Here is a 121,896-nt window from a genome sequence, read left to right as displayed (position 1 = left end):
TCCTTTGGCCTCCTCTGCTTGCTGCCTCCTACCACTCAAATTCTACTAGAATTTCCTTTTACTTGGGCTGTTTCCTTCAAACCTTTTCCAGAACATCAGCTTTCTTCACCCCTCACCTCAGTCTCCACAGTTCTGTCTGCTTCCTGCCCTACCTTTAGCTATGGCTAAACAAGACTAATCAGAGCTAGGGGGTCTATAACTATATATTTATATATTAGAGGGAATTTCAACACCTAGTTTTCATAATGCTTCCATATTCTGTAAATAATGGCACTAACCTTAGAAGTTATTCTGAATTGTGTGAAGTCAACTACTGGCAGATTTCAACTATGCAGATACCTACACATTCCATGTTTTCTGGAAAATGGCTTAGTCATTCTATGCATGAAGTTTGCAAAACAATGTTTTAGCATTGGTATTGAAGAGATCCTTCCATTCCATGCAAACAAATTATTACAGTCCTGATTTTTTTATTGACAAATACTGGGGAGTTTATTGCCCTTGTGAATAAACGTTTCACATACTAGCTCCAGAGCTAAACATATAAATTCAGCTGATTACACTAAACACGCTCTTTTGGAATGTGTGCTGTTGAATTCTAGCCTAAGTACAGTAAAGACCAGCTATACCACATGCTGTTCGGACAGCTAACACAAACTATAAATTATGGAAACTTCATGGAAGTGGAGGTCATGCTGTGAGGTTTAAAATCAGAACCTTTAATACCATTGTAGCTGGTTGGTTGACCTTTGGTGGAAAAGCTGAGTGGGCAAAGAGCATGACAGATGATCTGGTTGTCTGTATTAAAAAAAAAAAACTGGCTATAGAGAGTCACATATACACACAGAAAAAAACCTCATGGCTGGTTTGGTTTATTGGTTTGACACTATAACAACCTGAATTGACATATATGTAAGCTGTTAAAATCATTAATAGAACTACATGAAAACAGATTATACACGCAAGCTCCCAATCACATCAGCCACACGAAGGTACATCAAGAGCACAGTTCTAAGATAAAACCAAATGTGAAGAGGTAAACTTGTTACTTTGAAGCAAGTCCCACCAATTTCAGTGACACCTTAGTAACTGGTCTAGGATCAGAATTGAAATACAAACATAAAAAGGTAACTATTTACAATTTATGGTTCAAATGCTGCTTTTGCTTATACTTGAGATGTATGAAAAGTACTAAATTGAAGTTGCAAGCAAGAAAAATAATACTGGTCAGAAGAAGAAGAATTTACTTTCTGCGCAAGCAGAAGAAACACAGCATTTTAAAAGCTGACTATCAGTTTTTCTATTCACTACCAAACACACCTAGACTAAAATAAAGCATTTCCACTTTTTAAAAAGTCACCAAAAATTCGTAGAGATTCTCAAAAGTGAAATGAAATCATGAAAGTCAGCTGGACATAGACTGGAATGTTCCAGAGGAGGGAAAAAAGCTAACTGCTTATATTGAATTGAACAGAACCAACGGTTAAAGGGATGTGCTTTGAAGCCTGAAAATATTAATGCGGATGAAATCCTTTCTTAACTCTTCAGAATGCTGTACATTTCCTTGGTAGCTTCAAGCATCAATCAGCACAAAAAGCTGTATCGTCATTCCCATTTTTTTTAAAAAAAGATCGTTTTTGACAATGCAGATTTTGCTGTAACATTAAACACTCTAACAGAATTATACTTATATTTTAATCCACTAAAATCTAAGTAGTATAGCGTTTCCCCAATTTTACTGTATTGAGATTAACGTTGAAAATAAAACCATTTTTTCCTTAAATTGGCAAACCTCTTTTTTTTGCATTTAAGTCTCTTTTTTCTGTTTCTTGTCTTCAGCCTTCTCCATGTGTTTCTGCAACAAATAAACAAACAAGGGAGGATTGAATTGTAATTTGTTTCTGTTGCCGGGATTGTGTTGCAATGGCATCATTAGCAACATTCCATAATATTTTTTTTCAAATTTAAGCTTGCTGCATCTCATGGTAAATCAAGTACTAAGGCTGATGTGTGCATTGGGCATAATCCAGTCGCTATACTTTGATTACAATGGAATGTCCAAGTTCCAATTTGGGCTGGATTGCATATGACATGGTGTATGCATGAGCTTCTGAACTAGGTAGTGTAGAACAAATTGAGATTAAATTTGCCGCTTAAAATAAACCAGAGCCTTAACAAAGAACTACTTATCCTAGGCTTTTAATTAAGCTTCTTCCAATAGCTGCATGAAGGTGAGGAATTCTACCTTACCTTCAACTTTTGATAATGTGCAAGGCTGCTGCAGTGGACCTTTTTTGCCGCATCTTCATTGGTGTAGAACAAGGAACACAACTTGCAGTAAAATCCAGTTCGGGGCACCACAAAGCTCACACCTAGATAGAAACATGCACATAATTGCAAATCTGATCCAGAACAGAAGGGCCAGAAAGAGAGTCCCTAAGTTCCCTCTGTACTGAACAGTTGATCTGTAAATCAGTAGTCTTATACTGGCTACACATGCATCCTTGCCTTTAAAATGCTCTTAAATAAAATGGTCTGGTTCACACCTCACAGAACTGTTATTTAATGTGATATAAATGGAATACGACTGAGTCCGACAGTCTCAGAACATACACTCCCTTCCAACGCAATCAGGAGAGTTTGGAAGAAGTTTGTTTGTACTGACAAACTGTGGTTAACATTGACTAGGGTTTACATGAAGCTAGTCACTTTGAAAACAAAAATAACCATAGTAAGTTAGTTTTATATTTATGTAATTAGCATGGTGCCCAATACCTGTAGATGTCAGGATGATTCACAACATAAAACCACAACTTATTTATATTCATTGAACTGCAGTTAAGCAAAACTTCTGAACTTCTAGCTGAGTGCACGCTTTAAGGCTGACTGCAGTTTAATTAAAAGGTAAAGGTAAAGGACCCCTGACAGTTAAGTCCAATCGTGAACAACTCTGGGGTTCCGGCACTTATCTTGCTTTACAGGCCAAGGGAGCCGACATTTGTCCGCGGACAGTTTTTTTCCAGGTCACGTGGCCAGTATGACTAAGCCGCTTCTGGCGAACCAGAGCAGTGCACGGAAACGCTGTTTACCTTCCCGCTGGAGCGGTACCTATTTATCTACTTGCACTTTGACGTTCTTTCGAACTGCTAGGTTGGCAGGAGCAGGGACCGAGCAACGGGAGCTCACCCCGTTGCGGGGATTCGAACCGCCGACCTTCCGATCGGCAAGCCCTAGGCTCAGTGGTTTAGACCACAGCACCACCCGCGTCTCTTCAGTTTAATTACATCATACTAGACTATGGCTTGGCATGATGTGCACATGTGTTGTATTCTATTTAGTAATTTAACAGTTTGTGCCCATAAGGTTTTGATGATTGAGCCTGAACTGACTGGCAAATTCTAAGCTAATACCTCTTTAGGAAAGGAAGTCTCTTTCTTGTGGTCCATTTACAACACACGTTACATTAGAGGAGGATAAAGCATTCTTACCAACAGGAACACTTGGCTGATAGGGTCCAATCCTATTTTCATCACTTTCTTGCCCTTCTGTGTTTTCTTTTTTATCTTGTTCTTCTGACAGTGTGCTGTCTGTCACCTCGGATGATTCTGACTTCAAATTCTCATTTTTAGCACCATTTTCCAGTGCCTCGTTTTCTTGCTGCCCTTCTTCTGCGTTTACAGTCTGAGTTTCTGTTATGCTGCCCTCAGTTTTTGCAGCAAGTGTAATACCAGCTTTACGTTTTTGGTGATCTAAATCTTCTTCATCACCAACTTCATCTAGAGTCACAAAGCCTTCCATGCTCCTTGGAAATCCACCTACATGTCGCTATTGAGACAATTTATTTTTATTTATTACATTAGATATGGCTTTTCTCAAATCAAGCTATCTCATTTAAAATACACACTGAAGTCCAATAGGGTAATTCCACCACATGAAAACACCCATTTTTATTTCCCTCTCTAGGAAGTGCTCCTCAAAAGAAATGACTTTTGGAGTGGTGGGATACAAAAGACTATACCAATGGCCACAGTTTGCCCCCAGCCACAGTGCAAAACTGGGTCAGGGCTCAGTATCTCCCCACTTTGCAAGCAACAGGAATGGGCAAGGAGCACAAGAAGGAACCATGTAGGCAACAAACTCCCACAAGGAAAATGTTCCTGTGGCGAAGGTTAGCACTAGGAATCTGGCACTTTCCTTGAACAAATACTAGTTATTTATTTGCTTGCACTGGTGAAAGAGTTCTCTCCAGATCCCTAGGGCAGGGTTGCCTCCCTCCTAAACTTGTGACTTGCAAAGTTTAGGTTTGTAATTCATTTGAGTACCTTGCAGATGCGCAGCTTGTCACTACATATCTTTGTTTCATGGTCAGAGATGACACAAGCTAGGGTCTCAAGTGTAAGTAATAAAATGAGGAAAATAAGACTTTTTACAGGACAGGATACTGCTGCAGACTGCAGTCATCTATACCAGTGTTCCCCAACCTTGGGCCTCCAGCTGTTTTTGGACTACAACTCCCATCATCCCTCGCTAGCAAGACCAGTGGTCAAGGATGATGGGAATTGTAGTCCAAAAACAGCCGGAGGCCCAAGGTTGGGGAACACTGATCTATACCACCCAAAACAGCTATGGGGTGTATACACACAGACTACACAAGAACCTTCCTTTCTGAAACCCTTATTAAGATACCATGTTATAAGGAGCACCTTTTCTCGAAAGGCGGAAAGTTTTTTGTGGCAAGAAATAATCTCATGGTGAAGAAGCATAAACTTCTTCCAAGTGATAGTTTTCTCTTTACCTTTTTGAGTTTCTTTGCCGCTGGTGCAGATGTAGCATTGTCTTCAGGTTTCGCAGTAGCATCATCACCAGCTGCCTCCTTTTGTTCAGAAGACACATCACCCAAGTTAGCTACATCCGTATCATCTGCAGCTGAGCTCCCACTCTCTAGTAATGCTGCTGCTTCCTCCTCGTCCACTAATAGTTCATCTTCAGATTCAAGGAGTAAACTTGGTTCCTCCTGGTCTGCCTGATCATTGTCCTTTGTATCTGCCTCATCTCTCTTCTCTTCTTTATCTTCGGTGCTATTGCCTTCCATTTTGTCATTATCTTCAGTCTTACATTTTTTCTCACTTTCAGTGTCTTTGCTATCTGGAGAAAGACCTCTTTTTCTATTAAAAAAAGAAAGGGGGAAATCTTGCTTACCCATTTCCTTTTTGTATTTTTAAATAAACTCAAGCTACCAGAAAGATTATTACCTTGGTTTATCTTTCTTCAGCAGATCTACTCCTTTGTTGGGAATCTGTAATAATAATAATAATAATAATAATAATAATAATAATAATAATAATAATAATAATGTCAGTTGGTTAGAGCGTGGCGCTGATAATGACAAGGGTTGCAGTTTTGATCCCTGTAAGGGACAGCTGCATATTCCTGGGTTGCAAGGGGCTGGACTAGATCAGGCACCCCCAAACTTGGCCCTCCAGATGTTTTGAGACTACAACTCCTATCATCCCTAGCTAACAGGACCAGTGGTCAGGGATGATGGGAACTGTAGTCCCAAAACATCTGGGGGGGGGGGCGAAGTTTGGGGATGCCTGGACTAGATGAGCCTCAGGGTCCCCCCTCCAACTCTATGATTCTATGATAAAGGTCCTTGTGGATTTCTGTATTAGGAGCTGCGCACAGCTATTCAAGTGAAAATGGTTCCAGTCTTCAAGGCATATGAAAACACAGCTGAAGTAAGAACTGCCACAAACTGCAAGACTTCAGATATTTTCTTATTATGCACCATGGTATTCAGGATGGGGCTTCTCCCTATTCTTATTAACTATAAGCGGTAACCATGTGGGTGCCAGATGTACAGGGTGTGGAATTATGTCTCCCTGTCTATAAGCTACAGGAACAGGAAAAATTGCATTTCGTATGAGCAGAACTTGTGAGAAGTTGTATAATCACCGTTACCAAGAACATTCAGCACAACGGTTGAAATTCATATAAAACATTTAAAAAAAAGGGGGGGGGGAGCATTTCCCCCAAATGTATCACCACTGGCTCTGGCTTGAATTAGTCTTGGATTCTTCAGCTATCTCCAAATCCCTAGGCAAGTGGCAGCAACACTAGTCAGAGGCTTTTACACTAACTATTAAGGAACCATTAAACACTTTGGTTGTTTTCAACCAAGTCCTACTCTGAGTAGAAAATGTCAATGTCTCCCGATTGTTCAGTCGGGGCAAGCGTTTCCATTTGTTACGTGGAATGACTGCCCCCTTCTCTCATAACACTGCAGACCAGATCTGGGGGAAGAGAGTGGGGGTGGGGCCCTTTGTGCTGGCTTCCACTAGCACACCAAGTTATTTGAATATGGGCCACTTAAATTAATGAACCTAAGTTAGTCAGTGTCCATTCAATGGGTCTACTCTGCATAGGAGTATGCAGTGTGGAATATCACATTTCATATTACAACATTACTTACTGAACAAATACTCAAAACGAAAACTTACTCCAGCACATGGTACCTACCCTTAGTACTAGTTTCTTGTATTTTTCAGACAAATCTACTTTCACACATCTTCCCTGAAACCAAAGGGCTTTGTTGGAGCAGTGCTCCATCATTGCTTCAGCATCTTCTCTGGTCTCCATTTCTATGAAAGCCTATGGATGAGATTAAAGAGATTTCAGGTTCCAATATTTCAACAGGATTCTCCTACAAAGTTAAACCTAGGTAAATCACTACAATTACAGAAACCCCACTGGTGGAAGGATAAAGTTGACGAGCTTGCTTTTTGCCTCAAACTCTTGGAAGAGAGGTGCCTAAATGCTTTCTACTCTATCAGCCAATGGAACTCGCAATGAAACTCACAATATAGTGGGTGTCATGTACCAAAACGAGGCTATAAAGATGAGCTGTGGAGAAACAAGTGGACATGTGCTGGCCCAGCTTCCATTTACCACCCCCAATCTTGCCTAATACCCTTGGCTCTTTCGCCTCATCTAATTCACACATAGGTATGAAACATCTTTTACAAGAATCTACTCAACATCTATTTGTGGGGAGCACTCACCCATCTCTCCATGGAAGAGATGTTGTAAGCCTTAGTTTCAGCGTTTCATGTAAGCACCTATTTTTCTTCTATGTTGTTACCAAAATGCTTAAGAAAGCTTTACTAAACAACATTTTACCAAATATACCTAAGGACTGGTTTCTAGTTATGCAAGCATTGTATAAATTACCTGACTCTTCATTCTCATCAGTATGTAATTCTTTATTTTTCCATAGGGCTCAGCTAGTTTAAGTACAGCATTGTCAGAATATCCTGAATGCGGCAGATTGCTGAGATGGATCACACGACCAAGTTCTTGTTTTGGAGGCTCAAATTTTTGGTTAGGCTTCCCTTCTGGTTTCTAAGAAGGTTAGAGAATATTTCAGTAATCCATTATATATATATATATATAATTAGACCTTAGTTTAATGTCAGAAACTAAAGCACAGAATGCAGATTGTACGTTACAAATGGAAATGCAAAATTAACGGAACTGACTTTACCTTTATTCTTTTATATTTCTGCGATAAATGGACTCTCACGGGTTTGCCAAACACTAAGGCTGGGGCTGCTGAATAATACTCTACTGCAGCTTGTGCATCTTCAGTAGTAGACATTTCAATGAATGCCTGAAATTGTAGAAGATAAATAAATTCTGGTGTCCCTCTTGAAGAGGAACTATGTCTAAGAATGAAATATGAGCAAAAATGAAATACAAAAATACTGTAGCCTTTAAGCTGCCAAGGGAGCATCAATAAGAACTGTACGTTTTCTATAGCATTTCTAAAGCTAATCCAATAATCATCCACTTAATAATACTGTTATTTGCAAGCCACTCTAGGATCTTTTCTGGATGAAGAATGGGATACGAATACTTTAAATAATGTTGAAACATCTGATTTTACACCAGGAATAGGCAGCTGGATGTTGAAAACTACTTTAAAACAGTTTCAGTCTTGCATATTAAAGTTTCTTCTTGTAACTATTCAGACTAGAAAATTACTTTGACATCACAAAGCCTTGGCTCCCAAGTACAAGAGAGAAAGAGAGAGTTTGGGGTCATACACTTCCCCCTCCTGGTTAAAATTCTGATTATGCACAGAGGCACCGTAATTGCTGCAGTTCAAAAAATTGCTTGTCAAAGTAGGGTAGAGCAACATTTGAAGTATTTCCCCCCCAAGTAATGTCATGCTGTAACACCCTTCTACGTGATTTTAACACTTACTTCATTAATTTTGTTCAAGATTAGGTGATTTGTAATTATTCCAAATGGTTCAACAAGTTGCAGTAGCTGATATCTCAGGTTTTTCCCTCTCTGAAAATCCATGATGTGCACAACTCTGCTTGTTTCCTGTTAATGGCAAGTAGTAGCATTCAATAAATTAAATTGTTAAGCTAAGTAAATGTTAAAATAACCATCCCATTTTGGAACATGATCTCTTCTGGCTGATTTTGTGATGAACCAGTCAATGCCAATATTTAAAAACAGAATACTATTACCTTTCATCTCAAATTAGTCTGAAGAGTATGAAGTAATGGGTGGGAGACCTAATTAGCTGGAAAGCAAACGGTCTCAGAAAGCTTGCAGATGTTGGCCTTAACTGTAAAAAATGTTGGCATGGATGCCTTCAATAGAGACTTGAGAAAAACCATCACTGAGATCTTGAATATGTAAAAGGGTCTCAAAGTCAGTTAATGTGTATCATGTTCTCAGCTGTTTGGGCTGCATTACATTAAGCTGCAGGTAAACACAGGCTGCAGGCTCACATGGTAGAATCCTTTTCCAAACTCTTTTGCTCACCATACTAGTTAAAAGTGATTTTTAGTGGAAGAACAATGATGACAACATCCCACTGATATAAGAATCAGAGACCCAGGGTGTATATTTTAGCCAAGTTTCAAATACTAATTGCCTTGAACCTATTAGAAAGATGGAATGCTTAACTGAGTAGTTTTATGTATAGGTAAAGGTACCCCTGACCGTTAAGTCCAGTCGCGGACTCTGGGGTTGCAGCACTCATCTTGCTTTATGGGCCAAGGGAGCAGGTGTACAGCTTCCGGGTCATGTGGCCAGCATGACTAAGCCGCTTCTGGCGAACCAGAGCAGCGCATGGAAACGCCGTTTACCTTCCTGCCGGAGTGGCACCTATTTATTTACTTACACTTTGTGCTTTCGAACTGCTAGGTTGGCAGGAGCAGGGACTGGGCAACGGGAGCTCACCCTGTCGCGGGGATTCGAACTGCTGACCTTCTGATCAGCAGACCCTAGGCTCTGTGGTTTAACCCACAGCGCCACCCGCATCCCTTTTATGTATAGTTCCTGTGTTGCTATACCTTACAATCCCTGTGCTCTCTAAGCCATAATCAAGAAATCCTATCTAACCCTGAAAGTGGCACAAATGGTCACTATGGATGTTGTTCCAAGCTTGTTTTGGTTAACATTGGCAAACCCAATCTCTCCTTGAGGTTTCCTGAGAGGCTCAGAGAAAAAAAGGGGCAAAAGAGTGAGATAGACTAGAGGATGTAAACAAGATCTTAACACAGGCTTGGTTACTAGAGCAATGTGTGACATCCGTAACCTAACATAGTCAAATGACCTAGGCACTTGCGGGCATCCTAAGGTAAAAGCAATAGTGGGGAAGGGGGAAAGAGCTGAAAGCAGGAAGACGCCATATGTGTCTACTATCCAATGACTTGTGACCTTTCTTGACACATGTAAAGGGGATGTTTTGTGCCCAAGAATGTTTTATGACTACTTGTGTGCTGTGTCTGAACTATATATAAGCTTTTGTTCTGGAGTGCCTCGGGGCAGACTTTTTTAACCGGTGTGTTGAGTTGAGCTCTGTCCTATTGCAATAGCTGTAATAAAGCTGGGAGCCTCCTGGATGCTGGACTTGAAATTAGTTTCATTGGTTCTGTGGTTTATTTAAAAGGTGGTAACAAACAGAGGTGGTATAGAAGTGAATTCTTTCCACACTGCAGCCTGGGCACAACTGAGTACTTAAGTGAGAAGTAGACCCTCATTAACAATATTTATTGTCTAAAACAACCAGAGACACAGTGGAAATATCTGTCTTTATAGAGCAGTTCCTATGTCAATACTAACCACTCTGCCTTTCTGCAGGTGCCTTGGTCCTTGCATACTTCCATTTCCAGACCCTTAAAATAAACACATTGGGGGAGAGAAAAAGGGAACAGGAAGGGGGGGGGAGAGAACAAAAACAATGATTATAATTCACAAGATTGTTGGCACGATGACATATCACAACATCAAATTCTTTCATATATGTTGTAATCTTGCGTAGAGTAAGTAGCAAAATGTGGCCTAGTTCAGTAGGGCACTGAATCCAATCAGAGGCGAGATCCAGAACTGACCCATCCTTTGTGGGGAATTTTGACAGCTGGGTTCCCCAATCTGTCAGTCACCAGACTCATATGACAACAGGTGATTCGAAGTGCAAGCTGCAGGAGCAGACTTATCTCTGATTTTAGCACTGTGGTGCTTAGCACTAAGATTGGAGGTAAGCCTCTCACTGCTCTTTGACAGTTTGCTTTATAGCAGTGTTTCCCAACCTTGTGCCTCCAGCTGTTTTTGGACTACAATTCCCATCATCCCTTGCCACTGGTCTTGCTAGTCAGGGATGATGGGAGTTGTAGTTCAAAAACAGCTGGAGGCACAAGGTTGGGAAACACTGCTTTATAGTACTGCTATGGATTTCTTGAGATTCCCAATTTCTGACTTCTGATGTCCTAAGCACACCCAGCCCCCAATGAGGAAACATTATTGGAAATTTCATTCTTTATTGGCAAAGCACTTGATTGCATCAGCTCCTATGGTGCAAGAATTACATGCACCATTCCTACTAAATAGCTAATTCTTCAAACTTGTGCTGATCCGGACAGTTGGAGCAACAGTGCTAGCATGCCTCCATCAGCACATTAAAAACCCCTCTCTTCTGTTGCAGTGGGTGCAAGCAACCATCGACTTCTCCTGTGTGGCAGCTCCAGACGCTTTTGTCGCTTTATGTCCCTCTTTGTCCTTGGAGACGGTGGGAGAGGGGATGGAGGAGATTCTAATGGCCCAACTCTCTCTGGTCTGTCTCTTCAATCGATGCGCTATTCTGCAACTCAGGATGCGCCTGCGCAAAATCCTGTTGGGAATCTGCATACGTGCAGCTACACACACAGAGTCAATTAGGGTTTGGCCGACAGCCAAGGCAATGTGAAGGAGTAAGTCTGCCTGGTGATACAGAGGCATGGAGACAGCTCCACGATTGGTCAAGCTCTCTCACGGGAATAATGATTAATGGCCTACTAACTGGAATGTGTGTTAGTACGAGTTCGAGTGCAGGAGTTGTGAGTCATGTATGAGAGAAAGCTAGCTAAAGATCCGTGTTCTGTTCTGTCCCTGTAAATAGTCCACTGTATATAATAAACACCTAACTACAAGTTCCTGGTTCCTGCTTCGTCCATCCTGTCTGCAGCCAAGTTGCCAATTGCTTTTGTGAATTCTGCATTTACTCTGCTAGGTCTGGCTAAGGTCCTGCAACTAGTCAGAAAGTTGCGAAACACCAATAGGTTTTGTCAATAGTCCCCACCTTCTCTTCCCCCATCTCTGACTGCCCAGCCTTGTCCTCTTTCCTCTGCTTCAAGGGTGGCATAGAACCACGCAAATCACTGGCGCCTTCCCCAGATCCTCCTCCTGCCCCCATGCCCGTTGTTTGGACTCCTGCTTATCCCTGACACTTGGATCTTAAGACATTTGCACAGCACTATTCCCTACTGACCAGCAAAGCATACTATATATAGCCAGGGACTACAAGTTTACGAGTCCACTTCAAGATGCATTTCATAATATTACCTCTTGACCCAGCTGGTGGCCCTCCCAGATGAAATGGTGGCGGTGGCGGCCCCAGAATTCCCGGGGCAGGATTTGTTGACTGCAACATAAACGGATCACCCCTGGAAGTTCACACACACAAAAATGAATCCACATTAACCTTCAAATAAAATAAAATATTTACATAATCTTCAATCTAGTTTTGAATACAAATGCAAAGATGTCAGACTAAAAGTCAAAAGGAGGTGAGCTGGAGTCCCACATCACAGTTTACTTTTATGTGCAGATAGTCATAGGTATTTACTCTGCAGGCCTCTTCACACAAATTTCAGATAAGCTTGTAGCCAATCCATTCACACATCACTTCTGACAGTGCTATTCAAGCATGCAGTTTGTGTGGAAACCTTCTAACAGGCAATATTAAAAACATTCCACTAGACTGAATACTGTTCCGTGAGGATTACTGGCATTACTAGAGAAGCTGAAGAAAATGATGTGATATGGACTGGGAGTAACATTTTTAATATCTGACAATTTTAACTCTTCTGATTACTAAAAGTGATCCAGTGCCTTTCAGCGGGGCAATGAAATCGAGCCATTCACAATTATGCTTGGTCTAGCAGCATCTATTTTTGACAGGATGTGTCCTGGCTAATTAACTCTAGGGTGAATGACATTACAGCCGGTAATTAGACCTGTGAGAAGACGTGCGTGTTGCAACTCTCTCCCCCTAAAAGCCACCTCTGCTGATTCATGAGTGTCTAACCTTGGAGTGTACTGTAAATGTCAAGGGAGGATTTCATGGGGCTTCCCCACAGATTTTCCTGAGGAGTGTGTTTGTGGAGAAAACCACATACATGGCTGCTGCTGCTCAGATGGAAAATGCTGCAATGTATTCAAATTTTGCAAGGTGCTGGCATTATTATGCCATGTAGATGCAGACTTTAAGGCGGAAGTGGGGAAGCTCAGGTCCAGGAACCAAACCTCCAATGGGTCTACCATGAGTAAAATGTAGTTGAATGCCACCTAAGTGGCTTAGGGTGGAATTCAATGTAGAATATTGTTTTGCCAGCGCAAGTATTTCAGCTTGCTTGAGGGAATGATATCCCCCTTCCATTCCATGTGGGCTGTTCTGGAAATATACTCCCCACTGTACTGCTCAGGTTCAAGCTAAGTAGATCATTTTCTAATCACCTAGCACTGAACCTCAGTACTATACTAGGAAACTACTCAAATAGCTCCAGAGCTCATCTGTATCATGGTATTGAGAGAAGCTGTAAACTTGTTTCCTTCTACTTGGCAGTTTTTACTTACATTCCAGGTCCAGAATCACTTTCAGGGTTCCATTCAGGATAGCTTTAAAGGGAAACAAAGTCTGTAAGATCATTGTCTGCAACTCATATTGTGGCTGGAGAGATACTATGCATATATTTTCCACCTTAGCACATTAATTTTTTTTAAAAAAAATGTATTCAGAGAATAAAAAGAAGAAGAAGAAGAAGAGTTTGGATTTGATATCCCGCCTTTCACTCCCTTTAAGAAGTCTCAAAGCGGCTAACATTCTCCTTTCCCTTCCTCCCCCACAACAAGCACTCTGTGAGGTGAGTGGGGCTGAGAGACTTCAGAGAAGTGTGACTGGCCCAAGGTCACCCAGCAGCTGCATGTGGAGGAGCGGAGACGCGAACCCGGTTCCCCAGATTACGAGACTACCGCTCTTAACCACTACACCACACTGGCTCTCAGCCATTATTAATATTTCAGATAGATTATACCCAATTGTGTCCCTTTGCTGATTAAAGGTTCCTGTATACAGTGGTGCCTCGCAAAGCACGGCTATTAGTGGCTTAGCGGCTATTAACGGCTTAGCGGCTTTAAGAAAAAGGAAACAAACTCGCAAGAACTCGCAAGACGTTTCGTCTTGCGAAGCAAGCCCATAGGGAAATTCGTCTTGCGGGACGACTCAAAAAACGGAAAACCCTTTCGTCTAGCAAGTTTTTCGTCTTGCGAGGCATTCGTCTTGCGGGGCACCACTGTAGAAGCTTTCATGAACAGAAAGAGTAAGAAAATTTCAGATTATTCCTTCTTTATCCTCTCAAATTTGCTCCAGAGGGCTTGGGAATAATTTTGCTGATGGAACAGAGGCTACTGGAAAGGGGGAATTTGTGAACCTTGCACCCCCTCCTTCCATACGTGGAAGTCTCCACTGGCTCAAAGAGGCTCCTGTCACTAGAAAGGAACTGTTAAAATATATCTGAACTGATGAAACCTATCAGGTAATGTGAAACCAAATGGCCACTACAATCCACCTTTAGCTTCCAGAATCCAATGCATACATACCTGGAAGTGAGTTCTGTGGATATTGCAATAATGTAAGCTATTCTGAACACTGTATACCATTTGAACCTGAATTGTAAGTTTGCTTACATCAATACCACATCTCAATGCACCCTGAGATTGTATGACAGAATACTCAAATTCACTTTTAGTCTGGTGAAAACTGATGAGGAGACTTGGGAGATTTATAAAATGAACTATTATCCATGAGAGAATTATATTAAGAGTATGGAGAGAAATTATTCCCACATACTCAACATGTTAAAACTTTGGGTCATGCAATTACAACCGATTTGCAGCAGGTTTCACGTCAATATATTTCCCCCTTAACATTAATCTATAAAACTGATTGCCATGGAATATTTTCATAGTCGCTAATATCGGTCCTGTATACCTGAAGTAGTGTCTCCACCCCCATCGTTCAGCCTGGACACTGAGATCCAGCGCCGAGGGCCTTCTGGCGGTTCCCTCATTGCGAGAAGTGAGGTTACAGGGAACCAGACAGAGGGCCTTCTCGGTAGTGGCGCCCGCCCTGTGGAATGCCCTCCCATCAGATGTCAAGGAAATAAGCAGCCATCCTATTTTAAAAAGACATCTGAAGGCAGCCCTGTTCAGGGAAGCTTTTAACATTTAATGCTGTATTGTTTTTAACACTCGATTGGGAGCAGCCCAGAGTGGCTGGGGAAACTCAGCCAGATGGGCGGGGAATGAATGAATGAATAAATAAATAAATAAATAAATAATAATTATAGATGGCTTTAAAGAAGAGTGGTTTAACAAGATATGGAGCGAGATCCAATTTTGCACCAGCAGTTGGGACATGACCTCCTGGTCTCCCACCTGCAGTTCCCCAACTCTCCACAGCAGATTTCAGAGGCACATGGGAAAGGAAAGACATGGGAAGACATGTAGGCAGGCTGTCATACCTGGCTATCACCTGTAAAATGTTTATAAGTCTGGTGAAGAGCCCCAAGTCCATAACCAACCATCCACATTTCTTTGTGCTATTAATATGGACCTCACCCCCAAATAGTTAATTATGTAGATGTCAGTCAGATGTGAAGGTTGGGGCTTTTTATGCAGCTATTGTATTGCTTTGCCAAAAATGTCAGTATAATATCCTACAAAAGATAAATGGCTTCATGGAATGTTTCAAACAAATCTAAAATAGTACGCCAAGTGTCAGCTTGAAGATGTGATCTATTCTTGTTTGTTGCTGGAACAGTTTGAATAAGCTAATTGTTTTCAAACTTTGCATATTGTAACTTTGAAGTTTCCTGAAACAAATATACACTGCAATTACAATGAAAAAGGGACGTTTAAAATCATTTAGATCCATACATTTCCAGGAGAAGTTGACAACGTCGACTGTGTGTTGCTCCATTGATATGCTGGTTCCACTCCTGCAGCAAAAGTACAAAGTCAAAATTATCGACAACAAAGTTATTTTAAAACTTACTTCAAACACCCTACGGAATCATTTGCAAGTCAACCAAATTCTCACGTGTAAGTGAACGAATGCCTTTATCTTAGAAGACTCGTATCATGATCAAAAGGGTACCAAAAGTGTCATCCAAACAATGACAATCAGAACTGCAGTGTATTCTGGAAAAAGTGTAAACCTGAGCGTTAAATCAGCCATCTAACTATGCAATCCTATCCATGTATTCTCTGAAGTAAGAGTTCAGTGGTGCTTATGCCCAGGTAAGTGCACAAAAGAGCCTAACTTTTATGTCCCTCTTTTTGACATTCAAACATCAGATTAGTTTGTATCCAACTGTAGCTTTGTGCCAGTGGGAAGCACGTTAGGCAGCCAATTCACATCGTATGTGCTGCAACTCTCTGCATAGTATCAGATACTGTTACAGAGGGTCCCCAACTCTTTAAGGGCAGATTTTCAGGAGACAAGGGCAGCTGTAGTGGGTGAATGGGAAATACTGAGTGAAACTCATTGTGTGTAAACTGAAGTTATTCCCCACTTGTGCAAAGCCTCCACTGGATGGAACCTACTGCTTATGAGTTTTGCATTCTAATGATTACAAAAAGTTGGAAAAGGAGCTATCAGGATATAAAACAGAAGATTCAAAGAACCCACATTCTGGCCATCCTTAACAGACTTTTATGCAGCGTACCTGAATATACATTTAGAAGTTGTTAAAACATGTTTTCAATGCAAGTCTAATAGAAGGCTGCCTTTTGTTGGTGTAAAATGCTTCTGCAAAAGTACATTTCCACTAAGATAAATAAAGGTACCCCTGACCGTTAGGTCCAGTCACAAACGACTCTGGGGTTGTGAGCTCATCTCACTCCATAGGCCGAGGGAGCCGGCGTTTGTCCACAGACAGCTTCTGGGTCATGTGGCCAGCATGACTAAGCCGCTTCTGGCGAACCAGAGCAGCGCACGGAAACGCCGTTTACCTTCCCGCCAGAGCGGTACCTATTTATCTACTTGCACTTGATGTGCTTTCGAACTGCTAGGTGGGCAGGAGCTGGGACTGAACAACGGGAGCTCACCCCATAGTGGGGATTTGAACCGCCGACCTTCCGATCAGCAAGCCCTAGGCTCTGTTGTTTAGACCACAGTGCGACCAGCGTTCCTACTAAGATAAATAGTTTGCTGCATTTCCAGGCTGGGGAGGAACAACTGAATACTGTGGCTGCTGCACAGAACAATACTTTTAGGAGAAGAAGGAATAGAGATGCAGCAAGAGGGCACATTCCTTTCATTATTTTCAAGACTCTGCTAATAAGATAGCATGCCTTATTTTGTGTTGTATCATTCAGAAGACCAGCTTGTAATGAAAAGGAGAAAGAATCACATATACTAATCATGCTTTAACATTAACCAGTTCCTTAACTAGCTTTTAATCCCCGTTTAACATTAAAGACTAACACAGTTAGCCATAGGTAAGTGACCAGGTAAGTATTACCGTATTTACGCGAATGCAACGCACTACTGAATGTAATTCACACCTAAATTTTCAAAAAACCTTGAAACCAAAAAAGGATTTGCTGGCAAATAAAATGTGGCATCAAATCTAATGCACACCCTAATTTTCGCGATGTAATTTGGCCAAAAAAAATGTGAGTATTACATTTGAGTAAATACGGTAACTATCTAGATAGGTCTGTGGCAGGGGTCACCAACTTGAGAAGTGGCATAAAGTACAATACCGGCCCCTGCAAATCATAGGCTTTGTTTTTTTAGGACATTTGCAATCTATGGCAGATTCATGAAAAACAATGTGCTACAGATTCATGGGTACAATTTCTCATATTCAATGTTGTTGTTTTTGCGATCATAAGGCATTTAATATATACACTTTAAAATATAGAAGGCCTACTACATCTTATAATTTTACACACAATTTACGGTGAAAGGACGTCAACACTTGGTTCCCATATAAAACAGGATACCCCGCCCAGCTGCTTCAACGCCGGCATTCAACAGACTGCCAGACATTTGTGTCTGATTACCAAGCAGAGGATCCTGAGTAAATGGGAGTTTTCCTGGTTCTTTCTTCAATTTGATAAAGCACTCCTGACTAACCCCACTACAAATTATATTAGCAGCGATATTTGATTAACAGAGGTAAGGAATAATTAACTGTTACTTCCCACCTCTCCCTCCCCCCCAAAAAGATAAACATTCTTCAACAGCCACAGCCTTTTCCCACTAATGCATAAGTACCGTATTTTTCACTCTGTAAGACGCACCAGACCACAAGACGCACCTAGTTTTTGGAGGAGGAAAACAAGAAAAAAAATATTCTGAATCTCAGAAGCCAGAACAGCAAGAGGGATCGCTGCGCAGTGAAAGCGGCAATCCCTCTTGCTGTTCTGGCTTCTGTGATAGCTGCGCAGCCTGCATTCACTCCATAAGACGCACAGACATTTCCCCTTACTTTTTAGGAGGGAAAAAGTGAGCCTTATAGAGCAAAAAATACGGTAGTTCATCTGTTTGAAACAGTTGAAGCTTTTCTTGCTCTAATTTAAATACCCCAAACTCTACACATAATTTTTTCCAGACAAACCAAACTGTTGAGTGTCAAAACCTATTCATTGCAGATTCCCAAATCCTGCTTACTAAATAATAATAATAATAATAATAATAATAATAATAATAATAATAATAATTAATTTTGTATACCACCGTCATCCGAAGATCACAGGGTGGTTCACAGCATAAAAATACACAATAAAACCACAGAATACCTAATAAAAAGCTTTCTTCAAATAAAAGTTCTTTCAATACTGCACTGTTCAGGACTTAGAAACTCAAAGATTTAAATCCCAAGCCTGAAACACTAGAGCTTTTGTGTGTGTGTGTGTGTATGGCTAACATCTGAAATTACAGCAAGATGTTTCTTCTAGTCAGAACAAGTGTAAACAAGAAGTTGTCTGCTGAAGTGTGCAACTAGACATGACTGGTGACATCCATCTAAATCATACTTTGAAATCAATGGCCCAGAGCCCGACGATTTCAGTAAGTCTGTTCTGAGTATGACTAACACTGGATATCACTCAATAGACAGACAACTGGACACACACACACACACACACACACCCACACCAGACACAAAGGGGTGTGTGGGTGTGCATGCTTATCTTATGAATGGGGAAGGGGAGCCCTGATGAAAACTGTCCACAATGACGAGATGGCACTTCAGCAAATAAAGTGCTGGGTGGGAGGATAATTAATTCCCTGCTTCCAGCTACCATATGTAATCTGGCCCCATGGCAGGCACGCCTGGAAGCTTGGCTATGTGTTTTTAGCTAGATCAGTCTCAAATGAATTTACTGTATTGTCAGTGGGTTGTTTTTTTAAGATGACAAATACAGTACTTAAAAAACCTGATTCATGGCATGCATGTATTAGGAAATTTCCCATAATTTCACATGCTGATTGCATAAGTGCTTCCATTTACAAAGTTAACTTTAAACTTCCAGAAAAGAGACAACAACAACAACAACAAATTAAATTTGTATACTGCCCTATACCCACAGGTATATAGCGGGTCTAACATAACCTATGTTAGAAGATTTCCCCCTTAAAATGTGTCCCTCTCCTCAGCTGAACTGCTTGCACAAAGGAACAAAATTGGCAATGTAGCTCTTAATTTTAACAATACAAAGGTGTTTTAACATGCATTTTGTCTTTCAATGAGATACAAATTTTATAACGTAAGTTTTCTTCAGTTGAGAACAAATTGTACTGCATATTGATTTCTGTCTCCTCAACTTTTAGCAACATCTTTCCATTAAGGTTTTTGTTTTTTAATCAGTCCTATAAAAGCTTTAACTGCTTTAAACATTTAACAATTAGCTGAATTCTGCATGTAGAGTTCAGAATGTATAACCTTTGAATCAATCAGTGAATATACACTGTAATGAAATTATAGACTTTAATATGCTGAAGAGAAATAGATGTTTTGAGGAAAAGAGCTTTTGTCCAGAAGAGTAGGTTTAAGTGCACAATGGAACATCACAAAAATGCCATTTTAAGATATTTTCTGTTCCTAGGGTTTTAAATAACTGCATCCTTTAAACTTCTGTAGATCTGAGATTCACCTCAGTGTAACCCATAAAGACTTCAAATTAGGTATTGTTGGTAAGAAAAAAAATGTGAATTTTGATATGTAGATAATCAAACAGTAAATAAGATGAGAAAATACATTTCATTTTTTCACTATTGCTAAAACAGATTTGTTTCATAAAGGTATTTTCTGAGAATAAAATTAGTGACAACTCAATGAAACCAACTTAAGAACACAATGGGCATGCTTACCTGGAATTCTACGCATCATGCTTTAAAAAATAAAAGCAAGGACAGTATCCAATTGACAAATAGATGACTAGTTTGTAAAACAGAAAATCTGAATTCAGCTACACTAGGACACTTGCTATTTTGTTCAAGAACCTAATTACGAAGAATGAAGTTGGATCAAAATTTTAATAAGGAACTAATCTTATAAGTAGAGAATGCCAACAAGAGCATGATATAGCACAGCAGCAGACTGATGTTTGAGATTTTAAAAAGGGATAGATGCAATATGTAATAATAAAAAGTGACTCTGAAGTGTTTAAGAAGGTTGTGAAAGGGGAGGAAAAAATGAGAAGTCTCAGACAGTATGAAAACAGTTTTTAAAGTGACTTTTAAAAAGAATGAACTCATTTAAAAATGTGAGCTGCAATCCTATAATTCTTTTCAAGGACTCTACATTAAGCTTTCTGGCTGGCCGTGGACAAGAGGGGGAAAAGCAGAGTTGTGCAAGGACATATCTTAACTACAAATCAATCAGCAATCAAGACAGATGGGAAGGAATGCTGAATCTAGCCTCTTGAATAACTGCAAACCAAAACGAAAAGCCTCTGCACCAAATTAAGTTAAGAGACTATGCAGATGCAAAATATAAAATAGACTAGATGATAACTGCCCTGCAGTTAAGCCATATGGGTGAAACAAATATTAATGTAAAGCCCTGGTTTAATGTGTTTGCTAATGATGCCCTGAAAATAAACAATGTATCAAACTCTTTTGAGTCCTTTGTGCGAGTCATCAGAACATAGAAACTGAGGCAAAGAAACAAGCAACAGGGACTACAAAGTAAAGAAAAATAAGCATCTGATGCTTAACTCACCTTATTGGAATGAACAGGCAAATCACAGATAGAGCACAGATGGGGATAGCCCTTCGGTAAGAGTCCATGGAAGTCTTCAACATTGCTATCTGGAGGAGCACCTCTCTTTTTCTCAAAGAGAGATCTCTCAGGGCCGCGACCCATCCTCTCATACTCACTGTCAAATTTACGATACTTATGCGAGGTTTCACCATAATAAGAGTCATCCCTATACCTTTCTCCATCTCTTAATCTGTCATCTTCATAATCCATTCTGTCATAAACAGACTCTTGAGAACGACTTCCATGATCATAGTCAACCACTCGGTTGAGACTAGAACCACGATCATCAAAGCTATCTCTTCTAAAATGCCTTTTCTCTTCCCAATCATCCCTAGGAACTCTGTATGCTGGATCCCGTGCAGCTGATCTGCCATCTCTACCATAACTCAGTGAAGGGCCTTCTTCAGCTCTCCTCCTTTTAAGTTGCAGAAGTATTTGAGGCAAGTTTTCAGGAGTGATCTTGTCCTCAGGGTAGCGACTCAGTTCATCTAAGTCTCTAGCAGACAGACCAAAGCTGGCCAGAATGTTAGTGGCCTGCTCGGCATCTCCGCGGTGCTGAGAAGGCAGAGAGAGTGGGCCTCTACTTCCAATGTTAAATATAGACTGTAAGGCATGGGAAGATGCACTAGCAGAAGACAGTGCACTATGAGATCCTTGTTGATTCAATGAAGAACTCATTCCAAGATTCATTAAGCTAGCAAGGCGTGCAGTACCCTGGTTCATCCTTCCAAGAGATGCTGGCACACTTAAAGACTGAGTAGCAGCAGCAAGAAGGCCTATTCCTGCAGACAGGTCACGTCCATGACCTTGGGAATCCCTACTTAGAGATGACTGGTGGAACGACTTGGACATTGCTGAACTATAGATTGTCTATTATGGATCAAACGTTAGAGATGTCTGAAAAGAAAGCTCACACTAGAAAGCTAGGTAAACTTCACTTCAAAAAGGTAACGCCAAGAAAAGGGATCAATAATGACTGTAGATCTTCTTCAAGCTGAGAACACCAGACAAGTCTGTAGAAAAACAAGCAGTTTTAGTCATAAATCCCTTTATGAAGATGCAGTTTTAAAATGTATGCATCATGTTGATCTAAAACCAATTTAAGATCTTACATGGCTTTTATTATGTAACGTCAACAGACTGAAGATGCAACCCAGAACCCTATTATACATAGCCCTCAGGTGAAAATCTAGCTTCCCCCCCCCAGATAAGCACCAATTGTTGCCAATCAATGTGCACTTTTGTTTTGATGAGAAATTGTTTTCAAGCACTGGTTGTACAGAACCGTCTGTTTTCAAGCCCCCTATTGAATAGCAGGGTGCATACATCTTATGTTACTGCTCTGGATTCCAGGAAAAAGACAATACACCAGTCATGGAACCAAGAAATGTAACTCAAATTGTCGAACATTAAGCCTATAGAGGAAATGATAGCAGGAACTTAGGAGTGGCTGATATCTGGACATGTGTCTAATGAAGAGTTACTAAGTGAGACCAAATAATTTACACTCAGTAGAACTGAATTAGTACTATAAGATTTGTGAAGGAAAACAGGTTTAAAGTTTGGTAGAAGCACACAAGACCTCTCATTCAAGTAATAGTTTATATGTTGTTAGTACCACATATGAACTGTACCTGCATATTTTTAACATTGCTTTGTGAACATGGCACATTAGTCTGCACTAAGATTTCAAGCCAACCAAGACCAGACCTCATTAATACTTGAATTGGGAAACTACAATTTTGTTTAAAGAAGAGAAATGCTATGGCACTATTCCAATCAAGCAAGTTGTTCAACTGTTATCTTTCAGATGAGACTTGACTGTAAGCTATAGCCACAGGTGGTAGTAAGTTTCCCATGACATGGCTATTCTTTTAACAAGTCCTTTTTTATTCTTGCAGTGCTTATCTAGGTCTTCCTATGCCAACAGTGAACATTAAGAAGCCCACGTGTCTCTCTACAAAGTCATCTTAAAAGAAGAGAAGAGCTCATGAGATTTTTCTAAAGTACCCAAGAGTGAAAGTTTTATAAACTTCCACAGAAAACTGAGGCCTCAAGTTACTCAGGCACTTCCGAAAATCCCACTAACTGCAGTCTTATAATACTCAGTATTCTACCTACAGAGGAATAGTTTAGGGATGGGCAGAAGACTAATGAATGTTTTCCATGGTCAGTTCTCCAATTAGCAGGGAAAGATGAAAAAAACCTTCAGGCAAGTTTTAATGAAATGTTCATTTTCTTAGAATTACCTATTATGTTTCAGTTATAAGTGAAAATGTTTTACTAAAGATCTGATTAACTTTGATAGTGTTAAGACGCTAAACCATATAGATGGATATTTATATTGCCTGAAAACCTATATTACATGCACACTTTTATCACCTGCGAAGAGATAGCACAGGGGCTATTTTAACACACAGCTCTCAAACACTGTGATGCAAATGGTTACTTCTCGTTAACTGATTACCAGTTGTGTCACTATTATAGTAATGAGAATTTTCACTGTAACGTCCAGTTACATTTTGTCAAATTGAGTACCATGTGGGTGGGGAACAATTGAAAAGCATTGATGCAAGTGTAGAACTAGAAGGATGGTCCAGATATTGCAAGTGCAGAGCAGATGTCAACAGAAGTAGAAGAGAGAGCAAATGTCAAGTGAAAAGAATACCATCCATACCAGTGGCAAAACAAAGAATTTCTGAGCAAAATGGTATTCTAACAAGTGTGCATGAGGTGCTGGCAATCTCATGCTCAGCAACAGCATTACACAGTTTGAACAAGAACTTTCGTTGATCACAAGAAAAAGTTTTTCAGGCTTGTAAACAACCACTCACTCCCAGACTAGTAGGTGCCAGCCACAAGTAGATGAATTAAAAAGATCACTACCAAGCCCAGTTAGCATTCTGTACATATGTGGATTATATAGCCAGCACCTTCCCTTGCAGAAGCAAAGCAACTGCTTGTCTTTCAGATTCTGTTACCTGCGATGACAGAGGTCAGTTGGAATATTTGTAATTTAATAGCTCACCACCTAACTTCCCAGAATCCTGCTTGATCTGAGACTTAAGTCATCAGCAAAGGTTAGTAAATAACTATGGGTTGTAGGCAACTAACCTCTACCCAGAGTAGAACTATTGAAATTTATGAACCCAAGTTAGTCATGGCCATTAATCTCATTGGGTCATTTACTCTGAGTATATATTAGTTGACTACAACCCTATTAATTTAATGTATAGAGCTGTCTGTAGTTAACAAACTGGCTAGAATCAAAGAAAGGGGCCTAAATCATGATTTTTTAAAATCCACACATTTCATCTTTGTAGATGTGCATGGGTCATCTACAGTTATACAGTGACGTAGGAAGGCTCTGCAGATACATAGGTGCCCTGGTACTCCAAGATTTATTCAGACAGAACCTTGAATTAGAAACAAGATGCTGGGACATTGCACTACAAGGCCTGACTTGCATTAAGCCCTGGAGGGTGCAGTGGACCTGCAAAGCCCTACTACCAAAAGCTCTTTTTGATAAAATGTAAACAGGCTCGTTTGGAAGAAAGGTGAGTAACCATAGAAGCCTGATATTCAAGCTCAGTCATAAAGGAAAGGGATGTCAACCTTTAGATTCAAAGACATGAAATAAACAAACTTATTTTAAAACAGTGCAAGTCCGAGCCAATAAGCACTTTTTCAGGTGTTTCAGCAGGCTGGATTTTCTATGTGTTCCTCTTTCTGTGGTGTGGATGACTACCTCTTTGAAATTACTTCAAGGTAGAAACACTGCCAATTGTGTGTTTTTCTTTGATTTTTACTTTTGCAACCCCAGAACAGTTCCTTAAAGGCCTAAAATAAGAACATTATACGGATTCTGAGAAGTATTTTCAAGTCCACATATAAATGGGCAGACTTATTTGCAAGGCTGGTTATGTTCCTTACAAAATTCAGAACTCTACCCCTCTGCTTTGAGTTAGCTGCTGAAGGTTTTGGACAGTATCAGACCCAGGAGAATCTGAAGAGTACCTCCTGACAGAGTTGGGCTGGACAGCAGATGGTTTCACTGCACAGCCTGGTTTCCACACAAGGAGCGACTGCTCAGGCTTATTATGAAAGCGATGTTAACCTACAAAGAAAAAGAAGATATGAGAGAAACAAGCCTTAAAAACAGAACACTAAAAAGAGGTAGTGCATTGACAGAAATTGAGATGGGGAAGAGGGAATAGGGACAATAGCGACAATACCCCCATAGAAATAGGGCCAATATTACTTCTCTGTAGTTCAGCTAACAGTGCAACCCTAACCGTATCTTCTCAGAAGTTTTACTGAATTCAGTGGGGCTTGCTCCCAGGTAAGAAGAGTTGGAATACAGCCTAACTGTATTTTGAAACACATTAATGATTAAGGAATATGAACTAGAAAGAAATTAGGAAGATATATTTAGCATTCTTATGGGTATTTCTTCTAGTACTCTAAAAACAGGAAGGAATGATAAGGCTATCAATGGATACTAGTCATACTGGCTTACGTACTTCAGTATCAGAGCAATCTCTCTGAACACCAGGTGCTAGAGATCACAATGGGAGAGGACATTTTGCACTCATGTCCTGGTTATGGGCTTCCCACAGGCAACTGGTTAGTCCCTGTGATAACAGAATGGTGGACTAGATGGGCCTCTGTCAAACCCAACACACTCCCTTGAGAAAGGAGCTGCCAAGCTTATGCCAGCATGTGGTTTTCTCCACTTTTTTCAAGTTTAGAATCTGATTCAACTTCTACAACGCAGTTTCACCATCTCATATGAACAGAAATCTTGAGGTAGTAGTAGTACTTGAATCCCCAACGAATTTGAATACAGCTGCTGTTAAGGGGAAGCACTACAGGGTAAACTGCAAAAAATACTTGTCTTACAAGAGATGCAAGTTTTTATTGGAGAGTCTGTCAAAAACAAGTAATCAGAATTGTGATGAATCTACATGGCTCAGAGCATGCTGGGATGTGAATTCAGGGAGAGAAAGAGGCAAACAAATAGGAGGCCAAATTCTCTTCCACGATGAATGAAAGTAGTCCACTGCCAGTATTTAGGTACTCTTTTGGTCAAGTGTCATGATGGAACCTCACGCCATTTAAGGTTCAGAAGCAAGGGATGTAGAGAAACAAGATCTTCATGTGGTGATTCAGTCCCTCTATTAGAGAGAACTCTAAAAATATGTTTGACAACATAAAATACACCATTGCCATCATCTAGCAAAGGATCTTGGAATAACATCACTAGATAGTTTTTAAGAACCAGAAAAAGAGATGCATCACATAAGTGGGCCATTGCTAGTAGCTGCTAGAATAGAACTGGCTGAAAACTGGAAAGTGACAACTTCATGGGAGCAAAATGTACAGAATAATATGAGAGCATTTAATCACAGGAAAATTTACATCTCAATGGAGTATGAGAGACAGATACATTCTATATGGCATTATTTTATGTCCTATGCAAAAAGAAAAAAGAGAGGAAATGCTCTTCAGAATACAGACTAACTTAATTTTGTCAACCTTATATATTTTATCAAATCTTGCGTACCATAGGAGCCTATTTTGAATTGTGGCCATTTTAAAATGGGATTATCAGTTGAGGTTGTATCTTCTATATGTGATATGTATGTCTCTGTGAAAAAGAAACTCTGCATTTCACATGCAAACACCTGAAGTTACAGCCATATTTTTTAACCATAACCATCTGTGAGTTGCAAATAATTTTATGTGAATGTTTGTAAGTTAAACATAATCAAGAACATTCAGTTCTTTCTTCATCTTTGGCACAGCCCTTTCAAAGGCGGTTCAGATCAACTTAAAAAAGAATCCAATAAAAACCAGCAGTAAAATAGTAAATATAAATAAAACCAGCAATTAAATTATGCTTAAAAGCCCAGGCCAACCATAATCAGTTAACATTAGATGCAAACAACCAGCTCTTTAGCATCCATTTAAAAACAATTGAGGAAGTAAAGTTCACTTCCTGCAGGAGCAAGTTCCATAATGAAGTAGTCAATAATGGTTAATATTCAGAATATCTATTTAACAGAACTGTAAAAAAGCCTTGTGCAGAGCAATTCTTGGCTTTTGGGCTGGAACCCTAGGGACAGCCTAAATACAAACTATTAAAAAAAATAGCTACAGTAAAGTAAGTGTGCAGATATAGTGCAGTCTAGTGTGTGTCCATTTCTACATTAAGCCCATGTATATATTTACCAAGAATTATGCAAGGCTAGAAAGCAATGGATTCTATTTGTGGTTAAATTAAAGACTTGATTTGCTTCACAGATACCTCGGTCCCTTTAACAGAAAACTAAGGTAGTGATGAATCTTAGCAAAAGTGGAGCCAGAATACGGTCACTGTGAAACAAGAGGGAGAAATCACCATGCTCTGATGAACTGCAACATATGCAGAAAGGCAACTGAAAAGTTAAGAGACCTAAGAAGGGGCACCCCTCCCCTTGTAACTCAATTGGGACCTCCACAAGGCACAATATGTTTTGAGTGCCAGCTGGAAAACAAAAACACAAAACTGGTTGGGAGTTGAGGGGAGAACGAATGGTTTGCTTGGAGTATCCCTGAGCAGGCATATTCCTCTCAGGGTTTCAGGATACACAGTAACATTCAGTGTATCCTCAAGAATTATTGGTATTCATTTGGCTCAATGAAAAAACAGATAAAGTAGTGCAGCCTCCTGATAAGGAAAATAAACAGATTTCCTAAGAAAATGATCCAATCATTCACTGGTATGCCCTCAAACTCTCCACCCAATCAAAATGGTTGTTTCCAAGCCAGTGCAAGACCCTTGCTCTCTGTAACCTCCAAATGTAATCTTGATCCTCCCTTCTTTGACCCAATTCCTAATATGTAATTTGGTTTATTCAAATCTGTGAAGTATGGGTAACCAAATGATGTCTCAAACCCAGCACCCTGATAACCAAAAAACACAGATGTGAAAAGATGAAATCTGAAAAATTCCGGAAAAATGGCCTCTCCCCACAAAAACAAAGGAAAAGTTGGACATTCTGGAGGAAGCTGTTGAGGGAAAAAAAACCTTTAGATTTTTCAGAACAGAGTAACTTCTGATGAATCCTGAAGGAATGTCATTTGAGAATGTCAAGCGATAGTACTGCAGAATCATGGTTACAAGAATCTGCACAAGAAAAGAAACACTGAAAGTGGCAAAAAAAAAAAAAAAAAAACCCCTCAACGTAGCTGCAAGACAAACCTCAAACTGGCGCCAAATAGACTGAGTTGGAAAAATACTTTTTAGACCGTCTATTGAAATTTCAGATCCAGAATTCAGAGAATGCGTTGCTGAAATAGAATTATTATGCTTGGGGGGAAAATATTGTCAAATCACATATATCATTGTGGTATTCTATTTTCATGCTGCACATCGTTTTGTTATACGTCCTCTGAAAGTTTAGTTGAGAAATATTTAAATAAGTAACGGGCACTTTTTGACCTTCAATTAGCACCAGTGTGAAGATTGCCTCACAGTTGCAAGTGGCCTTGAGATTTATGCACTTTACTGCCACTGCTTTCCTTAAAAAATACATAAGAGGTAGGAGGAGCATCAGAGTTTTATTTCATCAAAGTGATACAATAGTAACATCCAGGTATAAAAGGCCAGGGGAGCAGTGTGTACTCAGCATACAATAAAAACTACATAATGAAGCTGCCCACACTTCTGTGAGGAGGGAATGCCACAGTTTAGGGGCTCCAACAGTGAAGGCCCTCTCTTGGACTGCTATGCACCCCAGAACTGGGCGGTAGAACTCCCAAGAAGGCCATTTGAGGTGTTAAGAGAGGGATGGACGCAGTCAGATATTTGGGGTCTAAATTACTTAGGGGTTTAAGCACAAATGTGAGCACCATGAATTGGACCTGGAAGCAAATTGTCAAGAAATGTGACTCTTTTAAAACTGGAGTTAGATGAATTCCAAACAAAACCTCAACCAGTAAAATTCAAGACAAATCAAGGCATTACTTTACTTTGGTATCTTTTGGTATGGAGTTTTTAGTGACATACTTATTGCATTTTGTATTGGCACAAGAAAAATCTGCAATTTAGATGGAAATGAACCCATGAACCAAGAGTGCTGGAGACAGTAAGCATATACTTAAGATACACACACCATAAACCAAGGCATATTTATTCAGTGGTACTATTATTTTATTATTATATTTATTTATATTGTGCTTTTCCCCAGACTGGGACTCAAACTTTTCCATTCAATGGGATTTACCAGGACTGCAGCTATCACTAGGGAGAAAGGGGGAATAGAGTAGATGATTATTTAACAATTAATGTTATATCATTTGATTATATGAAAACCTTTTAAGAGAAGTTTGCAAAAGTATAAAACACTGAATTTATTTAAGAACATTTAAAATATTATTGAAATCAACATTTGATAAGTGAGATGATACCACATTAGATCTTTCCTCCCATTCCAACATGTTCATATCACATTATAAGTAGGCCTACAAGCTGGAAACAAAGTTTGATTCACCATAAAGGATCTAGGAGATTAAACTATTATATTTAATTTCTAAGAATGAAACAAATTTTATTTTTAGATGCTACATCTTCAAGAGCATCAACTTAGAAAAGCCATTCCTCCTGTGTGAGGAAAGGGAGAATGCAAATGGAAAAGACAACGCTAAGCATCAATTTTTAGAAACATGTCTATTAAAATGGTTAATATGTTGCCTGATTTAACCAGGGAACTTTTTTTAGCTGATTAATATTTAACCAATTCATCACTGCAACCAAAGATGCGGGGTGGAAAATAGCACCGCTGGAAATTTTTCATAAAATTTAACACAATGAGAACACACTCTAGAAGTCAAATTTGGTTACTGTAATGGATACAATACTAGTCAACTCAAAAACAAAGACGTAGAGCTTTTTTCAGGCCAAAGCTATATTTATGATCACAGCTTTTCAGGGTTTGGCATGTTAATTTTCAGTGCTACATTTAAAAATATATATAAATGTATGACAAGTGAACACTTTTATATTGTTATATCTTAATTTTCATTAGTGGGGCTTTCAAATATTTATACAGAATGTAAATTTAACAAGATTAACAGACATTTTAGTTTACTATATGTAACTCAGACCTCTTATCAAGTATGGGCAACAGGGGGAAAAATCCAAAAAGTCACACATCTCTGTTGCAGTCCAAACAGATATTACAGATTGCTAGGAGAGTAATCAATCAACTCAAAATAGCCAAGCAGCTTTACATAAGCATGTTTTTCACGAAGATTCTGACCACAACTTAATAATTTGCATGTATGAATGGTTGCCATTTTGATTTTAACAGTTCTCACAGGACATGTTGAGTATGCAAATGTAATACCATTTATAGTCTTTAAAATCTGGAGGAGGGCTGCAAATATTGCTGACCAAGATTAATTCTCAACCAGATGGCGAATGTGTGACCAAACATCTGCTGCTTTTCTGGGCACAGGAAGAAACTAGAATGAAGAGAAAGGTTCTAGCTTGGGAAGCTAGCATGTGACAAAGTAGAATGTATACAATATTTTTTTAAAAAATGGTAGCGGGATGCATTATTTCACCTTGTAAGCTCCCACCTGCAGTCTTCAGTGTTTCGATGCAGAAATAACTTGGCTATCTCAATGTCGACTACAATGCATTTTACTAGGACTATTGTAAAATGCATACTATGCTACATTGGAGGACAGTGACTCAGTAAACATTGGCTCCTTTGTGAGCGGAGTTAAGTTGGCTTGATAAAAACCCAGTTTACCAAGCGTAGTGTGTGACAAAGAATCAATGGTACTCCTTGCTGCGAAGATGTGACAGCTTGCAATTATTCAAATATTCCTCAGGCGTTAATATAGCTGAAAGCAGCAACTTCAAAATAATATCCGGGTCCTTTAATGATTACTTAGTTAAATGTTAAATTAAATTAACTGAAAACAGCTTGCAGATACTTAATTGGCTTAGGATTTTATTTATAATAATAATATTTTTTTATTTATACCTCACCCTCCCCAGCCAAGGCCTTATGTTAAGGGATTAATTAATATGTTTAATTTCATAATGGGAAGATCTAAGGATGTTAATGTTTAAGTTAAATTTTAGAAGAACAGTGATTTGGAAAACCGTTAAAAGGATATGCAATGAAATTCAACCAAGGGGAAGCGAGGAAGTCACTTAACCATGTTAATAAGTATAATTTTCAATAAGGCTATAATTTATGTTTGTTTGTCTTGTGTGTTTGTTTATAAAGTTGTGAAAACCAATAATTATTATTTTTTTTGTAAAAAAAACAGCAACAAAATATCCGGGTCCTTTGTGGATGGCGTTGGTCAAGAGGACCCAGCAAAGAAACACTATGTGCGACCTTTACCTTTAACCAGTTCGCAGCAGCAGCAACTAAGTTGAAGACACCATTTTTACGAGCTGCGAAATAGCTAGATTAGAAAGAGATACGAGAACTATCCCTAGCGAGAGAACAAAAAGGCTGCCAGAGGCGGAAACCAACGGATAAAAAGGCATTTTCGCCCAAGACCCGCGCATGCGCAACATGCCCGTCTCCGACTAGGCCCCATGGTTTGTCTCGCGCCCGCGCATGACCACTCCTCAGGCCCCGGCGCCATGGCCTCCCCAGCCCGGCCCCAACACGCGAGGGTTATTCTCCTCAGGTTATAGTATAACGCGCCCTTTCCCCACCCTCCGTCCGTCTTTCCAACGGTTCAGTTGGAACGGCGAGAGAAAAAACACCACTTTCTCGGCCTGACAGGAATAGGCACAGGCCGCTCACACCTCTCCTACCTCAGAAAGAAAGCGAGCCTCTCAGGCATTTGCGGTCCTCACCACGAACGTAATGTGAGGAAAAGGGACCCCCCCCCTCCTTCAGAAAATAAAAAAAAAGACCCTCCACAAACGAAGCTGCGTAAGCGTCGCCCCCACAACGCTTGTATTACACCGCTAATCCGCCTAGCGCATGCGCCGCCCGGTCCGCGGATAGCGACTGTTGTGCGCATGCGCTCCCACAGCGCGAGAAGCTACGCACTTTAAACTGCTCCGCCCTCCGCGCCTCTCGCGAGATGATAAAATGTGTTTTCCCCCCTTTCCCGCAGTCTCACTTCATCGTTCCTGAAAGGGTAGGGGGATCACGTGGGGCTGATCACGTGTTCGCCTGTTGCCTTTTGTCTCCGCGGTTCAGGTTTCTCGGTTCCTTTGCATTCAGAATAGGGCTTTGTGACACTTTGGCTAGTCCTAATATTACATTTCCTTAAATTATCAAGAGGGTGTCCTTTAACCCGAACTTTATATGTGCTTAAGCGGAAATGAAGACCTTCTGTTTTCAGTCTTCCCCAGGATTGCAGCTTTAAACAGGAATCTGAAAGGATATTGTTGTTGTTTAATTATTATTATTAATAATTAAATTATTGTATTAATAATTTCAATTCTAGACCACACGTCGTCTGATGATTACAAGGCGGTTTACAATATAAAAGCACAAAAATACATACCATCGTAACAAGCAAACTAACCCACCACCACCCAGATTAAAAGGCCATAGGTTGTTTAAGGCTTGGGAAAATCAGAAAGAGAATTGCAGAGTTGGAAGGGACAACAAGGGTCATCTAGTCCAACCCCCTTTCTGCCCAATGGACCCTGAGATTAAGAATCTAGTGCAGGGGCCAGCAACCTTTTTCAGCCGTGGGCTGGTCCACCGTACCTCAGACCATGTGGTGGGCCGGACTATATTTTGAAAATAAAAATAAAAATGAATGAATTCCTATGCCCCACAAATAGCTCAGAGATGCATTTTAAATAAAAGGACACATTCTACTCATGTAAAAACACGCTGATTCCCAGACTATCTGTGGGCCGGATTGAGAAGACCATTGGGCCAGATCCGGCCCCCGAGCCTTAGGTTGCCTACCCCTGGTCTAGTGCTCTACTGACTGAGCTATCTCATCTACAGTAATTATTATTTTTTGAAGTGCAATTTTTTTTGCCTGGTACCTAAAGGTATGTGATGGAGGCACCAGGCAAGCCTCCCTAAGGAGAGCATTGCACAATATTTACGGTGAGCGAGTCCCGCACAGGTCAGCAGAACTTTTCCAGAGCGCACGTGGTTAAGTTTACTACGTTCACAGTGCTACGTAGGATTAAAGTAACAGCGATGTCTTTCGAACACAGGATTGGAGGAAAAGACTTCCTCTCCCCGGGGTAGTTCGCCTGGCGCCTTCATTATACACCTTTAGGCACCAGGCAAAACCGTTCCTTTTTAGGGATGTTTTTAATGTTTGGTGATTTATTGTATTTTTAATATTTTGCTGGAAGCCGCCCAGAGTGGCTGACGAAACCTAGCCAGATGGGCGGGGTATAAATAATAATAATAATAACAATAATAACAAGGCCTTTGGTTGACCGGATTGACAGCCAACATCCTATACCCTTTTAAGATGTGGCTCTTTTTTGGGGGGGGGGTTGTTATTGGGTCAATGTTCTTATTTTGATTTCCCCCCAATTTTTTTATTGATTTTCCAAAAAAAAAATTCAAACAAACAAACAAACAAACATAAATCTCAACATTGTTCTTATTCTGATTTAATAATAATAATAATAATTTATTATTTATACCCTGCCCATCTGGCTGGGCTTCCCCAGCCACTCTGGGCGGCTTCCAAAATAAATATTAAAATACTGTAATACATCAAACATTAAAAGCTTCCCTAAATTTAATTTAATAAATAAAATAAATTAAATTAAATTCCCTAATTTAATATTTTGTAATCTTTGCTGTGAACCACCTTGAGACCTCTGAGTATAGGGTGGTATATAAATTCAAAAAACGAAACAAAATAAGGATGATGTAGCTGTAGTCTCGCAACAGTTTGAGGAAACACGGCACGGTCCTCTCTATTCTTTCTTATATCTGTGTCAGCTCCCCCCACCGAGGGGCGGAGCCCGCCACTCTCCCTCCCGCCCCCTTAGCGACGAAGGCGAGGGGAAGGTGGGTGACGCGGCCGCTCCTGATTGGCGGAGCGTGTTGCCTTAACTTTTCCCTGGTACTCGCGGAACGGTGGGGAAGCGGTTGATCTTGGAACTCCGCGAGCAGGCAGCTGGGCGCTCGCGCATCGCAGCATCTCTCCCCGGACGCACTGCGCAGCATTCTAGTCCTCAGTGAGGTCTTGTTCCCAAACTGCGCTGCAGGTAGGAGCTCGCAGTCTGCTGCGGGGCTGGGCAGGGGCTAAGGGCGCTCCGGTAATAATGGAGGGACCTTTTCGGGAGTCCCTCTGCCTGCTTAGAAAGCCAGCATTTCGGGATGGGGGTGAAGAGTAGCCTAGGACCCTTCTCCTAAAATTAAGGTTTTCTCTTGTTTCCACATAATAACGGCGAAGTTTTCAATATTTTTACTATGAGCCCCGTTGCCCTGTTAAAATCAGGCACAAGTTAGACCAAGGCATGTAAAGCTGATGGGATAGCTCAGTGGGTAGAGCGTGAGGTCTCAGGATGTCGTGGGTTCGTGCCCCTTGTTGGGCAAAATAATAATACTAATAATAATTAATAATTCGTTATTTATACCAAGTCCATCTGGCTGGTTTTCCCCAGCCACTTTGGGCGGCTTCCAACAAAAGATTAAAAATACGTTAAAACATCAATCATTAATAATATAATAATTTATTATTTATACCCCGCCCATCTGGCTGGGTTTCCCCAGCCACTCTGGGCGGCTTCCAACAAAACACTAAAATATAATAACCTATTAAACATTAAAAACTTCCCTAAGCAGGGCTGCCTTCAGAAGTCTCATAAAAGTCAGATAGTTGTTTAATAATAATAATAATAATAATAATAATAATAATTATATATACCTCACCCATCTGGCTGGGTTTCTCCAGCCACTCAGGGCGGCTTTCAACAAAATAATAAAATTACAATAAAACATCAAACATTAAAAACTTCCCTAATCAGGGCTGCCTTCTAAAAGTCAGATAGTTGTTTTTTCCCCCGACATCTGGTGGAGGGCGTTCCACAGGGCAGGCGCCACTACTGAAAAGGCCGTCTGCCTGGTTCTCTGTAACGTCACTTCTCGCAGGGAGGGAACCACCAGAAGGCCCTCGGAGCTGGACCTCAGTGTCCAGGTTGAACGATGGGGGTGGAGATGTTCCTTCAGGTCTACTGGCAAAAGGTTTTGTGTATTGCAGGGGTTGGGCTAGATGACCCTTGGGTCCCTTCCTTCCTTCCAGCTCTGCAGATTCTCGTGGGGATTTGATGGTAATAAGGATAGGATTGGGTAGCTGGTGTAGAAGCATCCTTGTGCCTGTTACCCCTCTGTAGCATCTCTATTGGGAAGGAAGCAGGGGCGGGGGAGAGTAGGTGGTGCATAAGTAAGGGTTTTGCCTAGCTTGCTTGTCCTTTTTAAAAGGAGTCCATTCTCTTTATTTTCTGCGTGGTGATTGCAGCAGTCCCGTGACATGACTGGTTGGGCGTTTGACTGGTTGAATGGCGGTCTAGTACTTTTAAAAGCACAAAATGGCACGTGGACTGAGAAGATACTATTCAAGTCTGGAATTTATTTATTTTTTTAAGTAGCATTTATACATTTATACCACACACTTTCACCAGAAAAATTCAGAGAGCCACTTGCTGATCAATAAAAAATAACGTCCACGCTTAGGTTAATTACCAAAAAAGCAACCTTTTGTGTGTGAAATAGTGACATGAACTTTACAGTACAGTGGTACCTCTAGGTATGAACTAAATTCGTTCCAGAAGCCCGTTCTTAACCTGAAACTGTTCTTAACGAGAGGCGTGCTTTCACTAATTTTTATGTACCTTGCTTGTGGTGGCTTGTATTTTTCTTAACTTGCAGACTCACGGTGTATTTTTGGCCCTTTGTTTTATGATTCCTGCATCTAGAATTAACAGGCAGCTGGTGCTTGATGTTTGCATGTGTGTACATTACTATACTCATTAAAAATTGCCTCCATAATTGAATTTTCTGCCCCTGTCTGGTCCATTAGCATTCTTGTGAACATGTGGTACAGTTCTGGCATGTCACTAATTTTTGAAACACATTGCTTTTCAATGATATAGATATATAGAGTAACTTGCAACAGAATTTCAAAAAACACCACACAATTATTATTATTAATTAAATTCCTATTCCGCCCTTCATCCGAGGATCAGGGGGTGGTTTACAGTATAAAAGCACAAAAATACATAACATAGTAAGAAGTGAAAATAATAACCCTACATACACAGTTTAAAAGGCTATAGATTGTTTAATATGGCATCATAGGTTCAAAACGCAGAATGCCAAAATGGTAGCGGCATAAATATCAACATTTAGATTCTGTTTGCAAAAGAGCACTGTGCAGGATTCACAAGGCCTAGCCTAGCAGAGTAAATGAGCTTATATTAGTTGCTTCAGGTTGGAGGCCGTTAATGGAGGCAAGTGGAAAAGTTTTGCTTGGGTAGCTCTCCAGATGTGTTATTTTTTTAAAAAATAATAATTTTTATTGAATGATTTTATGTTACAAAAAACAATGCAGCCATACTACCACTAAATATAATTAAGAAATAAAAATTACACACATCAATATTTAGTTTGTTATTTAACGTCTTATTTCCTCCCAAACATTCCATACGAAAACACACATATGTGCAGACACCCACACCCGCACACAAAATGATAATAATGAAAGTAAATTTCCCCCCTTTTATCTTCCAAAATCTTTTCTTCAACTTTTGACTTCCTGTCAAGTCCCTTTGCATATATTTTATCTTACAATCAAATGTACCCAAAACAATAAACCTTTCTATATAAATTTTCCAATACATTCTGAAAACATAATACATCCTTAATTGTTGTCCACCTCCTTTTAGTTCCTTCATCACTCGAATGCTAGCAACTATTGTTGTATTTTTGAACATATCTTCTATAACCATCCCATTTTTCCGCAAATGTTTGCTTTGAGTTTCCTCTGAGTTTACTAGTCAGTTGAGCCGTCTCCACCAATTCCTGTAATTTGATTTGCCAATCTGTTATTTTTGGAGCCTCATGATCTTTCCATCCCTTGGCCACAAGTATACGAGCTGCTGTGGTTGCATACAAGAATACCTCTCTTAGATTTTTTTGGAATCTCTTTATCTAAAATACTTAATAGAAATGCCTCCAGTTTTTTAGTAAAAGTTATCCCCAACTTTCCAGATGTTTTAGACTAGAACTACCATCATCACCAGCCAGCATGGCTGGGGGTCAAGGATGATGGGAGTTGCAGTCCAACGACATCTATAGAGGACACCAGGTTGGGGGAAGGCTGATCTAGAAATTAGTGGGTGCTCTTGTGTGGGTGCTCCTAGTCCTGGGGCCATGGAACCTCCTTGTGAAGGTAGTCCTCCTCTCTCCATCGGGTCCTCAAAACTCTCCAGGTCACCGGCGCTGCCTTGTACCCTGTTTGGCCTGTCTGGAATGTGTCCTTGAATTCTGATAATACTTGTTTGGATGGATACAGAGCAGTGTGTGACTCTGTCTCTAGAATCTAACCTACTCTACAAAGTCAAACTTGTGTGTTTGGCTTGTTACCCACAAGCCTGTGGCCTTCAGAAGATTACCCGGAAAGGAATGTGGACTGAAAAAAATTATCTGCCCTTACGCATCTCCTTCTCAGGTCATCTTGAGGGGTGGAGTGATTCAAACCCTCTTTGAGCAGTGTTTGACTTAGCCAGTCACGTTTTGCACCTGGCTACTGACCACTTGTGGGACGCGGGTGGCGCTGTGGGTTAAACCACAGAGCCTAGGACTTGCCGATCAGAAGGTTGGCGGTTCGAATCCTGTGCCACCATTGCCCTAGATCTGGAAGGGGCAATGCTGGGGTGGGAAGGAGTGGCAGTGTGGGCGTTTGCCACATGACTTGGGTCTTCTTCTCTTTTTTATAATTTTTATTCATTTTACAAACATTTATATTGTCATACATTTTACAAATTTCCATCTCTTATACAATCTTTTGGACTTCCATCAGCTCCTCTGATGATCTCCTGTCTTTACGATTTCTCCTGCATTTCTTAAATTTATATTACCTTTACACATCATAACCAATACCAACCTTTTCAGTCAATAAGGCAATAATTCAAATTATTCCCCTTACAAAACTTCCTGCAAACCTACGAATGTAATCGAATCATCACAATTACTTTTCATATAGTCCGTAAATTTACGCCAATCTTCTGTAAATCTCTGGTCCCGCTGGTTTCAATTTCTTCCCGTTAGTTTGTCAAGTTCTGCATAGTCCATCAATTTCATCCTCCAATCTTCTTTCGTCGGTAATTCTTCTTGCTTCCATTTTTGTGCCATCATTGCATACAAAAGCAACTTACAATCATTTCTATTTATATCAGTTCCTACAATGCCTAATAAAAATGCTTCTGGTTTTTTAATAAATGTATATTTCAACATTTTCTTCATCTCATTATATATCATTTCCCAGAAGTTTTTAACCTTTTTACATTCCCACCACATATGATAAAATGTTCCTTCTTTTTCTTTACATTTCCAACATTTGTTGCTTACCTTATACATTTTTGCGAGTTTAACGGGTGTGATATACCATTTACAAAACATTTTCATCACATTTTCTTTTAAGGCATTGCATGCAACATGACTTGGGTCTTCTGACATTTACTTGGGAAGATCTGCACCAGGAACAGGCTGAGGTGCCTTTTGACATAGCTCTGAAAACCCAACTTGGGCAGTATTTCCATAGGCAAAACACCCACTTCGTTTTGAACAGAATATGTTTACGATGCCACAATTATAGTGTCATGCCAGCCTGATGCTATTATGCCACCCACTTTCGTTACTGCTGTGGCACTTACTTAAAAATCATTTGGTTAATATCCCTTCCAGTGTGTTTCTCCTGTTCATTTGGCTCTCATTCCCTTGTTTATAGCCCTTTATATTTCTCCCTCGGTTGTTAGTAAGCTACTTAGCATTCCCAGAAGTGTTATGGTTTTTCTAAGGGAGCATAAAAAAATGCATTTGGGGACCGATTTCTCTTTCCTCACCCCTTCGCGTACAGGAGGCCCTGTGTCTTGTAGTTAGTTGAAAACTGGGACGCTTCCCAGAAACTTTGGAATCATTTAGTAAATAATCTCTTTTAAAACATTAACAGCAGCATGAATTAAGGAGGACTCTGTGAAGTCATATTTAACTTGCGTTTCTATACACTTGAAAAGCCAATAGTTTTTGTTAGTAAGTTTACTGATTTAAGTTTAAAACGCTACCTCGAACCACTTACATTGTTTTAGGCTGCAGTCTCCACAGAGGCATGGTAAATGAAAAATGGAACTTATCGTTCATCAAGATGACTTTTGGGCTTACGATATAATTTGGGAAAGTGTGTTGAAGTTGTAGCTGCTGTAGAAATGGGACAAAGTTCTTGTAGGTACTGTTATGTTTGGTCTAGTTGAGGGGTCGGCAACCCACGGCTCTGGAGCCGCATGTGGCTCTTTTACACCTTTGCCGCGGCTCCGGGGCGGATACTAGCGAGGGGAGGAGGCGCATTGTGCGCCCCGACACTCCCCACTGTGGCGGGCGCTGTACTGGTTGTGATGTCGCATGGGGGCGGTGCGTGCGTTAGTCACGCACCGTCCCGACGTCACCTTCCCGCCCGCCTGCTACATTGTATGGGGCATGTACGCTGGTCACTGCATTGAAAGGGGGCATGTACGCGGGTCACTGTTTTGAAGGGGAGTGAAGAACACACACACACACAAAGGTAACTTGTTAATTTAACGTTTATTTCTATGAGGAGGAGTAATTCTGAGGGGTCAAACAAAGAAATAATAAAAAAGTGACAAAAAAGTTATTTTTATAATGACGAGTTTTGCGGCTCCCAGTTTTTTTTTCTTCGGAAACGGGTCCAAGTTGCTCTTTTTGTCTTAAAGGTTGCAGACCCCTGGTCTAGTTCATTTGTGGGTTTGGACATTAATCTTATCTAGTGCAGTATTGGTGGAGGGGATTATGATTCAATGTGGAAATATGAGTTTTCTGTGTCTCCTGAAATGGTGGTTTTCAAACTTTTTCCTAGCCTCAACGAAACCTTTCTACAGTGCTGCTCTAATGAGGAACCCCTGAATATAGAGTCACAGAGGAGAGAGGTATATATATATATGTTTTATTCAAAGGTGATGATGATTGTTGTTATTATTATTTATTTCATTTCTATACTACTTTAAAAAGGTAAAGGGACCCCTGACCATTAGGTCCAGTCGTGGCTGACTCGGGGGTTGCAGCGCTCATCTCGCTTTATTGGCCGAGGGAGCCGGCGTACAGCTTCCGGGTCATGTGGCCAGCATGACTAAGCCGCTTCTGGCAAACCAGAACAGCGCACGGAAACGCCGTTTACCTTCCCGCCAGAGCGGTACCTATTTATCTACTTGCACTTGACGTGCTTTCGAACTGCTAGGTTGGCAGGAGCAGGGACCGAGCAATGGAAGCTCACCCCGTCACGGGGATTCGAACCTCTGACCTTCCGATCGGCAAGCCCAAGGCTCAGCGGTTTAACCCACAGCGCCACCCGCGTCCCTTCCCTATACTACTTTACTTTGAAAGAAAAAAGTGGTTTCTGCTTCATCTACTGCCCTCATCTCTTGCTTTTTAAAATTCTTAATAAAACTGCACATAATTTGGCTCTTGGGATCTGTTGTGTGCTTATTCCAAACTAGGATTCTGGTAATATCCCATGTGCCTGCCCTGCATAGGTAAAAGCGGGGGATTTCATAGGGGAAAGAGTAGCCTGTGCAGAACGCCTAGGTGAGGAAGGTAGCTGGATGCTAGTCCTGTTGTTCTTGATCAATCAAGACGGATTTGGCTGAGAAGAGCAGGGTGCATTGGTTATAATAATAATAATTTATTATTTATACCCCGCCCATCTGGCTGAGTTTCCCCAGCCACTCTGGGCGGCTCCCAATCAGTGTTAAAAACAGTACAGCGTTACATATTAAAAACTTCCCTGAACAAGGCTGCCTTAAGATGTCTTCTGAATATCAGGTAATTATTTATCTCTTTGACATCTAATGGGAGGGCGTTCCACAGGGCGGGCGCCACTACCGAGAAGGCCCTCTGTCTGGTTCCCTGTAGCCTCACTTCTCGCAATGAGGGAACCGCCAGAAGGCCCTCGGCGCTGGATCTCAGTGTCCGGGCTGAATGATGGGGGTGGAGACGCTCCTTCAGGTATACAGGACCGAGGCCGTTTAGGGCTTTAAAGGTCAGCACCAACACTTTGAATCGTGCTCGGAAACGTACTGGGAGCCAATGCAGGTCTCTCAGAACCGGTGTTATATGGTCCCGGCGGCCACTCCCAGTCACCAGTCTAGCTGCCGCATTCTGGATTAATTGCAGTTTCCGGGTCACCTTCAAAGGTAGCCCCACGTAGAGCGCGTTGCAGTAGTCCAAGCGTGAGATAACTAGAGCATGCACCACTCTGGCGAGACAGTTCGCGGGTAGGTAGGGTCTTAGCCTGCGTACCAGGTGGAGCTGGTAGACAGCTGCCCTGGACACAGAGTTAACCTGCGCCTCCATGGACAGCTGTGAGTCCAAAATGACTCCCAGGCTACGCACCTGGTCCTTTAGGGGCACAGTTACCCCATTCAAGACCAGGGAATCCCCCACACCAACCCGCTCCCTGTCCCCCAAAAACAGTACTTCTGTCTTGTCAGGATTCAACCTCAGTCTGTTAGCCGCCATCCATCCTCCAACCGCCTCCAGGCACTCACACAGGACCTTCACCGCCTTCACTGGTTCTGATTTAAAGGAGAGGTAGAGCTGGGTGTCATCTGCGTACTGATGAACACCCAGTCCAAACCCCCTGATGATCTCTCCCAGCGGCTTCATATAGATATTAAAAAGCATGGGGGAGAGGACAGAACCCTGAGGCACCCCACAAGTGAGAGCCCAGGGGTCTGAACACTCATCCCCCACCACCACTTTCTGGACACGGCCCAGGAGGAAGGAGCGGAACCACTGTATGACAGTGCCCCCAGCTCCCAACCCCTCTAGATGGTCCAGAAGGATGTTATGGTCGATGGTGTCAAAGGCCGCTGAGAGATCCAGCAGAACTAGGAAACAGCTCTCACCTTTGTCCCTAGCCCGCCGGAGATCATCAACCAGCGCGACCAAGGCAGTTTCAGTCCCATGGTGAGACCTGAATCCCGATTGGAAGGGATCCAAATGGTCCGTTTCCTCCAGGCGTGCTTGGAGTTGTTCAGCAACCACCCGCTCAATCACCTTGCCCAAGAATGGCAGATTTGAGACTGGGCGATAGTTGGCCAAATTGGCCGGGTCTAAAGATGTTTTTTTAAGAAGCGGTTTAATGACCGCCTCTTTCAGCGGGTCTGGGAAGGCTCCCTCACAGAGGGAAGCATTCACCACCCCGCAGAGCCCATCGCCCAGCCCTTCCCGGCTCGCTTTTATCAGCCAGGATGGGCAAGGATCAAGGAGACAGGTGGTCGGTTTCACTTGTCCAAGCAGCCTGTCCACATCCTCGGAGGTAACAGACTGGAATTGATCCCATGTAACAGGACCAGACAGAACTCTAGCACTCTCCCGCCCTGGCCCTGCTCCCACAGTGGAGTCTACCTCCTTCTGAATCTGAGCGATTTTATCTGCAAAAAACTTTGCAAAAGCATTGCAGGAGATCTTGGGGTCCCTACCAGGCCCCGGTGGTACAGGTGGTTCCGATAAATTGCGAACCACCTGAAAAAGTCTCCTGCTGCTGTTTTCTGCAGATGCAATGGAGGCGGTGAAGAAGGCCCTCTTCGCCGTCGCCATTGCCACTTGGTAGGCTCGACGTTGAGCTCTAACCCGTGTCCGGTCTGATTCAGAATGAGTTTTCCGCCACCGGCGCTCTAGCCGTCTCAACGATTGTTTCATCACCCTCAGCTCCGGGGAAAACCACGGGGCTGTCCGGGCTCCATGCAATCGGAGAGGGCGCTTCGGAGCCAGACAGTCAATAGCCCTGGTTAACTCCGCATTCCAGCGTGCCACCAGGGAATCAGCTGAAAGGCCATCAACTTGGGATAAAGCATCCCCTACCACTCTCTGGAAGCCAATTGGATCCATTAAGTGGCGGGGGCGGACCATCCGAATTGGTCCCACCTCCCTGCAGAGGGGAAGGGTTGCGGAGAAGTCCAGTTCAAAAGAAAAGCATGGCCTTCCAGAATTCACCCCACTTTGGGGTCATAGGGGGTGTGGGGCAGCACCACTGGATTGCTTGGGTCACAACCAGCCTACCTTATAAGACAGTTGTGCAAGCGAGGCCATAAAGAAGCTCTGTTATCTTCTCCCTTCTACTGGGCTGCTGGTGATGCCTCTGTCATCTTCCAGCTACGGTAGCAGAGGCACAGGAGTAGAGGGGCAGTGGTGTTACAACTTAGCCCTCAAATATTCCAACCACGGGACAGCAGGGCACATAGTTCCTGCATCTGCAAATGATAGAAGTGTACAGTGCTTACAATTCCAGGTACAGTGGTACCTCGGGTTACAGACGCTTCAGGTTACAGACTCCGCTAACCCAGAAATAGTACCTCGGGTTAAGAACTTTGCTTCAGGATGAGAACAGAAATTGTGCGGTGGCAGTGGGAGGCCCCATTAGCTAAAGTGGTACCTCAGGTTAAGAACAGTTTCAGGTTAAGAACGGGCCTCCGGAACGAATTAAGTACTTAACCTGAGGTACCACTGTACGACTTTTGGGTTCCTGAAATGCACTCCGTTTGTGCAGATGAAATATAATAGAGAAAGGGGGAAAAAGGAGAGAGGAAAAAGAAAAGTTTTGGGGGGAAGGAAGCAGAAATAGACTTGACACTTGGAAGGAGGAAGAGAGGGAAAGAGATCTGGGAAAAAGCAAAACCAAAAGATGGGGGACAGGGAAGGAAGTGGTGGGAAGTTCTCTAAATTTGTTTGGAGGGATACTGAGCTTGCTCTTTTAACAGTCCAAAGATATTGGTCATTACTCCAGTTTTACAGCTAACGGAGGGTAGGGGAGAGAGATGTACCTGAGTGCCACACAGGTGAGTGCTAGGCATCACCTGTCCTCAGGTGGAGAGTGGGGCTTAAGCTAGCCACTTCGTAAACGTAAAAGCGTGCACAGGTATGGAGAATTAAAGGAATCGTGCTAGGATAATAATAATAATAATAATAATAATAATAATAATAATAATAATAATTTTTTATTTATATCCCGCCCTCCCCAGCCGAAGCCGGGCTCAGAGCGGCTAACAACAGTAAAATAATACAACATTCTAAAATCAGTTCATTCTAAAATCATTTAAAATCAAATTAATGGCAACCATTGGGCTAGAGTTCTGTGGGGATTACCAAAGGAGGGGGGTCAGACTGTGCCTTGTGGAACAGCTCCGTCTTGCAGGGGCTGCGGAAAGATGTCAAGTCCCGCAGGGCCCTAGTCTCTTGTGGCAGAGCGTTCCACCAGATTGGGGCCACGGCCAAAAAAGCCCTGGCTCTGGACGAGGCCAGCCTAACCTCCCTGTGGCCCGCGACCTCCAAGATGTTTTTGCCTGAAGACCGTAAGGTCCTCTGTGGGACACACCAGGAGAGGCGGTCCCGTAGGTACGAGGGTCCTAGGCCGTGTAGGGCTTTAAAGGTTAAAACCAGGTGACAGCCCCTTTAAGAGAAGGGGCACCTGAAACCTGTCTGTTCAGAGTCACAAATATGATTGAAACCACACCTCCTGGCAAATTTCAGTGCAAGTTTCCTTTCTAGGCAGGTTGACCTGTTTGGGTTTTGACACGCTGTTGTTGTTTCCGCGGTCTGGTCCCGCAGACCTGCCCTACCAGTGATAATAGCTGAAATCATTTTGGTGGGCTGTAATTTGTAGCTTCTCTGCTGCTGCCTCCATGCACGCTGAAAGCATGGGAGAGCAGTGAATAGCAGCTAGTGATAGAGCACAATCATTATACCATCAAAGTCGGTGCGTGGGTGGGGAGACCATGTATGCTTTTATCATCCAGAGAGAAAACGCATTCCGGGGGAAAAAGCCTCTTAAACTCTCCCACGTATTATTATGTATCTGCCCAGACACACAAGAAAAAAGCAAAATGCCTTCAGCTACTCCTAGGTCGACATAGGTTGTGCCCTATTGCGTTACAGAATGTACACCTATATCGTAAACTCAACCATTTCGTTAAAGCACATTGTAGCTTTAATTTCCATGTCATTCAGTTATGTGTCAAGAATGCTTAGTGGCACTCTTACATTCTTCGGAGTATTGCTGGCTTGTAAAATCGTACAATGCTGTGAAGGTCACAAGGTGAAATGGTGAGGAATCTTTATTTATATATAATTTTTTATTAGTTTTTTTAACATATCATTTTCAACAGCAATTAAACATACTTTTACATCTTATTCAAGTTTTTGACTTCCATCAATCCTGTCTGAAAATTTTCCAATCTAATCTCCCAGTATGCATTTCTTATCTTCCCTGTTACATTTCAAACACAAAACCAATATCTCTATCTTTTTCTACTTTGTAACACTTCGTATATTTCTCCTTACAAAACGTCTTGTAGTCCTACTAGCGTAATTTGTTGATTACAGTTGCTCTTCAAATAATTCATATACTTCCTCCAGTCTTCTGTAAATTTCTGGTCCCACAGGTTTCAAATCCTTCCTGTCATTTTGTCCAATTCTGCATAGTCCATTAATTTCGTCTGCCATTCTTCTTTCGTTGGAATTTCTTCTTGTTTCCATTTCTGGGCCAGCAATACTCGAAATGGTGAGGAATCTTAATTCATCTACTGTCTTAATTTCAGGTTGCAATGTCTCGCAGCATCGGCGTTCTGCGATCCAGTGTGGTTAAGCTAAGTTTGCTGGCTTTGCTGCTATTAGTAACGAGTTTCCCTTCGTGCTTAAACGACAGAGTTACAGTGAGTATCTTTCATAACTGAATCTTGAGAAAGTACAGGGAAAGTTAACTAATCAGAATTCATTTGTGGCGGCAAGGTGGGTTTACCCGTTTGTATTCCTTTGGGGTTTTAACTCTCTGTCTCTGTCTGTCTGTCTAGCATAGGAGAAAATCCTGTGTTTTCAATGCAAATTTTTAACCAGCTATTTAACTGAGTGCTTAAAAGGCATTCTAGCTGGCTGTATACAGTCCTAAGATGGGCGGGGTATAAATAATATATTTTTTATTTTTTATTTTATTTTTTATTTAATTCCCTAGGAATTTGCTCTCACAGAAAAAGTTGGTGATTCGAAGGAAGAGGACAGTCAAGAGGGAGTAGTAGAGGAAGACGATTTTGATTCCGAAGACTTGGAAGTATTCTACCCGACGAATCAATGGCAAACTGTCCGGCCAGGTAATTTAAAGTTGGCAAAGATTTTTATTTTTTTATGTAATTTCTGCTACTCAAGAGAAACTGCAATGAAACGGGTAGCAGCTGCATTCTACTACACCCTGTACCAAAAAATGCCAATAATTTTTCAGTTTAATCCCAATTCTGTCAGGAATAGCCTATTTTGGATTCTCGTTATTCATAGGGAATATCTTTCCTCCCCAAAATCAACAGCATAATTGCATATAAATTTACTCACATATATCTACTTAAACAGCCCAGTGACAGAGGGAAATGGCTGAACTAAATATGAAATAATTTAGTGAATGTTCAGAAGGGTACTGTTTACTAATGTGTTGTTACCCACTCTCCTGTTTCTGAGCAGGGAGAGCCTTCAGGGAATCGGTGCATTTCTTGGGTTAGATTAATTTGGAGTACAGGTCACTGGAGGGATGTGGGTGGCGTTGTGGTATAAACCACTGAGCCTCTTGGGCTTGCCGATTGGAAGGTCGGTGGTTCGAATCCCCGCGACAGGGTGATCTCCCGATGCTCTGTCCCAGCTCCTGCTAACCTAGAGTTCAAAAGCACGCCAGTGCAAGCAGATAAATAGGTACCACTGCGGCGGGAAGGTAAACAGCATTTCCATGCGCTCTGGTTTCCTTCACAGTGTCCCGTTGCACCAAAAGCGGTTTAGTCCTGCTGGCCACATGACCCGGAAAGCTGTCTGTGGTCAAATGTTGGCTCCCTCGGCCTGAAGCGAGATGAGTGCTGCAACCCCAGAGTCGCCTTTGACTGGACTTAACCGCCCAGGGGTCCTTTACCTTTACCTTACATGTCACTGGAGGCAGACATTGCCTTCTGTGAAATAAAGTTTATTTACATGCATACATAGGCCAGACATAAGATGGAAGGCTTGCAGCATTAACTCTCCCCCATTAGGTTTCTAACGGGACCACCAAAAACATCACTTTGGATTCTGCACAGAGAGCAAGTCTCTTTTCAGACCCACATACAAACACATGCCTCCCTTGCCTCACTTTCCAGAAGGTTCTCCAGCTAATTAGTTCCTATGGCAGCACACAGTCCCAAGCTTACATAACAAAGCAGATACTTATCAGACCTGGCTGGGTCTAGTTCAGGGGTCAGCAAACTTACCGCGCCTCAGGCCGGTGTCTCCAGCGCCGATCGTGTGGAGGGCAGGGGAGTGCGCGCCCATATGCGTGTGCACACGCTATTTCCGGCGCACTTCCGGTTCGGAGGAGCACCGGAAATAGCTTGTGTGCATGTGCATGGGCCTCCTACAACCCAGATGTGCACCGGAAACAATGCATGCGCACAAGCTATTTCCAGTGCTCCTCAGAAGTGGGCAGCTGCGCCGCGCCAGTAAAAGCGGGTGGCAGGCGGCGGGGGTTGCTGTGGGCCGGATAAATGAGTCCCTCAGGACTTATCCGGCCTGCGGGCCTTAGTCTGGGGACGCCTGGTCTAGTTGCTTAGCAATGAAACTGGATTGACCATTTAAGAAGTCCTCCCACCCCTCATAAAAAATAAAAATAAAATAAAAAGTCTCAAAGGAGAGGTTGTCATTGAAATCCTACTCAGTATTGATCCAGAGTAGATTCCAATGTATAGTCAGCAGAGTAACAATTTAAACACATTGCGGAGTTTCAAAAAATAATAATAGACCAGAGGCATTTCATCCACAGAGCTTTACTGCTGAAGACAAATGAGCATAAATGTCACAAATCCAATACATTCAGGATTGACATTGTGCTTAAGAAATCCAGTTGCAGCAGACTTAACTTAAACGTACAAACTTATAATGGGATGCGGGTGGCGCTGTGGGTTAAACCACAGAGCCTAGGACTTGCCGATCAAAAGGTCGGCGGTTCGAATCTCCGTGACGGGGTGAGCTCCCGTTGCTCGGTCCCTGCTCCTGCCCACCTAGCAGTTCGAAAGCACGTCAAAGTGCAAGTAGATAAATAGGTACCGCTCCAGCGGTAAGGTAAACGGTGTTTCCGTGCGCTGTTCTGGTTCGCCAGAAGTGGCTTAGTCATGCTGGCCACATGACTTGGAAGCTGTACGCCGGCTCCTTCGGCCAATAAAGCGAGATGAGTGCCGGAACCCAGAGTCGGTCACGACTGGACCTAATGGTCAGGGGTCCCTTTACCTTACAAACTTATAATAAGTTTAGATCTTAACACTATGTACAGAACAACACACCAGAACGAAAAGAGATAGAAAGAAAGTGAAACCCAGGCTCCTTCTGGCCTCGCTATTACAGTCAGCATGACCTGGACAGAAAGAGATAAGAGAAGCAGTTTAAACCAGCTGCACTCAGCTTCTTTGAAGGAATAACCCAAACATCAGTAACCTTCTGCTTGTTTCCCTCACACAGAGAAGCTTTCAGAACCCTCCTGAATTAAGTAGATGTGACCCCATGTTTCACTGACTTTGACTTCAGTCATGTTTCATGATTTCTAATTTGCTGCCTTTTACTGTATAATGTTGATAGAAAATGTTGGTCTTGAAATGAAACACTGAGAAGAAGAAATGTGTGCTAATTTATATATCTATATTATTATTATTTGCAGGTCAGGCTGTTCCTGCCGGCTTACATGTGCAATTAAATCTTCAGACAGGAGAAAAATTAGCCAAGCTTCCAGATAACGAAAATAAGAAAAGTGACGTGAAAGACCCTCAAAAAAGTAAAGGGTAAGGTAACTTCAGACAACTCTATTTTTCTAAGCAGAAAGCAGATGAACTTCTGTTTTCCCTGCCGTCCTTTGAGGACGGTTTGGGATTTCCATAGAGTCAGGTGGGCAACCTGTGACACATTGTGGTTTGTGGGGCCTCCAGCCTCGTTTTTCGCAGTTCCCTGATGCTTCCCAGAGCTGCTCCATTCTTCCATTCTGTCAGTGGACAGGATTGTTGGTGTGTGAGACCCAACTCTGGGTTCCTTTCTCTCCCATCTAAGTCTTCCTGCGTCTTCACAACAGCAGCAGCAGTCTAGCCCTCTCTTGGTGAAATCCCGTGACAGGAGTAGTAGTAGTAGTAGTAGTAGTAATAGTAATAATAATAATAATAATAATAATAATAATAATAATAATAATAATTTATACCCCGCCCATCTGGCTGGGCTTCCCCAGCCACTATGGGCGGCTTCCAAAAAAATATTAAAATACTGTATTACATCAAACATTAAAAGCTTCCCTAAACAGGGCTGCCTTCAGATGTCTTCTAGAAGTCTGGTAGTTGTTGTTCTCTTTGACATCTGGTGGGAGGGCGTTCCACAGGGCGGGTGCCACTACCGAGAAGGCCCTCTGCCTGGTTCCCTGTAACTTGGCTTCTCGCAATGAGGGAACCGCCAGAAGGCCCTCGGTGCTGGACCTCAGTGTTCGGGTGGAACGATGGGGGTGGAGACGCTCCTTCAGATATACTGGACCGAGGCTGTTTAGGGCTTTAAAGGTCAGCACCAACACTTTGAATTGTGCTCGGAAACGTACTGGGAGCCAATGTAGGTCTCTTAGGACTGGTGTTATGTGGTCTTGGCGGCCGCTCCCAATCACCAGTCTGGCTGCCGTGTACTGGATTAGTTGTAGTTTCCGGGTCACCTTCAAAGGTAGCCCCACGTAGAGCGTATTGCAGTAGTCCAAGCGGGAGATAACTAGAGCATGCACCACTCTGGCGAGGCAGTCCACAGGCAGATAGGGTCTTAACCTGTGTACCAGACGGTGGCGTCTACCTCTTCCCGAATCTGAGCAACTTTATCTGCAAAAACTTTGCAAAATCATTGCAGGAGATCATGTAACCACCTCACCCATCCAGTTTTTCTCTAAAGTATTTATTATTCCCATTACAAGTCACACAATGCTACTGGTCAAAGTAGGTGTTTTGGTTTGTGAACTTTGCCTTGGAAGCAGAACATGTTTCGCTTCCCGCTGAGTGTGTTCCATTTGTAAATTGAGTCCCCCGCTGCTATGGGAAAGCACACCTTAGTTTAATAATAATAATATTAAATTTTATTTATACCCCGCCCTCCCCAGCCAAGACCGGGCTCAGGGCGGCTAACACCAGGTATAAAACAATTGATTAAAATACAACTTAAAAACAAGATTAAAATACAACATTAAAATGCAGCCTCATTTCAGTAGAAACTCAAATCAAAAACTTTTTGGGGATGAAAACATCAAATCTTCACCAAGGCCAACTATCCAGACTGGTCCTACATGGGCCAGGGAAAAAAGCCAGGGAAGTCCCCAGATAGGAGTTCCATCACAGAAGGAGAAAGGGAAACGGATAGAGGGGAAGGGGATCAAGTTGATTAAGAACGCTTTGGTTTAAGAACGGACTTCCGGAACGGATTAAGTTCGTAAACCAAGGTACCACTGTACAGATCTCTGCTCACAGACTTTCACATCTTCTGGCAGCCACACGGGGTGTCTCACGCTCAACTGCATCTGCTAAGCAGATGTTTTTGGTCTATCTCAAGGATGGGCTTCAAGGGCGCGGTTCAAGGCTCGTTTCAAGTTTATTATGGCAATAGATCAACATGGATAAGGGGGCAGTTTTGGGCAACTCTTCCTCTCCTCCTGTGCTCTCCCCTCCAGTTCACCGCAGAGTATCCCTCCGCCCTCGGAAGCAACTTTTGATGAGAGTGGAGGGGGAACCACCGAAAATGCCCCCCCTCTCCATTCTGCTGGGGGATACCTTCCATTGGTGGAGGGACAGCACTCGAATGCTACCCCATGTGATAGGAGAGGGAGGTTCGCCATGAGTTGATGTTGTATCAAATGCAGTTTTTGAATTGCGGGAAATTGAATCAGCTCCCCGCAAGCCAGACCCATAGATAGGAAATCTAGTACAGTGGATGCTTGGGTTGCGAACAGGATCCGTGCGGGATGCACGTTTGCAACCCGCAGCGTTGCGTCTGTGCATGCGCAGGTTGCGATTCGGCACGTCTGTGCATGCGCAATGCACGATTTAGTGCTTCTGCGCATGTGCGACCTCCGAAACCTGGAAGTAACCCATTGTGGTACTTCCGGGTTTCGGCAGTCCGCAACCTGAAAAAACGCAACCTGAAGCGTCTGTAACCTGAGGTAGTAAAGGTAAAGGGACCCCTGACCATTAGGTCCAGTCATGGCCGACTCTGGGGTTGCGGCGCTCATCTCGCTTTACAGGCCGAGGGAGCCGGCGTACAACTTCCGGGTCATGTGGCCAGCATGACTAAGCCGCTTCTGGTGAACCAGAGCAGCACACGGAAACGCCGTTTACCTTCCCGCCAGAGAGGTACCTATTTATCTACTTGTACTTTGACGTGCTTTCAAACTGCTAGGTTGGCAGGAGCAGGGACCGAGCAACGGGAGCTCACCCCGTCACAGGGATTCAAACCGCCGACCTTCTGATCGGCAAGTCCTAGGCTCTGTGGTTTAACCCACAGCGCCACCCGCGTCCCGTAACCCGAGGTATGACTGTACAATTTGTTAAGAAACTTTACAAACAGAGGCATTAGGACATAAACTAGGAAAGCAAGTCAATACTGTGGATTTTGCTACAGGATGTTGAGAACGCCTGTCCTTTGTTGGGTAGCCAGTCCTCATGAGCCGGTGGGAGCTGTGGTGGCATTCAGGCTTGGCAAATATCGTGGGACTGATCAGTAGAGAAGAGACAACATTGTCAACTTCATATAAACAACTGGCCGAAGAGAGAGATTTCAAGAACTGCAGGGGGAAATCTGAAGATAGAATTAGCAATTCATCAGCGCTCAGCCCTTTCCTCTTGAAAACTCACTCTTTCAAATCTTGCTCTTTCTAAGTTTCAGCCGAAACGGTTGACTGTCAGCAAGCCTCGCCTTTTGAAGTGATCTCTCCCTTCCTCCAAGGGAAATATGAGATATGTGCATCTATACATCTGAGAAAGGGAAATTTATTACAGAAGAGCTTGGGCTCATTGATACTACAAACAAGCCAGATGGTGGTGTTGGTGTGTCGCCTTAGTCTTAATCGTATAATTACCACGAGGGAAGCCGGGTTCGCTTTTGATAATCTAGGATGACAAACAGGCTCCTCTCCTGCCCCCCTCCCTTCTGCTTTGAAGATGTGCTTATTTGGGGATGCATTTGAGAATTTTTGCATACGCCTTCTAGATTGATATGTCTTTGGGTTGGGACCTGAATAGGGGGAAGCGCTATCCTTCATTTGAGAAGCTGTTTCTCGAGGGAAATTGCCTTTACAGTTCTGAAATTACCAACGTATCAGGACACATGCATAGTTCAGAAATATCAGTCCTCCTTGTTGTAGCATCTCTCCGGGGTCACAGAGCGGGGGCCTTTCCCCCAGTCATTGGGGATTGGGTCTGGCTACTGCTGCTTGCAGAATAGCTTCTCTGCCACTGAACTACCGTATTTTTCCATGTACAGTGGTACCTCGGGTTAAGTACTTAATCCGTTCCGGAGGTCTGTTCTTAACCCGAAAGTGTTCTTAACCTGAGGTACCACTTTAGCTAATGGGGCCTCCTGCTGCCACCGTGCCACTGGAGCCCGATTTCTGTTCTTATCCTGAAGCAAAGTTCTTAACCTGAGGTACTATTTCTGGGTTAGCGGAGTCTGTAACCTGAAGCGTCTGTAACCTGAAGTGTATGTAACCCGAGGTACCACTGTATAACACGGCCCCTCTTTTTGCGGAATCAAAATTGAAAAAATAGGGGGAATTTGCCCAGAGTTGTTCAGCTTTTTTGCAGGGAGATTGCCCAGAGTTGCTGAGCTGTTTTTTGGAGGGATTGCCCACAATTGCAGAGCGTTTTTCTGGGGATGATTGCCTGGACTTGTTGTGATTTTTTGTGGGGGGTTACTGAAAATTGGGACGCGGGTGGCGGTGTGGGTTAAACCACAGAGCCTAGGACTTGCCTATCAGAAGGTCAGCGGTTCGAATCCCTGCAACGGGGTGAGCTCCCGTTGCTCGGTCCCTGCTCCTGCCAACCTAGCAGTTCGAAAGCATGTCAAAGTGCAAGTAAATAAATAGGTACTGCTCCAGCGGGAAGGTAAATGTCGTTTCCGTGTGCTGCTCTGGTTCTCCAGAAGCGGCTTAGTCATGCTGGCCACATGACCCAGAAGCTGTACGCCGGCTCCCTCGGCCAATAAAGTGAGATGAGCGCCGCAACCCCAGAGTCGGTCACGACTGGACCTAATGGTCAGGGGTCCCTTTACCTTTTCCAAAAATCACTCACCCGCAGGACCACCACAGACTATCACATGGACATCGACAAAGCCACCAATTGTCTGCAGGCTCACCGAAAGCAAGTGCCAATCACCCACCCAATTGCCAGTAGCCATCGGACCTTGCCACACCCACCAATCACCTGCAAAAAAGCCGCTGGCAATCTCCTGCTCGCGGCAGCCACCCATTGCCCGTCCCACCTCTCCACCATCCCTGTGTAGGGTATGGGTGTCTGAGCAGGGGATCCTATGTGTGCCATTTGGAATTCTGTGCTGGGAGGGGTTCAGATTGCCTGCTGCATGCTTAGACATGGGGGCAAGGCTTAGAAGCATCCGGGATAGGGATAGCAGCCTACCCCTTGTACTTGTGGATCTTTCTTTCTTTTTAAAAAAATCATAATTTTTCATTTCATTTCTATACCAATTTATATTTTTAAGGGTGTGTGTGGAAATTCTCAACCTACATGAAAACATCCAATAAAACAACCCAGAATGAAACATTACAGTGGTAAAGCTAAAGGGACCCCTGACCATTAGGTCCAGTTGTGGCCGACTCTGGGGTTGCGGCGCTCATCTCGCTTTATTGGTCAAGGGAGCCGGCATACAGCTTCCGGGTCATGTGGCCAGCATGACTAAGCCACTTCTGGCGAACCAGAGCAGCGCACGGAAATGCCATTTACCTTCCCGCTGGAGTGGTACCTATTTATCTACTTGCACTTTGACATGCTTTCGAACTGCTAGGTTGGCAGGAGCTGGGACCGAGAAACGCGAGCTCACCCCGTCGCGGGGATTCGAACCGCCAACCTTCTGATCAGCAAGCCCTAGGCTCCGTGGTTTAACCCACAGCGCCACCTGCGTCCCGGTATTACAGTGGTACCTCGGGTTAAGAACTTAATTTGTTCCGGAGGTCCGTTCTTAACCTGAAACTGTTCTTAACCTGAAGCACCACTTTAGCTAATGGGGCCTCCTGCTGCCACCACCCGTTTTCTGTTCTCATCCTGAAGCAAAGTTCTTAACCCGGGGTACTATTTCTGCGGAGTCTGTAACCTGAAGTGTCTGTAACCCGAGGTAGTACTGTCCAGAAGAAAGTAAAATATAAATCACAGAATTGTAGCATTGGAATAACCCACGAGGGTCATCTAGTCCAACCCTGTAAAATGCAGGAATCTTTTGACCCCATGTGGGGCTCAAACGCATGACCCTGAGATCAAGGGTCTCACGCTCTGCCGACTGAGCTGTCCCAGGAAGAGTGCGCCTTCAACATAATGGACAGGAAATGGAAATATTATCTTAAAAGAGTCAAAATGAAAGATTGCAGAGGGAACTGCAGGAGGAACGGCAGACTTGACTGGCAGATCTGCGTGGTCTGCTTGATGCAAATTGCCTTGGGCACTCCCTTACTTTGATTATTTGTTTTAGAAGCTTCCCCCCCCCTTTTTTTTTGAAGAGTGTGTTCACTGGAACAAAATTTACAAAATAGTGGCTTCTTTTGTTCTCTAAGATGGACTGGAATGTTTGCTTCCTTATACATGCAAAGCATACACTCAATTTTTTTTAAAAAAACCCTCTTCTTCAGTTTTATATTTCTTTTTGTAGGTTTATATGTCTCTCCCCCCCCCCCCCCAAATTGTTTATCTGTTACATCTGAAAATGAGCTTGTTTATGTCAGAGTTTAATATTAAGACTTCCATGACTGTGAACATCTGGCTTTTGCCTTGGGGAGGTGACTAACCTATTTTATTTGTTCCCAGACAAGAGCTTTAGGGAGACACAATTAGAACTTAGAAACATTTTAGTGTGTTATCAATTTATGCACTTGGATTGCCAAATTCCAGCTTTATTATTATTATTATTATTATTATTATTATTAACCCAGTAGTAAATGAATGCAAGATCAAACATGGGCTGTCTGTCCTGTGCTAAATAAAGTAATAACCAAGGCCAGGATTTGGGTTGCCCATCAAATATTTGTTTCTTCCTCACTGCGGATCAATTGTTCATCTCTGTGATGCCTGTTTTTGTTTTCTGCAAGGCTGGGGCACATAGATATCGACCCGAGTTCATTCACAACGCAAGAACTCAAGAAGGCTTTGTCTAAAATGAAGAAAAGCATGAAGACAGATGATACACTGGCTCAAAAGGTAGTATCCGAGAAAATGCGACATAGCGTTGAAACATAGCACTGAAAGCATAGCTATTATGTTCTTCACTCAAAATGGGGAAAATAGATGAGGGAAGCCTGTACTCTGAGGCAAACTCAACTCAAAGCAGAGTTGCTATGGAATTTCAGAGTCGAAAAATCTGCCACAAATACTTGAAATTTCATACGAGATTTGTCAAACTATGCTGCCTGGTAAGAAATTGGAAACACAAACTTCTAGCACAGACTCCTTTTGTTTCGGTGGACTCCTAATAATTTCTGCTTTCGTTTTACAGCTGTCTCTCTTTTTAAAAATTTATTTAATCTTTTTTTTTTATACAAACAACAACCGCAAAAGACACATACAACAAAAACCGTAATAACAATAATAACACAATTTGACAATTCGGATTTGAATACACTGATATACCTATGACTACACCTTTTTAAACAATATTTTCCTACCTCTCTCTCCTCCCCCTACTTCCCACCACTATCCGCCTTATCGCTTAAATATTCCTTCCAGATTTCTTCATATTTATCCATTCTTAATTTGCGTTGACATGCAATTCGTTTGTATGTAGCTAGTCTGTCCATATTGTCAATCCATGTGCTCAATGGAATCTTTTTGTGGCTCTTCCAATTCATCAAAACAAGTTTTTTTGCTTCTAATATAGCACGGTACATCCATTATTATTATTTTGACCCCTTGAAATCTCCCACGTTTCTGGAATATAATTTAGAATTCAATTCAATCCCCCTAAATAACAATTTCTTTTTATTACTCTTGCTATAAATATCCTCACCTCGCACCAAAATGATCTTATCATCGGGCAGTTAATCATCATATGTACTAAGTTCGCATTTTTACTCCCACATCTCGGGCAGTTGTCTGCACTTGTTATTTTCTTCTGGTATAGTTTTGCTGGAGTCCAGTGGACTCTGAATATTATTTTCTGTTGAATAAGTCTTAGTCTTAGATCCATAGAGGCTATTTCTGTTGATTTTATACTTGACTCCCATATATCATTTGTTATCTGTACCCCTAACGCTTCACTCCATTTTTGTCTATCATATTCTAAATCATATTTCTTCCTGTTGAGTGTTGTTGTTGTTTAGTTGTTTAGTCGTGTCCGACTCTTCGTGACCCCCTGGACCAGAGCATGCCAGGCACTTCTGTCTTCCACTGCCTCCCGCAGTTTGGTCAAACTCATGCTGGTAGCTTCGAGAACACTGTCCAACCATCTTGTCCTCTGTCATCCCCTTCTCCTTGTGCCCTCCATCTTTCCCAACATCAGGGTCTTTTCCAGGGAGTCTTCTCTTCTCATGAGGTGGCCAAAGTATTGGAGCCTCAGCTTCAGGATCTGTCCTTCCAGTGAGCACTCAGGGCTGATTTCCTTAAGAATGGAGAGGTTTGATTTTCTTGCAGTCCATGGGACTCTCAAGAGTCTCCTCCAGCACCAGAATTCAAAAGCATCAATTCTTCAGGGATCAGCCTTCTTTATGGTCCAGTTCTCACTTCCATACATCACTACTGGGAAAACCATAGCTTTTACTATACGGACCTTTGTTGGCAAGGTGATGTCTCTACTGTTGAGTAGGGTTTTATATAGTGCAAGTGTAGAGTTTTTTGTTTTTGTTGCAGAGATTAAATCTTGTAGCAGCACGGGTGTTTTACAGCTATCTCTCTTTTCTAGCGAGGTGTGGTATGGAGGGAAGCAAATGGCCCTCTCACTTTAATGAACAAGTCCAGCTTCCGCATTTAGATGCATTACCTGGCTTTGGTTTTGTGAAAATCTGTGGTGGAATTGAGGAAATATTGGGCTTCAGTAACCCAATACCCTGTGGGTTCAGCCTGGATGGCCAATAAAATCCAGACTCAAACAGGACGTTTCTGTTTCTTGCAAGGCCAGCGCCACACAACCTCAGCCAGCAAGTAGTTGAGGGATGGCAGACCAAATATGAAGAAGCGGAAGCATTTATATACTTATATACTGTCCATAGGCGACAGTGCTTTCTTCTACTAGCTTATATTGATTTAATCACACGGCATAGCAACTATCTTATCTTTCCTTCCTTCCCTTGTCCTTGACGGTTGTAGGAATAGCTCATGATCGTTTGGGACGTGGGTGGCGCTGTGGGTTAAACCACAGAGCCTAGAACTTGCCGATCAGTAGGTCGGCGGTTCAAATCCCCGTGACGGGGTGAGCTCCCGTTGCTCGGTCCCTGCTCCTTCCAACCTAGCAGTTTGAAAGCACACCAGTGCAAGTAGATAAATAGGTACCACTCTGGCGGGAAGGTAAACGGCGTTTCTGTGCGCTGCTCTGGTTCGCCAGAAGCGGCTTAGTCATGCTGGCCACATGACCCGGAAGCTGTACGCTGGCTCCCTCGGCCAATAAAGCGAGAGGAGTGCCGCAACCCCAGAGTTCGCCACGACTGGACCTAATGGTCAGGGGTCCCTTTACCTTTACATGTTCGTTCAGCCCTTCTCCCGTGGTTCTCTTGCAAACACCACTTTCGCTTGCTTAGATTTTCTCACACACATTTCGGTTTTCGTTCCATAAATTCAATAATTTCTACGACAGCGTAAGCTGCCAATTAGTAGAACTTAACACTTTGATGGTAACCTATAGCTGTATCCAGCTGTGTTTCAGATAGAAGCAGTGTGTACAAAACTGAACAGATTAAAGAGGATTTAGGGGGGAAAAGAAAATAAACCTGGGCAGCATCCAGCAAACCGCAACAGGAAACACTCTGCTTTCTCACGGGAGCTTTCCGTTTCCCTCATCAAAGCTTCAGCTTCCCTGCCAAGGTGCCGGTGGGACTCTGGTGCAGATGTTTAACTGATATCAATCACGGCCAGTCCATCATTTGAAAAATAAGACTTTAGAGCCGCCTTGCCCCAAAACGGCAACACCCTGAGACCTCCGGTTAAAGGGCGGTATACAATAAATAAATAAACTAGACATTCCGTTTTAGCGACTGTAACCTTGGTTTAAACAGCTATTTGGCACCTAGCTTGTGTATCGTGAGTTTCTAACACTGCACTTGAGGCAAATCATAAGAGTGCTCTTAAGAGAGGCAATGATGACATTGTTTTAAAAAGGTAAAGGGACCCCTGACCGTTAGATCCATTCGTGACCGACTCTGAGGTTGCGGCGCTCATCTCACTTTATTGGCGAGGGAGCCGGCGTACAGCTTCCGGGTCATGTGGCCAGCATGACTAAGCCGCTTCTGGCGAACTAGAGCAGCGCAAGGAAACACCGTTTACCTCCCCCTCCGGAGTGGTACCTATTTATCTACTTGCACTTTGACATGTTTTCGAACTGCTAGGTTGGCAGGAGCAGGGACCGAGCAACAGGAGCTCACCCCGTCGCGGGGATTCGAACCGCCGACCTTCTGATCGGCAAGTCCTAGGCTCTGTGGTTTAACCCACAGCGCCACCCGCGTCCCTTGACATTGTTTTACTTGGTCTAATATCCTAACCTTTCTAGTAATTATCCATGATTTGGCAGAAAACCAGTCCTGAGTGATGGATTACTCCAGTTTGCATGGCAAGAGGTGCTGGGTTTTTTCATCATTTTGATGCTGCTGCCTCCAGTTCAGCCTATTAGACTCCGTAAACTGAGGGAGGTACTTAAACAACCTAGAGCAGCAGTGGTTAACCTCTGGTCCTCCAGATGTTGTTGAGACTCCTTTTTTTCATATATTTTTTATTAGCTTTCAAACAATTTCAAACCAATTCAATTTCAATACGATATTCCCTTAAGGTTTTTGACTTCCCATTCTTACTTCCATGATGTTTCTATTCAAATCATCATCATCATCAATCTTTATTACGGTCCAGAGACCCAACAAATCGTTACAAAGCAATACACAATTCAGACAGCCTACCTCCAGGTTAAACAAGCATTTCGTTCAGAATATAGGGATCATTGGTTCTTGCAACTGCCGATAAAAACTTGGCCACTGCTAATGTTCTAGCATTTGTCCGGTCTTCCAATAGGAACCTGACATAGTGAGCCTCTGATTTTCCCAGGAAAGGTACCAGCAAGGGTTATATCAGTTCAGCCCTGGCTTGCTCGTATTTTGCACAGTGCAGCAAAATATGCTTTATGGAATCGATGTCTTGAGCACACGAGCAAAGTCTGTCCTCGTAGGGAACTCCTCTCAACCTGCCATCCAACACTGCAGAAGGAAAGACGTTTAGTCTGGCTTTGGTGAAAAGCCTTCGATAATTTGGTACTGTCAGGTTTTTAATGTAAGATGTTAACTTAAAGACATGCCCATATTGTGCTCCTACTGCCAGTGGACTACAGACTGCGTGAGATCGAGATCGCAAGTCACTGTGTGTATTATCCCACTATCTTTGCTTTAATGTCCTTAGGGCGTCTTCATAACCCAGGTAATACAGTTGGGGGGGGGTGGCAGACCAATAGAGGTGGCTTTTTTAGCCATGGTTTTCTGCCATTTGCTGACAAATTCCTCATTGGTCAGGTGTTGGTACAAACCCTTCCCTAGATCAAACACTGAAATCCTGAGCCAATGTTTTAGGGCAGCCCACCACGCTTTTGTTGAAATTGGGCATTCACCAGCTTCTAACAAAAGTATGGAGTTGGGGACACAGTTAGGTACCTGCAGCAGAGATCGTAGAAATTTTGCCTGAAAGCCATCTAGCTTTGGCAGATCCCCATTATGCCACACATTTGCAGGAGTTGGGAAACGGGTTTTGCATTGAAAACCCTTAAGGCTGCTGGAACATATTTGCCACCCTTTGTGAAAAAGAATCTAAGTATGGCTAGCTTTGTGATCTCCGCCTTTTGAAGGGAGGTTTACCAGTGGTGCTTCCAAGATCCTGTATGATGGAATGGGAGCCCTAGATAACTGAAGTATTTGATCTGTTCAAAGTTATGGCCATCCAGCATTCAAATCTACTGCCATGAATGTAATACTTCTCTAAAACATATATCCTACATCCCATTCCATTATCATTCTCATTCCTTTGTTTATATTTCAAGTCCTGCCCACGATTTCATTTTACTATAATATTTTCCTCAGCTAATCCAAAAAGGGTCTCCATTCTTTTCTTCTTCTTTGTCTCTTATTTTTGCCATCTCCACATTGTCCAATAATTTCAAAATCCACCCCTCTTTTGATGGAACTTCTTTCCATTTCTGTGCATACAGAATTCTGGCTGTGGTAGGAGCAAACCTAAATAGTTTAACCAATAGGACCCCTGTGCCTATTATTCCCAAAATAAATGCTTCAGGCTTTTTTGAGGAATGACTTCTTCCTCATCATCATCTTCAATTCATTATGTATCATTTCCCAAAAGTCCACCACACATGGAAAAAGATGTTGAGACTCCTCACTCGCAACTGCTCCAGCCAGCATGGCCAATGGCCATGGAAGACGGGCGTTTTAGTTCAGCAGCGTCTGGGAATGCCAAAAATCCCCCCTCCGGCCTTAGGGAATGGAAGTTAATTTTCAGTTCCCTTGCTACAAAACATTAGCAAAAAGATCCACGGCTGCCAGTTAAGAGTAGGTTCCTTAGGAATTAATTATCTTTTTTCAATGCTTTGGGGCCTGGCTGTGACGTCAAAAGGTATTTTAGGCTCATGGAAGGGTTTTTTTGCTCTTTAAGTGGGGCTCTTAAACCTTATATTTTTTCATTTTAGGAAGAGGCTCTTAAATCAGCAAAAATTCGGAAGCTGTAATGCAGCTCCTTCGCCTTGGCCCATTAATACTCATTAATATGAAGCTCAATTATTCCCTGAATGCTTAGGGTTAAAGATGACATTACTGGAAATTGTCAGTTAAAAATGTACTGGGAATAGTCTCCAGCCCCTTGTGTGTGAAAGTTTGTAGGAAGTCCCAGCCGGCTTTTAGGGAAAAGACATCTTGTCGGGTTTGATTTCCAGGAGCTGTGTGTGAGTGACGATATTTCACAGGAGAGCACCTAATTTCCCTTTCTGATGTCTGTTGGGTAACCTAATCTGTTAAGCATTTTTAATTAACTATCTTGTAAGAGCCGCAAATAGAATCTAAAGAAAACATAATTAGTAAATAATGAGGAGTGTTGCTTGCTGTTTGCAAATCACAGTTCTTGTCTTTTCACTGCATTCTGGCAGCTGCTTGACTTTGAACTTGGAGAAAGTCATTTTCCTTCTCTTGAGGCTCCTGTCCTAAAACTACCGTAATTCATATGTTTAATATCACCTGTTGCAGGTGCTGTTGAATATTTAACTCGCGGTCTACTCATATGTGAGCAGTGCGACAGATGAGGCTTGTGCAATACCGCAGCTCAGCTCCTGTGAGAAAGGTGTAGACTATAGGTCTGAGCGTAGCTTTGGAGAGAGTAATGGGAAGCAGTGGGAGGTCAGAAGAATTAATGCAACCTGCCTCCCCACAGCTGCTTTTAAGTTTAAAACAACCATAAGATCCAGTCAGGGATGTGGGTGGCGCTGTGGGTTAAACTTGCTGATCAGAAGGTCGGCGGTTCGAATCCCCATGACGGGGTGAGCTCCCGTTGCTCGGTCCCTGCTCCTGCCAACCTAGCAGTTCAAAAGCACGTCAAAGTAGATAAATAAGTACCGCTCCAGCGGGAAGGTAAACGGCGTTTCTGTGCGCTGCTCTGGTTCGCCAGAAGCGGCTTAGTCATGCTGGCCACATGACACGGAAGCTGTACGCTGGCTCCCTCGGCCAATAAAGCAAGATGAGCAACGTAACCCCAGAGTCGGTCACGACTGGACCTAATGGTCAGGGGTCCCTTTACCTTTACCTAAGATCCAGTCACATATCTTCCATCATGTTTTGTCCCTTAGATTATCTAGTTGCATCTTCAGCATGAATAAAATTATACATGTTTTTCGCTGAGTTAACAGAGGTTACTCATATATACCTAAATACAAACAAAATAATTAACTTTGGTGGTGTTTTAATTTTGGTGTGTGCTATTTCGGTTTGTTTTCCCCTTGATTCCAAGGCTCATGAGGAAGATGTCAGGAGAAGGTTTCGTCCCATTGAAAAACTTAAGGAAGAGTTCAGAGAGCTCAACCTGCAGCTAGAAACAGACTTTGAAATTATGTTTAAATTAATCAACAAATTCAACAGTTCCACTTCGACGCTGGAGGAGAAAATAACAGCACTTCATGATCTCGAATACTACGTTCATCAGGTAAGAAGATTTTTTAAAATAAACATTGGCAGCTGGTGTGCAATGTTCCGGGAACGTGGAATCGTAAAAATAGATTTCTTGCAGTACCAGATGTTGCAGAATTGTGGCACCCAGCTTCTTCACACAAGGCATTTTACCTAGACAGATGAACACAGTCGTAAGCGTTTGGGTGTAAACACTGTCATGTGTGAAATTGTGTAAGTGGATTCTAAACATTTGGAATGCGACATTTTTAGATGCCAAGTCTTCATTGAACGCAACAATGAAGGGTCTTTAATTTGTGCCAGGGCGTGCCAGAATTCATTGTTGTAATTTATTTGTTTTTGAGTGCCAGGGCTTATCACCTGGGACGCATAAAGTAATGTGGAAAGTGACGTTGCCACTGGATTCTCCTAGGCTTGAGGAAACACTTTTGGCTTACATGGTACAGCTTTTAGGCTGCTCTGAGCTTTGGCATCCGTCCTTTTATAAATTAATCATGGGTTCCTTGTCTGCCCAAAAGGAAAGTGTTCCAGAGCAGTGTTCATTTAGGACTTCAGTCCTAAGTGTGCTTAGTCAAAAGCAAATTGCACCAAAATCTACGGGCCTTAAATCTAGGTAAACATGTATGAGTTAATGCTGGTGCTGCTGCAAGAATTTCCCCGAGAGCAGAATGCAAAGTGAATTTTCGCTGGTGTGCCTTAGGCAGAATATATGAGGAATTTGAAAAGGGAAACCAAAAGAGGGTTCTGTTGATTCTTGTACTCTAGCCTAGGCCATAGGTAAAGGCAAAGGGACCCCTGACCATTAGGTCCAGTAGTGGCCGACTCTGGGGTTGTGGCGCTCATCTCGCTTTATTGGCCGAGGGAGCCGGTGTACAGCTTCCGGGTCATGTGGCCAGCATGACAAAGCCGCTTCTGGCGAACCAGAGCAGCGCACGGAAGCGCCGTTTACCTTCCCACCAGAGCGGTACCTATTTATCTACTTGCACTTTGACGTGCTTTCGAACTGCTAGGTTGGCGGGAGCAGGGACTGAGCAACGGGAGCTCACCCTGTTGCGGGGTTTTGAACCGCCGACCTTCTGATCGGCAAGTCCTAGGCTCTGTGGTTTAACCCACAGCGCCACCCGCTTCCCATGCCTAGGCCATAACCTAGCTTAAATTTCCTTTGTGCATTCATTCCTCTTGTAGGTTTTGTAGACTGCTAGCCTACCATCGGCCTTTCCTATGCTGAACTGACCCAAGTTCTTGGTTCATGATAAATTCTCAACTCCAGCTATCATTTTAGTTCTGTTCCTTTGCACTTTGTATAGCTGGAATACAACCTTGAACCTGAGCAATCTGGACCCAGTGGTTCATATATGGCCTCTCCTGTGCTGTGTCAGAAAAGTACCGCTCCCTCCCTGTTCTTCTGAGACAGGCCTGCCGGAATTTGTCATGGCTAAAATGCCCAGCCTTAGGTAGCGTGTCACATTGTTGGCTCAGTCATCTTACGATCAATATCTCAAGTCCTCTTTCCACCTCATTTGTTCTGCTTGATGAGTTTCTAGTCAATAATACAAATGCTTATTGCCAGTCCCCCAGTATTTCTGACTCTCTAACCCTGCCTGTTAAATTAAAATATAAAACATTTTGTATTGGTAAGAGACCTAGAACTCCTCAGGCTCCCAACTATGGTCTCCTAGAGAAATTAATTTTCATCTTTGTTTGATAGCATCGTTCCTTTCAGTTAAGAGTATTGTCTGGGGAAGCTTTCAGTAAGCTAATCATGTTTTGGTTTTCAGTGATCCCTTCTGTATTTGATGGTTGTGACAGGATTGGGTCCAGAGTTCCTTTGAGTGGAACTCTGCTCACAGGAAATTTCTGCTGGAGGAATGGTAGAGTAGAGGTGGGTTTTTTTGTTGCTCCCTTCTCCCCCCACAGCTTCTAGTTGAGAGACCCTCTAGAAGTGCGAGGGGTTGCAGGGGAATGGGCAAAAATCACCTCCCACCCTTTCCTTAGTGGTAGATATTGCTGGGTATTGATCCTTTCAGTAGATGAAAGGAGTTATTCTGCAAAGCAACACTCTGGATCCCTTTGTATCTTGTATTATTGTATCTTCAGAATTCGAATGTGATGTTCCTGTAGCGAGACGGCATCATACGATTCAAGGCAAGAGGTGTTTGCTTTGCCTTTAATCTTTTTTAAGTGGATGGAACAGGTTTTGATCGTGATCATTGTTCTTGGTGTGTAACTTCTGAATAGAAAAATCAACACCCACCCTTACGTGTAAATGCACAAATCGTTGCTTGAATGTGGAACCACTTATTTTATAGGTGGACAATGCAAAAGATTTGCTTACCATTGGTGGTCTCCAGCTTTTGATTAATGGACTGAACAGCACGGAGCCGTTGGTGAAGGAATATGCGTCCTTCGTCTTGGGAGCTGCACTGTCCAGGTGAGTATCTGTGTGGATACAATAATAATAATAATAATAAATTTTATTTATACCCCGCCCTCTCCAGCCAAGGCTGGGCTCAGGGCGGCTAACAAGCAATAATAAAAACAAGTTGAATGAATACAACTTAAAAACAAGATTAAAATGCAACATTAAAACATTAAAATGCAGCCTCATCACAGGAGGAAAAAGAAAGAGGGGGAGGGAATCAAATTGGCTCCAAGCCAAAGGCCAGGCGCAACAACTCTGTCTTACAGGCCCTGCAGAAAGAAATCAGATCCTGCAGGGCCCTGTTCTCATGAGACAGAGCGTTCCACCATGCTGGAGCCAGTGTTGAAAAGGCCCTGGCTCTGGTTGAGGCTAATCTAATTTCCTTAGGGCCCGGGACCTCTAGGGTGTTGCTATTTATGGACCTTAAGGTCCTCCGTGGGGCATACCAGGAGAGGCAGTCCCGTAGATACGAGGGTCCTAGGCCATGAAGGGCTTTAAAGGTCAAAACCAGCACCTTAAATCTGACCCTGTACTCCACCGGGAGCCAGTGCAACTGGTAAAGCACTGGGTGAATATGCTCCCATGGCAGGGACCCCATGAGGAGCCTCGCTGCAGCATTCTGCACCCGCTGGAGTTTCTGGGACAGCTTCAAGGGCAGCCCCGCGTAGAGCGAATTACAGTAGTCAAGCCTGGAGGTGACCATCACATGGATCACTGTGGCCAGGTCGGGGCGGGAAAGGTAAGGGACCAACTTCTTGATGCAGTTGAGAAAGAATGCAGCAGACCAGATTAACCTTAAGAAATGGGCAGTAATAGTCTCCCTCATTAGACAGGGTGGGCACAGATTCGGCCACTGTGCTGTGTGGTCAACTGCTTGGTGCTCCTCAATGTCAGAATTAGTAATTTCAGAAACGATTCAAGATGCCCTGTGGTTACTGGGCAACTGCGCAAGGCTACTTACTGGTCTTAAAATTGACCAAACAGGTGCCCAGTGGCTTCAGTGTGACTAAGCAGAAAGGAGTGACCTCATTCAGTTGTTCAGGTAGAGGTTTCCAGGATGCCAGGTATTTTTCACAGCAAAGAAACAAGATGCTGGAGCAGAGACTATGGTAATCAGATGGTGATTCATTTTAAAAATGAAAATGAAAATAAATGTCTTGCTGGAAGGATTCAAGGCCCTTCAGAAACATAACGCCGAATGATAACGTATGCTGTACCAACGGAGAGAAGACAGATGCATTGCGTGGATAAGATTTCCAGAGAGGGCAAAGTCCTGTTGCAGGTCATATATGCACCTTTCGGGTTTTTCCTTCTCAAAGCGAAGCTTTTGAATGTCTCGCATCCACTAGGACTCCTTTAGTTTATGGTGATGTGGCATGCATAGTAGAACGTGTTCCAGTTTGGTCTCTTTTTTCCTCTTTTATTGAAGAAGAACAGTGTGTGCGTGCTTGTATGATTTTATTTTTCATTTTGCAATAATCACACAAATACACATATACTAAAATACATCTAGTTAGTTAATTAAGTTGATTTGACTTCCCTCCTCCCCCTCAGTGGTTTCTTATACTTTCACCTTTACTACTGCATATCCCAATTAATTCTGTTTATTGATTACTCCTCAGACTACACACACACACACACACACACACACACAGGACGTCTAAGGAGTAATCAGTAAACAGAATTAACACACACACACACACAAACACACATCACTGCTCGAATCCTGCTGATGAATTAAGTTGTTTGCAATAGTTTTTCAAATAGTCTATAATGTTTTTCTTCTTTTTCTTCTTGGTTTCTCATTCTTCCAGTAAAGCTAAAGGTAAAGGGACCCTTGACCATTAGGTCCAGTCATGACCGACACTGGGATTGTGGCACTCATCTCGCTTTATTGGCCAAGGGAGCTGGCATACAGCTTCTGGGTCACGTGGCCAGCATGACTAAGCCGCTTCTGGCGAACCAGAGCAGCGCACGGAAACGCTGTTTACCTTCCTGCCGGAGTGGTATCTATTTATCTACTTGCACTTTGATGTGCTTTTGAACTGCTAGGTTGGCAGGAGCAGGGACCGAGCAACGGGAGCTCACCCCGTTGCGGGGATTCAAACCGCCGACCTTCTGATCGGCAAGTCCTAGGCTCTGTGGTTTAACCCACAGCGCCACCCGCGTCCGGGTTCGCGTCTCCGCTCCTCCACATGCAGCTGCTGGGTGACCTTGGGCCAGTCACACTTCTCTGAAGTCTCTCAGCCCCACTCACCTCACAGAGAGTTTGTTGTGGGGGAGGAAGGGAAAGGAGATTGTTAGCCGCTTTGAGACTCCTGAAGGGGAGTGAAAGGCGGGATATCAAATCCAAACTCTTCTTCTTCTTCTTCTTCAGTACGTTCCGCCATTTCCGCATAGTCCATCTGTTTTGTCTGCCAGTCCTCCTTGGTGGGAACCGTTTCTCATTTCCATCTCTGAGCACAGAACAGGATATTTTAATGCCGTCATCATTACAGAGTGGAGGGGATATATGAATTGAAAACGTCTAGTACACCAGATCAGTAGCTGGGTTCCTATCAAGGCTATTTGGCAAGCCAACATGGCAGTGATGAGGGATTGAGGATTGGTGTGATCGCTCTGTGGCATTATGGCAGCGGACAAAGCTGTATTGTAGCTTTTGAATAAACATGTTTAGATGAATAAATGTGTTTAGATGAATGAATGAATGAATGAATAACAAACGTACTACTGATACCAATTGTTGCTCCACACTGTAGTGGCACGTAAGCCATGGGTCAAAGTGGTTGTGAGTATTGTTGACCTTCTACCTGAGTCCTTTAGGTAAAGGTAAAGGTACCCCTGCCCATACGGGCCAGTCTTGACAGACTCTAGGGTTGTGCGCTCATCTCACTCTATAGGCCGGGAGCCAGCGCTGTCCGCAGACACTTCCGGGTCACGTGGCCAGCGTGACAAGCTGCATCTGGCGAGCCAGCGCAGCACACGGAACGCCATTTACCTTCCCGCTGGTAAGCGGTCCCTATTTATCTACTTGCACCCAAAGGTGCTTTCGAACTGCTAGGTTGGCAGGCGCTGGGACCGAACGACGGGAGCGCACCCCGCCGCGGGGATTCGAACCGCCGACCTTTTGATCGGCAAGTCCTAGGTGCTGAGGCTTTAACCCACCCGCGTCCCACCTGAGTCCTTTAGGATCTGTTATTTATTAGCCACTGATAAGCTCCCACTTACTAAATATCATCAGTACTTGTGTGACTTCCTGTGGCATTACGTGTGACTTCCTGTGGCTAGCCTGCATTCTGTTGCAAGGTAATGCCATCAAAAACAATATTAAAACACTTCCTGTCCATTTTATTCTTAAATTTCATTTGAAGCTTTTTGTTCCAGAATCCTCTGCTTTCAGCCTGGGACTTCATTAGCGCTTTTTATGGTATAAGGAAAGTTTTCCGTGCTGCTGAAATTCTTTCAGCTACCAAACAACCTTCACACCTGCCAGAAATGCTTTTTTTAAATAGAAAAATCAATAGAGAAATTAAGTACTGGGCAGTGGAAAGAAACGCAAGCCTTATTGATTTACAGCGTACTCTTCTGCATAAATCTACTTGGAAATAAGTCCTTCTGAGTTCGGTGGGACTTATTACCAGGTAATTGCATGTATAGGGTTGCAGCCTTTGTGAACTGCCTAGAAAATGGCTGAAATTCATGTCATGTACCCAAAGTAATGGCAAATGTAAGCCACATTGTGGGCTCTTCACTGTAGAGGACTGAATCCATGAAACTGTTTTCTGCTCCATTATTCAATCCATGTGAATTCATGGTTCTGGCCAGGGCAGGCCCAATACATTTTGGAACCTGGTGTTGACCCCAAAATGGTGTCCCCCCTCTCTGCTAGGGAAGATCTACAGCAGGAACAAGGGTGGAGGGGAGAGAAGAAAGACTGACATTGGGATCTGCTGCCCCTGTGGATCTTAATGTTGTTTAGTCATTTAGTTGTGTTCGCCTCTTCGTGACCCCATGGACCAGAGCACGCCAGGCACTCCTGTCTTCCACTGCCTCCTGCAGTTTGGTCAAACTCATGTTGGTAGCTTTGAGAACACTGTCCAACCATCTCGTCCTCCATCGTCCCCTTCTCCTTGTGCCCTCCATCTTTCCCAACATCAGGGTCTTTTCCAGGGAGTCTTCTCTTCTCATGAGGTGGCCAAAGTATTGGAGCCTCAGCTTCAGGATCTGTTCTTCCAGTGAGCACTCAGGGCTGATTTCCTTCAGAATAGATAGGTTTGATCTTCTTGCAGTCCATGGGACTCTCAAGAGTCTCCTCCAGCACCATAATTTGAAAGCATCAATTCTTCGGCGATCAGCCTTCTTTATGGTCCAGTGGATCTTAATAATAATAATAATAATAAATGTTATTTATACCCCGCCCTCCCCAGCCAAGACCGCGCACCGGGCGGCTAACAACCAATAATAAAAACAAGTTGATTAAAATACAATTTAAAAAACAAGATTAAAATACAACATTAAAACATTAGCATGCAGCCTCTTCACAGGAGGAGAAAGGAAAAAGAAAGAGGGGGAGGGAATCAAACTGATTCTAAGCCAAAGGCCAGGATATTGCCGCCTGAGGCAATTGCCTCACCTTGCCTCAAGGTTGGGCCCGTCCCGGTTCTTGCTGTGTGGTTCAAGTACCGTATTTTTCGCCCCATAGGACGCACCGCCCCATAGGACGCACCTAGTTTTTTTGGGGGGGAAATAAAGAAAAAAAATTATTCCCCCCCAGGCGCAGGGCAGGCGCGGGGGAAGCCCAAGCACAGGCTGCCGCCCCAAGCCTTGCGCGCCCAGCGGGACCTCCCGCCGGGCGTGTGAGGCTTGCGGACATCTGCCCGAAGCAGGGGGCGGGCTCTGCAGCTCACCCCCTGCTTCGGGATGCAGGCTGCCGCCCCAAGCCTTGCGCGCCCGGTGGGACCTCCCGCCGGGCACACAAGGCTTGCTGACATCTGCCCGAAGCAGGGGGTGGGCTCCGCAGCTCACCCCCTGCTTCGGGATGCAGGCTGCCGCCCCAAGCCTTGCGCGCCCAGTGGGACCTCCCGCCGGGCGCACAAGGCTTGCCGACATCTGCCCAAAGCAGGGGGCGGGCTCCGCAGCTCGCCCCATGCTTCGGGCTGCAGGCTGCCGCCCGCAAGCCTTGCGTGCCCAGCGGGGCCTCCCGCCGGACGCGTGAGGCTTGCGGATAGCTTCCTGAAGCCTGGAGAGTGAGAGGGGTCGGTGCGCACCGACGCCTCTCGCTCTCCAGACTTCAGCGAAAGCCTGCATTCGCCCCATAGGACGCACACACGGTTCCCCTTCATTTTTGGAGGGGAAAAAGTGCGTCCTATAGGGCGAAAAATACGGTACTGTTTTCCCCACAGCATCGATATTTGTCCATTTTCCCTTTGCCTCCCTCATAACGTGTTTGAATTGTAGCAACAGTAATAAGCCTCTGCAGAAGTCAAATAAGTCCAAATAATATTGACGTGGTTGTGTTTTTTAAAAAAAACTAGTGAAGGTTCTCTATCACGGCATGAATTTTTCTTTGAATGCCTGAATCCAGATTTCTAGAGGCTGTGTGTATTATTCAAACCGTGTTGTGCTTAGTGTGTGGTTATCATGAAAGAAAAAAGCAGACAACCTGTGCCCTAAACAAGCAAATAGAAGCTGGTTCTTAGGCCGTTCTTCGAGGAGGAATTTCGGGATGTGTCATGTGGCTTTGTTGTTCAAGACGCAGCACGTTGGCCGCGGTGGGAAAAGCCACCCCTAGAGTGATCAGCCGAATGGCAGGCAGCAGAGGTGACAACAGCAGAACAACAAAGAAAATAACTTGGCTGTGCTTGAAACCGGTTTCTCTCTTTCGCGGCACTTCTGGTGGCGTCTTGCCTTGAACGCAAATTTGCCGATGAAATTTAATTGGTCCATCTAGCCAAGCATTGTGTTTTCTGTGGTGGACGGGGTCTCTCCCAAGGCCTTGGAGTCCAGGGGTCAGCAAACCTTTTCAGCAGGGGGCCGGTCCACTGTCCCTCAGACCTTGTGGGGGGCCAGACTATTTTTTTTTTTTTTAAAAAAAGAACAAATTCCTATGTCCCATAAGTAACCCAGAGATGCATTTTAAATAAAAGGGCACATTCTACTCATGTAAAAACACCAGGCAGACCCCACAAATAACCCAGAGATGCATTTTAAGTAAAATCACACATTCTGCTCATGTAAAAACACACTGATTCCCGGACCATCCACGGGCCAGATTTAGAAGGCCTTTGGGCCAGATCCGGCCCCCAGGCCTTAGTTTGCCTACCCATGCCTTGGACCAACAGGCCTTTGCTAGCTCTGTTGCCTGCAATGTTTTTAACTGGAGAAAAGATTTAAAGTGGTCCGTCGCTCGCCACACTTATCTTGTGTCTTGTCAAAGCATTGTGTCGTTGGTTTCCAGGTACAGCCTCAACTGTTTCCATCACAGGAATTAGATCTGCGGTTTAAAGCCCACAGACTATCCGAATGTTGAATCCCCTGGCTGGAATTGCCCCTTATTATTCGGGATATAAAGGGACGCGAGTGGCGCTGTGGGTTAAACCACAGAGCCTAGGACTTGCCGATCAGAAGGTCGGCGGTTCGAATCCCCGCGACGGGGTGAGCTCCCTGCTCCTGCCAACCTAGCAGTTCAAAAGCACGTCAAAGTGCAAATAGACAAATAGGTACCGCTCTGGCGGGAAGGTAAACGGCGTTTCCGTGCGCTGCTCTGGTTCGCCAGAAGCAGCTTAGTCATGCTGGCCACATGACCCGGAAGCTGTACGCCGGCTCCCTCGGCCAATAAAGCGAGATGAGCACCACAACCCCAGAGTCGGTCACGACTGGACCTAATGGTCAGGGGTCACTTTACCTTTACCTATTCGGGATCTATAGCAAGGAGTTGCTTCCTTCATCTTCCTGGCTCTGCCATGAATTTGCAGGAGAATAAGAGCCTCGCTGTGACTCATCTATGTGGGAGTGAGCCTTTTTATGCACCTTAAAATTTAAAGAAAAGGTACTGGTTGTTTTCTTTAGCTCTCCATAGAGTATTCCAATTCGTTTAGCCGCTTAACAAGTGCTTATTTTTCGTTACCATTTCTAGAGGAGTAGCTGTTTTCCCAAGCAAAAGCAGCAAGGAGCTTTGTGGCACCTTAAAGGTTTAACCAATTTATTATGGTATATGGGGCGTTGGAGGCTGTACCTCCGGTGGGGAACACGTTGCCATTTGTCCACCTTCGGTCCCTAACCTGCCCTCTGCTCTCACTTGTGGGTCCTTGAAGCTGTCAGTGTGCAGCAGTGGCCACACCCTGGGAAACGGCTTTGACTGGCCGGCTCAACCAGGTGAGGGTAGCCGATGGGTCTCAAACTCTCAGTGAGTTAGGGGCTTCCCCCTCTTGCGAAGATAGGCTCCGGTGGATTGAGCGGAAGAGAGCACTAGTCAAGAAGGCGGTTTCTGCACATGCTGTTGTGAGGAGAACCTGAGCCTACAGGGTTAAACAGCTCAGTGTATGCGGCCTGCCTTCTGTGGGGCGGAGAGATCCTGTAACACATCGGGATCTGCATTTCTTTGTACATAGCTGTAAATAAAGGGAAGTGAGGGGCAGGTGGGGCTTGTCAAGCTGGAAAGGGAGCCTGTCACGGTCTGGTGGCCTGTCACGGTCAGGATGGGAGCAGGGACGAGAGTCCAGAAGCCAGGGGTCCGAGGGTCAGGAAGCAGGGAGACATGAAGTCAAGGGTCCGAGGGTCAAGAAGCAAGGAGTCACAAAGTCAAGGGTCCGAGGGTCAAGAAGCAAGGAGTCACAAAGTCAAGGGTACGAGGGTCAAGAAGCAAGGAGTCACGAAGTCAGGGGTCCGAGGGTCAAGAAGCAAGGAGTCACAAAGTCAAGGGTCCGAGGGTCAAGAAGCAAGGAGTCACGAAGTCAGGGGTCCGAGGGTCAAGAAGCAAGGAGTCACAAAGTCAAGGGTCTGAGGGTCAAGAAGCAAGGAGTCACAAAGTCAAGGGTCCGAGGGTCAAGAAGCAAGGAGTCACAAAGTCAAGGGTCCGAGGGTCAAGAAGCAAAGAGTCACAAAGTCAAGGGTCCGAGGGTCAAGAAGCAAGGAGTCACGAAGTCAAGGGTACGAGGGTCAAGAAGCAAGGAGTCACAAAGTCAAGGGTCTGAGGGTCAGGAAGCAAGGAGTCACGAAGTCAGGGGTCCGAGGGTCAAGAAGCAAGGAGTCACGAAGTCAAGGGTCTGAGGGTCAAGAAGCAAGGAGTCAAGGTTCCGAGGGTCAAGAAGCAAGGAGTCACAAAGTCAAGGGTCCGAGGGTCGAGAAGCAAAGAGTCACGAAGCCAAACGTGTTGCTGTGGCAAAGAGCTGAAGGGAAATGCTGACCTTATATCCCTTCCCAGCTCTTTCCACCAGCTGCAGTGAGTTATCAAGCGGCCTCACCTGTGCGGCCGCGCCTTGCCTCTCCAGAACAAACTTCGGAAGGTCCCAGTCCTGCGAAGCCCTACTGGTCACAGGGCCCGGCTCCTGCACGCACTCCTGACAGAGCCCATCAAAGAGGAGGAAAACTCTGACCCTAAACCTCCGCTGCCTTCAGCGATATCTTCAGGAGAAGAAAAGGCTAAAGAGTAAACCCTACACAAGTCTGGAGTGGAGTCCCTAAGATGGTTGGATGGCACCTTCCATCTTTCCTTCCAAGTCTGGAGTGAAGTCTCTAAGTCCCTTCCTTCCGACAAGGAAGGTGCCAAACGTCTTGGTCTGCTTTCCTTTGGACCAGCCCAGGACCTCCATACACACTGCCAGTGCTTTTTTTCTGGGGGTACGCAGAGGTACGCATACCCCTAAACATTTTGTGAATCTAACGGGAGAAGAAACTGGTTGCTTTTTCTTTTTTTTTAAAGTTTCTTCTCTAGCATGACAAAAAAAATTCCTTCCAGTAGCACCTTAAAGACCAACTAAGGTGTATCTGAAGAAGTGTGCATGCACACGAAAGCTCATACCAAGAACTAACTTAGTTGGTCTTTAAGGTGCTACTGGAAGGAATTTTTTTTGTTTTGACTATGGCAGACCAACACGGCTACCCATCTGCAACTTCTCTAGCATGGTGAATTGTTAGTTCCGTTGCTACCCCCGATGGCGGCTTCATTTCCTTTCCCGGCGTTTCCTGAGTCTCAGAGGGAAGCGGGCGTTTAATGTGTGAAGCAGTGTGGAATGTGTATGTGTTTTGCTGATGAAAGTTTTGTCTCATTGAGAGGCAGCATTTCAATATGAGTAATGCATGTTCTTCGTACTTTTGTCCATTTACTGTATTTATTTTCCCCAATTTGAACTATAAAATGGTGATTTTCTTGAGTCCAAGTGAGAGTACCCCTAAACATTTTTTGCGTCCTGGGGAGACCGCTTCGGTGGTGCTAAGGCACTTAGCTTGGCCTGGCCTGGTTTCTCTTCTCTTCTTACGCCCTCCCATTTGAGGCTGGCATGGAGTCATGTTTTAACGGGTGTCTTGTGAACCTTGGCCTTTTTCTCAGATAGTTCTGGCACCTCTCAGGTGTGCGCCATTGCCATTCTAAGAGAAAGGTAAAAATCCCTGTCATGGGGATTTGAACCGCCAGCCTTCCGATTGGCAAGCCCAAGAGGCTCAGTGGTTTAGACCACAGTGCCACCCGCGTTCCTATTCTAAGAGAACAAGGGAGGCATTCATGGTGAGTTCCGGCACCTCTTTTGCTAGAAAAATAGCACTGTATATACCGTATTTTTTGCTCTATAAGACTCACTTTTTCCCTCCTAAAAAGTAAGGGAGGGTGTATGTGCGTCTTATGGAGCGAATGCAGGCTGCGCAGCTATCCCAGAAGCCAGAACAGCAAGAGGGATCACTGCTTTCACTGTGCAGCGATCCCTCTTGCTGTTCTGGCTTCTGAGATTCAGAATATTTTTTTTCTTGTTTTCCTCCTCCAAAAACTAGGTGCGTCCTGTGGTCTGGTGTGTCTTATAGAGTGAAAAATACGGTACTGTATAGGGAGGAAAGATTGTCCAAAAAGTGGGTTTTCCCTAAAAAGGATTGCTTCTAATATGCATTCCCTTCGGGCAAAGGCTTCCCTTCCCTCTTAGGAAACGCCGACTCCCCTGTGCACATCAACCAACTTCTCTGTGGTACAACTTTTAATTTGGCGCGGATCAGGAGGGAGGCAGCAGGATCCAACGCGAAAAATAGTGGGGGCTCCTGGCTTCCTTGACCATTTTTCATAGCCGCTGCCACGTAAATAACAGCTGCTGCATGGCGCAGCCTCCCCTCCCCGGTGCACTGAAGTGTAAAAACCATGGCAACAGTTGCCAGGGGCAGGCCTCCGTACCAGGAGAGAGTCATGCTTGGCGGAGAACAAAAGGAACTACTTTACAAACAGGCCGCATCACACCTTGCTGGGGAGGGAGCGTGGAGAAGGGAGAAGGATCAAACCCATGCTGTGCTCAGCTGGCCGTCCTGCTATACTCATAAGAGCCATAACCCTCCACCGCCCCTCTACATTCGATCAAACACGCTCATTATTATCCCATTCACAAAACGATTCCGAGGCCGGAAAATGTCGGCAGTATTTCATTTCTAAAGCCCATTTGTAAAACTCGGGTAGAAATAAATGCAGGCGGCGTCTGAAGGCTGGAGGGTTTCTGGGAAGGAGGTGCAATCACTCAAAATGCGTGTTGAGATGGGGAGGAAGACCTGAGGTGAATGGCAGAGTAGGCCGCAGGCTCGCCGTTGTTGAGTTAAGGTGGCAGGTTTGCTGCAGCAGTAGGAGGGGGCACCTAAAAGCGGGCATTGTTCAGATTTGATGCTGAAGCCGGGCAGGCTGGTGTGGGGAGGTCCTCTAATCTAGTGATTCCCAAACTAGAGTCTCCAACTCTAGTTTGCGTGGCGAGTTCCTGCCCCCCGGTAGAAATAATGACACATGACACAATTATTAAGGTTAATGGGCTAAATAAGGCCACAACTTTATTGGTTACAGGTGATGAGCAGTATTGGCTTAGGCATTGGTCCTAACCTATTACAGTGGTACCTCGGTTTACATACACTTCAGGTTACAGACGCTTCAGGTTACAGACTCCGCTAACCCTGAAATAATACCACGGGTTAAGAACTTTGCTTCAGGATGAGAACAGAAATTGTGCTCCGGCAGCGTGGCAGCAGCGGGAGGCCCTATTAGCTAAAGTGGTGCTTCAGGTTAAGAACAGTTTCAGGTTAAGAATGGACCTCGGAACGAATTAAGTACTTAACCCGAGGTACCACTGTATATTCGACTTCAGCCCATCCGCTTGAAGTCCGGGAAGGGTTAACCACCAGTAGGGGGAGTCCTGCTGATGCACATCAACTAGGAACTCCCCCGGGGTCACCAATAGGGGGCGTGCCTTAGGCTTCACCTCCCTAGGCTTCAGACAGGGTCATGCCCCCCGGAATCCTTTATCGGACTACCCTTCAATACACGGGGCAGGTGATGGCACTACCTCCGCTCTTCCGTCTACAGAACAATACCAATGCCGAACCACCAATACCAAGAAAGGTGTGACAATTTGCTACGAGGTAGGCGAAAACCAAGTGGCCGGTGCCAATTTGCCAAGTGGAAAAATTTCTACCAGGCCCCTCAACGGCGACCAACCAAGGTCCATAGCAAGGTCAAGGAACGAAAACCTTATAGGGTGGGAGGGTGGGAAAAGCTGGCAGGCGGCAAAGAGGGAGATCCCCGGCCACGTACTGCTTTAAATAAGGCAGGCCACACCCCCAGAGCCAGCCGATTGGCTGGCCAGGAGGTGACGCGGCCAGGAATCCCCCCAATCGTGCAGGGCTGGGTTCCAGCCGCCGCACGCATGGTGGGGCTGTGAAGCCCACAAGTCCACCTCCTCCGAAGGGCGGAAGTGGCTTTGGACTACAACTCTCATCATCCCTCGTTGGCAAGACCAGTAGTGAGGGATGATGGGGATTGCAGTGCCACTTGCAGTATTCTGTGCATGTTTCCCACTTTTTAATAGACAACAGAGCAGGAGCGGGGAACCCTCTCCTGTGCTGGACCAGCTCTTACGAAAAACCGGCTTAAATCGATCAAATACAAATAGCATCACCAGCAATCATAATTCCCTGCCCCCATCGCATACCTCCAACAGTTAAGCTAGCAGGGCTGCCAATGGGGGGGGGTGGTAAAGGGGGGTGTACATGTACCAGGCCCCAAGCTAGCAGGGACTCCAGACACTTAGCTTTCTTAAAAAAATAAGTCAATCAGACACTCCTAAAGAAAGTTAGAAAGCAAAACACAGAGGCAGCTTTAAGGTGTTGGCTCAGCAGGCAGCACCATTGCTAAGGATGCTTAATCGCGGTTGCCTAGCAGTCAGAGGAAGGAATGTTGACCACCCGCAACTGGGACTTAGAAGGTTGCCCTCCCAAAGCAGCAAATAATAATAAATAAATAAATCCTATATTTAAAATTCCTATTTGACTGAGCTTTTACACAAGGATTATTTTTTGTTTCTCGAGGTTGGCAGTGTTGTGTGTGTATATATATCTACACTCTGTGACATATATTTGTATATTTTCCACCTAGGAGCGCAAGGTTATGTACAAGATCTCCCCCTTTTATATTTGCAAAAACCCTGTGAAATAGACTAGAGTTAAGTAAATATATAAGTACATAAACAGCAAATCTTGTCGATAGATTGATTTGGGGTGAGGGGATGCAGGGGCCTGATTCCCAGACAGTATACTAGGGACCAGGAAATCCTGTTGGTATTTCTGAGTGCTAGTAGGATAACGCGTTAAAAACACAATACAAAACATCATTAAAAATGAGGGTTGTTTAGTCAGGGTTGCAAGTGCATTGTGCGAAGGGTAGAACTGAGCTGGGGCGTGTTTTGTCTGTGCGAAGGAGACTTAAATATTCTTGCAGCTGAGTGCATTTATATGGATCAAGTGTTTCACGGATAAAAGACCATATGTATAACATCACTGGCAAGAGATTACAGGGAGGGGAGCAAATTCAGCACCGTTTTTGGACATGATGTCATCTCCCCTAAACCTATTCCAATTTGACAGTTAAATATCAGTATCTGTTGGTCTAATCCAACAGACAGCGGTGCTCATCTCCCTTTACTGGCTGAGGGAGCCAGCGTACAGCTTCCAGGTCATGTGGCCAGCATGACTAAGCCACTTCTGGCGAACCAGAGCAGCACACGGAAACACCGTTTACCTTCCCGCCAGAGCGGTACCTATTTATCTACATGCACTTTGACGTGCTTTCGAACTGCTAGGTTGGCAGGAGCAGGGACCGAGCAACGGGAGCTCACCCCGCCGCGGGGATTCGAACTGCCGACCTTCTGATCGGCAAGTCCTAGGCTCTGTGGTTTAACCCATAGCACCACCCGCGTCCAGTTGGCCTGATTAAGAAGGAAATTCCCTGCTATGTGGCAAATGGTAACATGCTTATTGAAAACCATGCTACTTCTGTTTCAAATGGCTCCCAGTGGACCCAGTTGAGTCTGAGGGTTGTGAAAGGCACTTTCCCAATAGGCAAATTAAGCACATAACACGGGGGTGATAGTCGCTGCTCTGAGTAGACCCACTGAAATCCATTGCACAAGAAACTTCAGCCTCTTGATTTCAATGGATCTACTCTGATCATGTGGGACGCAGGTGGCGCTGTGGGTTAAACCACAGAGCCTAGGACTTGCCAATCAGAAGGTTGGCGGTTCGAATTCCCACGACGGGGTGAGCTCCCGTTGCTTGGTCCGTGCTCCTGCCAACCTAGCAGTTCGAAAGCATGTCAATAGTGCAAGTAGATAAATAGGTACTGCTCCGGCGGGAAGGTAAACGGCGTTTCCGTGTGCTGCTCTAGTTCGCCAGAAGCGGCTTAGTCATGCTGGCCACATGACCCAGAAGCTGTACGCCGGCTCCCTCGGCCAATAAAGCGAGATGAGCGCCGCAACCCAAGAGTCGGCCACGACTGGACCTAACGGAGCTGGATAGCTCTGTTGGTTAGAGGGTAGTGTTGATAATGCCAAGGTTGCAGTTTAGGGTTCCCTTTACCTTTACTCTGATCATGACTAACATTGACTATCACTCATCGTGTATCATTTACGATCCATTAATGCTGCATTCAGAACAGAGGAACTGCTTTGGAAGAGTCCTGGATCTTCTAGAGATGGGTAGTTTTGCATGATCTGAAGGCTCACACCCCTTCTGGCTGCAGTCTTGATGAAGCAAACCAGGCCTGAGACTGCATTTAGCTCCATGGAATAAAGGCAAAGTCTGAAAGTTGTGTGATAGGGAAGAATTGCAGTGCCAACTGATCTCCAGAGAATTCAGCCCATTTTTTTCCTCTCTCAGGCCTCGAGGGAAACGGCATATGCCTGGGTGCACCTTGACTTTTGTGGAGGAAGCACCTATTTTCTTCGAGCTGAAAGACTGATTCGAGAATAAGATTATGCAGCTCTGGATAATAAGTGTTTAAATAAATCGTCAAGTTAATCGAAACAGAAGAGCCACGGAGAGGTGGAAAATGAGCTTGAATTAAAAATATTAAGGAACAGATGTGACATTTAAGTGAGCAGATTAATGGAATAATCTGTAAAAATGAAACTCTAGGGTAGGGGGAGAGTGCTGGGAGAGATATCCTTGCTGAAGCAGCAGTCTGTGGCGGAGTGTTTTATGAACAAGTTGCTGTGACGCTTAAAGCCTCAGCCCAAATACCTCATGTGCCCCATATGGCCTCCATCTCATTTCCACTGGTTCAAGTTACGCTAGTCATATTTCACTTCCAATTGCATTGCTCGATTATACAGTGGTTTTCCAACATCCATCTGCCGCTTACGGTCCTGAAATGTTTCTCGCGTATTAAGCTCATGCGGTAGCTGGCACTTCTTGCTTACATTAAAAGGCTTGTTTCCTTCCCGCTGCCATTTTTTCAGATGCCTCTTTCTGCCAAAGCCTTTTGCCTCGATAAGAACTGGAAATGTTCATTGCAGTTCACTGCAAGCCCAAAGGTGCATAACCGTTATTTTATATTCAACGAGGTCCTTACGCCTTTGCTGGCAATGGAAGTTTACATAAAGCCTACAAGAAACACTACTAAAAGCAGCAGAACAAAGAAAATAACTTGGCTGTGCTTGAAACCAGTATCTCTCTTTCGTGGTGCTACTGGTGGCGTCTTGCCTTGAAAGCAAATTTGCCGATGAACTTTCATTGGTCCATCTAGCCAAGCATTGTGTTTTCTGTGTTGGACGGGGTCTCTCCCAAGGCCTTGGAGTCCAGGGGTCAGCAACCTTTTTCGGCAGGGGGCCAGTCCACCGTCCCTCAGACCTTGTGGTGGGCCGGACTATATTTTGAAAAATAAAAATAAAAAAATGAACGAATTCCTATGCCCCACAAATAACCCAGAGATGCATTTTATTTTTTTAATTACTTTTTTATTCAAAATTTAAACAAAACATGTTATCCAGAAACATATCATCCTTATTCCCCCCCCCATTTTTCCTCCCTCCCCCCACCCTCCCACACAAAACCCACCCATCCGCACCCCCCGACTTCCCTCAGTTCCAGTCTTTGATTTCTCTAAAAATGCTGTTTTCTGCATGTTACAAAGTTGTATAGATCCTCAAACTATTTAGCGGATTATTATCAATAAAAAGTTTGTGGATGTTTATTCAAAACCAGCCAAGGAGTCCAGTTCGCTTTGTTGCGTCTTCAAATACTTTGTAAAGGGTTCCCATTCATCTTTAAAGTCACAGTTATCCTTGTCCCGTAGCTTGTATGTCAGTTTTGCCAGTTCTGCATAGTCCATCAATTTTTCTTGCCATGATTCTTTAGTTGGGGTTTCTTTAGTTGCCCCAACCCCAACCAGAGATGCATTTTAAATAAAAGCACACATTCTACTCATGTAAAAACATGCTGATTCCCAGACCATCCGTGTGCTGGATTGAGATGGTGATTGGGCCGCATCCGGCCCACGGGCCTTAGGTTGCCTACTCCTGACTCTCCATTCTCCTTATCAATTGCGAACGTTGCCTATCAAGAACAGAAAGCTTGATTTCTCTCCCTTCCTTGATCCTTCTCTTTCTGTCACATGATAACGCTTTTCCGTTTCCAGCATTACAAAAACACTTCCCTTCTTTCTTACTGAGACCTCAGCAAAGACACTGGTCTAGGGCCTGGCCGTTTCTCAATCTAACTGCAATCTTGTCCGCTTCTTCTGCTGACTTGCCTTCATCCATTCATGCCCACCCTGCATTTTGCTGCCTAAATCCTCCTCCTCTCTCATTGCTTTTTGTCATGGCCCTGAGGTCGGGCTCCCCCTCTCCGAGGGGATTTCCCTCGGAGCCAGGCCCAGATGGCCTTGCTGAAGGACACCTGTGCACTACCAGCCATGCACCAGTAACTCTCTGACCCAAGGAACCACTGTCTTCCTCCCCGCCATTTTGTTAGAGGTGGCGACTGCTAAAACAGTCTGAGCCTTCATCTCAAGGAAGAAGGAGCTAGCTGCTAAAAAAAGAGGTCACTTCCACACCACACATTTAAACCGCTCTCGTATCACTTCAAGAATTATGCCTGGTCTCCCTTTTCTTCATATGTAAGGGGGAAAGAACCTAAAGCTCTCCCACCGGCCTCACAAACCTGTCTGTGGAGAAACCCTATATGGACTGCCAATGTTTTAAGGCAATGTGAAATGTTGTCATGGGCTTGCTGCTATGCTCTTTTTCTTTGCTGTGACTATTGTATAATTTATTTTTAAAAAGCTGTTTAAATGGTCGTGATGGAAAGAATCATGGCTTCCTTCCAAAGAATCCTGGGAAATGTAGTTTGTTAAGGGTCTCCTAACAGCTCTCAGCACCCTTAACAAACTACAGTTCCCAAGATTCTTTGGCAGGAAGCCGCGATTCTTGAAGTGATAGGAGAGTGCCTTAAATGTGTGGGTTTGACCAGATTTGCAAGGTCTTGTTTAAGGCTCAGTCCCAAGTGGAATGCCTCTGAAACAACATTTTGGTTCGGCCCTTAGAGCAGGCCTGGTCAGACTTGGCCCTCCAGCTGTTTGGGGACTACAGTTCCCATCATCCTTGACTACTGGTCCTGTTAGCTAGGGATGATGGGAGTTGTAGTCCCAAAACAGCTGGAGGGCCAAGTTTGGCCATGCCTGCCTTAGAGTCTCCAGCCTTAAGCTCTCCATGGAGCCTAGCATCACCTCACCCTGTTTGCCCAAACCTGAATCCCCAAGCAGCCAAGGCCGTTGCTCACAGCAGAAGCTTTTTGAGGCAGCGTGGCATAGTGGTTAGAGTGTCAACCTGGGACTTTGGTGATGAAGGTTCAGATCCCTCCATGAAGGTCCCTGCGTGACCTTGGACCAGTCACTGACTCTCAGCGCCTGACCTAACTCACAGGGTTGTCGTCGGGATTAAATGAGGAGAGGGGGAAAGTGGGCATAAATGCAACAAACAAACGGGGTTCTTGCATGATCTGACTTCCAGCAAAAGCAAATCGGATATTGAGTGTAGCACCTCTTATTTTGACATTTAAAATAACCTAGCAAAGTCTCCTTCCCCCCCAAACTTAATTTAGATTGTGTTTCAAAGATTTTTTTAACAATTCAACTTCAAATTCAATACAAATTTAAAAGAATTTTTATAAACTGACCTCCCGCCCTCCTTCCCTTGGGGTTTCGATTCCTGCCCTTTCCTGCTGCATTATATAGCATACTTTCTATCTGTTGCTTTTCCCTTTCATCACAATTCGTTGTTCCTTTATTTTCGGCTTATTTCAGTTCATTACCTATTTCCCACCCGCAGTTATTATTTCAAATGAAATAATACGGACCTGGGTGGCGTTGTGGTCTAAACCACTGAGCCTCTTGGGCTTGCCGATCAGAAGGTCAGCGGTTCGAATCCCCGTGGCAGGGTGAGCTCCCATTGCTCTGTCCCAGCTCCTGCCACCCTAGCAGTTCAAAAGCACACCAGTGCGAGTAGATAAATAGGTACTGCTGTGGCAGGAAGGTAAGTGGCGTTTCCATGCGCTCGTTTCCGTCACGGTGTCCCGTTGTGCCAGAAGCAGTTTAGTCATGCTGGCCACACGACCCGGAAAGCTGTCTGTGGACAAACGCCGGCTCCCTCGGCCTGAAAGCGAGATGAGGGCCGCAACCCCAGAGTCGCCTTTGACTGGACTTCACCGTCCAGGGGTCCTTTGCCTTTTTTTTACCTTTGCTATTATTTCGAATGAAATAACCTCGTAAAGTCTTGATGCTCCATTTTGAGTGTTCCCGTGTGAACGGGGGACCCGGCGCACAAGATGTCGCAGAAGTTCCATGTGGTGGCATTGCGAGCTCACATGCTCTGGACTTGGGAGTTTCCAAATGGATACGCCCTTTGTCCCGTGCAACGATTTGGATGGGAAAATGGGGAGGAGGAAGCCTCAAGATTGTCGTGCTCCTCCTCTAGCCTCTTGCAGATGTTACACATCCTCCCTTGTGACTACGGAGGTGTAAACCAGACGCACCCTTTTGGTCTTTAGCCATTCTGTCCAGGAGGGAAACGCAAGAACGTCTTTCTTGCGCTGTAATGCTAAGGCGACCAAATTGTCTGATGAAATCCTATTAAGGCAAGACGATCCCTTCGCTATTGAGCATGCAACAGCTGGCAAGTAACTTCGTTGTTTCCGTTTGGGGGGGGGGGGGGTTCCTGTTTATTTCTGTAGACGTGCGTATTCCACACAGGTAAATACCATATTTTTCGCTCTATAGGCCGCACTTTTCCCCCTCCAAAAATTAAGGGGAAATGTGTGTGCGTCCTATGGAGCGAATGCAGGCTCCTTGGCTTCAGTGATAGCAACGCAAAGCCTCTGAAGCGCAGAGGGAGCACTCCCCCCACGCTCCGGAGGCTACGTGTTGCTTTCGCTGAAGGCTGGAGAGGGAGCGCACGCGTTGCTTTCGCTGAAGGCTGGAGTCAGTGCGCACTGACCTCCTCGCTCTCCAGGCTTCAGGGATAGCCGCCTGAAGCCTTTGGAGCGCAGCGGGACCTCGTGCTGCGCTCCAGAGGCTTCGGGTTCCTTTTGCTGAAGCCGGGAGAGCAAGACTCTCCTGGCTTCAGCAGAGGGAGAGCTGCGCAGCGCCCCTTCAGCGAAGCGGGAGGAGAAATGGAAGGGGCTCCGTTTCTCCTGCCGCTTCGCTGAAGGGGCGCTGAACAGAGAGGGGGAGAATTGTTTTTTATTGTTCTCCCCCTCTAAAACAAGGTGCGTCCTATGGTCGGGTGCGCCCAATAGAGCGAAAAATACGGTATATACTCTGTGTGAGAAATGGAACTAGAGCTGCTTGCATTTTCAGTCAGCAGGTGGCGCCTTGCGAGGCAAAATAAACATGGACGCTTTAGAGTGATAGCAATAGGACTCAAGGGCTTCGTTTAAAACCTTGCAGTATCTTTCTCAGAGTAACCTGCCCTGCAATTGTCTTTTGTAGAAGTTGGATTGCAGCAAAATTTACAGGACACCGAAGTATCTCTGAGCCTAATGAGTTCCATTTCTCTTCCCAGCAACCCCAAAATACAAGTCGCTGCGATTGAGGGAGGCGCTTTGCAAAAACTGCTGGTGATTTTGGCCACAGATCAGCCCCTGGCTGTGAAGAAAAAGGTAAGGGGAGAGCAATATGTGCTTGGCTGTCTTTCAGGAGCAACTTGGATAATTGCATTTTGGACGAGAACGCCTGTAGACCTCTGTAGGTGGACGTACGTAGACCTAAGGCTAGGTTGTGTTTTGGCTGTGCAAACAGATCAGGCCAGTGCACCGAACAAGCGTCACCCCTCAAATTAAAAATGGTTGCATCCCATCACTGGACAGCTAAGTTTAGCTCCTTAGGCTGCAATCTTCCTCCTGCAGTAGCCAGACCTAGTCATTTCCAGACTTGATAATCTCACTTAATTTGAGAGGGCCGGTTATCTGACGTGCTTTTGCACAGCTGTAGTATCAGACCACTTAGAGAGGCACCTGTCCCAGTGGTTCCCAGTATATGTTAGATTGAAAATGACACTATGGAGAGAAAATACTATATTATATATATTTTCGTGCTGAATTAGTTCAGTGTTGGGTGCTTGTAGAAGATGGGTTTTGCAGGACTATTTTGCAACCTTATCAGGATTGCAAATTTACTCAGGAAGTTGGTTATCCTCTGCCGCCTTTTGTACGTCACGTGTGTAGGTCCGAGCACATTTTTCTCCTTGTGGGATCTGAAAAAAATGTCCTTCCTATTCCTCCGTGAGCCAAATTCTCAGTCAGCTACAATCTAAAGCACGCCCCAGAGCTCCAATGCTGTATTTTGAAATAAAATTAGCTTTGAGAGAGCAGGAAACAGTGAAATTGGAGTATGTGTGGCCTAGAGATATATTAGAGGCCACATTAACACGTTTCCCCCTTCCACACACTTTTTGTTGGGTTCTCCTCTGTCCTGTAATCTTAATAGGATCCCAAGATAAGGAAAAGCAAGTATATCTAGGTTCCACCTCCGATTGGCAAAACTGGGCACTTGATTAGTTCAAACAAATTTTGACGGCGATCAGAAGGTTCAAACATGTGCCCTCTGAATGTAGCTCGGTTGGTTAGAGCATGGTGCTGATGATGGCAAGGCTGCGGGTTTGATCCTGGTATGGGAACAGCTGCATATTCCTGCAGTTGCAGGGGGTTGGACTAGAGGAGAAGAAGAAGAAGAAGAGTTTGGATTTGATATCCCACTTTATCACTACCCGAAGGAGTCTCAAAGTGGCTCACATTCTCCTTTCCCTCCCTCCCCCACAACAAACACTCTGTGAGGTGAGTGGGGCTGAGAGACTTCAGAGAGGTGTGACTAGCCCAAGGTCACCCAGCAGCTGCATGTGGAGGAGCGGAGACGCGAACCCAGTTCACCAGATTACGAGTCTACCGCTCTTAACCACTACACCACACTGGTCCTCGGGGTCTCTTCCAACTCTACAATTGGGTGAAAGTCCAACATTTCATAAGAATGTAGGGAGGGCATGCTGCCTCTGTTAACTGGAGTCAATGTATAGCCATCATGTGCAAGGGTCTTTATGTACAGTGGTGCCTTGGGTTAAGAACTTAATTTGTTCTGGAGGTCTGTTCTTAGCCTGAAACTGTTCTTAACCTGAAGCACCACTTTAGCTAATGGGGCCTCCTGCTGCCACCGCGCCACGGGAGCACGATTTCTGTTCTCATCCTGAAGCAAAGTTCTTAACCTGAGGTACTATTTCTGGGTTAGCGGAGTCTGTAACCTGAAGCGTATGTAACCTGAAGTGTATGTAACCCGAGGTACCACTGTATTTCAGTTGTCTTTAGTTCTTACGTTGTGCTAATTGAATTTATTCTCTGCTGCAATACTACTACTACTAATAACAACAACAACAACAATAATAATAATAATTTGAGCATGGCTATTCTCTGGGAATTATAAAGAAAGCGCAATTGCATGCTCTTTCCTGGGTTATGTTGCCATTTGCTAGGATTGGCTTTTTGTGATTGCGACCGCAGCACCGAGGCCCTTTTGAAAGGCAAGGCGCTCTCATTGCGTGGTCTGTTTTCTGGAGCGCTGCAGGGCAGATTGCCTTGTATGGTACAGACTTTCAGAAAGGAAACCTAACTCAGCCCACTGGCAGGCTTGAATTTCGGAGGCTAACGAACATCGGAGTAGACATTCAGGGGATGAGATAATTGCTTCATGCAGTTCAGTAATCCGCCTCCAGCAATGACCAATATCGGATGCTTTTGTAAGGGGCAAGGCCTGATAACGCCCCCAGCTAAATGTTCAGGACTGATGGGCCCGAGAGGGTCTGTGCTTTGCTGCTTCTTCAGCGATCAATTTATTCCCTGGTGCATGAGATCCAGTTACTCTTATCTTATCCAGCAGAGTTACAGTTGTTATTGCCAGCCACAAATGTTCCCCCATAAACCTCCGAGCCTCTGCGTTGAATTCAGAGACCCTTTTGCAACAGCAGAGTAAATAGGTATCGCCTTGTATTAATTCGCGAGGCTCTACTGTATTCAGGGCTGCGCTGCCAAGAATGTTACAAAGGCTGCCCTGGGGTACGTCTCCTATCTCCCCGTGTTTAGAACCCCGAGTTTCTCTGGATGTGTGCTTGCCACAGGGAAACAAAAAATGGTACAAGAGACTGATGGATAGGTTCATGTAACAGTGAAATGCTTCCCGAGGGAGAATCCCTCACTAGATGCAGACCCTTATATAAAGCTGAAATATATTTACGGCATGTTCCTGAAAGCTGCACTGAGTGTATTGTTAATCTGACAAATTGTTCTAACCGTCTCCTAGAGGGAAGGGAGGCAGAGAGTGGAGAACATCCTCGTTCAGTCCACCAAAGTTACTTTATTGCAGTATATTGTCCTTTTTGTTTTTTTGTTTTTAATGTTTGTCTCCATCTCAGCTGTTTAGCAGCATCCTCATAGTAGAGGGGTGTGTGTTTGTGTTTTGAATTTCTTCTTCTTCCTCTTCCTCCTCCTCCTCCTCCTCCTCCTCCTCCTCCACCTCCTCCACCACCTCCATTTTACTGCACTAGAGGGCTTGTTCTGCAAATTGCTTCGAGAACCAATGTGCTACATTGGAGACCAGGGTTCAAATCCCCACTCAGCCATGAAACTCACTGGGTGACTTTGGGCCAGTCACTGCCTCTCAGACTAATCTGCCTCACGTGGTTGTTGTGGGGATTAAACGAAGAAGGGAAGAACCTTTTGTGGTGATCACACAGGGTCCCCAGACATTCAACGGTCTATTGATCCCTGCGCCACCACTGTGCTCGCTTCCCCGCTGCCACCAACCCGTTACTCTCGGGTAAAACACTGAGTCCAGACAGTTGTTAAAAGTGAACCAAATAAACAAGTTTATTTTATAAGCATTAACAAGTTTATGGTTTCTCAGATAATATTCCTGTCATTTTCTTAACTTTAGTTTCTTTGCCGGCCTATACCTTCCTAATACCTTCTGACAGATTATCTCAACTGTTTGACTGACTCCTCTTAACAGATTCTCTCACTCTCTCACATCAGACTAGCCTAACCCACAGACTTATCCCCTCTGTCTCTTCTCTAACTCCAGACTGACTTCTCAACAACTCTAACTCTAACTCCTAACTCCTCCCCTTGGGTTCCCATTGGTTAGTCATTTTACAATTAGTTAACCCTTTCCTTATGAACCCAGTATGATGTCACACACCTAGGAGGGCAAACGCCACACCATGTAGTGCCACCTTGAGCTCCTTGAAGAAAAGGCTGGGATAGAAATGCAATAAACACACAAATAAAGATAAATATTCACACCATGCTCACTGCTGACTGGTTCTCCCAAGTTGCAAAGTACAGTGGTACCTCGGGTTACAGACGCTTCAGGTTACAGATGCTTCAGGTTACAGACTCCGCTAACCCAGAAATAGTACCTCAGGTTAAGAACTTTGCTTCAGGATAAGAACAGAAATTGTGCTCCGGCAGCAGGAGGCCCCATTAGCTAAAGTGGTACCTCGGGTTAAGAACAGTTTCAGATTAAGAACGGACCTCCAGAACGAATTAAGTTCTTAACCCGTGGTACCACTGTACTTGCTGAACACCTCTTGTGATGGTTTGACCCCTGAGAGCCAGAGTGGTGTAGTGGTTAAGAGCAGTGGACTCGTAATCTGGTGAACCGGGTTCGCGTCTCCGCTCCTCCACATGCAGCTGCTGGGTTACCTTGGACTAGTCACACTTCTTTGAAGTCTCTCAGCCCCACTCACCTCACAGAGTGTTTGTTGTGGGGGAGGAAGGGAAAGGAGAATGTTAGCTGCTTTGAGACTCCTTCAGGTAGTGATAAAGCGGGATATCAAATCCAAACTCTCCTCCTCCTCCTCCTCTTCTTCTCTACGGCCTCCTAAAGAAGCTACATAAGAAGGCTCATTAATAAGCTGTAGCTCACATCCTACCGCAAGCTTGCCTTGGAGACAGGCTGCTGTAAAAGGATTGGTTCTAACTCTTGCTGGGTCCTGAGGAGGTATGGGGATTTTAACCCCAAGGACTTCAGGCCAGCCTAATTAACCTGTCCAGGTGTCTCAAGCCCCTTGGCGCGCGCTAAGATCCTGGAAAACAGCTTGTGCAGAATATTTCTGTGTCGATGCTTCGGAATGTCTCCATTGCAGGCAAGCAGCCCTGGTAAGGAGGGATCCCCTGATTGTCTGTGACTGTGTCCTTCCTTGCCCCAACACACACAAACACACAGCAGCTGGAGAAAATAGCAAGGGGTGATTGACATGTGACTTTGTGGGAAAACAGCTCTGAAGAATTGTAAAAGGGAAAGGGGAATCGCTAGTAAGGGCCACAAGAGAGGGCGAGACGTGGCCAGAAAGGGAGGACGTTGCAAGATGTCTCGCTAGGAAGTCAGATTCGTAGGTTTTTCGTGAGGTATACGTCCTCCAGCAAAACCAAATAATAAAAAAGGGCTGCTAGCGACTGTGTGTAGTCTGCAAAGGGGCACTCCTTTTTATGAGGCAGCAGTTTGGGTGAGGAACTGGCAGACCTGACACTACCTGCCCACCCTCCACACAGAATTTCTTCCTATCCCTGCTCTGAACAAAAGGAAGATTGGATCAGCACTCGTTGGGACTGTGCCTTGCATTAGCATTTAACCCAGGGCGCGGTGCTTAAAGGTAAAGGTAAAGGGACCCCTGACCATTAGGTCCAGCCGTGGCCGACTCTGGGGTTGCGGCGCTCATCTCGCTTTACTGGCCGAGGGAGCCAGCGTACAGCTTCCGGGTCATGTGGCCAGCATGACTAAGCCGCTTCTGGCGAACCAGAGCAGCGCACGGAAATGCCGTTTACCTTCCCGCTGGAGTGGTACCTATTTATCTACTTGCACTTTGACGTGCTTTTGAACTGCTAGGTTGGCAGGAGCAGGGACCGAGCAACGGGAGCTCACCCCGTCGCAGGGATTCGAACCGCCAACCTTCCGATCAGCAAGTCCTAAGCTCTGTGGTTTAACCCACAGCGCCATCCGCATCCCTTAACACCCCTCAAAATTCCAGTACAGCGAGAACATGATTGAGATTTACTTCCCACTGATTTGCGGTGCAGTGGGAATTGAAACATCACAGCCTGGCTTTGCTGCAGCCTCTGGTCCCATCACCTCCTGGCAAATAGAAGGGGAAGAAATGGAGGCAGTGAGAGATTTTACTTTCTTGGGGTCTATGATCACTGCAGATGGTGACAGCAGCCACGAAATTAAAAGACGCCTGCTTCTTGGGAGAAGGGCAATGACAGGCCTAGACAGCATCTTGAGAAGTAGAGACATCACCTTGCCAACAAAGGTCCGTATAGTTAAAGCCATGGTTTTCCCAGTAGTGATGTATGGAAGTGAGAGCTGGACCATAAAGAAGGCTGATCGCCGAAGAATTGATGCTTTTGAATTATGGTGCTGGAGAAGACTCTTGAGAGTCCCATGGACTGCAAGAAGATCAAACGCATCCATTCTGAAGGAAATCAGCCCTGAGTGCTCACTGGAAGGACAGATTGTGAAGCTGAGGCTCCAGTACTTTGGCCACCTCATGAGAAGAGAAGACTCCCTGGAGAAGACCCTGATGCTGGGAAAGATGGAGGGCACAAGGAGAAGGGGGCGACAGAGGACGAGATGGTTGGATAGTGTTCTTGAAGCTACCAGCATGAGTTTGACCAAACTGCGGGAGGTAGTGGAGGACAGAGGTGCCTGGCGTGCTCTGGTCCATGGGGTCACGAAGAGTCGGACACGACTAAACGACTAAACAACAACAACAAAGATAAAGAAGAGGAGGAGGAGGAAGAAGAAGAAGAAGCACCCGCTAAATTGCTGGAGAGAAAGTAATAGAGGAAGAAGCTGAACTGGAGGGGACAGGACGCTGCGTGCTCATTTCTTCCTAGAAAGAGCACGGGAAGACGTTTAACATTGGCTGTCGAGGGCAAGCCGGGAGCTCTGATTTCCTGGGACTCTAACCAGAGGGCACCATCTTCCACGTTTTATAATACATGCAGAAGAGCCAAAGGAGTTCCACAGTCCTCGGGTTGTATGCGGTTTCCATCAGAAATGTCACCCTGAAATTGTGTCTAAATAAAATTCTTTCCAGAGAGCTTTACTGGGATCTCTCCTATGGCTGCTAATTGAAACATGTGGAAAGGCTCTGTGTCTCTCCACGCAGACCCAGCCTCATGCTACGCAGCTCAGAACGCCTAACGTTTCCCTGCTCTTCCATCTGATCAAAGTCCCTTCCTTCCACTTGGCTTCTTCTAGCTTTCAAAAGTGCCCCCCTTCTATGTAGCTTCATAAAAATGGGAAGAGGCAGAACTTGTATTCTACTAATACAACTACTACTAGTACAGTGGTACCTCAGGTTACAGATGCTTCAGGTTACATACGCTTCAGGTTACAGACTCTGCTAACCCAGAAATAGTATCTCGGGTTAAGAACTTTGCTTCAGGATGAGAACAGAAATTGCGCGGCGACAGCGGAAGGCCACGTTAGCTAAAGTGGTGTCTCAGGTTAAGAACAGTTTCAGGTTAGGAGAAGCAGGACTAAGATGTGGAGATATGCTTCAGAGATCCAGACCGTGGAGAACTCCGAGAAATTAATAAATACAATTTGGACTATAATTTTTTTATTTTATTTTATTGTAGTTTTTTATTTTCATTGAAGTATTATGATTGGATATTCAATTGGATGTTTTTTTACTGGAAAATCAATAAAAAATATTTTTTAAAAAAAGAACAATTCAGGTTAAGAACGGACCTCCAGAATGAATTAAGTTCTTAACCCGAGGTACCACTGTAGTAGTAACAACAACAACAACAACAACAATAATAATAATAATTTATTATTTGTACCCTGCCCATCTGGCTGGGTTTCCCCAGCCACTCTGGGCGGCTTCCAACAAAGATGAAAAATACACTAAAATGTCACATATTAAAAACTTCCCTGAACAGGGCTGCCTTCAGATGTCTTCTGAATGTCAGGTAGTTGTTTATCGCTTTGACATCTGATGGGAGGGTGTTCCACAGGGCGGGCGCCACCACCGAGAAGGCCCTCTGCCTGGTTCCCTGTAACTTGGCCTCTCGCAGCGAGGGAACCGCCAGAAGGCCCTCGGAGCTGGACCTCAGTGTCCGGGCAGAACGATGGGGGAGGAGACGCTCCTTCAGATATACTGGACCGAGTAATAATAATAATAATAATAATTTATTGAAAGATTTTTATAATAAGAGAAAAGGAAGGAAGGAAAGAAGAAAACCTAGCATTGGTGATGGAGAAGAGATAGCTGTGCGAGGGAAGAGAGCCTGTTTTCTCCTCGGTCTGCCTAGGGGGTGGGGGTCTGTAAAAGTCTGCAAAATATTGTGAAGCCAGTAGAGAATGCCAGGTGCCTGGGCATTTTCAGAAACCAAAAAGTATTGTTATTTATAAATGACTGTTATTATAATCTTTGAGGCCGTGTCCCGGAGCGAAAACCTCTTTAGTGGGTTCCTTCAGACTCTGGCTCTACGAATTCCCCAAAGCGAAACCGTGATGAAAATACAGTGGTACCTCGGGTTACATACACTTCAGGTTACAGACTCCGCTAACCCAGAAATATTACCTCGGGTTAAGAACAGGATGAGAACAGAAATCGTGCTCCAGCAGCGTGGTGGCAGCGGGAGGCCCCATTAGCTAAAGTGGTGCTTCAGGTTAAGAACAGACCTCTGGAATGAATTAAGTACTTAACCCGAGGTACCACTGTATAGACAAATTGTTTATTAGGGGCATTGGAGGTGTCGGGGGGCACGTGTCGGAGGAGTTGTGCGGGAAAGCTTTTGGTAGACCAGAAGCGTCTCCAACGCCCTTGTTGTGTTTTGTTCCCAGGCTCTCTTTGCTTTGTCGTCCATGTTGCGGCAGTTCCCCTACGCTCAGCAGCAGTTCCTCAAGCTTGGAGGCCTTCAAGTGCTTCGGCATCTCTGCACAGAGAAAGGGACGGAGATGTTGCACATCCGCATTGTGACGCTTCTCTATGACTTAGTCGTGGAAAAGGTAAGCGGAGCTGTTGTGCGGCACAGATAAGCGGGAGTAATAATAATAATAATAACTTTTATTCGTACCCCGCCCTCCCCAGCCAAGGCCGGGCTCAGAGCGGCTAACAACAGTAAAATAATACAGCATTCTAAAATCATTTCATTATAAAATCAGTTCAAGTCAAATCAAATAATAAAAATAAGTTGAATGAATACAACTTAAAAACAAGATTAAAATACAACAATAAAATATTGAAACAATAAAATATTAAAATGCAGCCTCATCACAGGAGGAGAAAGGAAAAGGAAAGAGGGGGAAGGAATCAAATTGGCTCCAAACCAAAGGCCAGGCGGAACAACTCTGTCTTACAGGCCCTGCGGAAAGAAATCAGATCCTGCAGGGCCCTGGTCTCATGAGGCAGAGTGTTCCACCAGGCCGGGGCCAGTGTTGAAAAGGCCCTGGCTATGGTTGAAGCCAATCTAACTTCCTTAGGGCCTGGGACCACTAGGGTGTTGCTATTTATGGACCTTGAGGCTCTCCGTGGGGCATATCGGGAGAGGCGGTCCCCGGGTATTTATTTATACCCCGCCCATCTGGCTGGGTTTCCCCAGCCACTCTGGGCGGCTTCCAACAGAACACTAAAATACAATAATAGTGAGGATGAGTCAGGTGTCCCTGGAAGGAGAAATTCATCCAAACCCTCCTTTTAGCCGGGGGGGGGGGGGGAGAGAGAGAGAGAATGAGAGCTGTATTTTCATCACTACGGGAGTAGAAGAACTGGAACGGTGGAGCCGAATAAGTGTGACCTCCTTCCATTGGCAGGTGGCTGTTCATCTGTCAGTCACCTGGCACCACGACGGCATCAGGTGGCAACTTGCTAGAGTCTCCCCAGCTCTCATCCATTTTCAAAATGATTCACCTAACACCCCTCACAGGAATCCTGCAAGTTAGGGCATTATCACTGTTTCCCTGCGAGAAGGTGGCTGGCTTCCCGCTGCCACCTGGCTAATTCGTCCAAAGACAGAAATTCAGACTAAGTCTTCCAGAATTGCAGCTCTGAATCTGTTTGCTCAAACCTCGTGTGTCTCCTCTGGAAAAGGCAATTATCTTGCTCTGTATCGATGACTCATCATTGCCCAGAATCTCTTTACAGGGAAAACTTTGAAAAAGCCGTGGACGATTGCATTTGGCATGCCGCGATGCGGCAAGTTACAAATTAGAGGCCATCCTCTGAATGCATTATTCTGTTTATTGAATACTTCCTTTTTCTACAGCTCAGTAGTGTGACAATTAGGGATGCGGGTGGCGCTGTGGGTTAAACCACAGAGCCTAGGGCTTGCCGGTCAGAAGGTTGGCGGTTCGAATCCCTGCGACAGGGTGAGCTCCCGTTGCTTGGTCCCTACTCCTGCCAACCTAGTAGTTCGAAAGCACGCCCCCCCCAAAGTGCAAGTAGATAAATAGGTACCACTCCGGCGGGAAGGTAAACGGCGTTTCCGTGCGCTGCTCTGGTTCGCCAGAAGCGGCTTAGTCATGCTGGCCACATGACTAGAAGCTGTACGCCGGCTCCCTCGGCCAATAAAGCGAGATGAGCGCCGCAACTCCAGAGTCGGCCACAACTGGACCTAATGGTCAGGGGTCCCTTTACCTTTACGTAGTGTGACATTTTCGTACATAGGCTTGTTTAGTGCACAGATGGGGGAACTCTGTGGCCCTCCACATATGAGGTTCGACTCCCCAACCTTCATCGCCCTCGGCCAGCAAGGTGCAAAGGTCAGAACGATGGGAGATCAGCTGTAGAGCAATGACTTATGGAGGACAGAAGGTTCTCCACTCTTAATTTAGTGCATGGCTGACATCACCTGCTGGAAGTTTCATCCAATTCCTCAGCTGATGATGGAAGGAGATGAAGACTGCATCTCAAGGTGCAGATGAACCTGCCTATGTTGTTTAACCCATTGCAGATGAGCTTGGGCACGCCTACTTCCTCAAAAGCCATTGGCTTAATAATAATAATAATAATAATAATAATAATAATAATACAGTCATACCTCAGGTTCAATGTGCTTCAGGTTGAGCGCTTTTGGTTGTGCTCCATGGCAACCTGGAAGTAACGGAGTGCATTACTTTCGGGTTTCGCTGCTCGCAGATGTTCAAAATGACGTCACACGCATGTGTGGAAGCGGCAAAACACAGCACGCGCAGACGCGTCGTCGCATCTTACGTTCTATTCAGGATGCGAACGGGGCTCTGGAACGGATCCCGTTCGCATACTGAGGTACCACTGTAATAATAATTTTATTTATACCCCGCCCATCTGGCTGGGTTTCCCAACCACTCTGGTCGGCTCCCAACAGAGGACTAAAAACAGAACAAAACACCAAACATTAAAAGCTTCCCTAAACAGGGCTGCCTTCAGATGTCTTCTAAAAGTCAGATAGTTGTTTATTTCCTTGACATCTGGTGGGAGGGCGTTCCGCAGGGCGGGCGTCACCACCAAGAACGCCCCGACACCCACCCGCCCCTTGTCCCCCCAAAAAAAACAGTACTTCTGTCTTGTCAGGATTCAACCTCAATCTGTTAGCTGCCATCCATCCTCCAACCTCCTCCAGGACCTTCACCGCCTTCACTGGTTGTGATTTGATAGAGAGGTAGAGCTTCACCTTGCACTTCTGTGCATCAAATTCATGATATGGCAAGTAGGAAAGGCCAGGAGGGGTGGCAGAGTTGGCAAGTCTTGCAAAGGGCATGTGAGTGAGTGCGCTTTCGCCACACCTCGAGTCTCTCGGGCCTGAATGGCCCCCTGGCTTTGCAGAATGCATTGCTGCTGTTCTGCTTGCCCTTTTGGCTTATGCACCCACTTCATCATCTAGCACCCTGTTTTCTGCAGCTGCTGCAAACACGACTGTGGCGTGCTGCCTGCGTTGGGCTATTCCCAACGTGCAGGTTACAGCGAGGCATCTCAGGAAGTCTTTAGCGCAGCCCAGGATGCGGGGGAGCATGGCATGTTCCCAGGGCGCGTTCCCCTATAATTTGGCTGATTTGACTCTGTTTCGATGGGTTGAGAAGAGCAATCTTCCTTAATGATAATATACTAGCTAGGAGATCCTTGCGATTAAGATCTAATTAATGAAGCACATATATAGCAATTACCACAGGAGGCTGCCAAGTTAAAAAAAAAGCACAGGAATGCTTAAAAAATAATAATACAGCACCCCAACTCCCTGAGTTTTGTGTCTCGCAGCACCGTGCTGTAAGCAACCCTTTTATTGCACATGGCTGGCCAGCTGGCCGTGCCAATCCGTGAGTCTTGTCGCTGGAGCTCAGCTTCTTGGCTGCGTCCACGTTGATTCTTCCTGTGGAAGAAGAAGAGCCATTTCCCCTTTGACTACCACTGTGGTAGCCCTGATCTAGCAGGGGGAGCTCGATAATTGTACAGCATAATGGGGTTTTTTTGGGGCGGGGGTTGGGGGGAGCTCCCTGTGTGGGAAAAGCCTGCTTCCTCCTTCTTCTTCACACCTACCATATTTTTCGCTCCATAAGACGCACCAGACCATAAGGCGCACCTACTTTTTTTTGGGGGGGGGGAATTCAAGAAAAAAAAATATATGCAGCTCTTGGGGGCTTTTGCAGGAGGTGGAAGAAGTGAGAGAGCCTCGTTCTGTCCTTTCCCCCACATCCCGCAAAAGCCAGGGATAGCCGTGCGAAGCCTCCGCAGAGCAGTGGGATGAAGGGTCCCCGCTGCCCTGCGGAGGCTTCGCGGGCTACCCCAGAGCTGCTCGACCCAAAGAGCAGGTCGGGGAGCAACGGAAAGGCTTGTGGGGCTGGCGGTGGGGAAAGCCGAGCTTCCCTCACCGCCAGCCCCGGGAAACCGGAAAGCTGTGTGCAGCCTTTCCACTGCTCCCGAAGCTTGTGGGGCTGGCGAGGGAAGCCCGGGTCCCCCCCTCCCAGCCCCAGGGACCACACATTCGCTCCATAAGACGCACAGACATTTCCCCTTAGGTTTTAAGAGGAAAAAAGTGTGTCTTATGGAGCGAAAAATGCGGTAACTGCTGCCGCTTCCTCGTGGAACCAACAGAAGGATGAAATAGATCGGACTAGGGACTCGGCTACACTAGCAAAGAAAAGGCGCTTTATGTGCGTTGTATATGCATTATACCACTGTGACACCAGATGGCGCTGTAGAGTTTTTGCCAACCCAATTTCTCATGCAAAGTTCACAACGCATTTAACTGAAACGCTTCTTTGATGTGTCTAGATCCAGCCCAGGTTGCGGCCAGCTTCTGGTCTGGTCGATTTCAATCCTTAGAGGAGCTTCTCCTTTCCTTTCCTTTAAGGGCTACAGGAGACTAGGCATCCACATCGTGGATGTTTGCAAATTGGATTTCAAAACAGCAAAAGGCCCGGTGATAAAACTGCTAGCACATTTGCGAAGCGAAGCAGCGTCCGAGGTGGTTGAAATAAATAAGAGAACTTGACGATGACTGTTTTGTTGAAGAATGGAAGCCTTTTTCAGACTGTTTAAAGAAATATATACACCGTATTTTTCGCTCCCTAAGACACACCTGACCATAAGATGCACCTAGTTTTTAGAGGAGGAAAACAAGAAAAAAAATATTCTGAATGAAACAGTGGATGTATGATTTTTGTGGTTCATGCTGTGGCAGCCTCTTTTATCGCTAGAGTCCCTTATCTCCCCTCCTGATTGCTTGCTGATCAGCTGCTAAGCGGCTTTGTTTCAACACCCCATTCCCTCTTTCTAAAAATAAAAAAAAAAGCACAATCTGCTGTTCACCCCTGGGCAATTGGGCTCCAGGGACCACGCATTCGCTTCATAAGACGCACAGACATTTCCCCTTACTTTTTAGGAGGGAAAAAAGTGTGTCTTATGGAGCGAAAAATACGGTAAATATGATGAATTCACGAGCAGAATTTGAAATAGGAGCAACAGAAGGAATGAGAGAATACAGCATTGAAGATATTGGGCAGAAGGGGTGGGTGGGAAAAGAAATTAAAACATCATGGAAAATGGGATGGGAAGTTGGAAGAAGACGGATTTATGTATTAAGTATATATGTTATACTTGGGACAAGGGTGGCGCTGTGGGTTAAACCACAGAGCCTAGGATTTGCTGATCAGAAGGTTGGCGGTTCAAATCCCCGTGACGGGGTGAGCTCTCGTTGCTCGGTCCCTACTCCTGCCAACCTAGCAGTTCCAAAGCATGTCAAAGTGCAAGAAGATAAATAGGTGCCGCTCCGGCGGGAAGGTAAACGGCGTTTCCGTGCGCTGCTCTGGTTCGCCAGAAGCGGCTTAGTAATGCTGGCCACATGACCTGGAAGCTGTACGCCGGCTCCCTCGGCCAGTAAAGTGAGATGAGCACTGCAATCCCAGAGTCGGCCACGACTGGACCTATTGGTCAGGGGTCCCTTTACCTTACTATATATGTTAAGCTTTTGAAAAATTAACAAAAAGTTATTACCAAAATAAAATAAAATAAATGAAAGTGCAGGATAATAATTTTAAGGAACTTGATTGCAGCTGTCGCTCAAGGACTCGCCGGATGACGACGACCAGTTCCGGGAGAGAGCCCAGCAGTACAGCCAAGTGATCTTGCTCCCAGCCATTGTCGAACAAGGCTGGTGCGGGATAATTCCTAACCTCCTGAGGATGCCAGAGCACGATGCCAGGGAGAAGGTTTTGAAGACCGTGCATGTGCTGCTAGCTTCCTGCAGGGACAGCTACAAAGCAGATCACAGCCTCAGCCATACACTGAGCCTCCTTCGCCAAGAATACGAAGTGCTGGCGGCGGACGAACAAAAGGAAGGGGAAGACGACGGCTATTTTAAGGAAGTCCTCAGCTCTATAAATAGCCTGGCCCAGCAGCTGAAATGAAGACTTTACCCTAGCCTTGCTGAGACGTTCGCTGGTAAATTTGGGGACGTTGCGCGGAATAAACCACTGAACAAACCTTTTGGCTTTGTGCAGTCCCTTAGGTGGCGAGTAAGCCCATGCGCTCGTTACAGAGCGAAGACTAGCTTCGTATGTGCAGTTGATGGTGTGTTTTATTTCTGGAAATCGCCATAAGAAGCAGGTTTAAGGTGTCCCTGCAGTCGTCGCCTGCGAAAAGAAGAGCCTCGCATTTCAAAACAACTCTCTGAAGGGGATATGGTCTTTACAAAGGAGTTCAGCCAGTGCATGGAGTTGGTTAGAGCAAGTCTGCTGCCTTAGTCACGTCAATAGAAATATTTTTAGAATGTGAGTATTAAGAGGGCGAGTGTATCCTACTCTTTTCTTATTTGGAAAGCCAACTTCCTGTGAAAAAAAGATTTTACTCAAAATGTGCAAGATGCTTTCTTTAACTGTTGTCTTTTTCCTGTGTATTTTCGAAGCCAGTTCCAGCTTTCTGGTTTTTGTCCGTAGTTCCGTTGTTAAAAAACATTCTTCGGTTAGTCCAACACTTGATTTTGATCTTCCAGCTGGAACCCGAGAGTAAAGGGGACTGAACGGTGGATTGTGTAGAAAGGTTTCACTCCCCAAAAACTCATCTAGCTCAAATTATTTTTCAAACTATGTTCTGCGGGCTCCTCCTTGGCTGTTTGTCAGGCAAATCCTCAGGTGAAAAGATCGGTAATAATAATAATAATAATAATAATAATAATAATAATAATAATAATAATAATAATTTATTATTTGTATCCTGCCCATCTGACTCTGGACGGCTTCCAACAAAGATTAAAAATACATTAAAATGTCACACATTAAAAACTTCCCTGAATAGGGCTGCCTTCAGATGTCTTCTAAATGTCAGGTAGTTGTTTATCTTTTTGACATCTGGTGGGAGGGTGTTCCACAGGGTGGGTGCCACTACCGAGAAGGCCCTCCTCCTGGTTCCCTGTAGCTTTGCTTCTCGCAGTGAGGGAACCGCCAGAAGGCCCTTGGAGCCGGACCTCAGCGTCCAGGCAGAACGATGGGGGTGGAGACGCTCCTTCAGGTCTATGGGGCCAAGGCCATTTAGGGCTTTAAAGGTCGGCACCAACACTTTGTTTTTTCCCCCCATGCATAATTTTTATTAGTTTAAATAATAAAAAAGACAAAATACAAAAATTCAATTCTCATTTTCACAGATTCTTTTGTATGACTTCCTTCAACCTTTCCGCAAATCATCCGCAATAGTCTTTTATAAAAGTTCACATTCCTTAATTTGTATTGCCTTTAATCATCCTAGTTCTTCCATTTCTCTTTGGACAATACCCTTTTCTTTTTACAGAGCTCCTTTGAAACCCACTAGTGTTATCTGTCCGTCACTTAAATTTTCCAGATATTTCGTAAAACTTTCCCAATCCTTAATGAACCTCTGATCTTTTGAGTATCTAATTTTCCCTGTCATCTTATCCATCTCCGCGTAATCTAATAGTTTTGCTCTCCATTCCTCGATTGTCGGCAAACCCTCAGATTTCCAATTTTGAGCTAATAAGACTCTTGCTGCCGTTGTTGCATACTGGAACAACTTATGATCTTTCTTTTTTATCTCCCTTCCTACCAATCCCAACAGAAACGCCTCGGGTTTTTTAACAAAAGTATATCTAAAAATTTTCTTCATTTCATTGTATACACTCTCCCAAAACCCTTTAACTTTTTGGCATTCCCACCACACATGGTAGAAGGACCCCTCCCTTTCTTTACACTTCCAGCATTTGTTACAGGTTCCGTACATTTTGGCTAATTTTGCAGGAGTCATATACCATCGGTAAAACATTTTCATTAAGTTCTCCTTTAGTGTCACACAAGCTGTAAACTTGAGATGTGTTTTCCAAAGTTTCTCCCATTCTTCAAAATATATATTGTGACCGATATCTCTAGCCCAATGTATCATTACCGACTTTACTTCCTCGTCTATTAAATTCCATTCCAATAATTGATTGTACATTTTAGACAGAATTTTATAATTGTTATTCAATATCTCAATCTGAAATCTAGAATCTTTATCAGCATATCCTTTATCTGTAATGTCTTTCCTAAACATTCCATTTATCTGGAAATAGTGCAACCAATCATAGACTTTCTCTTTAACCTGATCGTACGGCTTCATTTTCCACTTTCCTTCTTCTTTCATTAACAGTTGTTCGTATGTAGCCCAATTACCTCTCATGTTGATCTTTTGCACGCTCATCACTTCTAGTGGCGATAGCCAATGGGGTGTTTTAGGTTCTAACATATCTCTGTTCCTCTCCCATACCTCAATCAATGGACCTCTAAAGATATGATTTTCGAAGCCCCTGTGTACTTTTCTCTTCTCATGCCATAGATAGGCGTGCCACCCAAATCTGGTGTTAAATCCCTCTAAATCTAGCACTTCCTTATCTTCCAGTTTTATCCATGTTTTGACCCAGCATAGGCATGACGCCTCATAATATAATTTCAGATCGGGCAGGGCAAAGCCCCCCCTTTCCTTCACATCTGTCAACAATTTAAATTTTATCCTTGGTTTCTTGCCCTGCCAGACGAATTTTGAAATCACTCTCTGCCAGTCTTTAAATATCTTTGTACCCTTAATTACAGGAATATTCTGAAACAGAAACAACACTTTTGGAAGCACACTCATCTTGATTGTGGCTATTCTGCCCCAGAATGACAGTTTCAGCTTACCCCACGTTTCAATGTCTTTTTTAACTCCTTTCCATACTGTCTCGTAATTATTTTTGAATAAGTCTATGTTTTTTGGCGTTACCCATATTCCTAGATATTTAACCTTTCTGGCCACCTCTATCTCCGTTTCATTTTGTACCAACACTTTGAATTGTGCTCTGAAACGTACTGGGAACCAATGTAGATCTTTCAAGACCGGTGTTATGTGGTCTCACCGGCCACTCCCAGTCATCAGTCTAGCTTCCGCATTCTGGATTAGTTGTAGTTTCCAGGTCACCTGCAAAGGTCGCTCCACGCAGAGCGCATTGCAGTAGTCCAAGCGGGAGATAACTAGGGCATGCACCGCTCTGGTGAGACAGTCCGCGGGCAGATAGGGTCTCAGCCTGCGTACCAGATGGAGCTGGTAGACAGCTGCCCTGGATACAGAATTGACCTGCGCCTCCATGGACAACTGTGAGTCCAAAATGGCTCCCAGGCTGCGCACCTGGTCCTTCAGGGGCGCAGTTACCCCATTCAGAACCAGGGAGTCCTCCACACCCACCCGCCTCCTGTCCCCCAAAAACAGTACTTCTGTCTTATCAGGATTCAACCTCAGCCACCATCAATCCTCCAACCCTCTCCAGACACTCACACAGGACCTTCACCGCCTTCACTGGTTCTGATTTGAAAGAGAGGTAGAGCTGGGTATCATCTTCATATTGATGGACACCCAGTCCAGACCCCCTGATGATCTCTCCCAGCGGCTTCATGTTAAAAAGCATGGGGGAGAGGACAGAACCCTGAGGCACCCCACAAGTGAGAGCCCAGGGATCTGAACACTTATCCCCCACCACACAGTAAAAGCAGATGGGTTGCTCTTAATGACATCTTGTCCATTATTGAACTTTCACTGCAATGTGCAGCTGCTGGAGAAGGTTGGGGTGGCTTTTTAAAATGTGCTCTGTCAATTCTTCTTAATTAAATTTCTATACTGCCCTTCTTTCAAGGATCACAGGGTGGTTTGCAACATAAAGACACAAAAACACACAACATGGTAACAAATGAAAACAACATCCCCCGCAACACAGTTTATAAGGCCACCTGTTGTTTAGTTAGCCCAAAGGAGAAGACGAACGTTTTTGCATGGAGCCTAAAGATACGTAACGAAGGTGCCAGGCGAGTCTCCCCAGGGAGAGCATTTCACAAACAGGGAGCCCCCACAGAGAAGGCATGTTCTCATGTTGCCACACTCCGGACTTTTCATGGAGGACGCACACAAAGAAGGGCTTCAGATGATGATTGCAGAGTCTGGGTTGGTTCGTATGGGGAGAGGCAATGCAGTCCTGAGCCATTTTTGGCTTCGCAGTTGTACCTTGGTTGTCAAACGCCTTGGAACTTGGACGTTTTGGCTCCCGAATGATCGAAACCCGGAAGTGACTGCAGGAAGTGAGCTTCCTGCAGCCAATCGGAAGCTGCGCCTTGGTTTTTGAACGTTTTGGAAGTCGAACGGACTTCCGGAACAGATTCCGTTCGACTTCCGAGGTAGCACTGTATTACTGTTATTTTGTTTAGTATGCCATTATGAAGGTTCTACCTGCGTTCTTCAACTCGACCAATTCTGCCCTGATGGTATCTCACCTGTGACTCTACTCCTTTCCTCAACAACTCAAAGCATTCAAATCCCCAAAGCGTTCAAATCACCCAGTGAACTTCATAGCTGAGTGGGGATTTGAACCCTGGTCTCCCAGGTCCTAGTCTGACACTCGAGCCACTACACCACAATGGCTCTGCCAAATATGTATACATATCAGTGAATGATCCTATTTCTGGCATTATATACAGCTCCACAGAGTCTTAGTTTCGGACTTAGTTCGTATCTTTTGGTGAACAAATGCTTCCAAAATCCAAATGTCTCTGATTTAACAGGGCTGTGGGCCGAAGTACCCGTCTGCTAATTTGTAAAAAGTAACTAATCCTGGAAGTAGCTTAAGCAATAAGGCCAGGACACATGGCGGAGAAGGTATGTCTCGAAAACTGCCCATTTAAAAATCTTTCCACTGTCTATTGAGGTTCGTTGATCTCCCCCTTGCCTAATTAGGCAGTCAGCACAAGCCAAACTGTAAAAAAATATGGATTGTCTGTGTACATTTCCTCAAACTGTGCAGCTGTGGTGGGCTCTGGGTGACCTTTCGACGTGCATAGATCTTCGGAAGGTGAGATCTGTGAGTCCCACTTCAAACATTGAGCGGGGGTTGAGAAACCCAAATGTCTTAAAATTCTGCAAGCTATACATTTCAAGAAGTGCATTCATTACCTCTCAGGGCCATTTCATGTGCAGACAGGTATTTTTAGTCTGCGATCCTATGCACGCTTTTGTTATTCGAAATCAGTGGGGTTTGCTTCCAAGTAAACACACACAGGATTGTACTGGTAGAGCTATACTGTGGTACCTTGGCTGTCGAACTTAATCTGTTCCAGGAGTTCATTCGACACCCAAAACTGTCGCGGCTTCCAATTGGCTGCAGGAACCTCCTGCACTCAAGTAGAAGCCACATCGGATATTCGGCTTCTGGAAAACGTTCACAAACCAGAACGCTTACTTCTGGGTTTGCAGTGTTGAGGAGCCGATTTATTCTACAATTAAGCCCTTCAAGAACCAAGGCACCACTGCATGTTCATTGCATTTTTCATTGCTGACTTCCTGGTACATCTTTTTCCTACTCAGTTGGCCTGCTTTCAAAATGCACATTTGCCTCTTTTTATCCATCGCTATTTTAGCATGGGACGCGGGTGGCGCTGTGGGTTAAACCACAGAGCCTAGGACTTGCTGATCTGAAGGTCGGCGGTTCGAATCCCCGCAACGGGGTGAGCTCCCGTTGCTCAGTCCCAGCTCCTGCCAACCTAGCAGTTCGAAAGCACGTCAAAGTGCAAGTAGATAAATAGGTACCGATCTGGCGGGAAGGTAAACGGCATTTCCATGCGCTGCTCTGGTTTGCCAGAAGCGGCTTAGTCATGCTGGCCACATGACCCGGAAGCTGTACGCTGGCTCCCTCGGCCAATAAAGCAAGATGAGCGCCGCAACCCCAGAGTCGGCCACGACTGGACCTAATGGTCAGGGGTCCCTTTACCTTTATTTTAGCATGTGCCCCACATGCACATGCTCAATAGCGCATGAAAAACATCCAGCCCCTCGAAAAGGATGTATGATTTGTGCTGGGCTGCAAAGCCCAATGTACAGGCTGCAACTACCGAAATAAATTTATGCTGGTTGGAGGTGAAGTGGACAGCCTCCTTCTAAAAGTGAATGGATAGCACTTGGCTTTTTATCGATCGGGTTATTTTAAGGCTTAACAGCTAATAGCCCTTTCCTTTTTAGGCTCGGAAATATTTGTTACTTTTTGCAGATTCCACACATTTGCTTCTTGCTATTTAAGTAGCAGAAGTAATTATACACATTGATTTTCTTTCCAGTGGCATTTGGGTTGTTTATCTTTAATGGAGGGGGGAGGGGGGGAGATGAAGGGATTTTACAGGAAATGTTCCCTAGAGAACAGTATGTGATTATTAGAAGCAGTAAAACATTGGAGCTTCAGAATATGTCAGACTTTTGGCAGCAGACACAGGGTGCCACTTACAAGGAAAGGCCACACTTGTTGTTTCCAACAGTTCCTGCCTAGTAGAGGATGTGGATAACCTGTGGCCTTTCAGATGATGCTAAGGACATAAGAACAACCCATTGTATCAGGGCAATGGTCCATCTAGTCCAGCATCCTATTCTCACAGTGGCCAACCCAATGCCAGTGGGAAACCCATAAGGATGGTTGGAACTCCCAACTCCAGCCTCAGCCAGCATGACAAATGGGCAGGAATTATGGGAGTAGAGACGCAGGTTCTTGACGCCTTCCAGAGCAAGGGGATGGAAGAAGTTCTCTTCCTCCTCTTGTGTTAGGTAAAGGACCCCTAACCATTAGGTCCAGTCGTGACCGACTCTGGGGTTGCGGCGCTCATCTCGCTTTATTGGCCGAGGGAGCCAGCATACAGCTTCCGGGTCATGTGGCCAGCAGGACTAAGCAGCTTCTGGCGAACCAGAGCAGCGCACGGTAAACGCCGTTTACCTTCCCGCTGGAGCGGTACCTATTTATCTACTTGCACTTTGACATGCTTTCCAACTGCTAGGTGGGCAGGAGCAGGGACCGAGCAACAGGAGCTCACCCCGTCGCGGGGATTTGAACCGCCGACCTTCTGATTGGCAAGTCTAGGCTCTGTGGTTTAACCCACAGCACCACCCGCGTCCCCCTCTTGTGTTGCACGCTTCTGATTCAGTTGTCACTTGAGTAGTTGCAGGACTCCCAATTTACCCAGAGCAGCTGGGTTTGAAAGGCAAGGAATATGGTCAAATTGGTATTTCCCACGCTAAGCCCGGTGGAGGAAAGTCTGGCTAAAACTGTAATAAGTAAATAAACTCCAACTACATCCCTCTAAAGTAGGTGAGATCGCTAGTAAGGTTAAGGCTTACTGGGAAATGATATGTAATGAAATGAAAAGGATGTTTAAAGCAACATTCATAACAAAAACAAACCCAGAAGCTTTTCTCTTGGGAATTATAGGGACAGAACTACCTAAAATGTATAGAAACTTATTCATGTACAGCGGCAAGAATGTTACTTGCCCAAAAATGGAAAGAAGAAGAAGTCTCAGCAAAGGAAGAATGGATACAAAAACTTATGGAATATGCAGAAATGGCAAAACTTGCCAGAAGAATAAGAAATCAAGATAACAAACTTTTTATAAAGAAATGGAAATGGTTTACTGAATATTTGCAGATAAAATTGTTTTAAAAATTGGCAGGATTATTGTAAGAACCTGCAGTTTCATAAAAGCATATATTTAAAGAAGATGAATAAATGAGCAAATTAAGTTAATTTGCATATGCAGAAGATATTGAAAATAAATTTAAGGAACCGCAGAAAGTGGGGGGAGGAAGTCAAGTTTTTAAAAGTCAAAATGATGGTAAAATCAGTGAAATGTATAAATCTTAAAAGTACAATTTTTTTTTAAAAAAAGATATTGCTATCATCTCTTCACCTTGTATACCTGGTTGGAAAACACACGGAGGAGGATAAAGAATATCAGCGGGCAACTAGCCATGATGGAATTTCTAGGCTTAAAAATCTTTCGTTAATTCCTGTTCTGTACTTAAGCCTCTTGAGGTTTGGGGGTTTTTTTTCTTTCTTTCTTTCTTTCTTTCTTTCTTTCTTTCTTTCTTTCTTTCTTTCTTTCTTTCTTTCTTTCTTTCTTTCTATACTTCTGGAAATAGTGGTGATCTAGAGAAGAATTGGGACGCGGGTGGCGCTGTGGGTTAAACCACAGAGCCTAGAACTTGCTGATCAGAAGGTCAGTGGTTCGAATCTCCGCGACGGGGTGAGCTCCCGTTGCTCAGTCCCTGCTCCTGCCAACCTAGCAGTTCGAAAGCACATCAAAGTGCAAGTAGATAAATAGGTACCACTCCGGCGGGAAGGTAAATGGCGTTTCCGTGCGCTGCTCTGGTTCGCCAGAAGCGGCTTAGTCATGCTGGCCACATGACCCAGAAGCTGTACGCTGGCTTCCTCGGCCAGTAAAGCGAGATGAGCGCCGCAACCCCAGAGTCGGTCACAACTGGACCTAATGGTCAGGGGTCCCTTTACCTTTTTAGAGAAGAATGGGCTTTTGATGTTTTGGCAGTCAAGTGGTCCTGCCACATACCTTGTCAGACTTTGCTAGATAATCCAGCACTTTCTGTCATCGGTTAAAGATCATCACGCTTTCTGGTCCTGCTGAGAGGTGCAGCAAGTTCTCTGCACTTTTCGTACACATGGAGCTGCGGAGAAGGAGCCATATCATTAAAACCCATATAAGCTGCCAGTTTTTATGCAGCTGTGTCTCGACCATCTCTGCAGCAGCAACAGTGAGGGACAAGGGCTGCAGCTCTTCGCTTTCAGCTTACATTTGCCTTTTTATTTTACTTGCAGTTCAACGTATAAGCTATTAAAAAGCCCTGTGATGACATTCTCTGTATCTGACAGCTATGCAGCTATGCTTGTGAAAAATTAAGGAAGTGGGACTGTGCTGAAGAGGGATATTCCCCAACGTGGCGCCGTTCCTCCAGCAGAGATCTCAGATTTGGAACCTGTCACACGTTTCACATTATTGTCAGGCTCGCAGAAGCCAGAATCCCTGCAGATTCTCCTGGATTTGCACCATATATCTGAAGGCTGAGTGCTGCAGAGTGAAATTAACCACTGAAATGGATGGTGATAATAAAAATAATAATTGCTACCAATGCCTGAAGTTTGGGAAGGACACATCTTATTTTGGATACATCCACTTGGGCATTGCGTCTGATGTTGCTGGACTAAAAAAGGGCTCTCTAAAGAAGGTCTTTCCTCCCACCCCCCACCCCCACCCCGAGGTTCAAAGGCTGTATAGCTAGTTTAGGATCTGGCAAGCCTAGCTTCAGAAAACAGCCCCAGGAGAGACCACCGTAGAGGTCAATGAGGATGTTAGCTCAACGATTTTTTGAAGCAAAGTAGAATTAAAGAACCTTTTAATGAGGGTGAAAGAGGAGAGCGCAAAATATGGTCTGAAGCTCAACATCAAAAAACCGAAGATCATGGCCACTGGGCCCATCACCTCCTGGCAAATAGAAGGGGAAGAGATGGAGGCAACGAGAGATTTCACTTTCTTGGGCTCCATGATCACTGCAGATGGTGAAAGGCAGTCACAAAATTAAAAGACGCCTGCTTCTTGGGAGAAAAGCAATGACAAACCTAGACAGCATCTTCAAAAGCAGAGACATCACCTTGCCAACAAAGTTCCATATAGTTAAAGCTATGGTTTTCCCAGTAGTGATGTAGGGAAGTGAGAGCTGGACCATCAAGAAGGCTGATTGCCGAAGAATTGATGCTTTTGAATTATGGTGCTGGAGGAGACTCTTGAGAGTCCCATGGACTGCAAGAAGATCAGACCTCTCCATTCTGAAGGAAATCAGCCCTGAGTGCTCACTGTAAGAACAGATTGTGAAGCTGAGGCTCCAATACTTTGGCCACCTCATGAGAAGAGAAGACTCCCTGGAAAAGACCCTGATGTTGGGAAAGAGAAGGGGACGACAGAGGATGAGATGGTTGGACAGTGTTCTCAAAGCTACCAGCATGAGTTTGACCAAACTGCGGGAGGCAGTGGAAGACAGGAGTGCCTGGCGTGCTCTGGTCCATGGGGTCATGAAGAGTCGGACATGACTAAACGACTAAACAACAACAACAGCTAACGAAAAAGTAAGGAGGGGGCTGGCCCCTCTCAGCTTTCATGTGCAGAGGCTGGATTTATATTATCCAGTTGCCAGCTCCCCCAAAGCAGAGCATGTACATTACAGGTGTACCATGACAGAGATGTCCGTACGATTGTAAGTCACACACACAGAGAAGCTTCAAGAAATCAAGAGCAAGTGCACCACCACTGAGGTAAATATGGTGCCTAAAATAAATACATACTTAATGTGATAGGGATACCAGTTCCCCACTGTTTGTGCACATAGCGGAAAAACACATTTCCTGTCAGATAGTGTCAATCACATTTTTAGGCGAATACCAAACTTCTGCTGGATTCTTTACAAAGAATCACCTGAAATGGAAATGGCAGGATTCAAATGCCCGTGTGTTTTTTTAATCTGTATATTATTTTTCTGGGAGAAGGTGATCTCTGGTCCTAAACCTTCGCTGCTGTGTTGTGAAAAAGCCTTTGGGAATAAACCCTGAGGAAAAACCAGTACCCACTGCCTTGTAGGACATCTTCAGGAGAAGAAAAGGCTAAGAAAACCCTACACAAATTGGAGTAGAGGCCCTCTGGCAGTTGGATGGTGCCTTTTACATCTCCTTCCAGCCACTGCCAAGCTGGTGCCAAACATATTGCTTTGCTTTCCTTTGAATCGCATCAACAAGGCTGAGGGGGTGTGTCTTGTCATCTGGGCAGCCCAGGACCTCCATATGCACTGCCCAGCCTTGGACCCTGGAGAGGTCACTTTGGTGCTGCTAGCACCAAAACCACATGGGAGGCAGCAGTTATGAGTTACCAGTCTCTGCAGCCACAGCAGGCGCTGTGATTCTTCAGCAGTTTGACTTCACCCCTTGGAGGCGCACTCCATCGTCTCTAGGGATGCGGGTGGCGCTGTGGTCTAAACCACTGAGTCTCTTGGGCTTGCTGATTGGAAGGCCGGCGGTTCGAATCCCCGTGATGGAGTGAGCTCCCGTTGCTTGGTCCCAGCTCCTGCCAACCTAGCAGTTCGAAAGCACACCAGTGCAAGTAGATGAATAGGTACCACTGTGGTGGGAAGGTAAACGGCATTTCCGTGCACTTTGGCTTCTGTCATGATGTTCTGTTGCTCCAGAAGCGGTTTAGACCTGCTGGCCACATGACCCAGAAAGCTGTCTGTGGACAAACGCCGATCCCTCGGCCTGAAAGTGAGATGAGTGCCACACCCCATAGTTGCCTTTGACTGGATTTAACCGTCCAGGGGGTCCTTTTACCTTTTACCTTTTTACCATTGTCTGTCAAGACAGACAGATGCCCGCAGCAACAGTTATTTTGCTGTGTCTTTTTGAGACACTTCTTTTTAGAAAGCGACTAAAACGTCAAAAAGGGACGCAGGTGGTGCTGTGGGTTAAACCACAGAGCCTAGGACTTGCCGATCAGAAGGTCGGCGGTTCGAATCCCCGCGACGGGGTGAGCTCCCGTTGCTCGGTCCCTGCTCCTGCCAACCTAGCAGTTCGAAAGCACGTCAAAGTGCAAGTAGATAAATAGGTACTGCTCTGGCAGGAAGGTAAACAGCATTTCCATGCGCTGCTCTGGTTCGCCAGAAGCGGCTTAGTCATGCTGGCCACATGACCCGGAAGCTGTACGCCAGCTCCCTAGGCCAATAAAGCGAGATGAGCACCGCAAACCCAGAGTCGGTCACGACTGGACCTAATGGTCAGGGGTCCCTTTACATTTAACACGTCATAAATCATAGCAATAATGCATCATAAACAGGACTGCCGTGGGTTTTAGTGCTTTGTTGAGAAGGCTATTCCTTTGCTGCTTCTGCCGAGATGAAGGGAGACGGCTCCACTAGTGAAAGCAAAGCAACAGGGGCTTCTGGTTTCATTTAGTCAAGTCTTCCTTGTTAAGGAATGGCTGGAGCCAGGAGGGCTTGCAGCAAAATCTTACAGCGAATAAGGACAAGGGCCGGCTTAACTTCGTTCCTCTGCTGAGACAGGAAACGTTTGACCGAGCAGGTGCTGGAGACCTCTGAAGGAACTTTGGAAATGCAGCCACGTTGCCCCTTCAGTCCCTTTCCTCTTTCTTACAAAGGTGGGGAAAAGAGAGAGAAGGAAACGAGGACATTATTCTATGCCACGGAATGAATGAAGCAGAAGGGGAAGACCTCCAGGGACGTTCCTCTCCCTGTCCACTCACATCTCTTCTTGAAGAGAGATACGGTGTTCAAAGAACAGTTAAGCTGAATTTTGGTTGGAGTGCCATTCCTGCTTGGGATCTGCCTTTGCCATGCAAAGTTGGCTTCGGGCAAAAATAGCTTGATTAAGCAGCGATGAACAGCCAAGGCATCCTTTGCCCCTGGGCTGCCAGCCATCGATGGCCCTGATGAACACTCACAGACGCTCTGGAAGTCTGTTAAGTGTGTTAGCTACGACAGAGCGGAGAATAAGAAGAAAAACCTGATGGCAGGCTGCAAACATATCGCCTCTTCACCCACATGAGGAAATGCTGTGTTTTCTTTTGTTTTTAATACAGTGGGATCTGCGAGGGGGACTCTATACACAGGCATTGTTTTGTACGCAGCTGCGACGGTCAGCTGTGTATCCCGAAAGAGGCTTTGTACTAACTCTGGCAGCACATTATGTCCGAAGAAGCAGAAACAACTCATTTCCCCCTCCTGAACCTTGCACACTGCACTGCCCTGTTTTGTGCAAATGTCGAGGTTGCTTTCGGCACCGGGTGGTTTTGCAGTGGCATAATCTCACAAACGCGGTAGCCACTTCCAGATTATGGGATGCCACAAGCAAAAGAGAGCAAGCAAAAACAGGTACCCGTAGAAAACGGCCCTTTTAAAAAACAGAAATAAACTTAGAGGACATTCTGAAGTACTGAAGGGTCTGTGGCTAGCAGCCCTGAACCAAATCTACTGTCTGCAAGGAGGGGCAAGCTGACCCTCCCATTGCATGCAGAAGAGGCTAAAAATTGGACAGGAATGGTAAGGGGCTTGCAGATTTGGGATTGGGGGAGCCCAGCGCCAAAGACTCAGTGTGGTCCACTGAGGCAAAGGTAGCTGCTGGCAGGCTTTTGTGTTGTGTGGTCGTCTAACTCTGATTCTGACCATTGGGGTTCTCCGGTGACCCAGATGACCCTGTTTCTGTTATCCTTCAGAAACAGAGGTATTTCCTTATGTGTCTTGTCTGAGGGGGGGTGGCAGCGAAATAATGGACCTCTTCAGTGTTCCCCTCCCAGTTGTGAAATGCTATTTTCAAGGAGGCTGCTGCCAAAATTGTCAGCTCCAGGCATTTGAATCTCGATTCGGTTTAATTTATGGCCTGTTTTCTTTTAGTACAGTGGAGGAGGGTATTTTTCCTTGCTGGTGAGGAACACTTGCAGTATGCAGTATACAGTATACCTGTATGCAGTATACCTGGCTTTATGGTTTCTGTCTGTTTCATGACATCTTTCCATTTTAACTTACTGGTAGGTCACTTTGGTGGGACGCGGGTGGCGCTGTGGGTTAAACCACAGAGCCTAGGGCTTGCCGATCAGAAGGTCGGCGATTTGAATCCCCGCAACGGGGTAAGCTCCCGTTGCTCAGTCCCTGCTCTTGCCAACCTAGCAGTTCAAAAGCACATCAAAGTGCAAGTAGATAAATAGGCACCGCTCTGACGGGAAGGTAAACGGCGTTTCCGTGCGCTGCTCTGGTTTAGTCCTGCTGGCCACATGACCCGGAAGCTGTACGCTGGCTCCCTCGGCCAATAAAGCAAGATGAGCGCTGCAACCCCAGAGTTGGCCACAACTGGACCTAATGGTCAGGGGTCCCTTTACTTTTAAGTCACTTTGAGACTTATAAAAAGCGATGTGAAAGTTGACAAATAAGAAGTAGCAGAACACAGCTAGACTTTGGGAAACTGCCCTGGGAGACAGCAAGACTTACTTAGAATCATAGAAGAGTTGGAAGAGACCCCAAGGGTCATCTAGTCCAACCCCCAGCAATGCAGAAATATCTCTGCAGAAGCATGTATAGGATTGTGCTGTAAATGTAGCATATGGGCTATGAGCCTCATGATAGTGCTTCATAGTCTCTTGAGTCGATTTTAAACAGCAGGTCACTACCCTTCCCTCAAACACGCACAGAAAACATGAGGTTGGGCAAGCTGCTCTCATTTTGCACCTCTCCTAAACTGGATGCCACAATGACACAGCCATAGAAATGCAGTTGTGTGCACTGTATCAACACAAATAGGGCTTTCCCCCTCTGTAACTGGGGAGAGAGAGGGGGGAATGATTTAGAAAAGCAACAGGAAACCAAAGACAGAACATTTTATGAATAATTATATACCCACAGGCATTCGAGAATACCAATGGAACAGTATTGTACAGAACAAACAGGACAATATTTTTGAGGAGGCCAGAACCAGCCAAGTGCTGAAATCGTCCAGTGCAGGAAAAACGCTTACAAAAGTGGTTGAAGACATCCCTTAAATCTAAGCACTCACTGAATGGCCACTTTTCAGATTTTATTGTGTTTCGGGATGGTCACTGAGAGGTGGATGTGCTTTATTGCCTAATGTACACTTATAGGGACGCGGGTGGCGCTGTGGGTTAAACCACAGAGCCTAGGACTTGCCGATCAAAACGTTGGCAGTTCGAATTCCCGCGACGAGGTGAGCTCCCGTTGCTCGGTCCCTGCTCCTGCCAACCTAGCAGTTCGAGAACACGTCAAAGTGCAAGTAGATAAATAGGTACCGCTCCAGCGGGAAGGTAAATGGCGTTTCCGTGCACTGCTCTGGTTCACCAGAAGTGGCTTAGTCATGCTGGCCACATGACCCGGAAGCTGTACGCCGGCTCCCTCGGCCAATAAAGCGAGATGAGCGCCGCAACCCCAGAGTCGACCTAATGGTCAGGGGTCCCTTTACCTTTACCTACACTTATAGGTTGCTTCCAACTAAGGCTCCATACACCCTTCACCTCTAAAGGACATTTGAAGCACATTCCTTCCCTCAAATCATTCTGAGCACTGTTAATTAAGAGTACAAAAATTATCAGGTGAAACTGAGCATGATACGCCTAGGTGGACCAATGACCTGACTTGGAACAAGGCAGCTTTCTAATGCTCCTGTCCTAAGGATCCTTGCCCAGGAATGGGGAACCTGTGGCACTCTAGATTGTGTTGGAATCCAGCCAGTGGCATAGCGTGGTTTGCCAGCACCCGGGTCCATGCAAAGGTATGTGGTGTTTGGGAGGGAGGGAAAAGGGACGAAGTATGCACACACATTCAATTGCCTAATGGCATCTGTGCCACCCAGCAGATTGTAACCGCAGAGTCATTCCCTTGTCTGGAGGAGCCACTTCCCGGTTCACGTGGATCAGTTTTCAACTGCGCCCTGTGTTGGAAGTGTGCAGCAGTATTGAGGCAGCGGTAGGCGTTGAAATTTCATGCCCCTAACCGTTTTGCGCCCGGGGCAACTACCCCTGTGCCCCCAATTCTAAGCCACTGAGTCAAACTCCCATCAGCCCCAGCCAGCATGGTCAAAGTTCAGGAATTATGTGAGTCATAACTGACTCTCACATTGACTCTCACGCAGATTCTCACATTGTATGGAACAGACCTTCTGAAGGTAATGGTATCTACAGGAGATATACCATCCCTGCAGAGCATAGTAATTTATTGGGCATATAAGAGGCAACACAATCTTTTAGGTATCCTATGTTGGGAAACTGTGTACGTACAGCTACTCACACAGAGTCAATTAAGGTTTGGCAGACAGCCAGAAGGCAATCTGTAGGAGTAAGTCTGCCTGGTGATAACAGAGACATGGAGACTGCTCCCTGATTGGCCAAGCTCTCTCAAGGGAGTGATAATTAATGGCCTTCTGACTGTTAGTTCAGGAGTTCACTGTTCGTGTTCAGAGTTCTGTGTCAGTGTAGGAGTTGTGAGTCATGTCAGAAAGAGCTAGCAAAAGATCCGTGTTCTGTTCCTGTAAATAGTCCACTGTATATAATAAATACCTAACTGCAAGTTTTGGGACGCGGGTGGCGCTGTGGGTAAAAGCCTCAGCGCCTAGGGCTTGCCGATCGAAAGGTCGGCGGTTCGAATCCCCGCGGCGGGGTGCGCTCCCGCTGCTCGGTCCCAGCGCCTGCCAACCTAGCAGTTTGAAAGCACCCCCGGGTGCAAGTAGATAAATAGGGACCGCTTACCAGCGGGAAGGTAAACGGCGTTTCCGTGTGCTGCGCTGGCTCGCCAGATGCAGCTTGTCACGCTGGCCACGTGACCCGGAAGTGTCTTCGGACAGCGCTGGCTCCCGGCCTCTTGAGTGAGATGAGCGCACAACCCTAGAGTCTGTCAAGACTGGCCCGTACGGGCAGGGGTACCTTTACCTTTTACCTAACTACAAGTTCCTGTGTTTCCTGCTTCGTCTAGCCTGTCTGCAGCCAAGTTGCCAATTGCTTCCGTGGATTCTGCGTGTACTCTGCTAGGTCTGGCTAAGGTCCTGCAACTAGTCAGAAAGTTGTGAAACACCAAATAGGTTTTACCTATATCCTACACCCAAGCTATATAGGACTTTGCATGCCAACACCAGCACCTTGAGCTTAACCTCCCAGCAGATTGGTAGCCAGTGAAATTCTTGCACCAGCAGCAGAATATGATGATGGGCTGCCCCGTTAGGAGCAGCTTGTCTTGTTTTGCTGTCTAAGGTGAAACAGAACTGCCCACAACTGCCCAAATCCCCTCCTCTCCAGGGTTTTCCCCAAGCAATCTGAGATGGCTTCTTTCTGCCTGTCTTTGCTCCGTCCACTTCATCTCTCTCCTGGTTCTGGGTGACCAGGCAGGAGCTGGTTGCAGCTGGAAGAGGAGATGTCCATGTGTCTTCATCAGCCTGACTCTTCTCTGCCTCTGCTGGTCCCATGGGTTACCTGAGAGGTGAGGTCCAAGTCCAGTCCATGGTCAAAGGTGCAACATGGAGGCAGTCCGTAGTAGCTGAAGCTGGGTGCAGGGCAGGGAGTCGGACTCAGATGCTGAACCTGAGGAATCCCAGCCTGCACAGGATTCCCCGCCTCCAGAACAGGCTGAGCCGGGGCTGGGGCATGAGCCTGAAGGGTCCTCACCTGTGCTGGATCCTCAGGTGCAGGCATCAGCTGAGTCTGCTCTGGCTCCTGAGGTGATGGAGGACCCATTGCCTGCAGGTGCTCATCTCTCAGCGCTCCTGACTTCACTGGACTACCTGCCCTGCACCCAGCTTCAGCTTTTACGGACTGCCGCCATATTGCTCCTTCGACCTTGGACTGGACTTGGACCTCACCTCTCGGTTGACCCACAGGACCAGCATAAGCTGGGTGCAGGGCAGGGAGACGGGTGAAGTCAGGAACTGGCTTGCAAGCAGGGAGCCAGGGCAGGTCAGGAGCTCAGGCAGGAAAGCAGGACAGGGTTCAGGCAGGAACTAGCAACCGACAATGTTGCTCCCACAACTTGGGACTGGGGCTGGCCAGCTTTTATCTGCCCCGAAGCATAGGGCGGCCCCGATCCTCTGGTGACTCACCTCTCCTGGCCTGGAGGCGAGCACTCCTCCTGGGGGAACTTAGTTCCCTCCGCCTCTCTGCCCTGAGCCTCTGCAGCTCAGAAGAGGGTGGAGGGTTACCGGACCCAGAGGCAACCTCAGCTTCCTCAGACAGGGCTGAGAGTGGAGCACCTGCAGGCAATGTGTCCTCCATCACCTCAGGAGCCAGAGCAGACTCAGCTGATGCCTGCACCTGAGGATCCAGCACAGGTGAGGCCATCACAGCCTCTCTGCTGCTTCAGTTTCAGCTTCTGATTCTGGACTTCTCTCTGCCACAGACTCTCCCTGCTCACTCATCCCTGTTACCCCTCCAGCTTCCGACACCTCCTCTTCCCAGTCTTCTTCCTCTGGCCACTCATAGTTGTCCCATCACCACACCCCGGCTCTGAGCCTTCTTCTCTTGGGGGTTCCCCAGCTGGTTCCTCCCACCATTCCTCTGCGTCCAACCAGTCCCTGACACAGCCCCAGTCCGGGGTGGCGCCTCTCATTTTGTTGCCTGAAGGGAAATGGGAAGGTAGTGTGGGATGTGAAACAAAGGAGCAGTCAAGTACAACATTCCTAGAGTGAACATGTTTATGCATGGGGAGGGATGTTTGTCCAGCCAGCAGGTAAAACTTCCTGTTTCCCTCTGGGCTGGGACAGACTTCCTCTGCATGTGAGTAGAGGTGGGTGTGGCCTCACCTGTGCAGGTAATGATAAAAGCACAGGGCAGGGCAGCCATCTCTCTCTCTCTTTCACCACATGCATCGAAGAAACAACATCTACTAAGCCAAAGATGCCCTCTTGGCTTCTAGCCAAGAGAGGACAAAGGGACTGTCTTCTTAAGAGATAGATTCCAAGTGTATGTTACTTCATTAAGCTAAGTCTGCCTTCTGGGATCTGATTGTGAACAGAATGTGAGTATACTCTTTTTTATACTTTTGTAAAAGACTGTGTCGTCTCTTCTATTTTATGAGGCAATAAGGGGAAATTACCAGAATAGTTGTTATAGAGGCTTTAGCGAGCCTGAGCAAACGCTGCCGTTGCAAACTTAAAATAAAGGGGAATGTTTTACTCTGCTGAAATTGGGAAACGTGTTAACACAAGTTGGATAAGGATATAATCGGACAATATATCCTCTCCTGCATCCCTGAACATTCCCACAGGTAGTGCGCCACCCCTGCCCAAGCCTCCCTTACCTGGGTTGTGCAGTGATGCCCATGAAGTGGTTTTGGCAGATCCTGGTGAGATCTCACAGAACTATTGTGAGATCTTGAGGAGTGCCCGAGATCTTGTGAGATCCGCCGGCTCTGCCTCAGGGGCTTCTGCCACCCAAAATGGCTGCCTCAGCCTGTCCAATGGCTAGGCCGGCCCTGGCCCCAGCCACTGACTGCACTTTGCACTGCCTTCGACTTCTGGGCTAATCACAAGGGCAGCCCCGCTGAGCACATTAGAGTAGTCCAGCCTAAAGGTTGCCATCATGCTGTATGTTGCTCCAGAAATGGCAGTGCCTATCTTACCAGCCAAAGCTAGTAAAAGGCCCTTGCTTATATGCAGGACAGAGGGGTCTGTGAGAGTTTGCAGAAACTAGCCTGCTGTACAAAGGTAACTGTTATGTACTGAGGTTCTCACCCTGAGCCAGCAGGGGGATACTGTAGATAGTTTTCACTCAGGTCCACATATGCAAATAAGGGATTGAAAGTGACGTTCAGTGATTGGATAGTTACAGAAAGTTGTTACTGTTGCATTGTAGTTGAGCTCTATATAAGCAGGTTGGCTGAACCCTTCAGTCCAGTTCTGTTCTGGCCTGTGAATAAACAAGAGCTTGTTTGAAGAATTGCTGTGTCGTCTGATATGTTCACCCACAACTTAACAGTAACATTAGCAGGTGTTAATTCACCCACTTTTGTCTCTGGTTCAGCCCCTCACAGGCTGAAAAAGGTTCCTCACCCCAGTGGTAGAAGGTGGCCTTTACTGCCCTTCTTTCATTTCCCGTTACATTGGTACCTCGCAAGACGAATGCCTCGCAAGACGGAAAACTCGCAAGGCCGGCCGGGTTTTTTGAGCTGCTTCGCAAGGCGATTTTCCCTATGGGCTTGCTTCGCAAGACGGAAACGTCTTGCAAGTTTGTTTCCTTTTTCTTAACACCGTTAATACAGTTGCAACTTGACTTCAAGGAGCAACTCATAGCACACGGTGTGGTAGCCTTTTTTGAGGTTTTTGAAGACTTTGGTGATTTTTGAAGCTTTTCCAAAACTTTTCCGACACCGTGCTTCGCAAGACGAAAAAATCGCAAGACGAAAAAACTCGCGGAACGAATTAATTTCGTCTTGCGAGGCACCACTGTATTCTGGGAAAGTTCTTGATGTCTAGACCAGTGTTTCCCAACCTTGTGCCTCCAGCTGTTTTTGAACTACAACTCCCATCATCCCTGACTAGCAAGACCAGTGGCAAGGGATGATGGGAATTGTAGTCCAAAAACAGCTGGAGGCACAAGGTTGGGAAACACTGGTCTAGACCTCCCTCAATCAGCCTACGTGCTCCTGAATTATCCTGAAGTGCTGTCAGCCAGCTGCTCCCATCTAATCCCCAACCCAAGCTGCGAACTGGGCTTCATCCAGTTCCTTTCCACACTCAGGTCCAATTACGGAGAGCAGCACCAGCAGCCTAAGCCCAATGGCTTGTATTAGCCTGGCGCCGGTCACAGGAGAGACCCCCATCCCTTTCCAACAGAGCAGCCAGCCAGCTTTTCCCCCAGTTGCAAATAGTGAAGTTCTTCCGCTACTTCTAACTTTAGGGTTTCTCCTCCCTCGCGAAAACCCCAAAATAAGGCGAACTCGTAGAAGAGCTGAAAAGCCCAGCCTTTCCCTTCCCACTCCCTGTTTCCTCAGCTCCATCAGATGTAGAGCTCATGATCTCGTTAAGCAGATTGATATTTACAGCCCACAGAAAGCTCGTTTGAAAAATCACAGCGATCGAGTCGTGAGCTTACACGGGGAAATGTATTGGGGAAGCTGGGGCATGATTGATTATGCAAGCTGTATTCCGAGTGGAAAAGGGTTATCTTGGTAACATCATCTCGCTTGCTAATGTTCCCTGGCTCACAGACCCTGGGAGCCCACTGGGGAAGTGTTCCAGCTAAAACTGGGTCACCACTGTCATTTATGAGGACCACCAAGTACAGACCTATTGCAGCTCCCTCTCTTGCCCGGTGCATGTAAGCTTAAATATTTCAGATTCATTTTCTTCTTGGCAATGTGGTGCCTTTATGCTTTCACAGTGCTGTGCACCGAGTTCGTAAGGGCTGGGGTGTACTCAACAGACATTTGAATATTCCCTTTTAGATAGAACAGGCATGTTTCTAGGCACCAGCACGCAATAGACATGGGTCCACATAGGTTTCCTATGAATATTCAGATTTTTATTTGGTTCCTGCCATTTTTGAAAGACTGTACTAAAAGCAAGCAAAACAGGAGGCATTAAAAATATTATTCACCTGGGATTATAGGCACCCGGTTGTCTTTTAGAGAACAATTCTCCACAACATGGAAGATAAAGTTTTCAATAACTCAACTTTTTGCTCCTTTCACCTGATTATCTCTTCTGTTCTACGAAGCGTCACTGGATTAGGGTGGGTGTTTTGTGAAAAACACATTGGGGATATGGAAAAATGGAGAAAGTTCCTGTTCACATCTTAAAACGCAGGGAGACTAAGGTCTGTTCCTTGTGCAGAAATGCAGCGAACCTCAAGTAATTCAATCACATATTCTAAACAAAGTAGTTACTTGGCCCATTTTGCAAACAAATCTCTTGATCTCAAAGCAAGCTCCAGGACGCGCTTCAAACATCTTGTAGAAAATCCCTCTGTTTCATGCACTTTCCCTCAAACTAGCTACCATTTGATTAGAAAACTGAAGCCACGATTAAGCTGAGGTGTGAACAACAGGATAGCAAAAATGGATTCTATGCACCCTAATGGTTGCTAATTACTGATGAATTGGAAGGACAGAGATACAATTCCCCTTAATAAATGACTTGGCAACATATGAACGGACAGCTTACAGACACAGACTTCCTTTGGATAAATACAATGAAATTTAGAATGAGTGTGTGCAGAATATATTAGGTTGTTGTTGTTGTTTAGTCGTTGAGTCGTGTCCGACTGTTCGTGACCCCATGGACCAGAGCACGCCAGGCACTCCTGTCTTCCACTGCCTCCTGCAGTTTGTTCAAACTCATGCTGGTAGCTTTGAGAACACTGTCCAACCATCTCGTCCTCTGTCGTCCCCTTCTCCTTGTGCCCTCCATCTTTCCCACATCAGGGTCTTTTCCAGGGAGTCTTCTCTTCTCATGAGGTGGCCAAAGTATTGGAGCCTCAGCTTCACGATCTGTCCTTCCAGTGAGCACTCAGGGCTGATTTCCTTAAGAATGGAGAGGTTTGATCTTCTTGCAGTCCATGGGACTCTCAAGAGTCTCCTCCAGCACCATCATTCAAAAGCATCAATTCTTCGGCAATCAGCCTTCTTTATGGTCCTGCTCTCACTTCCATACATCACTACTGGGAAAACCATAGCTTTAACTATACGGACCTTTGTTGGCATTGCATATATTAGGTTACTGACAATTATATGTGCATTAGGATAATAAGAATATACACATCTGTTTATAAATGTATGCGAATGTAACAGTATATATTTCTTTTTTCATTCTCATTTACTTTTTTCATTCTATATTTTCATAAATGAAATTATCTTGATCAAATATTAATAATAAAAATAAAAACCTGAGGTGTGTCCATTTCAGGCAGCTATTGAACATGCAGACGGCAGCACCAGTGAATTCGAGTTTGGAGCAGGGAAACAAATCAGGTACAGTGGTACCTCGGGTTAAGAACTTAATTCATTCTTTGGTGGACGTGCCCAAAGATTAAGGCGTTCTGGGAAATGATATATAATGAATTGAAAAAGGTATTTAAATATACCTTTCTGAAGAAACCAGAGGCCTTTCTCTTGGGTATTGTCGGCCAAGTGGTGCCAAAGAAGGATAGAACATTCTTTACGCTACAACAGCAGCAAGAATACTTATCGCAAAGTATTGGAAGACACAAGACCTACCCACCTTGGAAGAATGGCAGATGAAGGTGATAGACTATATATGGGACTGGCAGAGATGACTGGCAGAATCCGAGACCAGGGAAGAGAG

General features: G+C 44.9%; 2 protein-coding genes across 6 annotated transcripts; one reads left to right on the top strand and one right to left on the bottom strand.

The window, feature by feature from the left end:
* Window positions 1-856: 856 nt before the first annotated feature.
* Window positions 857-31,932, bottom strand: MATR3 (matrin 3). Of its 4 annotated transcripts, XM_028722151.2 has the most exons (16): window positions 31,732-31,932; window positions 24,915-25,014; window positions 20,856-21,910; window positions 15,556-15,617; window positions 13,195-13,236; window positions 11,902-12,002; window positions 10,147-10,199; window positions 8,266-8,391; window positions 7,544-7,669; window positions 7,231-7,401; window positions 6,520-6,651; window positions 5,253-5,296; window positions 4,796-5,165; window positions 3,489-3,825; window positions 2,251-2,372; window positions 857-1,855 (listed from the first exon to the last, which is right to left on the bottom strand). In XM_028722151.2, the coding sequence occupies exons 3-16, from the start codon at window positions 21,747-21,749 to the stop codon at window positions 1,808-1,810; spliced, it is 2,628 nt and encodes an 875-aa protein (XP_028577984.2). In that variant the 5' UTR covers window positions 21,750-21,910; window positions 24,915-25,014; window positions 31,732-31,932; the 3' UTR covers window positions 857-1,807. The 4 variants fall into 4 exon arrangements, with proteins under 4 accessions (XP_028577984.2, XP_028577985.2, XP_077782612.1 ...); XM_028722152.2 differs by lacking the exon at window positions 24,915-25,014; XM_077926486.1 differs by lacking the exon at window positions 20,856-21,910 and having other exon boundaries at window positions 31,732-31,930.
* Window positions 31,933-33,939: 2,007 nt separating this feature from the next.
* SIL1 (SIL1 nucleotide exchange factor) lies at window positions 33,940-99,582 on the top strand. Of its 2 annotated transcripts, XM_077926484.1 has the most exons (11): window positions 33,940-34,128; window positions 40,011-40,080; window positions 45,748-45,861; window positions 46,158-46,293; window positions 48,861-48,981; window positions 55,512-55,620; window positions 62,605-62,796; window positions 65,090-65,211; window positions 84,762-84,858; window positions 93,101-93,265; window positions 98,783-99,582. In XM_077926484.1, exons 3-11 carry the CDS (start codon window positions 45,754-45,756, stop codon window positions 99,134-99,136), a joined length of 1,404 nt encoding a protein of 467 aa, XP_077782610.1. In that variant the 5' UTR covers window positions 33,940-34,128; window positions 40,011-40,080; window positions 45,748-45,753; the 3' UTR covers window positions 99,137-99,582. The 2 variants fall into 2 exon arrangements, with proteins under 2 accessions (XP_077782610.1, XP_077782611.1); XM_077926485.1 differs by lacking the exon at window positions 40,011-40,080.
* Window positions 99,583-121,896: the final 22,314 nt, after the last annotated feature.

This window comes from Podarcis muralis, chromosome 3, assembly GCF_964188315.1.
Source record: "Podarcis muralis chromosome 3, rPodMur119.hap1.1, whole genome shotgun sequence".
In the NCBI taxonomy this organism is placed as follows: Eukaryota; Metazoa; Chordata; class Lepidosauria; order Squamata; family Lacertidae; genus Podarcis; species Podarcis muralis.
Note: the sequence above shows the minus strand (reverse complement) of the source record. Positions and strands in the feature narration are given on the sequence as shown.

Coding starts and splice junctions, on each gene's coding strand:
- MATR3 (XM_028722151.2), bottom strand. CDS start 21,749: ATGTCCAAGTCGTTCCACCAGTCATCTCTAAGTAGGGATTCCCAAGGT. Junction 5,166..5,252: donor CTGAAGAAAGATAAACCAAG/GTAATAATCTTT, acceptor TTTTTTTAATAG/AAAAAGAGGTCTTTCTCCAG. Junction 1,856..2,250: donor CACATTATCAAAAGTTGAAG/GTAAGGTAGAAT, acceptor TATTTGTTGCAG/AAACACATGGAGAAGGCTGA.
- SIL1 (XM_077926485.1), top strand. CDS start 45,754: ATGTCTCGCAGCATCGGCGTTCTGCGATCCAGTGTGGTTAAGCTAAGT. Junction 46,294..48,860: donor ATGGCAAACTGTCCGGCCAG/GTAATTTAAAGT, acceptor TATTATTTGCAG/GTCAGGCTGTTCCTGCCGGC. Junction 55,621..62,604: donor ATGATACACTGGCTCAAAAG/GTAGTATCCGAG, acceptor CTTGATTCCAAG/GCTCATGAGGAAGATGTCAG.